General features: G+C 49.8%; 2 protein-coding genes across 8 annotated transcripts; one reads left to right on the top strand and one right to left on the bottom strand.

The window, feature by feature from the left end:
* Positions 1-14,162: 14,162 nt before the first annotated feature.
* SGCE (sarcoglycan epsilon) lies at positions 14,163-70,347 on the top strand. 7 transcript variants are annotated; one of them, XM_038742418.1, is made up of 13 exons: positions 14,163-14,283; positions 22,348-22,455; positions 35,244-35,366; positions 38,252-38,409; positions 47,056-47,128; positions 51,973-52,171; positions 53,478-53,640; positions 55,043-55,254; positions 55,956-55,982; positions 56,685-56,873; positions 68,698-68,741; positions 69,471-69,505; positions 70,032-70,347. In XM_038742418.1, the coding sequence occupies exons 1-13, from the start codon at positions 14,238-14,240 to the stop codon at positions 70,080-70,082; spliced, it is 1,428 nt and encodes a 475-aa protein (XP_038598346.1). In that variant the 5' UTR covers positions 14,163-14,237; the 3' UTR covers positions 70,083-70,347. The 7 variants fall into 7 exon arrangements, with proteins under 7 accessions (XP_038598346.1, XP_038598358.1, XP_038598362.1 ...); XM_038742430.1 differs by lacking the exon at positions 22,348-22,455; XM_038742434.1 differs by lacking the exon at positions 35,244-35,366.
* A 336-nt stretch (positions 70,348-70,683) lies between these two features.
* On the bottom strand, positions 70,684-107,829 carry CASD1 (CAS1 domain containing 1). Its single transcript, XM_038742410.1, has 18 exons — positions 107,665-107,829; positions 91,967-92,063; positions 90,707-90,827; positions 90,070-90,114; positions 89,561-89,623; positions 88,306-88,350; positions 87,636-87,759; positions 86,628-86,842; positions 85,046-85,504; positions 84,025-84,114; positions 82,456-82,575; positions 79,167-79,323; positions 77,818-77,897; positions 76,173-76,274; positions 74,293-74,433; positions 73,437-73,514; positions 72,992-73,084; positions 70,684-72,386 (listed from the first exon to the last, which is right to left on the bottom strand). Exons 1-18 carry the CDS (start codon positions 107,795-107,797, stop codon positions 72,120-72,122), a joined length of 2,430 nt encoding a protein of 809 aa, XP_038598338.1. The 5' UTR covers positions 107,798-107,829; the 3' UTR covers positions 70,684-72,119.
* Between the last annotated feature and the right edge of the window lie 14,067 nt (positions 107,830-121,896).

Raw genomic sequence — 121,896 nt, 5'->3', positions numbered from 1 at the left:
CCCACCTCACCTTCTAGTTATCGCTCCATCTCCCTCTTACCATTCCTTTCCAAACTCCTTGAACGAGTTGTCTACACGCGCTTCCTCGAATTCCTCAACACCAACTCTTTCCTCGACCCCCTCCAGTCTGGCTTCTGTCCCTACATTCCACAGAAACTGCCCTCTCAAAGGTCACCAATGACCTCCTGCTTGCCAAATCCAACGGTTCATACTCTATCCTAATCCTCCTCGGCCTCTCAGTTGCTTTCGACACTGTGGACCACCCCCTTCTCCTCAACATGCTATCCAACCTTGGCTTCACAGACTCTGTCCTCTCCTGGTTCTCCTCTTATCTTTCCGGTCGTTCATTCTCAGTCTCTTTTGCAGGCTCCTTCTCCCCCTTCCATCCCCTTACTGTGGGGGTTCCTCAAGGTTCAGTTCTCGGTCCCCTTCTGTTCTCGATCTACACTCACTCCTTTGGTGACCTCATTCACTCCCACAGCTTCAACTATCATCTCTACACTGATGACACCCAAATCTACATCTCTGCCCCTGCTCTCTCCCCCTCCCTCCAGGCTCGCATCTCCTCCTGCCTTCAGGACATCTCCATCTGGATGTCTGCCCGCCACCTCAAACTCAACATGTCCAAGACTGAACTCCTTGTCTTCCCTCCCAAACCCCGCCCTCTCCTTGACTTTCCCATCACTGTTGACGGCACTACCATCCTTCCCGTCTCACAGGCCCGCAAACTTGGTGTCATCCACGACTCCGCTCTCTCGTTCACCCCTCACATCCAAGCCGTCACCAAAACCTGCCGGTCTCAGCTCCGCAACATTGCCAAGATCCGCCCTTTCCTCTCCATCCAAACCACTACCCTGCTCGTTCAAGCTCTCATCCTATCGCGTTTGGACTACTGTATCAGCCTTCTCTCTGATCTCCCATCCTCTTGTCTCTCCGCACTTCAATCCATACTTCACGCCGCTGCCTGGATTGTCTTTGTCCAGAAATGCTCTGGGCATGTTACTCCCCTCCTCAAAAATTTCCAGTGGCTACCAATCAACCTACGAATCAGGCAGAAACTCCTCACCCTCGGCTTCAAGGCTGTCCATCGCCTCGCCCCCTCCTACCTCACCTCCCTACTCTCCTTCTACAGCCCAGCTCACACCCTCCGCTCGTCTGCCGCTAATCTCCTCACGTTGCCTCGTTCTTGCCTGTCCCACCATCAACACCTGGCCCACGTCATCCCCCGGGCCTGGAATGCCCTCCCTCCCCACATCTGCCAAGCTAGCTCTCTTCCTCATTTTAAGGCCCTACTGAGAGCTCACCTCCCCCAGGAGGCCTTCCCAGACTGAGCCCCCTCCTTCCTCTCCCCCTCCTCCCCATCTCCATCCCCCCTGCCTTACCTCCTTCCCTTCCCCACAGCACCTGTATATATGTATATATGTTTGTACATATTTATTACTCTATTTATTTATTTATTTTACTTGTACATATCTATTCTATTTATTTTATTTTGTTAATATATTTGGTTTTGTTCTCTGTCTCCCCCTTCTAGACTGTGAGCCCACTGTTGGGTAGGAACCGTCTCTAGATGCTGCCAACTTGTACTTCCCAAGCACTTAATACAGTGCTCTGCACACAGTAAGCGCTCAATAAATACGATTGATTGATTATTGTTATTATTATTATTATTATTATTCCCCACTGCTTTCAAAGATGCCCATCTCTCCCCTATCCTAAAAGGACTTTAATAATAATAATAATAATGACGGCATTTATTAAGTGTTTACTATGTGCAAAGCACTGTTCTAAGCACTGGGGAGGTTACAAGGTGATCAGGTTGTCCCGCGGGGGGCTCACAGTCTTAATCCCCATTTTACAGATGAGGTATCTGACGGCCAGAGAAGTTGTGACTTGCCCAAAGTTACACAGCTGACAATTGATGGAGCCAGGATTTGAACCCATGACCTGTGACTCCAGAGCCCGTGCTCTTTCCACTGAGCCATGCTGCTTCTCTGACCCCACAGCTCTCTTTCCTTTCCTTGACTTTCCTTGACCCCACGGCTCTCTCCAGTTATCGCCCCATCTCCCTCCTATCTTAACTCTCCAAATTCCTTGAGAAAGTCATCCACACCTGCTGCCTCAAGTTCCTCTCCTTGACTTCCTCCGATCTGGCTTTACTCCACAGAAACCACCCTCTCAAAGGTCACAAATGATCTCTTTCTTGCTAAATCCAAAAGCCTCTCTTCCATCCTAATCCTCCTCGACCACCCAGCTACCTTTGACACTGTCAACCATCCCTTCCTCCTGGAAACGTCATCTAACCTCAGTTTCACTGACGCTGTCATCTCCTGGCTCTCATCCTACCTCTCTGGCTGTTTGTCCTCAGTGTCTTTCATGGGCACCTCAGCTGCCTTCCTCCTCCTAACTGTGGGGAGCCTCAAGGCATAATTCTGGGTTGCCTTCTATTCTCTAGCTACACTCGCGCCCTTGGAGAACTCATTCACTCCCATGGCTTCAACCACCACCTCTTTGTGGACGATACCCAAATCTCCATCTCCACCTCCAGCCCTGATCTCTCTCCCTCTCCGCAGTCTTGCATTTTCTCCTGCCTTTGAGACATCTCTACCTGGATGACCCACTGCTATCTCAAACCTAACATGTCCAAAACATCTTATCTTCCCATGTGAACCTTGTCCTCCCCATGATTTGGAGTCAGAGGTCATGGGTTCAAATCCCACTCCACCAATTGTCAGCTGTGTGACTTTGGGCAAGTCACTTAACTTCCCTGTGCCTCGTTTCCCTCATCTGTAAAATGGGGATTAAGACTGTGAGCCCCCCTTGGGACAACCTGATCACCTTGTAACCTCCCCGGCGCTTAGAACAGTGCTTTGCACTTAGTAAGTGCTTAATAAATGCCATTATTATTATTATTTTCCCATCAGTATAGACAACACCAGCATCCTTCTCATCTCACAAGTCAGTCAGTCAATTAATCCTATTTACTGAGCTCCTACTCTATTTACAGCACTTACTAAGCACTTGCGAGAGTACAATATAACAATATAGCAGACCTGCTCACAACAAGCTTACAGTCTAGAAGGGGAGGAAGACATCAATATAAATAAATAGATTACAGATATGTACATAATTGTTGTGTGGCTGGGAGAGGGAAAGAGCAAAGGGAGCAAGTCAGGGTGATGCAGAAGGGAGTAGGAGAAGAGGATAGGTAGGGGGGCTTAGTCAGGGAAGGCCTCCTGGAGGAGATGGGCCTTCAGTAAAGCTTTGAAGGGGGAGAAAGTAATTGTCTGTCGGATTTGAGGAGGGAGGGTGTTCCCCGCCAGAGGCAGGATAATAATAATAATAATAATAGCATTTATTAAGCACTTACTATGTGCACAGCACTGTTCTAAGCGCTGGGGGGATACAAGGTGATGCGGTTGTCCCACGTGGGGCTCACAGTCTTCATTCCCATTTTACAGATGAGGGAACTGAGGCACAGAGAAGTTAAGTGACTTGCCCAAAGTCACACAGCTGACAAGTGGCGGAGCCGGGATTTGAACCCATGACCTCTGACTCCAAAGCCCGGGCTCTTTTCCACTGAGCCACGAGCGAGGGGTCAGTGGTGAGATAGAGGAGATTGAATCACAGTGAGAGGGTCAGCATTAAAAGAGCAAAGTTTACAGACTGGGTAATAGTAGGAGAGTAGCGAAGTGAGGTAGAGAGAGGCAAGGTGATGGAGTGCCTTAAAGCTAATGGTGAGGAGTTTTTGTTTGATTTGGAGGTGTATGGACAACCACTGGAATTTAATGAGGAGTGGGTGGACATGTCCTGAAAGTTTTTGTAGAAAAATGACCCGGGCAGCAGTGTGAAGTATGGACTGGGGTGGGGAGAGGCAAGAGGCTGGGAGATCAGCAAGGAGGCTGATGCAGTAATACAGGTGGGATAGGATGAGTGATTGTATTAATGTGGTAGCAGTTTTGTTGGAGTAGAAAGGATGGATTTTAGCAATGTCATGAAGGTGGGACCAGCAGAACTGATGGATTGAATATGTGGGTTGAATGAGAGAGAGGAGTCACAGAGAAGTAGCGTGGCTCAGTGGAAAGAGCATGGGCTTGGGAGACAGAGGTCATAGGTTCTAATTCTGGCTCTGCCACATGTCTGCTTTGTGACCTTGGGCAAGTCACTTAACTTCTCTGAGCCTCAGTTACCTCATCTGTAAAATGGGGTTTAAGACTGTGAGCCCCACGTGGGACAACCTGCTCACCTTGTATCCCCCTCCAGCACTTAGGACAGTGCTTTGCACATAGCAAGCACTTAACAAATGCCATTATTATTATTATTATTATGCCAAGGTTATGGGCTTGTGAGACAAGAAGGATGCCGGGGCCATCTACAACAATGGGAAAGTCAGGGGGAGGACAGGGTTTGGGTGGGAAGATAAGGAGCTCAGTTTTGAACATGTTGAGCTTGAGGTGACAGGAGGACATCCAAGCAGAGATGTCTTGAAGGCAAGAGGAAAATGTAAAACTGCAGAGAGGGAGAGCAATCAAGGCTGGTGATGTAGATTTGGATATCATCCACATAGAGGTGGTAGTTGGAACCATGGGAACGAATGAGTTCTCCAAGGGAGTGGGTGTAGATGGGAAGAAATAGAAAGGGACCCAAACCTGAACCTTGAGGGACTCCCACAGTTAGGGGGTGGGAGGCAGAGACTGAGGAGACTGAGAATGTACTGCCAGAGACATAAGACAAGAACCAGGAGAGGAGGGAGATGGGGTGTGGAGTCAAGAGAGGGTTCTTTTAGGGTAGGGGAGACACGGTCATGTTTGAAATCAGTGGAGAAGAAGCCATTGGAGAGCAAACAGTTGAAGGTGACGGTTAGGGAGGGAAGAAAAGAGGGGGCAAGAGTTGAGGAGGGAGGGTGTTTCCAGCCAGAGGCAGGACGTGGGCGAGAAGTCTGCGGCGATATAGATGTGATCAAGGTACAGTAAGAAGATTAGCATTGGAGGAGCCTGGAACCTTGGCATTAACCTTGACTCATCTCTCTCATTCAACCCACATATTCAAACGTCTGTCTGTTCAACCTTCACAACATCGCTAAAATCCACCTTTTCTGCTCCATCCAAACCACTACCTCTTAACCTAGTCTGTGGTTTTTTTTTTTTATGGCATTTGTTAAGCACTTACTATGTGCAAGGCACTGTCCTAAGTGCTGGGGCAGATACAAAGTATCTTCCTTGGTTACTATATCAGCTTCTTTGATGACTTCCCTGACTCTGGTCTCTCCTCATTCCAGTCCATTCTTCACTCAACTACCCGGATCATTTTTCTACAGAAGCATTCAGACCATGTTTCCCCGCCCCTCAAAAACCTCCAGTGGTTGACCACCCACCTCTACACCAAAGAGAAACTCCTTACCATCGTCTTTAAAGTACTCAATCACCTTAGAGCACGGGCTCTGGAGTCAGAGGTCATGAGTTCAAATCCCAGCTCTACCAGTTGTCAGCTATGTGACTTTTGGCAAGTCATTTAACTTCTCTGTGCCTCAGTTACCTCATCTGTAAAATGGGGATTAAGACTGTGACCCCCGTGGGACAACCTGGCCACCTTGTAACCTCCCCAGTGCTTAGAACAGTGCTTTGCACATAGTAAGTGCTTAATAAATGCCATAAAAAAATCCAACCCACAAATTTCTCTCCTCTATTGCCAACCTACTCACTGTATCTCGATCTCATCTATCTCACCCCTGACGTCTCGCCCATGTCCTGCCTCTGGCCTGAACACCCTTCCTCTTCAGAGCCGACAGACATTCACTCTCCACATCTTCAAAGGCTTTTTGAGGGCACATCTTCCCCAACAGGCCTTCCCTGATTAAGCCCTCATTTTATTTTCTCTTTTCTGCATCTCCCACTCTTTTCTGCATCTCCCTTGCACTTGGATTTGCTCGCTTTAATCACCTCTCCCTCAGCACTCAGCACCTATGTCCATATCCATAATTCATTTATATTAATGTATATTAATTTATATTAATGGGAATCAGCGTGGCTCAGTGGAAAGAGCACGGGCTTTGGAGTCAGAGTTCATGGGTTCAAATCCCGGCTCTGCCAATTGTCAGCTGGGTGACTTTGGGTAAGTCACTTCACTTCTCTGTGCCTCAGTTCCCTCATCTGTAAAATGGGGATAAGACTGTGAGCCCCCTGTGGGACAACTTGATCACCTTGTAACCTCCCCAGCACTTAGAACAGTGCTTTGCACATAGTAAGCACTTAATAAATGCCATTATTATTATTATTATTATAATGTCTGTTTCCCCCTCTAGACTGTCAGCTCGTTGTGGTCAGGGAATGTGTCTATTAAATCTATTATATCAACATCATCATCATCATCAATCGTATTTATTGAGCGCATACTGTGTGCAGAGCACTGTACTAAGCGCTTGGGAAGTACAAGTTGGTAACATATAGAGACAGTCCCTACCCAACAATGGGCTCACAGTCTAAAAGGGGACTATGCCAAGGGCTTAGTACACTGTTCTGCAAATAGTAACTGCTCAGTAAATGTGATTGATTCATTTTTGGCCCACTTCCAAGTGTTTTATAAGAAAAGAAGGCTGTTCAACGTTTATTGGACAAATTTTTCACTAAAGTGAAACACCCTCTATCACAGTCAGCCAAGCAAGCTTCTACTTCTGCAGCATCTTGCAAAAATCAGTCATCAATCAATCAATCATATTTATTGGACACTTAATGTGTGCAGAGCACTGTACTAAGTGTACACATGCTCACAAGGAACTTACAATTTAGTCTAGTTGTAATTGTCACATTACAACTCCTTATTTAGCAAAGTCCGTGACATCAGTCATTCATTTCATTCAATTGAATTTATTGAGCGCTTACTGTGTGCAGAGCACTGTACTAAGCACTTGGGAAGTACAAGTTGGCAACATATAGAGACGGTCCCTACCCAACAGCGGGCTCACAGTCTAGAAGGGGGAGACAGACAACAAAACAAAACATATTAACAAAATAAAATAGAATAAATGTATACAAGTAAAATAAATAAATAGAGTAATAAATATGTACAAACATATATACATATATACAGGTGCTGTGGGGAGGGGAAGGAGGTTATGCTTTGAATTACTTGAATAGAGAATAAATAATAGTTTTGCGATGTTTATTACAACAGAATCCCTCTGGTAAAAGAATTTATTATTTTTCCAGAAGTTCGGGAGTAGATTCCATTTTACAATATATGTCTGTTTAGCTCAAATGGTAGAGCGCTCGCTTAGCATGTGAGAGGTAGCGGGATCGATGCCCTCATTCTTCATATTTTCCAGCGCTTAGAACAGTGCTTTGCACATAGTAAGCGCTTAATAAATGCCATCATTATTATTAATTTGTACCCCACGGTACAGCTTTTCATGATACATCCCCATTTTTGAGAATCATATTATGGCTGTGTCTTGGGACATGCCTCTGTTGACTTTCAGTTCCTGAGACAAAACCAGCTGCCCCAAGAGAAATCCCTCATCAGAGACAAATCTCTCATCTAGACAAATGACTCACACTTGTGTGTCTAAATTATGGGAAAAAGTGAACTATGTGGGCAGGGATTGTCGCTGTTGCTGAATTGTACTTCCCAAGCACTTAGTACGGTGCTCTGCACACAGTAAGCACTCAATAAATATGATTGAATGAATGAATAAGTCAAATCATACTAGAACACAAAGTTCTCTGCCTCCCAAATTAAACTTTAAGAGCTGATTTCATCTCTTAATAATTAGAAATTCATTCATCAGTGGACTCTCAATCAATCGTATTTATTGCACGTTTACTATGTGCAGAACACTGCACATAGACTGTGAGCTTGTTCATTCATTCATTCATTCATTCATTCAATGGTATTTATTGAGTGCTTACTGTGTGCAGAGCACTGTACTAAGCGCTTGGGAAGTACAAGTCAGCAACATGTAGAGACGGTCCCTACCCAACAACGGGCTCACAGTCTAGAAAGGGGAGACAGACAACAAAACAAAACACGTAGACAGGTGTCAAAATCATCAGTTGTGGGCACGGAGTGTGTCTTTATTATTATAGTGTACTTTCATTCATTCAGTCGTATTTATTGAGTGCTTACTGTGTGCAGAGCACTGTACTAAGCGCTTGGGAAGTACAAGTTGGCAACATATAGAGACGGTCCCTACCCAACAACGGGCTCAAGTGTGCTGCAGATGGTAAGCGCTCAATAAATATGATTGAATGAATGAGTAGTGTACTAAGCACCTGGGAAAGTACAATATAAGAGAGTTGGTAGACACGTTCCCTGCCCACAAGGATTTTACAGTCTAGAGGGAATAGGTGTTATCGTTCAAAGAATTCTTTGGTGCAAGTTGCCCAGTACACAGAAGCAGCACAGCCCGCTGGAAAGAACACGGGCCTAGGACGCAGAGTACCTGGTTCTGATCTCAGTTCTGTCACTTGTCTGCTGTGTGACCTTGGGGAAGTCACTTCACTTCTCTGTGCCTCAGGTCCCTCATCTGTAAAATGAGGATTAAGACTGTGAGCCCCATGCGGGACAGGGCCTATGTCTGACCTAATTAACTTGTATCTATCCAGTGCTTAGGACAGTGCCTGGCACATAGTAATCAATCAATCAATCAATTGTATTTATTGAGCGCTTACTGTGTGCAGAGCACTTTACTAAGCGCTTGGGAAGTACAAGTTGGCAACAACGAAGGCACTTAACAAATACCATTAAAAAATTATGATTCTATGTTGTGCTGAAAACTCTGATTCGCTCTCTCAAATGGAAAAACGGTTCTGGTTCAACACAATCCTGATGACGAAGTGAAAATTCAGTCATAAAAAGAGAGAGTGGATAGGAGAAGTATGGGTCTGAGAGTTAGAAGGACCTGGGTTCTAATCCAGTAGCAGCATGGCCTAGTTGAAAGAGCCCAGGCTTGGGAGTCATTGGTCGTGAGTTCTAATCCTCGTTCTGCCACTTTGCTGTGTGACCTTGGGCAAGTCACTTCACTTCTCTATGCCTCAATTACCTCATCTGTAAAATGGGGATTGAGACTGTGAGCCCCACGTGGGACAGTCTGATTACCTTGTGTTTACCCCTGTGCTTAGAACAGTGTTTGGTTATTAAGTGCTTAACAAATACCAAATCCGTCACCAAAACCTGCCAGTCTCAACTCCACAACATCGCCACGATCCGCCCTTTCCTCTCCATCCAAACTGCTACCCTGCTGGTTCAATCTCTCATCCTATCCCGACTGGATTACTGCATCAGCCTCCTCTCTGATCTCCCATCCTCCTGTCCCTCCCCACTTCAATCTATACTTCACACTGCTGCCCGGATCATCTTTGTGCAGAAATGCTCCAGGCATGTTACTCCCCTCCACAAAAATTTCCAGTGGCTACCAATCAACCTACGCATCAGGCAAAAACTCCTCACTCTCGGCTTCAAGGCCCTCCATCCCCTCACCCCCTCCTACCTCACCTCCCTTCTCTCCTTCTCCAGCCCAGCCCACACCCTCCGCTCTTCTGCTGCTAACCTCCTCATTGTGCCTCATTCTCGCCTGTCCCGCCGTCGACCCCTGACTCATGTCCTCCCCCTGGCCTGGAACGCCCTCCCTCTGCACATCCACCAAGCTAGCTCTCTTCCTCCCTTCAAAGCCCTACTGAGAGCTCACCTCCTCCAAGAGGCCTTCCCAGACTGAGCCCCTTCCTTCCTCTCCCCCTCCTCCCCCTGCCCCCAGCCTTACCTCCTTCCCCTCCCCACAGCACCTGTATATGTGTTTTTACAGATTTATTACTCTATTTATTTTACTTGTACATATTTACTATTCTATTTATTTTAATTTGTTAATATGTTTTGTTTTGTTGCCTGTTTCCTCCTTCTAGACCGTGAGCCTGCTGTTGGGTAGGGACCATCTCTATATGTTGCCAACTTGTACTTCCCAAGTGCTTAGTACAGTGCTCTGCACACAGTAAGTGCTTAATAAATACAATTGAATGAATGAATGAATGAATGAATGACCTTGAGTCAGTCACTTCACTTCTCTAGGCCTCAGTTACCTCATCTGTAAAATCATCATCATCATCAATCGTATTTACTGAGTGCTTACTATGTGCAGAGCACTGTACTAAGCGCTTGGGAAGTACAAATTGGCAACATATAGAGACAGTCCCTACCCAACAGTGGGCTCACAGTCTAAAAGGGGGAGACAGAGAACAAAACCAAACATACTAACAAAATAAAATAAATAGAATAGATATGTACAAATAGAATAAAATAAAATGGGGAATAAGACTGAGAGCACCATAAGGGACAAGGACTGTGTCCAACCTGATTAGCTTGTATCAACCCCAGAGCTTAGAAGAGTGTATGGCACATAGTAAGTGCTTAACAAATACCATCTTTAAAAACGTGTACTAGAGCCTCTGCTGCTGTTTTCAGGCTTGATCCATCCAAACGAAATGCTGAGAATTTTGAAGGTAGCTAGTCGGCCACAGAAAGCAACAGATAAGTTGGTTCTGGGAAGACCAGGAAGGAAAGTTTTAATTGCAAAGCATCCAGGTCTCTACCTTAGGTAACAGGATTTTGTCATTGCCAAAAATTAGGCTGCTGAATTTTTAGATTTCCAACATTGCAAAGACTCTGATCATTATCATCAACAGCAGGACTGATTGAGCCTCTACTGTGTGCAGAGCACTGTACTGGGCATTTCTAGTGTGCTGAGGGTTGAACCGGGTACCAACTGAATGCATGACACTGTACTGGGTGTCCTCGCTACTCAGAGTGCTGTACTGGACATCGACTGGATACGGAACGCTTAACCAGCACTTACTTTGTGCAGAGTATTGAACCGGGTAAATAATAATAATAATAATAATGATGGCATTTATTAAGCGCTTACTATGTGCAAAGCACTGTTCTAAGGGCTGGGGTGGATACAAGGTGATCAGGTTGTCCCACGGGGGGCTCACAGTCTTAATCCCCATTTTACAGATGAGGGAACTGAGGCTCAGAGAAGTGAAGTGACTTGCCCAAGGTCACGCAGCAGACAAGTGGTGGAGCTGGGATTTGAACCCCTGACCTCTGGCTCCAAAGCCCGGGCTCTTTCCACTGAGCCATGCTGCTTCCCCATAAATACTATGTGGAGAGCAATGTACTGGGTGTCTCTAGTTTGCCAAGGGCTGACCTAAGTACTAATTGAATGAAAGGCACTGTACTGGCTGCTCACACTATATGAAGTGGTGTACTGGAAACCTACAGGTATAGAGAGCTCTACCCAGCATCTACTTCATGCTGAGCACTAAACTGTATAAATACTGCGTGGAGAGCACTGTCCTGGATGCCTTCAAGGGAGTACAGCTTAAAAGTAGAAAATGCCATCTCTGCTCTCGGTGAGCTAACGTGACACAAACTGCATACCTACATTTGGAAAGAAAAGGAAAATGTAGCTATAATAATAATTGTGCTATTTGTTAAGCACTTACTCTGTGTCAAGCCCTGCCTCCTGTCTCTTTCCTGCCTCCTGTCTCTCCCCACTCCAGTCGTTTCTGCATTCTGCTGCACGGATCATTTTCCTTCACAAACATTCAGACCATGTTTCCCCGCTCCTCAAGAAACTCCAGTGGTTGCCCATCCACCTCCTCATCAAACAAAAACTCCTCACCATTGGCTTCAAAGCTCTTAATGAACTTACCCCCGCCTACCTCACCTCGCTACTCTCCTACTACAACCCAGCCGGTACACTTCATTCCGCTAATGCTAACCTTCTCATTGTACCTCGATTTCATCAGTTTCACCGTTGATCTCTGGCCCACGTCCTAGCACTGGCCTAGAATACACTCCTGCCGCATAATAATAATAATGATGGCATTTATTAAGCACTTACTATGTGCAAAGCACTGTTCTAAGCTCTGGGGAGGTTACAAGGTGATCAGGTTGTCCCAAGGGGGGCTCACAGTCTTAATCCCCATTTTACAGATGAGTTAACTGAGACACAGAGAAGTTAAATGACTTGCCCAAAGTCACACAGCTGACAATTGGCAGAGCCTGGATTTGAACCCATGACCTCTGACTCCAAAGCCCGTGCTCCTTCCACTGAGCCACGCTGCTTCTCATATCAGGCAGAAAATTGCTCTCCCCAACTTGAAAGCCTCATTGAAGGCCCATTTCCTCCAAAAAGCCTTCCCTAACTAAACCATCCTCTCCTCTTCTCCCATTCCCTTCTGTGTCACCCTGACTTGCTCTCTTCTTTCATCCTCCCTCTCATCCCTACATCACATTATGTATATATGTATATATATATATAACTATACATATATATAATTTATTTATTTATATTCATGTCTGTCTCCCTCGCTAGACTGACTTCACTGTGGGCAGGGAACGTGTCTGTTATTATATTGTACTCTTCCAAGTGCTTAGTATAGTGCTTTGCATACAGTAAGTGCTTAGTAAATATGACTGAATGAATGAGTGCTCGAAGTGTTGGGGTAGATGTACAAGTTAATTAGATTGGACAAAGTCCGTGTCCTTCATGGGGCTCACAGTCTATAGATGAGGGTTAGCATTGAATTTCCATTTTGCAGATGAGGAAACTGAGACACAGAGAACTTAAGTGACTTGCCCAAAGTCAGACAGCAAGCCATCATGGGTAACAACACAGGTAAGCTAAAAATGAATAAATGGGATAAATGCATCAATAGGTTTTTATCTTAATCCACATCACAGTCACTTTTCTTGAGAAGTAGTGAGGCTTTATGGAGAGTGAACTGTCTTGGAATCCAGAGGACCTGGATCCTAATTCCAACTCCGCCACTTAATAATCATGATATTTAGTAGTTATGATATTTGTTAAGGATTTACTATGTGCCAAGCACTGTTCTAAGTGCTAGGGTAATAATAATAATAATGTTGGCATTTGTTAAGCGCTTACTATGTGCAAAGCACTGTTGTAAGCGCTGGGGGGGATACAAAGTGATCAGGTTGTCCCAAGTGGGGTTCACAGTCTTAATCCCCATTTTACAGATGAGGGAACTGAGGCACAGAGAAGTTAAGTGGCTTGCCCAAGGTCACACAGCAGACAAGGGGCAGAGCTGGGATTAGAACCCATGTCTTCTGATTTCCAACCCTGTGCTCTTTCCACTAAGCTACGCTGCTTCTGCTTCACTTGTTTCCTGTGTGACCTTGGGCAAGTCATTTTACTTCTCATGTTTCAGTTACCTCCTCCGTAAAATCGGGATTAAGACTGAGCCCCACGTGGGAAAGGACTGTGTCCAACCTGCTTATTTGTTTATTTAATGGTATTTGTTAAATGCTTACTATGTGTCAAGCTCTGTTCTAAGTGCTGGGGTATATCAGGCTGGACACAGTTCACATGGGGCTCACAGTCTTAGTAAGAGGGAGTAGAATTTGATTGAGCTATTTGTTGAGTGTTTACTATATGTCAGGCACTGTACTAAGCACTGGGTGGATACAAGCAAATTGGATTGGACACAGTCCCTGTCCCACCTGGGGCTCACAGACTTTATCCCCATTTTACAATTGAGGAAACTTATTATCTTGTATCTACCCCAGCACTTAATACAGTGTCTGGCACAAAGTAAGCACTTAACAAATACCATGAAAGAAAAATAAACTAAAGACACACAGCACATTTATCTCAGGAAGTCTCTGGGGCAGTTAGAAAACAAAAGCTTCGCAGATCCCTCATGGCACATAGTAAGAGCTTAACAAATACCATCATCTTCATTATTATTATTATTAATCATATTATTACTAAAATGGGGATTAAGATTGTGAGCCCCACGTGGGATAACCTGATTACCTTATATCGACCCCAGCGCTCAGAACAGTGCTCAGCGCATAGTTGGCGCTTAACAAATACCATCATCATCAACGAAGGGATGAGGAGAGGGGCGCGCTTGGGGCGGGCGGGTCCCAGCATGCCCCGCGGGAGGCGGGCGCCGCCGTTGCTTAGCGACCGTTGTCAAGGGGGAGGAGGCGAAGGATGCTGAGGCGGAGACGGAGGCGGAGACTGAGGCGGGCGGGGCCGGAGAGCGGCCCGGCCGAGGATGCAGCGGGGCCAGGGCCGGGGCCGGGACCGGGGCCGGGACCGGGACCAGGATCGGGCCCAGGATCGGGCCCAGGACCGGGGCCAGGACCGGGACCAGGACCGGGCCCAGGACCGGGCCCAGGACCGGGCCCAGGACCAGAGCCAGGGGCCGGGCAGGATGGGCTCCGCCGCCGCCGCCGCCGCCACCACCCTCCTGCTGACAGGTTTGTGGCCTGGGTCCGCCCCCTCCCCTCCCGGCCCCCCCAGCTTGCCTTATCGCCTCCCCTTCTTTCATTCAGTTCATCCAATCGTATTTATTGAGCGCTTACTGTGTGCAAAGCTCTGTACTAAGCGCTTCTTCCACCTTTCCCACCCTCTCCCCGGCCCCCGAGCGCTCTTCATCCCGCCTTTCCACCTCATTCCCTTTCTCCTGTTTTTCTCCCGTTTCCTCCTTCCCTCCCTCTCTCCGTCCCCTTTCTCCCTAGCTCTCCCCTTATCTTCTTTCCCTTCGTCTCTCCACTGTCCCGGCCTCTCTTCTTCCCTCCCATTCTCTCCCTCTCCTAACCCCAACCTCATTCCTGCCCCTCACCGGGTGAGGCCTTGGCTGCTGCTTCTACCTCCCCGCTCCTTGTCCCCCGCTTCTTCCAGGGGGGCCTCCCAGCCCCAGCCCCCCATCTTGCCTCATCCTCACCCCTTCATTTATTCAGTTCACCCAGTCGTATTTATTGAGCATTTACTGTGTTCAAGGCCCTGTACTAAGCACCAGGTGCCCTTCATCCCGCCTTTCCACTTCATTCCCTTTCTCCCGTTTTCCTCCCGCTTCCTCCTTCCCTCCCTCTCTCCCTCTGACTGTCCCCTCATCCTCTTTCCCTTCCTCTCTCCATTGGCCCGGCCTCTCTTTTTCCCTCCCATTCTCTCTTCTTCCCTCCCATTCTCTCCCTCTCCCAGCCCCAGCCTCATTCCATCCCCTCACCGGGTGAGGTCTTGGCCGCTGCCTCTACTCTCCGCTCCTTGTCCCCCGCTTCTTCCTGGGGGGCGTCCCAACTCCTCTCTGGATGGCGGGAGGGGCAGCCGCCGTGGCCCTGCTGTTCCCTCTTCCCTGAAATATTTTCAGAGCAGCAGCCAGGCACGTGATGGAAAACATGAGTCGTTTGGATTCTTTTCCCCTCCTTTTTGCTGCCCCTGCTCCCACCCACCAAGAATGAAAACCAGCGTGTCCGTGTTATAAAATAATCCCCACTGCCCACATCCCAGTGGGCAGCACGGATCCTATTTTCCTCTCGCGGTTCACAAGCAGTTGGCTAAGAGCAGGGTCAAATGTGGCTCGATTATGGAGGTGCCCCTTGAAGCAGGATGGGTAAGAGAAGATCCCCCAAATGTAACCGAGCACCGCTGCTTTGAGAAGCACCAAAGTACCCGAATTGGATGTTGACTATGAGAGCATTTTGTTGTAACCCTAACAGTTCTGGGTCAGATTGGCGCAACCTCCAGGGAATGTGTCTGTTTATTGTTGTATCGTACTCTCCCAAGCCTTCTGCACGAAAGTGAACACTCAATAATGCGATTGGATGACTCCACCAGACTTTCTAATGATCTCGTCAGCTCTGCCTCCTCTTTCATTTTGATGACTGGTGTCGGGTTTTTTATGGTATTTGTTGTTAAATGTTTACTACGTGCCAGCCACTGTACTAAGCGCTGGGGTAGATACAAGCTAATCCAGTTGGACCCAGGCCATGCCCCTTATGGGGCTCACAGTCGTAATCTCCATTTTACAGATGAGGTAACTGAGGCACAAGAGAAGTGAATTGACTTACTTGCCCAAGTTCACACAGCAGACAAGCGGCAGAGCTGGAATTCCCAGGCCTTACAAGACCATTTTGGGAGAAGAGGCGAATAGATCTGAAAATGAGAGACGGCAATATCTTCATTAGGTTTCATTTGCTTTTGGTGACTCTCAGAAATGGGGGCAAAAGCTGGGGCTTTCCATCTGGACAAGTTTTCTGGTTCATTAGTCCCCAGCCCTGATGATGGGGCAGTATGTTCGTGGCTCATTGAAGTGCCGGGGCTACTGCCCTGGCTGAGAGAGGTTTGGGTGAGAGAGTTGAGACAATTCCAGGGGTTAGTCTTCAGCACAGAGACCTGTGTGTTTGTGAGGGGCTTCCCAACCTGGGGAGCGGAAGATGAGAGATGGAGAGAGAGAGAGAGAGAGAGAGAGAGAGAGAGAGAGAGAGATGCTCCTTGGGACCGGCCTACCTCCCCTCTGTGGTCCAGCTGCCGGCTGTGTGGCTACTATTATTATTATCATTATTATAATGGTATTTGTTAAGCGCTTGCTATGTGCAAAGCACTGTTCTAAGCGCTGGGGAGGATACAAGGTGCTCAGGTTGTCCCACATGGGGCTCACAGTCTTCATCCCCATTTTACAGATGAAGGAACTGAGGCACAGAAAAGTTAAGTGACTTGCCCAAAGTCACACAGCTGACAAGTGGCGGCGCTGGGATTTGAACCCATGACCTCTGACTCCCAAGCCCATCTTCTTTCCACTGAGCCATGCGGCTTCTCTGTTAGCAGCTCTCCCCAAGAGCCACGATCCAGCTGACTGCTTCGTGGCATCGCCTCTCCCCCTGGGCGTGCAGGAATTAATAATAATAATTGTGGTATTCGTTAAGCACTTACTGTGTGCCAGGCACTGTGCTAAGCACAGGGGTAGGTCCAAGATAATCAGGTTGGACACAGTCCATGCCCCACCTGGGGCCCACAGTCTCAATCTCCATTTTACAGATGAGGTCACTGAGGCACAGAGAAGTGAAGTCACTTGCCCAAGATCACACAGCAGACAAGTGGGGGAGCCGGGATTAGAATTTATGACTTCCGACTCCCAGTCCTGAGCTCTATTCATTACACCATCCTGCTTCTGCTGTCGATGCCAGGCCTGGAAGGAGAAGCAGTCTGGTGGGGTTGGAAAACTAAACCTGAAAATCTCTTCCTTCAGTTTAATGACATGTAAGAATGAGAGAAGTGTGCAAATCCTGTTTTTCGCCTTTCGCACTCTTGTTGGGAGATTATTGTGTAGGAACAAAGTTTTGCTTTATTAGTCACGGTATGATATTTATGAAAAGCATAAAAGGTGAAATGAAAACAGTTAGTTTTTGGATAATAATAATAATGATGGCATTTATTAAGTACTTACTATGTGCAAAGCACTGTTCTAAGAGCTGGGGAGGTTACAAAGTGATCAGGTTGTCCCACGGGGGCTCACAGTCTTAATCCCCATTTTACAGATGAGGTAACTGAGGCACAGAGAAGTGAAGTGACTTGCCCAAAGTCACACAGCTGACAGTTGGCGGAGCTGGGATTTGAACCCATGACCTCTGACTCCAAAGCCCATGCTCTTTCCACTGAGCCACGCTCTGACCACCCCAAAATTATTTCTGTATCTATTGTCATGTGCAAGTAGTACCATGCTCCTGGAAGCATTCTGTTTTGGGGGTTCAGAGTACAGCGCTATCCTCCATCCCTTAGTACAGTGCTCTGCATATAGTAAGCACTCAATAAATACGATTGATGATGATCCCTTCAGAATGGGTTGGGAATTTCCAGCTTGAAGTACGTCTACTTAATAAGAGGTCTTAATTTGTATGCTATCCAAATGGGGAGGTAGCATGACATTAGTGGATAAAGTAAGGGCCTGGGAGACAGAAGGTCACAGGTTCTAATCCCTGCTTTGCCACTTGTCTGCTGTGTGACCTTGGGCAAGTCACTTCACATCTCTGTGCCTCAGTTAACTAGTCTGTAAAATGGGGAATGAGACTGTGAGCCCCTCATGGGACAGCAGGTACTGGGTCCAAACCAATTTGCCTGTATCCACCCCAGCACTTAATACAGTGCCTGGCACATATTAAGCACTTAACAAATATCATTATTATTATTATTATTATTATTATTATTATTATTAATCACACGCAACTGCACTGTCATTAAGGTCACATCTCCTCCAAGAAGCCTTCCCCAATTAAACCTTCTTTTCCCCAGCTCTGTCTCCCTTCTGTGTCATCTCTGCACTTGGATCTGTGACCTTTGGGTATTTGATGTTTGCCCCACCCTCAACCCCACAGCACTTCTGTCCATATTTTTAAATGATATCTTATAAATTACTTATTTGTATTAATATCAGTCTTCCCCTCTTGACTGTAAATTCATTGTGGACAGGGAACATGTCCGCTAATTCTGTTGTATTGTACTCTCCCAAGCACTTAGTACACGTAATAAGTGCTCAATACATACCACTGATTGAGAGCTTGTAGAAACAAGATAATCAAAATAGATCCAGTCCCTGTCCCATATAAGACTCACAGTCTTAATCCACGAGGCAACACTGCTTCTGCCCAACCTAACTTGTGTCTACCTCAGTGCTTATAGTACAGTGCCTGGTATATAGTAAGCACTTAACAAATATTATTTTAAAAAAACAACCACCTTGGTGACTTTCTCCAGACCGGGAGCCCAGGAGTGCTCTATAAGGTCTAAAGATTTGATAGTAAATTTAAAAAAAATGGTATTCATTAAGCACTTTCAAAGTAGCAAGCTGTGTTGTACGGGCTGGAAGAGATACAAAATAATCATTATCATCATCATCAGTGGTATTTATTGAGCACTGTACTAAGCCCTTGGGAGAGTACAACAAGCTTACAGCCTAGAGGAGGAGACAGATTTTAATATGAATACATAATTTATCATTTATAGGTATGTAATAAGTGCTGTGGGCTTGAGGATGGAGTGAATATCAAATGAACAAAGTTCACCGATTTAGATCTGCTTCTGTCCAACTTTAGGCGATGCAGAAGGGAGCCAGGGAAAGAGGGCTTTATCCAAGGCTTCTTGGAGGAGATGTGACCTTAATAATGCTTTGAAGTTGAGGAGAATGGTGGTCCAGCTTTTGTGGGGAGGGAGTGGGTAGGGGAGGGATTTGGGCAAGGTGTGGGCAGTGAGATAGACGAGATTGGGGTACAGTGAACAAGCTGACGCTAGAGGAGTGAATTATGCGGGCTGGATTATAGTAGGAAATCAGGGAGGTGAGGTAGGAGAAGGCGAGGTGATGGAGAAACAGGAGGCAGGAGCTCAGCAAAGAGGCACATGCAGTAGTAATCAGATGAGACACCGACCCTGTCCCACACAGGGCTCACCATCTTAGGGGGAGGGAGAGCTGATGGGGAAAAACTGAGGTCCGAAGAGCCTAAATGACTCTTCCAAGGTCACACAACCCCATGGCAGATGGGGCCTAGAAACCGGGTCTTCCGACTCCGAGTCCCCTGCTCTTTCCTTTAGGCCAGAGAGGAGAAATGTCATTAAATCACTTTTGCATTTCTGGCATGCCATGATACAACCTAAAGTCACACAGGGCTTTCAGGAGCATGTGATGGCTAGCGCCGGTCTAAAGCCGGTTGGCTAAAAGGCTTGCCAGCCACAGACGAAATAGCCTACGCGTTTCTGCAGTCAGCTTTCTAACCCTTTCTTATCGACGACGATGGTGTCTCTGAAATCCACGACATTGCCACAGGATTCCACGTGTTCAGAAAAGCTTGTGTGTTGTCTGAATAATACGTCGCTCTCCTCTATATTGTGAAAGGTCTCAAAATGACCTAAAAGGGGTTCAATTATGGTTCTCAGGGAAAGAGAATCATTAAGCTCAACGGCTGTTTTCTCACCTTCTTCTCTTTACCACGTTGTTGATTATGGAGACTGGAGGGTAGAGGGATTGCTGGTAATGTGGAGCCAGCGCTATGATGCAGCTGGGAGCGTGGCTATACCAAGTCTTTTTACTGAAAAATTCTGTTAGAAAATACGTGACTGTTGGTGGTAGATGTGATAATCAACAGCCGATCAATATGTAGAAACAAACAACTTGAAGGTGGAAACCAAAGCGGCCAGACTTTTCTACCCTGCCATCGTGGTTCCTTTCCCCCGCCTCACTGTTTGTGATCAGGTGGTTAAGCAGTTGCTGGTATTTACTGAACGCTTACTATGTGCAGAGCACTGTAGTAAGAGTTTGGGAGAGTACAATGCAATACAGTTGGTAAACATGATCCCTGCCTACAGTGATCTTACTATCTAAAGGGGGAGGCAGACATTAAAATAAATTACAAATAAGGGAAGTGGTAGAGTATGATGCTGTGGACTAAAATGCTCTGGGTTTGGAGGTGGGGTAGCAAAGTGCTTAAGGGGTATAAGAACAAGCAGGGTATTATAATATTAATAATAATAATAATAATGGCATTTATTAAGCACTTACTATGTGCAAAGCACTGTTCTAAGCGCTGGGGAGGTTACAAGGTGATCAGGTTGTCCCACAGGGGGCTCACAGTCAATCCCCATTTTACAGATGAGGCAACTGAGGCACAGAGAAATGAAGTGACTTGCCCAAAGTCACACAGCTGACAATTGGCGGAGCTGGGATTTGAACCCATGACCTCTGACTCCAAAGTCCAGGCTCTTTCCTCTGAGCCATGCTGCTATACAATTGGGCATGGCCTAAATCATCCCAGCACTGCAGGCAGAAGAATCTGAGTTGAGATCAAAGGACATGTTTTGAGTCAGAATTAATGGCTGTGCAAGCCAATCAGAAAGCCGGTTCTGGCCTCTAACACTAGCTGGTGGACGGGGGTGGGGAGAAGGAGGGGGTCCTTGCTGCTTCTGTTCAAGGGATGGCTCCCCAGTGAGACCTGGAAACAAACTGATAATAATAATCATTTTAATAATAATGGCATTTGTTAAGGGCTAACTATATGCGGGGCACTGTTCTGAGTGCTGGGATGGATACAAGCAAATCGGGGTGGACATAGTCACTGTCTCACCTTGAGCTCACAGTTTCAATCCCCATTTTACAGATGAGGTAACTGAGGCCCAGAGAATTGAAGTGACGTGCCTAGGGTCACACAGCAAAGTGACAGAGCTGAGATGAGAACCCACAATAATAATAATAATTATGGTACTTGTTAAACATCTACTGTGTGCCTGGCACTGTACTAAGCACTGGGGTGGATACAAGTAAGTTGGGTTGGACACAGTCCCTGTCCCATGTGGGGCTTCCGGTCTCAATCCCCATTTTCCAGATGAGGTAACTGAGGCACAAAGAGATTAAGTGACTTGCCCAAGGTCACCCAGCAGATGAGTGGTGGAGCCAGGATTAGAACTCATGACTTTCTGATTCTCCCCCAAGCCTGTGCTCTATCGACGATGCCATGCTACTTCCTATGACCTTGACCATGACAGCATCACCTTCGAGCTACAAACCTCCAAGAGGAGGCCCACAACATCTGCTGGGTTTTTGGCTGTGGGTGTAAATTGCATTAATGATGGCATTGTGGTGAAATGTTTTCTCTGTGCTAAGCACTGGGGTCGAAACAAAAGGGGCAGATCAGACACAGTTCCTGACCCGGGGCAGTCTAGAGGAGAGAACAGGTATCATCTCCATTTTACAGATGAGGAAACTGAGACCCAAAGTAGTTGGATTATGTTGTACACTCCCAAGTGCTTGGATCTATGACCTTTGGGCATTTGCTGTTCTCCCCACCCTCAACCCTGCAGTGCTTATGTGCATAAATTTAAATTATATACTATAAACTATTTATATTAATATTTCTGTTCCCCCCTAGACTGTAGGCTCACTGTGGGTGAGGAAACTGTTTGCCAACTCTGTTGCATTGAGTCTCTCAAGCACTTAGTACTGTGTTCTGCATATAGTAAGGGCTCAGTAAATACCATTGATGATGATTATATGGTACTCTCCATAAATATGATTGATTGATTGCTTTGCTCAAGGTCACACGGCAAGCTGGGGCAGAGTTCATATTCGAACCCAGATCTCCTGGGCTCTCGCCACAAAGTCTGCTCCTTTGTGTTGTTTGCGGCTCAGGCAGGCGCTAATCATTTTTGAACAACTGAATTTTGTCCTTGCGTACAAATAGAGTTCCTTGCCCATCTGGTCTACAAGGCAGTCTGTATCATCCCAAGTGCCAGAGCTGAAAACATAACTTGTTGTCTCATGGTTCAGTCTTGGAGACAAAAATGCCAAGAAGCAAGCGCCTAGATTTGAAAGAAATAAGACCGAGTTGATTCTCTCCCGTTCCATGCATTTGAAATTCAAAATCCTACGCTAAGGGTGAATGTAAAAGGGCAAACCACACCAGCTGGACTCTGAAGAATGGACTTCAGATAAGAGTTGATCTGTGGGAGTCTTTGCTCATCTCATATTAATTCATTTTTGTGTGCATTTGTTTTATTCTGAAAAGCTTTTTTGTTAAGCTGTGCTGATGGCATAAATGGAGCAATTAACTGGAAGACTAAACAAGCCAACAGTTATGTTATTAGCAGAATAAAAGCCGCTGAGAAGAAAGATGGTGAGTTTAGGTTGTAAATGTAAAGCCCGTCCGTTGGGGCGGGGTTGGGGGGTGGGGAAGGGTCATTGAAATGTCTGCTTCCAATATTTTTACTTTTTCAAGGCTTGTTTTCCTGATAACGTCCCATGGTGAGTTCATCTGGGAATCCAAAATGGTGTGGTTTCCTAATCTTCTAAACCTTCTGATCCTCCATGTCCTAAAATCAACTGTTTTTTCCCAAGTTTATTTTTCTCTGCTGCAGCTTTTGACCTTACTGCTTAAAATAATGGCTGTGACTATAACCTAATATTGCATATTCTCTTGTCAGTGCTGTTGGCTTGAAAATACCCTGGCAGTGTGTTTATTATAACAGTTCTCTTGTGACATGGGCAAATATCGTGAATCACGTTTGTAATATCACATGAGTAACAAGTAGTTGTTATTAACTGTTTGCAGGTTCACACAGAATCCATTCTATTGGATTTCAAAAGCAAAGGAGAAAAGTTTCATGGCTATAGATAATGCCAGGGACCTCCCCTGCTCTCTAAAAATCAGTCTTTTCTTTCTCGCTCTCTCTCTCTCTCTCTTTTCTCTTTCTCTCTCTACCTTCCTTTCCCCCTGACCTAAAAGCTCATAGATTAGCCTGAAATGCTTGGCCATTTAAAGCATGTGAGGGTAACTACAGCAGAATTATTGTTTCTGTACCTCTTGGAATTTTAAAAGGATTTTTTAAAATTGAGACAAAGGAGGACATAACACGTTATTTTTGTTTTTCTCTGGACGTCAAGGCCAGAGGTGGATTAATCTGAAGGCCAACCACAGTTGGGGCCCAAGGTGGCCAATTTGGTGACTGCTAAATGCTGCTCGAAAAAAATACTCTTTCCCACCAGATCCAGCCCAAATTTCCCCTCCAACCCTCCACAACCCTACGGGTGCTCCCTCATTTTCCCAAGAGCAGAAGGAAGCCGTTGTCAGAGCTGCAGGCAGTAGAATCTGGAGTAGAGGATGCTGTTTCAAATGGCCACTGTGGGGTTTGACATGCTGCCATTTCTCCACTGTGATTCAGTCACCTGCATTTGAAAATATTAGTTTTGACCCACAGTGCACTTAGGCTAACTAGAATTTAACTTTTTTCAAGGAAAATGACACTGACCATTTTACACTAGATGAAAATCTCATAAGTGGCTTGATTACCTTTTTTTTTTAATGGTATTTGTTAAGGGCTTCCTATGGGCCAGGCACTGTACTAAGTGCTGGGGTTGATACAAGATAATCGGGTTGAACCCAGTCCATGCCCCATCCGGGGCTCACAGTTCCCATTTTATAGATGAGGTAACTGAGGCACAGAGCAATGAAATGAATTGCTCAAGGTCACACAGCAGAGGGGTACAGAGTCAGGATCTGAACCCAGGTCCTCTGACACCCAGGCCCGTTCTTTACCAACCAGGTCACCCTGCTTCAGCCGACACACCCATACAAGTTCATAAGGACATCAAAGGCATAACGCACATGGTCCTTGGAAAAATTAAACATCACCTTTAGAATCATTTCACTAAAAAGTTGAATAAAAACATTATGGTTCGTGATCTTACGGGGAGTTTTCCATTTATTCCAACTAGTTTCAATCAGTTGATCAATGGCATTTAGTGTGTAGAGCACTGTACTAAGCGCTTGAGAGAGGTTTCAGTCAATTCTGGCCTCATGAAGGACCCCCTCCACCCTCACCCCCACCAGACTCTGATGTGGGATTTCCAAGGCTAGAATCAGAGCTGTTCTTTTTCAGTTGGCCAAGAGATTGCCTCCCTGGGAAAGAGACCCTCCTGTCACCAGAAGCCAGGCAGGGCCGATTCCCCTCGGATCGGTGTCTGTCCAGAGTAGGGGGGAATGACGAGAACAGAGGCAAACTGAGCATGACGAGCTGAACTCTTCCCCACCTGTGCGGCCTCTGCCGTGGCTGGTGTTGTGTGAGGAAGATAGAAATACCTTCCTGACTGACAGCATGGTCCCCATCAGCCAGAGAGAAGAAGCCAGCAAACACTCCTTGAACTGAAGACTCGCTTGTCCTTTCCATCCGAATATCTGGTTGCTCGGGGAAGAGACAGACTTTTCCGGACAGCACAGGATGGTCTGAGAGGTCACGGGGCTCACCAAGGCCACCTGGCTCCTGAGATCAGGGCTTCCTCTTCTCCGCCTCAGGTTGGTTTCTTTGGTTTGTTTGAAATCCTGTTAGTCTGCCCCTGGCTCCAGATGGGGTCGTTTGGGCCCTCCTCTTGGCCCCTGGCAAAGGGAGAGTTGTCCCGGGCTGAATGGTCTGGAGGCAGGATGACAGGAAGAGCAACTCGGTGTCAAGGTGCGGTAGAGGCAAAGAGGGAGTTTCCCCAACTTGAGCAGAGCCCCGAGCACCTCCAAAGGCACAGCCTGCTCAAAAATCCACTCTGCACATCTGCCCCACCAACCAAATGTTGTTGCCCAGATGAGTTTCAAACAGGAGCTGTAGGGATTTTCAGCAGGGGCAGTGATTGGAGAAAAATGCTTCAGTGCAGAGCCAGGGTCGGGTAATTCTCCAGCCCCATAGCCTCCCACTCCCTAAAAGATTTTCTCACTGGCAACAGACTTGGATAGAACTTCTCTCGGCCTCTCCTGCCAATTGCTTTGGGGAGTTAATTCCATCCTTGCCCTTCACCCTTCTTGAAAGAACACTTTGACCTTCCCCCACGCTGGGGCATCCAAACAGCATGAAGGCAGAGCGAGAGATGCCCCTTTTTTGGACGCGACGACCGACCGGCGTCCAGGAGCCCAAGCCAAAATTGTCACGACTGTTTTCCATTCTAGGCCCCTGGCTTTAATCACTTCACGGCTGCCTTTAATGAGACAATTACATAAGTATTTCTCATCTTCTGTGTTTATTTTCTCTCAATCGGAAAAACAAATATAAACACCTGTAACCAGATGGTGGCTCTTTAACACCCTCTTTTCCATTAGAGTAATTCACCGGCAAAATCAATTTAAAAATATTCCATTCAGTAAAAATTACCAGTTGGGACATTTTGGATTTCTGCTCCCAATTCCTCCACCAGCCCTGAGCTGGTAATAGGACCATGTCTAAAAATTTCAGCAGAGCCCTGTAAAGGTAACGAGCCCAGCTAGACTCTGTGGGGCCCAAGTCACTGCCTGCTTGCCAAAAGACTACTCAGAGAGGTTTATCAACTTTTTCAAGCCATATCATATTGCTTCGTGCATTACTGCTGCTGCTTTCTAGTCAGAAAGATTTTGGCAGCCTCACTGAAGGTCTCCAGGCCTCAGAGAGAAAGTAAAGTCGGGTGAGATCTGACCGGCAGAAATTTAGGATGACCATGAGGCCATACGTGACTCTGATGCTTCACATTCCTCAAAACCCTTTTTTTTCTGGCCAGAATTTCAGGAGGAAAGGCGAAGACCTCTGGGCTGTAAGCTCATTGTGGGCAGGGAACAGGTATTCCTAATCCGTTATACTGTAGAGATGCAGCATGGCTCAGTGGAAAGAGCCCGGGCTTTGGAGTCAGAGGTCATGGGTTCAAATCCCGGCTCTGCCAATTGTCAGCTGTGTGACTTTGGGCAAGTCATTTAACTTCTCTGTGCCTCAGTTACCTCATCTGTAAAATGGGGATTAAGACTGTGAGCCCCCTGCGGGACAACCTGATTGCCTTGTAACTTCCCCAGTGCTTAGAACAGTGCTTTGCACATAGTAAGTGCTTAATAAATGCCATTATTATTATTATTATTATTGTACTCTCCCAAGCGCTTAGTAAACACCTAATAAATACAGTCAGTTGATTGAGGGGGTAGAAACAGAGTTCTGTGGGCACAGTTGGTGTCCACAACCAATTGGGTTCCAGTTGGCCCTGTGGCACAAATACCCTCCATCAGTGGCAAGCCAGGGGCCAGCTTTGGTTTCAAAAAACATCCAGTGGGAATTGAGAAAGGAAGAAATAGGGGAAAGTGGAACAAACAGGCATGTGATTGGAACCTGACGAGTCATGGGTCTTGGAAACTGATTCACATGGGAAGTCATTTTTCTTCCCTTCCCTGATCTCAATCAATCAATCAGTGGTATTGGGTTCTTACAGAGAAGCTGAGAAGGATGGTGGCCTAGTGGCCAGAGCATGGGCCTGGGAATCAGAAGGACCTGAGTTCTAATGCTGGCTCTGCCACCTGTCTGCTGTATGACCTTGGGCAAGTCACTTACCTCATCTGTAAAATGGGGATTAAGACTGCGATCCCCACATGAGACAGGGACTGTGTCCAACCTGATTTGTTTGTATCCACCCCAGCGCTTATACAGTGCCTGGCACATAGTAAGCGCTTAACAAATACCACACATCATTATTATTATTACTCTGTGCAGATCACAGTACTGAGCACTTGAGAAAACACAGTACAGTGGAGTTGGTGGACATGAGCCTTGCCCACAAGGAGCTTACAGACTAGTAATAATCATAATAGCATTTATTAAGGACTTACTGTGCACAAAGCACTATACAAAGTGTTGGGAGAGCACACACAAGTGTGTGTTTGTAGCTGAATTGTACTTCCCAAGTGCTTAGTACAGTGCTCTGTACACAGTAAGCATTCAATAAATACGATTGAATGAGTGAATTAGACATGGTCCCTGTCCCTCAGGGGGCTCACAATTTAAGAGCATAAGTGGGGAGAAGGAATTGGAGACAGATGCATCAGGAGTGATGAAGTATTAAGACACAATGCAAACAAATAGACAAAATAGGCTTAGAAAGAGAAGCAGTGTGGGTCAGTGGAAACAGCATGGGCTTTGGAGTCAGGGATCATGGGTTCGATTCCCAGCCCTGCCAATTGTCAGCTGTGCGATTTTGGGCAAGTCATGTCACTTCTCTGGGCCTCAGTTCCCTCATCTGTAAAATGGGAATTAAGACTGTGAGCCCCCTGTGGGACAACCTGATATCCTTGTAACCTCCCCAGTGCTTAGAACAGTGCTTTACACATAGTAAACATTTAATAAATGTCATCATTATCATTATTAGAAAGCTTAGAAATGGAGGCTAAGTCTCCTGTAATTGTGGATTCCATTAAACCTGGGTTCTAATCCCGGCTTCTCTACTTGTCTGCTGTGTGAATTTGAGCAAGTCACTTAACTTCTCTGAGCCTCAGTTCCCTCATCTGTAAAATGGGGATTGAGACTGGGAGCCCTATGTGGGACAGGGACTGTGTTCGACCTGAGTATCTTCCATCTACCTCAATGCTTAGTACAATGCCTGGCACATAGTAAACACTTAACAAATATTATTAAAAAATGACTCAAAGTCTCGGCGGGGATGGAGGAGTCCAAGAGCAAACTGAAGCAGCTCTAATCCCCATCCTGGTGTGCACAGAGTTAAAATGAATCTCCCAGCACTGGCCATTGCTCACTATGCAGGCTCTTTCTCCTGTTCTATCCATGTGAATTAATCCTTAATCTCCCTCTCATTCATTCATTCATTCATTCAATCGTATTTTTTGAGCGCTTACTGTGTGCAGAGCACTGTACTAAGCGCTTGGGAAGTACAAGTTGGCAACATATAGAGACAGTCCCTACCCAACAGTGGGCTCACAGTCTAGAAGGGGGAGACAGAAAACAAAACAAAACATATTAACAAAATAAAATAAATAGAATAAACATGTACAAATAAATAGAGTAATAAATAAATACAAACATATATTCATATATACAGGTGCTGTGTGGAGGGGAAGGAGGTAAGGCGGGGAGGATGGGGAGGGGGAAGAGGGGATGAGGAAGGAGGGGGCTCAGTCTGGGAAGGCCTCCTGGAGGAGGTGAGCTCTCAGTAGGGCCTTGAAGGGAGGAAGAGAGCTAGCTTGGCTGATGTGCGGAGGGAGGGCAGGGGGAGGACGTGGGCCAGGGGTCGACGGCGGGACAGGCGAGAACGAGGGACGGTGAGGAGATTAGCGGCAGAGGAGCGGAGGGTGCGGGCTGGGCTGGAGAAGGAGAGAAGGGAGGTGAGGTAGGAGGGGGCGAGGGGATGGACAGCCTTGAAGCCCAGGGTGAGGAGTTTTTGCCTGATGCATAGGTTGATTGGTAGCCACTGGAAATTTTTGAGGAGGGAAGTAACATGCCCAGAGTGTTTCTGGACAAAGACAATCTGGGCAGCGGCATGAAGTATGGATTGAAGTGGGGAGAGACAGGAGGATGGGAGATCGGAGACGAGGCTGATACAGTAGTCCAGACGGGATAGGATGAGAGCTTGAACGAGCAGGGCAGCGGTTTGGATGGAGAGGAAAGGGCGGATCTTGGCAATGTTGCGGAGGTGAGACCGGCAGGTTTTGGTGACAGCTTGGATGTGAGGGGTGAACGAGAGAGCGGAGTCGAGGATGACACAAGGTTGCGGGCTTGTGAGACGGGAAGGATGGTAGTGCCATCAATAGTGATGGGAAAGTCAGGGAGAGGGCAGGGTTTGGGAGGGAAAACAAGGAGTTCATCACTCTGTCCCCTCTTCTCCCTCCTCCGTCCCTTCTTATTGAAACAGGAGTTGGTATGTTCAGGCCAGAGGAGGCATTTTTTTTTACCCAGAGGGCAGTGAGAGTGCAGAGTTCATTACTGCAGGAAGTCACAAAGGCAGAAAATATAGATACTTCCCTTGATATTTGCCACAAATTGAAAGTAGATGAAGATATGTTTCCATCAGTGAAGGGGAGAGCTGGCAACTCCCTGATGATAGAAATGATCTTGTAGATAGATGCTGGGAGTATTCAGGCCCTCAGAAGGATTTGGGGGGCTTAAATTTGCTCTCTATACAGCCTATCTTAACTAGATAATGTGCCAATTCTCTCACTTAGAGTACTTTATATCATGGGCACCACTCTCATTGGAGTCAATCCTTTGGGGAACAGCATGGCATAGTGAATAAAGGCCGGGCTTGGGAGTCAGAAGGTCATGGGTTCTAATCCCAGCTCCGCCACTTTGCTGTGTGACCTTCAGCAAGTCACTTCACTTCTCTGGGACTCAGTTACCACATCTGGAAAATGGGGATTGAGACTATGAACCCCATGTGGGACAGAGATTGTGTCCAACTTGATTTGCTTGTTTCCACCCCAGTGCCTCATAGATTGCCTGGCACATAGTAAGTGCTTAATAAATACCACAATTTATTGTTATTTTTGTTTGTTGACAGCTGTGTGACTTTGGGCAAGTCACTTAACTTCTCTGTGCCTCAGTTACCTCATCTGGAAAATGGGGATTAAGACTGTGAGCCCCCCGTGGGACAACCTGATCTCCTTGTAACCTCCCCAGCACTTAGAACAGTGCTTTGCACATAGTAAGCGCTTAATAAATGCCATTATTATTATCATTATTCTCCTTTGAGAGTCCAGATTTTGGCTCTACTCATTAATAATTATGGCATTGTTTAAGTGCTTACTATGTACCAGACAATGTACTAAGCGTGAGGGTGGATACAAGCAAATCAGGTTGGAAAGAGTCCATGTCCCACATGGGGCTCACAATCTTAATCCCCATTCTACAGATGAGGTAACTGAAGCACAGGGAAGTTAAGGAGCCGGGATTTGAACCCCTGACTTCTGACTCCAAAGCCCGTGCTCTTTCCACTGAGCCATGCTGCTTCTCCAAGAAGCAAGTGAAGGTATTCTTGACTTTGCCCCATGCATTGACAGCTAGAGCAGTGTAGCCTAGTAAATAAAGCATGGGCCTGGGCGTCAGAAGGTCATGGGTTCTAGTCCCGATTCCATCACTTATCTGCTGGGGGACCTTGGGCAAGTCATTTAACGCCTCTGGACCTCAATTGCCTCATCTCTAAAATGGGGATTAAGACTGTGAGTCCTTTGTAGGACATGGACTGTGTCCAAACTGATTAGCTCGTAACTCCCCCAGCGCTTTGAACAGTGCCTGGTAATTAGGAAGCACTTAACAAATACCACCGTTATTATTATTATTATCATTATCATCATCATCATCAATGAAGAGGTCCATTTTTATCCAGTTAGTGGTGTTATGACAGCAATCGCAAACGTGACCCTCCGGGGACAGAGATGTCACTGTGGAGTGTGAAATGCCGTCTAGTCAAGAGCTTCGTTCTTTTAAAAGATGAAATCTAATTCTCACCGCTCAGATAAACAGTCTGACATTTCATTCAGCTCACTAAATGCTTTGGTTTTATTGATGTTTTGTATTTACCCAATACATAGTAGAATTAACATAAAATTATACACTTGTCAATTGGGGTATTTATTTATTCAGTGTAGTTTATGCTTCCTTTGAGGCTGTCGCAACTTAATTATTTCTCAACTCTTGATAATTAGAAAAACCTCATTATAGGCTCATTTTTCTCATCATCAATTCTGTCAAATGAATTAGGGGAGCGGAAGGCAAAGAGTCCCCCAAACTGGGTGGGATGTAGCTTTAGGGTTTTAATAATGGAACTTGTGAAGCACTTGCTAGGTGCCAAGCACTATTCTAAGTGCTGGGGTCACTGAGGCCCAGAGAAGTGAAGTGTCTTGCCCAAGGTCACACAGCAGACATGTGGTGGAGCTGGAATTAGAACCCAGCTCCTTCTGACTCCCTTGCCCAAGCTCCATCCACTAAGCCACACTGCTTCTCATAAGAGGCAGTTTGGACCCTTGCTTCTTGGGGGTGGAGGGCAGGGGATGGGAGGGGGGAATTGTTGGCTCTTAACTCCCTGTTGGTATAGGAGTATTGACGTTTGCTCCCCAATCTTTTGGCTTGGGAACACAGAAAAAACAGTTTTATTAGAGGGAATTATGGGAAAAGGAAAAAACGCCAAGTTCTTCAGCTGGGCTGAGCGCTCTCCTCTCCTCCCTTCTGTCTTTAAGCTTCCCTTGCCAGTTTCCCTCTTCCATTTTGGCTCCTCATTTTCCTCTTTCAGTTGCTCTGCTTCTTCTCTTTTTCTTTCCTGGGGCCTGGCTTCTCCCAGCCGACTGGCCAGCCGGAGTCTCTCCCTGCTCAGCTTCCAACCTTCTGCTCCTCCACCTGACTTCCATCTCCTCCCCTTCTAGAGTGGACGCTCCTTATGGACAGGGAATGTGTCTACCAACACGGTCACAGTGTACTCTCCCAAGCGTTAAGTACAGTCCTCTGCACACAGTAAGCGATCAGTATATAATATCGGTTGATTATGATGATACTTTAGGCTCTAGACTGTAAGCTCGCTGGAGGCAGGGACAGGCACAACCAACTGTTGTTTTGTATTCTCCCAAGCGCTTAGTTCAGTGCTCCACTCACAGTAAGCACTCAATAAATGCTACCAATTGATTGCTTGTTAATAATATAGTCTCTAGACTACACTTATTATGGGCTCATATTCTCCCAAGCGCTCAGTTCAGCTCTCTGCACTCGGTAAGCATTCAATAAATACGATTGATAGATTTCTACCTTTGTGTCATTACTTCCCTTGGAAAAGGGCATCAAGAGGGTGCTCTTGGTGCCCACAGAAAGTCATCTTGTTCTCCACTCATGTAGATCTTAAATGGGAAAGGATCAGCCATCAGGAAGCCGGGAGGTGGAAAGATTTCATCTCCATATATACAACTGTACGTACGTACATTTCTACCTACAAGGAGAATTCGTCACCCTATGTCTGTGTCAGGTTCATCTCAAATCGGGTGCTGTATTTCTCACTGCATTAAAGAATTCACATAGTGCACTGTTTCTGAACACATGGGAGAACAAATTCATTCATTCATTCATTCAGTCGTATTTATTGAGCGCTTAAAGAGGTGATGGGCCCAGTAGACCAGGGAAGGTGTTTATCTAGAAAAAGAAAGATTGAAGACCCCTCCTCAAATCCACCTGGGCGGTTCTGAGGCGAGGAATAAGAGGTGGAACACACCCATATATGAACTGAACGGAAAAGATTCCAAAAGCCACATAGCTGTGGACGTGAAATAATCTGAAGGAGAAATTTGTTTCCTCCTGATTCCCTTTACCCCTTCTCCGCTCTGCCCTCCCTCTTCTCCCCTTCGGCTCATTGAGATTGGTGGAATATTGGACTTGTATCAGCTACATTGTAAAGAACTTGTCCTTTTTATATAAATTCATCTTCCGTTCATTACTTAGTCCTGATTTGTTTGATGTCCTTGCTGGAATGTACCAATCTTTGTTCTCTTGTTTTCTTCCAGTGAAACTGTACTTCTGGGGTCTGTACTCACTGTCCATGATCCATGGCAATTCTGCCAGGACCTGTGACCGGCTGCTGACACGGGCTGGGGGGATAGGAACAATTCCTCTCCTCCCCTAGACCCCCAGGGAAGGGGATTCTGTCCGACCTGATTAACTTGAACCTCCCCCAGCGGTTTAAACAGCATTTGACACACAGTAAGCGTGTCACAAATACCATTAAAAATATAGTATCTGCGGCTCTGGTTAAAAGTTTCTGAAAGAGGAAAAAGTCTCTCCAGGGGTCAGCACACCTGCCCGGAGGCAGGAGGCTGAACTAGATGACCAAGACGATTTCTCCTTGTGCTTTCCAGTGCCACAGTTCTAGAAAATGATCAAGCATCTGCCTCAGCCCGCAGAAAGGACAGAAAGGAATGTTTTCCACTTGCAGCACAAGATGGGTGAACCCCAGAGAAAGTGGAGGTCATGGGGCGGGGTTGCCGCGGCAGGGGAAGCGATGACAGGGGTGCCACAGCTGTCAGGGGAAAGGTGTGTAGGGAGAGGGGGCTGCAGGAAAAAGGACCTGAATGGGAGGCCAAGGGGCTGTTAAAAGGGTCAGACACACAGCGAGGTCAACCTTCCCCTTAGCCTTCCCTGCCAAGCAGGGAGAACTCCGTCTTGGCACAGGGGATGGGTGGATCTCTGCTTCTCTTGTGCTTAGTACAGTGCCCTGCACCCAATAAAGCTTAGGAATATATACCAGTGCTTGGCACATAATTATTATTATTATCTTCTTTTATTCTGTTTTTCCACCTCTGGTCCACTTCTCCACCCAACCTTAGAGGAGTTACATTAAGGGGGGAATGTAGGTGGGAGTTGCGACTTTGTCTTTTCTACAATTCCAGTGCTTTAGAATTAGTAATAGCTGCCTACCTTAGTTCCCTCTCAAAATGATCCATTTAATAGCCTGTCTACTTGTTTTGTTTTGTCTGTCTCCCCTCTTCTAGACTGTGAGCCCGTTATTGGGAAGGGATTGTCTCTATTTGTTATCGAATTGTACTTTCCAATTGCTTAGTACAGTGCTCTGCACAGAGTTAAGTGCTCAATAAATACGACTGAATGAGTGAATGAATCTCTGGGGAGCCCCCCGGGCCCTCATCCAAAGCTCCCCAAGATGAGTGTCATTTGGTCAGAAACTCCGGACTCTCGAACTGGAGGGTTGGAAACCCAGGCCACATCCCCACCACACGGATGGAGAGGTAGTCGGCCGGCATTTCAGGAGGTGAGGAATCTCTTGGAACTAAATGTATGGATTGGGGAGAGAGCCCACCAGAGAAACTGGTTTTTCTAGTTCATCTCGTCCACACAGAGGCCAGTGAGGACCTCATATGGCTAGCCAGAACGGAGCCCCGACAGAACCGCTATTTATTAACAATAATAATAATAATGATAATAATAATAATTACGGAATTTATAAAGCACTCGCCATGTGCCAGTCATTGTAGCGGACACAAGCAAATCAGGTTGGACACAATCCCTGTCCCATGTGGGGCTCACAGTCTAAATCCCCATTTTACAAACGAGGTAACTGAGGCACAGAGAAGTGAAGTGACTTGCCCAAGGTCACACAGCAGATAAGTGGCAGAACCAGGATTAGAACCTGTGATCTTCTGACTCCCAAGCCTATGCACTGTTTCCCGGACAAGGTCACGCAAGCTCCAAAAGTGATTCTGCTGAGGATTTCAGTTCCAGGCATCCCCTCAGCGCAGAAGGTGACCCATTGGGCCCTAGGGCTGACAAATCCAAAATAATCCCTTACCTTTGCATATTGGGATGCAGTGTCTTAATTGTGGGTGTCTGTGTCGACCGATTTTAAGGGCGAAGGTTCCAGAAAAATTCCGAATATCACCCTGTGTGGACAGAATTTAGAGGGTGGAAACACTGATGAGCAAAGGCAGTACTTGGGCACAGGGAGGTAGACAGCTTCTTTAGGAACTTTAGTTCTGAATATGCACGTTATATCTTTTCACTTTGTTCACTGGCAAATACCAGAGCCTTCCAATCATTGGGTGTATTTTTACCATTCGAAATTGAAAACAGACCAGTGACTCAGTGTGATTACTTGGTGTGGGTGATGTACTTTTCAAATGCCCCAGCTCAATAAACAAGTTTCCCAAAGTAGCTGCGGACCTCTTCATTCCTTAAAAATGTCCGGCCGCTGAGAAGTCTCTGAATGATTAAACTGGGCCTCATTTGGCCGAAGAAAAGGGAAGGCAGAAACCCGTCCGACGTCTGACGGGTCCGGTTGTCACTGTTGGTGTAGTTGCTGTAGTTGATGTTGTCGGTGTCACCACAGTACGTTGCCGATGAATCCTCACAAAACGTAACGTGGGCCTACTGAAAACCCAACCAAGGAGATAGGAAAGGTTTCCTTTTTAGGTCAATGTATTTAAGCGTAACGTGTCTCTGGGCATTTGTTGTTTCACGTCTCGTTCTAAACCCGGAACATTTTAAAAACTGTGATTAACAGGTATCTAATGCACATGCGTGGCTCTGCTTTCCCCCAGGCGCAAACCCAGACTGGAGCTAGCCCACAACATGCATGCGGAATGAGCCCTGAGCCTGACTCTCACTCTCTGCTTTTTCTGTCTCTCCTCTTCCCTCCTGTCCTCAGTGGTCACTATTCTTTCTAAGGTGCACTCTGACCGGAACGTGTATCCATCCGCCGGAGTCCTTTTTGTTCATGTTTTGGAGAGAGAGTACTTTAAGGGGGAGTTTCCTCCGTACCCCAAGCCCGGTATGGGAACATTTCATCTTCCTTTATGACCTTGAAAAGCCGTTTAGCAGCCGTTTTCAATGTGAGCTCAAATCTCGTTCCATCTTCTCAGACCGGGAAAGAACGATAAGATCTTTCCAGCGTTTGGGTTGAGGCTTAGCTCGAAGAGAGAAAATGAAGGGAAATTGGGGGGGCTTTAGAACCCAGGAATTGAATGCTATGGGAAGCCGTTCATCTGGGGCCTCCTGAAAAATAAACAAATTTCAGCAATAGACCCTTTGAAGCTCAGGACTGTTGAACGACTTGTGTCTCCACACCATTTTGTTCAGGGCTGCAGAAGTTGAATTCTAAATCAGCCCTATCGGTGTTGCATACCAGTACGTTGATTCTTGTAAAATGCTACTTAGAGGTGTTTATATGAAAATCAAATGATCGATGATGTTGACAAAAGAGATTAGTGAAGAGGAGCCCTGATCATTATGGATATGGTACTTTTATATAAGGTAGACTTACAAGGATATCAAGAAGTCCTTGAGCAATGATACTAAGAGTTGTGTTATGCTCGCCACAGACACTTGCTCTAGAATTCAATGTGTTTTGATTTTGACTTTGATAAAAGTCACAGTTTGAAAAGGTGAAATCGTTTTTCCTCATACAAGTTGCTTACGTGTCCCAAATATTGAATTTCTAAGCTCCATATATGACTTAAGGCCGTAAGGCAGTGGAGAGGAACAGATCAAATGGGGTTTTAAATTTACCTACTACAAAAAAAATCATGATGATTTATAAAAGTATATTTACATTTTAAAGATGAGCACGTCCCATTCATTTTAGTTGGTGTCACCACCATACATTACTGAAGAATACTCATAAAATGTAATGAGGGCCTACTGAAAACCCAACCAAGAGGATTGGAGAGCCTGCCTTTTTAGGTCAATCTTTTCAAGTGTAACATGTCTCGGGCTTTTCTGGTAAGGATTTATGGCCAAACTGCTGGATACGAAACTTCTCCAGATAAAATTCTCCATAGGTAAGGGAAACCCTGTGCGTCTTAGTCACCTGATTTCCTGGAGAAAAGTTCCTGCAGGTCAGGCAAAAAAGGAATTCCTTAGTGGCCTTTAGGATTCCTGTTGACCCATAGGAGGCACATTCTGTCCCTCGCTCCAATCAATCAATCAAATCATCATCAATCAATCACATTTATTGAGTGCTTACTGTATGCAGAGCACCTAGTAAGTATTTGGGAGAGCATAGCACAACAGAATTGCTAGGTGCATTCCCTGCCCGCTAGGAGCTTACTGTATAGTTGCAGAAACCGACATGAAAATAAATTACAGACGTATGCAGAAGTGCTGCGGGGATGAGTGGGGTGACTGTTAAGTGCTTAAAGGGTACAAATCCAAGTTAGTTGTTACCTAAGGAGGCAACGCCAAAGGCCACTAAGTTCTCTTCTTGGTTATGGGTTCAAACCAAATGTTTGTCCCAAGCTCAGATTTCCTCCCAAATTCCTCCAGGATTCTTCTAGACAAGGAAAAGAAAAAGGACATGGAGACTTCATTTTTCCTTAATCTTCACTTGACCAGTTGCAGAAATAGTTGGTGGTCCCACGCCTAGGGGGAATTTTACTCTCCTGCTGTCCTCCAGCCTCCCTGCCTGGGTCTCTTCCCTCCATCACCCCCACAGACCTTAGGATGATGAAATAAGGCAAGTCGCCTCTATCTAGGTTCTTAAGCTACGCAGCCTTTCAGAGCCGTGCTCTGCTCCTGTGGCACAAGAGTTGTCTAGATTTTGTTGCAAGATGAAGCATGTAATTTTTTTTATGATATTCATTAAGCACTTACTATTTGCCAGGCACTGTACTAAGTGCTGGGGGAGATACAAGATAATCAAGTTGGACACTGTCCCTGTCCCACAAGGGGCTCACGCTCTTAATCCCCATTTTTACGGCTGAGGTAACTGAGGCCCAGGGAAGCAAAGTGACTTGCCAAAGATCACACAGCAGACAAGTGGCAAAGCCAGAATTAAAACCTAGGCCACTCTGACACCCAGGCCCATGCTTTATCCATTAGGCCACACTGCCTGTCCTTTAAGGCAGTACTTTTTAACCTGTTGAATGTGGCAACATCGCCTGGAGATTTTTAATATAAAAATTATTCACCATTGCCAGAGCAGCTCTTCTTTTCCTGCCTGAGGTTCTGACTTTATCAGTTGGATTCTTGTCTAAATGCTCATCCATTTCTCAGTTTCTAAACCCTCCTATTGGCCAACAGACAGTTGTACTGCTCAACAAACAGCCTTTTCGGTTTGATTTTTGCGGATGCGCCTGCAGGCAGAAACCAGGTGATCGGGTGACCAGGCTTCCCACAGGGACAATAATGACAGTCTCTATAAAGCACCTGCTATGTGCTAAGCACTAAAGTAGGTTCGGAATGATCCAATTGGATATCGTCCCTGTCTCCCACAGGGTTCACACTCTAGCTTTTCCCCATTTTACAGATGAGGAAAAGGAGGCCCTGAAAAGTGAAGTGACTTGCCCGTGGTCCCGCAGCAGGCCAGTGGCAGAGGTGGGACAGGGACCCAAGTCTCCCGACACCCAGCCCCATGCCCCTTCCATTAGCACCACAGCCTTCAAAGAACCCGGGGCCTCACCTGCAGAGAGATTCCCAGCAGGCCGATTTCCTCCCCGGAGAACCCTCTCCCTACTCTTCTGGGCATCACCAGGGCAGAGAGTCAGGGCGGAAAGAGTAGGCCAGGTTGCGGGGAGGGAAGGGAACAAACGGGGGCTGCTTGACCCGTCCGGGTTCACCTCGGCCGGGGCAGGTGCCATAGAGGTGGTGTCGGACGGCAGAGCCGAGGTGGATGGGGAGGACCGTCTAACGTGTCTCCGAACTGTGTTTCCTGTCTAGGTGAGATAAGTAACGATCCGATAACCTTTAATACGAATTTAATGGGCTACCCTGACAGACCCGGCTGGCTACGTTACATCCAGCGGACGCCCTATAGCGACGGAGTATTGTACGGCTCGCCAACAGCTGAGAACGTGGGCAAACCCACCGTCATTGAGGTATCTGGCCACATGGGAAGGATTTCTCTCAGAATTTTAATAGTAATGGTGGGAATTTTTTGTGATTTTTTTTAAGCGCTTACTATGTGCAAGGCACTGTACTAGCCAATCAGGTTGGGCACAGTCCACATCCCACATGGGGCTCACAGACTTAATCCTCTTACAGATGAGGGAAATGAGCCACAGATAAGTCAAGTGACTTGCCCAAGATCGCACAGCAAACAAATGGCAGAGCTAGGATTGGAACTCAGGACCTTCTGACTCAGGCCTGTGCTCTAGCCACTAGGTCACACTGCTTCTCTTCTTCGTCCAGCGCTTACTCTGTGCCAAGCTCTGAACTGAACTCTGGGGTGGAGAGGAGGCTTCCAGATCTAAGATTTCATCAGAGTGGCCGGACTCCTCAGCCTCTTCCACAGGATGCGATTTCGAGTTGATTTTTGCAAAAGCGAATATAACAGCCTCATTCTCTGAGGAAAAGCTGCACTGCCAGAACTTTGAAACTTCAACACTAGGGAAATAAATGAGCTCCTTTCAAATGAACTTTAAACACTCATTTCAATTGTTTCTCCTTTGAGAGAATCCAAAGCGGATTGTGGACCCCATTGTGAATCCAGGGGGTTCAGTGGTGGCACTAGAACTTCCAAAAGGAGCCAGTCTTTGGGGACTCAGCTTCCATTTAGCAAGTAATTGCTTAAATTGATCAATCCTCTTTATTGAGCGCTTACTGTGTGTAGAGCACTGTACTAAGTGTTTGGGAGACAGAATTGGTAGACACGTTCCCCGCCCACAACGAGCTGACAGTCTAGAAGGGTGGGAACCACCTCAGTGTCCTGGAGGAATAGTGTCCTGCCCTGCACACAGTAGATGCTCAATACTATGGACTACTATAATTAATTTGCCAAGGAGTATTATTGTTACTGTTATTATTATATCATTTATTATTCTTGTTGCTATTATTAATAAATAAAAATTAATGTTCTAGACACAAAAATAACCTATAGGTAGGGGGAAGATATCCCGTCTATGTAAAGATATGTGCATAGATGGGATGGGGACAGTACATACCTAGGTATATAATAATGATGGCATTTATTAAGAGCTTACTATGTGCAAAGCACTGTTCTAAGCACTGGTGAGGTTATAAGGTGATCGATCAGATTGTCCCACAGGGGACTCACAGTCTTAATCCCCATTTTACAGATGAAATAACTGAGGCATAGAGAAGTTAAGTGACTTGCCCACATAGCTGACAATTGGTGGAGCTGGGATTTGAACCCAGGACCTCTGACTCTAGAGTCCATGCTCTTTCCACTGAGCCACAGATGTAGAAGTGCTGAAATGACCTTGTGGGGGATACAGGATGGAGAAATGAGCTGCAAACTTATTGTGGGTGGGAAATTTGTCCATAAACTCTAATAATAATAATAAAATTTAAAGAAATTTGTTAAGCACTTACTATGTGCCAAGCGCTGGGGTAATAATAATAATAATGGTATTTGTTAAGTGCTTTCCTTGAGCCAAGCACCGTTCTAAACACTGGGCCAAGGTTATGAGGTTGTCCCATATGAGGCTTACAGTCTTAATCCCCATTTTACAGATGAGGTAACTGAGGCACAGAGAAGTGAAGTGACTCCAGAATCACACAGCTGACAAGTGGTGGAACTGTAATTAGAACCCACAACCTCTGACTCCCAAGCCTTGGTTCTTACCACTAAGCCACGCTGCTTAAAAAATAATAATTATGGTATTTGTTAAGTGCTTACTATGTGCTTGGCACTGTTCTAAGCACTGGGGTAGATACAAGGTAATGAGGTTGTCCAGCATGGGGCTTACAGTCTTCCTCCGCATTTTACAGATGAGGTAACTGATGCACAGAGAAGTTAAGTGGCTTGCCCAAGGTCACACAGCAGACAAGTGTTGGAGCTGAGATTAGAACCCACATCCTCTGACTCCCAATCCCAGGCTCTTTCCACTAAGCCATGCTGCTTCTCTAAGGTAATCAGGTTGGAGAGTCCCTGGCCCACATGGACCTCACAGGATCAATCCCTATTTCGTGAGGTAACTGAGGCAAAGAGAAGTGAAGTGACTTGTCTAAGGTCACACAGCAGACAAGTGGCGGAGCTAGGATTAGAACTCAAGTCCTTCTGAGTCCCAGGCCTGTGCTGTAGCCCCTCTAGGCCATGTTGCTTCTCCGGTCAATTGTACTCTCCCACATGCTTAGTACAGTGCTCTGCACACACTAAGTGCTCAATAAATACTATTGATTGATTAATTGATTGATTAGCAGCATGGCTCAGAGAAGTAGCGTGGCTCTGGAAAGAGCCCGGGCTTTAGAGTCAGAGGTCATGGGTTTGAATCCCGACTCCGCCACATGTCTGCTGTGTGACCTTCGGCAAGTCACTTCACTTCTCTGAGCCTCAGTACCCTCATCTGGAAAATGGGGATGAAAACTGTGAGCCCCCCGTGGGACAACCTGATCACTTTGTAGCGCCCGCCCCCCCAGCGCTTAGAACAGTGCTTTGCACATAGTAAGCGCTTAACAAATGCCAACATTATTATTATTATTATTTAGAGGAGATGTGATGTCTTAGCCAAGATACTAGAAAATAGCAAAACACTGGAAACAAGCACTTAGTACAGTGCTCCGCGCACAGTAAGTGCTCAATAAATACAATTGAATGAATGAAACTGAGCAGAGGGAGAAGAGCTCAGACGTAGGGGAGCAGGTGCCCCTTCCCATTCCAGCATCAACTAGGACAATGCCCAAAGCCCAAAAGAGCGCTGAGGGAACATGTGAATGAAAAGGGCCTGTTGTAGGCCTGGAGTAGCAGCTTGGGGAGGGCAGGTGGCCCGAAGTATTTCGGCTCTGCATCCAAAGCTATTGTTCCCAGAATCATCTTCTCCTCACCCCTCGTTAGCTTTTTGGTCTGCTCTCCCTTCCTCACTCACCTCAGTTCACCCACAAACTTGAGGGTTTCCAGGAAGGGAGAACAAGACCCAACCTTCCCAATACTGATGTGTGGGCTTCTCCCCAGCCCCAAATTCCTCCTTCAGCCCCAAATTCTAGCTGCCATTTGGCACCTCGGTCCATGACTGGCCCCGGTGTACTGATGTCTGGCCTAGGGGCCAGGGTCATTCATTCCCTCCAATCTTTGGGCGTTCCAAAATCACTAACAATAATAATAATTATGATACATGTTAAGCACTTACTATGTGCCAAGCACTATTCTAAGCACCAGGGAGTTAATCAAGTTGGACACCATCTCTGTCCCACAAGAGGCTCACAGTCTTAATCCCCATTTTACAGATTACATAACTGAGGCCCAGAGAAGTTAAGTGACTTGCCCAAAGTCACACAGCTGACAAGTGGCAGAGCAGGGATTAGAACCCACGACCTCTTTCCACTCAGCCATTATGGGGCCGAGAGAGGGGGGAATAAAGAGTGCAAATCTTGGTGCAAGGATGATGCAGATAGGAGTGGGAGAAGTAGAAGTATTAGAAGTAGAAATATTAGACTAAGTAGAAGTGATCTCACTGATAAAATTCTAGACAGTTGTAAAAAAAATTTCATTTACATTGGAAATGTTAGCTACTTCTCCGTCACTGCTCTGCTGCCATCAGTTTTGGCTGTTTCTCTGGCGGAGGGGGTTATGGTATTTGTTAAGTGTTTACTATGTGCCAGGCACTGTACTAAGAACTAGGGTAGATGCAAGATAATTGGGTTGGACACAGTTCCCTGTCCCACATAGGGCTCATAGTCTTAATCCCTATTTTACAGATGAGGTAACTGAGGCACAGAGAAGTGAAGTGACTTGCCCAAGGTCACCCAGCAGACAAGGGGCAGAGCCTGGATGAGAACCCAGATACTCTGATTCCCAGGCCTGGGCTCTTTTTACTAGGCCACACTGCTGCTGATCTCACCCGTGGAGCAATTTTGTCCCATCCATATATTTTTCAAGTGGTTTTTTTCGAAGTGTAATGTTTTGGATTATAGATTTATATAGATTCCTTTCCCTAACACACACACACACACACACACACACACACACACACACACACACACGGAAAGTTATTCTTTACTGACTTAGATGAACTTGAAGGACCAGTGAAAATATCTCTTCCTCAAGGTCCAGAGGTCTTGGAATTTACCATTTGCTTCACTCCAAGCTCAGGGGCAGGAGGAATGGATTGTGAAATTTGACCAAAATTGACAAGTTTACAGGGATGATAGTCTACTAACTTTCTCAATAAAACCTCTCCTTTGTGGGGAGATACTTTTTTATTTCGTCTAATCAATTTAGCATTCTGTCTCCCAAAACCGTGTTTTTACCTCCCTCTAAGCCATTGAAACAAATCACATTTCCAGTTTGTATAAATGTGAAATTGGACCCAAATTGACAAGGTTTCAGTAATGATAGCGTACCGAATTTCTCAGTAATTGCCCTCCTTTGGGGGAAAAGTGGGTTTTTAAAAAATCTCTGATCAATTTGGTATTCTAGCTTCCAAAAACCTGTTTTTACCTCCCTCTGAGTCGTTGAAGCAAACCTAATTTCCAGGTTGCATAATTATTTCACCTGATACAGAACTCCAAGCTCATTTTACAAAAGCTGAACCCTTTCCTTTAGCCCTTTGAATCTGAGGCATTAACAGTAATAATTGTGGTATTGGTTAAGTACTTAATATGTGCCAAGCCCTAAGGTGGATTCAAGATCGATCGAATCAGACAGAGACCCTGTCGTTCATGGGGCTCATGGTTCTGAGGGAGAGGGAGAACTGGGATTGACTCTTCATTTTACAGACGAGGAAATTAAGGCACAGAGAAGTTAAGTTACTTGTCCAAAGTCACACAACTGGCAAATGATGGAGCCAGGATGAAAACCCAAGACTCCTGATTCCCTGAGTCCTCTGCTTCCTGTGCTCTTCTCCCTAGATCACTGACACTGACACTTCTTTAAGACGTAGAGGCCCCTGCAAGATTTTAAACCTCAGTTTAAAGACCAAGAAGACTGCCTTCAAAATCATCTGTTCGGTTCTCCCAGCTCCAAAACAGCCCAGGGAAAATACCTAGTGTGAGGGTTATTCCTTGATTTTTGATGTCCACCTTGTAGAATTTGCCCATTAGTTTTCTAGTTGTAGGAGACTGTTTTTATAATCGATTGAAGCCCCAATCATCCCATTTATTGGGTGAGCATTAGCTTTTAACTTCTGACCCCCCTAGCAGGTGGTGTCCGCTTTGGGGAGTGTTCCATCCAATCTGGCCACACCAACACTCTGCCCTAGTTAGCACCATCTCTTTAGAAACATGGAAGGAACAGGAAGCAACCAGCCTAGAAGATTTCCCCCTCCTACTTCTCCCTCTCTGTCACATTTTCTGTGGTGATTGCAGTGAAAATGTCCACACAGGAGCAGGATTTCATTTCAAGGCAATAGTAACAGCCCAACAGGAAGATCATTGCCGTTAAAACGACATTAAACCAGGGCATGCTGAGAATGGAAATCTTTCTTTTTATAGGATTGCTAATGGCTGAGTTAATGTGACAATCATGTTCTTTTCTGACATCTTGTCGGTTGTTTAAGAGAGTGTTAAAATGAACTTCTTGCATTTCGACTACTCAAGGCAATATCATCTCCATATTGTCTCCCAAATAATGGAATGACATTTGTACCTAATCAGACAAACGTACTGACATATGGCCATTAACGTAATTATATTCTCATTACTGCAAAAAAAAACCCATTTTGGATTGTCAAAGCACCCAGAAAACACATGAACAGAGCTTTCATTCTGATTTTTGAACCAATCAGGGTGCCTGTTGCAATTCAGTACTACCAATCAATCAATGGTATTCCTTCTAGACTGTGAGCCTGTCTTCTAGGCTGTGAGCCCATTGTTGGGTAGGGACCATCTCTACATGTTGCTAACTTGTACTTCCCAAGCGCTTAGTACAGTGCTCTACACACAGTAAGTGCTCAGTAAATACGATTGAATGAATGAGTGAATGAATGAGTGCTTACTGTGTGCAAAGTACTGTACTGAGGGCTTAACACTGTACGGAGCACTGAGCACTGAACTAAAAAATAGAGGAAGATGATAACTCTGAAATGATAATTCTGAAAAATGAAAATATTGCTGTTGTCTGTAAGGAAATGAGACTGTGGCAATGAAGAGAATCCCATATTAAAAGTATTCAAGGAGTGATCCTATTTGAATTTATTGCTCCCGAATGTGCGTCCTAAGGGGAAACCTGAAGGGTAATTTTGCTTGTTACAGTAGCCAACTTGAGAGATGAGGAATATCATTTTGTGTGGAGAAAGAAGCAACATGTTGATCAGACCTTAACAGGGTCCCTTCACAAGTCTTTTTCTAGTAGATACCCCCCAACAATTGATCAATCAATCAAGAATATCTATGGAGCATCTATTGTGAGCAGAGCACTGTCCTAAATGCTTGGAAGAGTATTTCAGAGGTAGTATTTTAGGGCAGGTAGACATAATCCCTGCCCGCCAGGAGTTTACCATTTAATAATTTACAAATAAGAGGAGGAAACCCTCAAATGGTAGAGTATGTTTGTTAGTCATCTGTCTAAAACTGACTGACTCTCTGGCACAGAATTGGGAGTCAAAGGATCTCAGTTCTCATTCCAGCTCCACCCCTTCTCTGTTGTGTGACCTTGGGCAAGTGACTTCACTTCCTCTTTGCCTCAGTTACCTCCTCTGTAAAATGGGGATTCACACAGTGAGCCTTCTGTGGAAAATCGACTGTGCCCAACCTGAATAGCTTGTATCTATCCCAGTGCTTAGTACAGTGCCTGGCACATGGTAAGAGCTTAATAGATACCGTAAAAAAAAAGTGTGATGAGAAGTTGTGAGTGCAAAAGAGTGAGTTGACAGGAGGGAAGATGTGACCGGCGGAGCCGAAAAATTAATTGGGGGAAGGCTTCCTGGACGAAGTTGGATTTCCAAAGGGTTTTGGAGAGAGGGAGAGCTGAGGTCTGGCGGATTCGAAACGGGAAGGAGTTCCAGGGAGGAAAAAAGGCCTAAGCCAGAGTTTGAAGGCAGGAGAGTCAAGAACAAGTTATGGGGAGAAGGTGAGCTTGCGTGGAGCAGAGAGGATGTAGTAGGAGAAGAGAGAGGATAGATAGGAGGGGGAGAGCTGATGGACAGCACTGAAGCCAATGGTCAGGAGTTTCTGCTTGATTCAGAGAAGCCCAGGTAACCATTCAAGAATGGGGAGGCATGGGCAGAACAGCGTTTTTGAAAGATGATTCATTCATTCAATTGTATTTATTAAGCACTTACTGTGTGCAGAGCACTGTACTAAGCATTTGGGAAGTACAAGTCAGGAACATATAGAGATTGTCCCTACCCAACAACTGGCTCACAGTCTAGAAGGGCGAGAAGTCAGTCAGCCAGTAAACAGTATTTTTTGAGCATATTACTGCCACTTACAAGCAGCAGAATGAACTGGAGAAGCGAGAGGCCACAGACAGACACCTAGTGAGCGGCTTTATCTGTGGGCCTTCTGGAAGCAGCTGTTCCAATGAGAGAAGCATCTCTCCCTATCAATCATATTTATTGAGCGCTTACTGTGTGCAGAGCACTGTACTAAGCGCTTGGGAAGTACAAGTTGGCAACACATAGAGACACATAGAGTCTAGAAGACCCTAGACCCATTCTCTGTCTGTTTCCCTGCCACTGTTTATTGAGCACTTACTGTGTGCAGAGCACTGTACTAAGCACATGGGAGAGTACAATATAACAGTAAGCAGACACATTCCCTGCCCACTCTCCCGGGAGAGGGATTTGAAGGTGGGGAGAGCCGGAGTCTGTCTAATGGTGGGAGGGAGCATTTGCTCCTCTAATGCCAACCTTCTCACTGGACCTCCATCTCATCAATCTCACCACTGACCTCTCGCCCATGTCCTGCCTGGCCTGCGTGGAACGCCCTCCCTCCTCATATCCCACAGACAACGGCTCTCCCCACCCCCTTCAAAGCCTTATTGAATAATAATGTTGGCATTTATTAGCGCTTACTATGTGCAAAGTACTGCTCTAAGCTCTGGCACTGTTCTCCTCCCAAGACACCTCCTCTGACTAAGCCTGGGAGTCAAAGGACTTGGGTTCTAATCTCAGTCCTTCCAATTGCTTGCTGTGTGACCTTGGGCAAGCCACTTAACTTTTCTGTGCCTCAGTTCGCTTGACTGTAAAATGGGGATTCAATACCTGTTCTCCCTCCTACTTAGACTGTGAGTCCCATGCGGGATAGTGACCGTGTCTGAACTAATTAATTTGTACTTACCACAATGCTTAGAGCAGTGTTTGACACATAGTAAGCGCTTAACAAAGACCATTAAAAAAGAGGGCAGAGAGGTCAAGTGGGGCCAGGTGGTTGAGAGCATTAAAGTGAGGAATTGAGAGGCAGGAAGCCAGTGGAGGGTTTGGAGGAGGGGAGAGATGGTGGGCTGAACGACCCCCTATCCAAAAGTTCAAATCCCTTTTATGCCAGAAGTCTTCTTTATTTTCCAAGTGTATAGAAAAATTCAAATTCCGCTGAAAGAGCTGTTATTTTTCAACATTACTTAGTTTTATTCAAGTTTCCACATTAGTCATACCTTTCTTTCTTCAAATTTTCTTGTTTCATACTAGATAACTGCCTACAATCGGCGCACCTTTGAGACCGCCAGGCATAACTTGATCATTAACATAATGTCAGCAGAAGGTATGTATGGGGAATTGACTTCATCCTTTGGAATGGTTAAGGGGTGAAGACTCTAAGCTTTGTATTTCTTTTGATGGTTATAGGTTTCAAACGGCCACCAGCGTACAAAATAGAGTGGCCAATCAGTCCATCAGTGGTAGTTATTCATTCAGTCGTATTTATTGAGTGCTCACTATGTGCAGAGTGCTGTACTAAGCGTTTTTATTGAGCATTACTATGTGCAGAGCACTGTATTAAGCACTTGGGAGAGGACAATACAGCAGAATTAGCACACGCATTTCCCGCCCACATGAGCTTACAGTCTAGAGGCTGTAATGGCAGAAAAAAGGAAAAAATATGAAATGACACAATTGGAATCAAAGCCCATAGTTCACTGAGTATTTGGATAGTAAGTAGTGGTAAAGAGAACACGGATGTCAGACAACCTCTTGTATCGGCTTAAAATTGTTGGGGAAGAGAGGTAACAGGAAAGATTTACTGTTTTCCCAAGTAGAGAAGTAGTGTGCCCTAATGGATAGAGAACAGGCCTAGGCATCAGAAGAACACGGGTTCTAATCCCGGCTCTGCCACTTGTCTGCTGTGGGATCTTGGGCAAGTTACTTCTCTGGGCCTCAGTTCCCTCATCTGTAAAATGGGGATTAAGACTGTGAGCCCCATGTGGGACAGGGACTGTATCCAACCTGATTAGCTTGTATCTACTCCAGCGCTTAGTACAGTACCTGGCACATAGTAAGCACTTAAAAAATACCATTTTAAAAAATAGCTAAACAGGAATCCAGAGCCCAAGAAAATAATCACTTTAATCTCTCCCATTCAGCTCAAATCAGTCAATCGCTAGTATTTATTGAGCACCCACTCTGGGCAGAGCCCTGCAGTAAACACTTTGGGAGAGTCAACAGACACGGATAGGGACATTCTTTTTTTCTGAGATGCCATTCTTATAGTTCAAGAACAAGAACGTACAGTATTCTGAGAATGTGTGAATTTTTTGGTTCTATGTAAATTCGTGCTAGAGTTGCTTAAAAGCTGGGAGAAGTTATTTAAAAACTTTAAAAAACGCTCAGATCTTTGGCAGGCAGAATTTCCTGTCATTTTCAGGTTAACCAGTCCCACACAATATGTAATAATCGTGAGAAATACAGTGCCCAAAGGTTAAGCAGGGATGTTTTTGATATTCAGTTGAAGTGAACAACTTCAGACTTTTAGACTGTGAGCCCACTGTTGGGTAGGGACAGTCTCTATATGTTGCCAATTTGTACTTCCCAAGCGCTTAGTACAGTGCTCTGCACATAGTAAGCGCTCAATAAATATGATTGATGATGATGATGATGATGAACAAAAACTCTACAGAATGGAAAAATCTGGCTGTAGTGTGCACAACCACCTAAAATGATGTGCATTCAAATAATTGACAGCCAGCATGGCTTAGTGGAAAGAGCATAGGTTTGGGAGTCAGAGGTCATGGGTTCTAATCCCGGCTCCACTGCTTGTCAGCTGTGTGACTTTGGGTAAGTCACTTAACTTCTCTGTGCCTCAGTTACCTCATCTGTAATATGGGAATTAAGACTGTGAGCCCCTCGTGGGACAACCTGATGACCTTGTATCTGCCCCAGGGCTTTGTAGAGTGCCTGGCATTTAGTAAGTGCTTAACAAATACCATAAAAAGGAGAATTTAATCCCCTTTTTACAGATGAGGTAACTGAGGCACAGAGAAGTGAAGTCACACGACAGGCACATAATAATTATAATAATAGTGATGGTATTTGTTAAGCGCTTACTATGTGCCGAGCACTGTTCTAAGCACTGGAGTAGATACGAGGTCATCGGGTTGTCCCACGTGGGGCTCACAGTCTTAATTCCCATATTACAGATGAGGTGGCTGAGGCACAGAGAAGTTAAATGACTCACACAGCTGACAAGTGGCGGAGCCGGGATTAGAACCCACGACCTCTGACTCCCAAACCTGTGCTCTTTCCACTAAGCCACGCTGCTTCCCATGGAAGAGCCGGGATTAGAACCTAGTTCCTCTGACTCCCAAGCCTGGGCTCTCTCCACCAGGCCACCCTGCTTCTCCTGAGTTCATTCATTCAATCACATTTATTGAGCACTTACTGTGTGCAGAGCACTGTACTAAGCGCTTGGGAAGTACAAGTTGGCAACATATAGAGATGGTCCCTACCCAACAGCGGGCTCACAGTATAGAAGGGGGAGACAGAGAACAAAACAAAACATATTAACAAAATAAAATAAATAGAATAAATATGTACAAATAAAATAGAGTAATAAATGCGTTCAAACATATATACATATATACAGGTGCTGTGGGGGGGGAGGAGGTAAGGTGGGGGGGGATGGAGAGGGGGAGGAGGGGGAGAGGAAGGAGGGGGCTTTTAATCTGAGTCTTTTAATCGTGGGTATCTGATGGCTCATTATTATCCAAGGATCGCTAGCAAGTTGGGAGCAAAACCCATCTCAATCGAAATGCCTCAAGGCAAATTGGTGACAGCTACCAATGGTAATAATAAAGATGGCATTCATTAAGTACTTACTATGGGGAAAGCACTGGGGTTGATAGAGAGCAGGTCTCCATTCATTCAACCATACTTATTGAGCACTTACTGTGTGCGGAGCACTGTACTAAGCACTTGGGAGAGTACAAGAGGACAATAAACAGACACATTCCCTGCCCACAATGAGCTTACAGTCTAGAGACGAGTTTAGCACAACCAGAAACCACAAGATTGGAAAAGAAACGAGGACCATTATTCGCACTTGTGTCAGGTGTTAGTTTCAATTCCCCCCTTAGTAATCAATAGCAATAACTGGGATGCACACTTGTTTTGTGCCAAACACTGTATTAAGCGCTGGGGCAGATTCAGATAATCAAGTTGGATCCAGTGCCTGTCCCACATGGGACTTACAGTCTAAGCAGAGGAAGAACAGATATTCCAGAGAAGCAACGTGGCTTAGTGGCAAGAGCCTGGACTTGGGAGTCAGAGGCCATGGGTTCTAATCCCGGCTCTGCCGCTTGTCAGCTGTGTGACCTTGGGCAAGTGACTTAACTTCTCTGTGCCTCAGTTACCTCATCTGTAAAATGGGGATGGAGACTGTGAGCCCTATGCGGGACAACCTGAATAGCTTATATCTACCCCAGCGCTTAGAACAGTGTTTGGCACGTAGTAAGCGCTTAACAAATACCAACGTTATTATCATTATTATTATTATATTAAATCCCCAGTTGAAGAGATTGAGGCACAGAGCAGCTAAGTGAGTTGCCCAACATCACGTAGCAGGGAAGTGGCAGATCGGGGATTAGAACTCAAGTACTTTGACTTACAGAACCCATGTTCTCTCTCCAAGGCCACGCTGCTTCCCCTCCCTTAGACTTCGCCATTCTTCTTGGCTTCCCTTGGTAGAGAAACAAAATGATCCTTTCCCCCTCCCTCGTAAGGAGCTATTTTAGAGCCTCCGTTGGAAAATACAAAGGGCCTAGTGCAAAGGCTGATCAAAGAAACAAAGAACAGTGTTTTTTTAAAAAAAAATTCAAAGGTTGGCAGGGAAAGAGAGATGCTGGGGTTTAAAAGACTGGAACAGGCGATCTGTGTTGTGCGGAAGGTGTGCACCTGTCCATATGCCCAGTGGGGTCATGACTGGGAGTTGGCCAGTGTTGGCTTTTTTCTCTCTCTCTCTCTCTCTCTCTCTCTCTCTCTCTCTCTCTCTCTCTCTCTCTCTCTCTCTCTCTCTCTCTCTCTCACACACACACACACACACACACACACACACACACACACACACACACACACCCATAGGTGACTTTCACCATCAGTGGCTCCTTTTTCATATACATATAAATGTACATATATACATATACATACATATATACATACATATATACACACACACACATACATATATACTTACATATATACACACACACACACACATATATATACATATATAAATCTGATGCGTAGGTTGACTGGTAGCCACTGGAGATTTTTGAGGAAGGGAGTAACTTGCCCAGACCGTTTCTGCACAAAGACGATCCAGACAGCAGCGTGAAGTATGGATTGAAGTGGGGAGAGACAGGAGGATGGGAGATAGGAGAGGAAGCTGATGCAGTAATCCAGTCAGGGTAGGATGAGAGACTGAACCAGCAGAAGTGTCGTGGTCCAGTGGTTAGAGCACAGGCCTGGGTCAGAAGTACCTGGGTTCTAATTCTGGCTCTGCCACTTGTCTGCTATGTGACCTTGGGCAAATCACTTCACTTCTCTGTGCTTCAGTTCCTTCATCTGTAAAATGGGGATTAAGACTATGAGCCCCACATGGGACAGGGACTGTGTCAAGCCTGATTAGCTTGTATCTAATCCGGTGCTTAGTACAGTGTCTGGCACATAAAAAGCACTTTACAAATACCATAATAATAATTATTATTATTAACATGATATCTGCCCTCCAGGAGGGAGTTTAATAAATACTGCTATGACTACTACTGCTAGCTGAATTAGGCTATTAACTTTCAAGACTGTGCTTAAAATTTCCGGATGGAAGCACAGCAAAAATGAATTTGCTTTTTAGAATAATCTAAGTGAAAACTTTTAGTGAACATTAAAATCGCCATTTGCAATCCAAGCCGGCACTGAAACTATAGAGGCTTAAGGGAAGGAGGCTGTGATTAACTTGTATCTACCCCAGCAGTTACTGCAGTGCCTGTCACATAGTAAAAGCTTAACAAATACCATTTAAGGCATTTTGAAATAGTTCTGCGTACGCCTCAGGAAGGCTCTGAGAGACTGGATCTGGATTGTATTATACTGAGGCAGCGCTCTTTGATTCTCATCTAGATTTTCCACTGCCATATCAAGCGGAATTCTTCATCAAAAACATGAATGTAGAAGAAATGCTGGCCAGCGAGGTGCTCGGAGACTTCCTTGGCGCTGTGAAAAACGTTTGGCAGCCGGAGCGCCTGAATGCCATAAACATCACGTCGGCTCTAGACCGGGGGGGGAGGGTTCCCCTCCCCATCAATGACATGAAGGAGGGGTAAGCACATGGTTCTCCCCAAATCTTTCCTGGAGGAGTTTTGGATTCAGAGATCATCAGATTCAGTTATTGGGGCCCATCTGGGGTGGAGTTTTCAGACCAGTCAAGACGTGTTGCTCTCACCAATTTCCTAGGCTGAAACTGCTCCGGCCCAGCCCGAGTGGCTGATCCTTGTCCCTCAAGGCCCACCTTCCGGATGGGAATGTAGAATCGGCATGCCGGAGTCAGGGCCTTGGGGGTGGGGGCCCCATGGGCCCAGGTTCCCATACCCTAGAGGGGCTGGTGGTTCTTACTGGTGAAGGGTTAGGGTCAGGAGTGACGTATAGTTGTAGAGACTGCGGGCAGTTCCTTTCCTTAGTGCCTACTCCCTTGCTTTCCTGAACCAACCAATCAATCAGAATGCTGAGCTCTGTACTGAACACTTGGGAGAGTACACTACAATAGAGTCAGTACACAAGATCCCTGTCCCTGAGGAGGTTTCAGTCTAGAGGGAGAGATAGACATTCAAATAAATTAGAGATAAATTAGAAGTGGTAGAATGATAGGATATGGATATAAGTGCTGGGGGGCTGAGGGTGGGGTGACTAAAGTGCTTAAGGGGTACTCCCAAAAGACTGGGAAAGGACTGGACTTCCTCTTGTCAAATGTCATGCAGGCAGGCGGATGGGCGGAGTGGTTAGCTTACCCCCGTGCCACTTGGACAACAATTTCAGCACCATTCTGGTCAACTGGGTTCATATCAACTTTAAACAAGGTGGCGGACATTTGGGATGAGAACTGATGACTACTGTGTTGCCCTTCAGACTCACTTCTCAGCTGACACCAGGAAAAAAATTCTGTCAGCCCAGGCTATTCTCCCTGTCTGTGTTTCTCATTTTGGAGGGCTAAGAAACTGGACCCAACTAATCCACAGGGACTGCCATATTCCTTTTATTCAGAATATTACTGTCTTCAGTGAGATTCCTGAGTCTGTTGGCCATGAGTTCCAGACTCCCGTCCAATACATTGGATTGCTGCCCTTTGAATCTCCCTGTCATTTGAAGAACGAGGAGGGGGTCTGCCAAGTGTGCTGGAGGGGGTCACGACCTCCAGAAGGGGTCAGGTGCCCCATGAGGCTAGAAAAGCCAGTCGCATCCGATACCTTGGACTGGAAAGAGGCTGGGGTCACTGGGGGCAGATCTCCCAAGCGATACCCAAAATCAGTGACCTCAGGGATGTAGCAAGGTGGCCGTGGATAGTTTGGGCCAACCGAACAAGGGCTGTCTGAGTGGGCATCCACCCCTGGGGCACTCCCTGTCCCCCACAGGGTGTACGTGATGGTTGGTGCCGACGTCCCCTTCTCCTCCTGCCTGCGAGAAGTGGGGAACCCACAGAATCAGCTGCGGTGCAGCCAGGAAATGGAGCCGGTCATCACCTGCGACAAAAAATTCCGAGCTCAGTTTCACATCGATTGGTGCAAAATCTCTCTGGTGAGCCCCTCCGTCCCCGTCCCCCACACCCACCCTGCGGTGGATCGCAACTTGCCCTCGGGCAGGGCCCCGCGGTCCAAGGTGAAGCCACGTCCTCTTGCTTCGTCGGGGCTGGGCCAGCACCTTTGCTTGGGCTTCCAGGCAGGAGGGACAGGAGGGGAGCTTAGCAACATCCAGAACAGAATTATCGAGAAAGATCTCGGAATGACCGGCTCCCCCGCGCCCCGACTAGTGCTCGTGGTCACATTGGCCCGCCTCTAGTCAGGGAGGCTGTCCGTCAGCCGGGTCTTGACTGTCCCCTGGTCCTCACTCCCCCACCAGGAGCCCCGCAGTCAAATGAAATGGGTATTTCATCTCAGCGATGAAATGGAGAAAGCAGCATGGCAAAGTAAATAGAGAATGGGCCCAGGAGTCAGAAGACCATAGGTTCTAATCCCGGCTCAGCCACTTGTCTGCTGTGTGACCTTGGGGAAGTCACTTCATTTTTCTGTGCCTCAGTTCCCTCATCTGTAAAATGGCTCCATGGGAGACAGGGACTATGTCCAATCCGATTTGCTTGTATCCACCCCAGCACTTAGTACAGTGCCTGGCACACAGAAAACACTTAACAAATACCACAGGTATTATTATTATTATTATTTCCAGGAGCTGGGGCTGCCTCCCTCCTTCCCTCTCTCACTTCTGCCCTTCCTTCTTCTCTTCTGCCCTCCCTGTCACTCATCCTGGCACCCATTACTGCGCTGAGCACCTAGGGTGCTTATAACAGTGCTTTGCACATAGTAAGGGCTTAATAAATGCCATTATTATTATTATTATTAGCCAAGAGCCAGGCCATTCCGCTCACTTCAACGTTGGCACTCCCAAACCAAAGGCCTCTAAATTCAATAGTATTTATCGAGCACTTAACAGTGCACTGAGCACTGTACTATGCTCTTGGGAGAATACAATAGAGTTGGCAGACCAATCCCTGCCAACGAGGAGCTTATAGTCTTCAGGAGGATACAGATATTAAAATAATTTACCAAGAGGGGGAATAGTAGAGACCTGTGCCCTCCAGACCCCAAAGCAAGGGGGAAGCGGAGAGGCAAGGCCAGCCGGAGGGGAGGAGGGGGTGCCAACTGACACTGAGTGTGCCAAAAAGGGGATCTCACAGAACCCTGAGAGTTGGGATCCCAAGAAGTCACTTTAAAGAACATCTGTCAGGCCAAGGATTATCACCTGAGCTTTGGGGCCAGAGAACGGAAGGGAGGCCACTGAGCCACAATGACCACACCTGGCTTCAGCGGGAAATTTTTGGTCCTGCTGACGCCATCACCGTTCCCCTCTTGGGGAAAAGAGGGAGATGGGACCGACTGCCGTCCCTCCCACGCGCCAGCTCGGCTGACGGTCCTTTCCCCCTTAGGTGGATCAGTCCAAGCAAGTGTCCACCTATCAGGAAGTGATCCGAGGAGAGGGCATCTTAGCCGACGGCGGCGAGTACAAGCCCCCTCCCGACTGGCTGAAGAGCAGAGATTATTACTCGGACTTCCTCGTCACGCTGGCCGTGCCCTCGGCGGTGGCCCTGGTACTCTTCCTCATCCTCGCCTACATCATGTGCTGCCGGCGGGAAGGAGTGTGAGTACCTCTCCCACCCCTCCTCTGAGCCCCCTCCCCCCAGGGCCTCTGGGACAGAACCAGGGTGCACGTGGGGTCGGGAGGACACAGCCGTGAGACCACGGCCTCGACCGATGCCCAAGTGGGAAACCGCGCCACCGCTCCCCCAAAAACGTCTCCGGTCACCTCGAATATTCTAGCGGGTGGATTGAGGAAGCAAAGCGTCTGCACTCAAAATCACAGGAGGACCAACGAAGGGAAAATAAACTCGAGGAATATAATAGAAGTTCTAGTGATCAGTTTTCACTGAGTGGAGGCAATCAGTTGAAGGTCACCAACACTTTAACAAAAAACAACCCCAATCCCCAGAATCCTCACAAAATCTCCACAGTGGAGCTAAGGAAGATGAACCAAGCAGCGAGTAACACAGCTTCCTCCATCTTTTCACATGTAGCCTGATGTCATTGAACCATAGAATCGATTGCAACCAGAAGTTTAATTCTTAACCCGCATTCTCATTTTCGTGTTTGTCTTTGTCATCCAAATCCCATCTCTCCACAAGACACCCCCCACCCCCAACTCCAGCCCACCAGGATCCCAGCCGCTTCCGGTCCCAACCGGGTCCGCATTCCTGCTTCCCACCAGATCTCCATCGGCATCGAGCGCTAATGTTCCAAATATCAGTACTATGATTTAATTCATAAATTTTGTTTTGTTTCTAGGGAAAAGAGAAACATGCAAACCCCAGAGTAAGTGTCCTCTTTCCTGTTATTTTCTTTATCATTTTAATTTCCATTCCTCAACAGCTTGTCACGCCTCATACATGTGTTCCCCGCTCTTTGTTCATTCTCCCTGCTCCCTAGCTCAACTCATAAACCTGGAAGCTGCTTTTAAAATAGGGACCTTGCAGGGGTTAGGAAATTCAAATAAAATAGGGATCGAAAATCAAGAGGAAGAGTAGAGACCTTAAAAGAGGAAGAGTAGAGACCTTAAACGTAAACTGACTCAGACTCAAATCACCGGTGGCCCGGGATCCCCCAGCAACACAATCTGCCCTGGGGTGGGGAATGCTTCTCGGGGGGTCTGTCTCAGGACCCCGTGAGAAGCAATGATCCCACAGTCACGGGAGCCACGGCACCTGACGTGGGCCTGGAGGGGATACGAGAGGTTGGCCCACCTAGGCGGCTAGCTCTCTAGCAGAATGCTTTGTTGACCAGTTCCCCGAAACGACCCCTGACTTCACTTTTAAATCAAGCTAAATGTCAACGGATTTTACGATCTTAAATCTTAGGCTAAACTTCCCTATCCCAGTGTCAGTCTCCTAGCCGACCTACGAGACCTCAATGAATCCTTTCAGAGAACGCGTTGTACATCGGCCTTTCTGACCCATTGACCGGAGGAAGGAGAGGCCGGTTTGAAAGCCCCCGTTATTCTATTTCCTCTCGATGTAGCATCCAATTGGTCCACCACAGTGCCATTCAGAAGTCCACTAAAGAACTCCGGGACATGTCCAAGAACCGAGAGATAGCCTGGCCCCTGTCGACGCTGCCCGTCTTCCACCCGGTCACCGGGGAGATGGTCCCGGCTCTGCACCCCGACAGCTTTGATAACACGAGCATGCCACTGATGCAGACCCAGCAGTGAGTATCCGCGCGGGATGACCCCAAGGGCCGGTGGACTGGGGCGGCGGGGGACGGAGAGAGCCCTCGGCCTCCGTCCACGTCTAAACCGGAGATATCGGGTAAGCTGTCTACTCTGAAGTAAAATTTCCAGGACTGGTGCAGCAGATTTCTTTAAAGGAACTATTATTGAAGGGTTAAAATCCTCAACAGAGTTGTAGCTATTTTGATAAAGAAATGGTGCCTTAACAGTAGAGTACCTTCCAATTGGGAATGCAATGGACAGCGATCTTTCCTGTCTCCTTCCCTTCAAAGAGAATAAGCTCATCTGGTTAGCTTTTTCTGAAATGCATTTCATTTCAAAGCAAACCATCGCTACTATAGAGAAGCAGCGTGGCTCAGTGGAAAAGAGCACGGGCTTTGGAGTCAGAGGTCATGGGTTCAAATCCCGTCTACGCCAGTTGTCAGCTGTGTGACTTTGGGCAAGTCACTTCTCTGTGCCTCAGTTCCCTCATCTGTAAAATGGGGATGAAGACTGTGAGCCCCCCCGTGGGGCAACCTGATCACCTTGTAAACTCCCCAGCACTTAGAACAGTGCTTTGCACATAGTAAGTGCTTAATAAATGCCATTATTATTATTATTATTATTATTATTATTATTATTATTATTATTATTTAGAAAAAGATGTGTACTCCCTCTACTGGGTGCTTGGAAAACTCATTTCTGTGGTCAGAGAAACCTGGGGATTGGGAGAGGTGTAGGAGTGTGGGCATGGGTGCGAGAGGGAAAAATGGGAGTCATCTCAGCAAAGGTGAGAAAAATCACAAGAAATTATCTAAAAGGCAAATCATAGTGTTTGTTCCTCAATAAGACCAAAGAGAGGAATAATAATAATTATTATATTATATGGAATTACAATATAAGTAGTGTGGCCTAGTCATAAGAGTCAGAGCACCTGGATTTTAATCCCTGCTCTGCCACCTACCTTCCATGTGTCCTTGGGCAAGTCACTTAACTTGATGGGCCTCAGTTCTCTCACCTGCAAAATGGGGATTCAATGCCTGTTCTCCCTCCTACTTAGACTGCGAAACCCACATGGGACCTGATTAGTAGATGTCCCAGTGCTTAGCACAGCGCTTTCTCAGTCAATCTATTGTATTTATTATTATACAATAATATTCATATTAATCATATGTATCATTCATTCATTCTTTCAATCGTATTTATTGAGTGCTTACTGTGTGTAGAGCACTGTATTAAGCGCTTGGGAAGTACAAGTCAGCAACATAGACAGTCCCTACCCAAAGCAGCGTGGCTCAGTGGAAAGAGCATGGGCTTTAGAGACAGAGGTCATGGGTTCAAATCCCAGCTCCGCCAATTGTCAGCTGGGTGACTTTGGGCAAGTCACTTCACTTCTCTGTGCCTCAGTTACCTCATCTGTAAAATGGGGATTAAGACTGTGAGCCCCCCGTGGGACAACCTGATCACCTTGTAACCTCCCCAGCGCTTAGAACAGTGCTTTGCACATAGTAAGCACTTAATAAATGCCATCATTATTATTGGGTGCTTATACTGTGTTCAGAGCAGTGTACCAAGTGCTTGGAAGAATACACCAGAGTTAGTGGACAAGTTCTCCGCCCATAAGGAGCTAAAGTCTAGAGGGGGAAGCAGACATTAGTATAAACAAATAAATTATGGTTACATTTATAAGTATTGTGGGGCTGGGGGAGGGGTGAAAAGGGTACAAATCCAAGTGCAAGGGCAATGCAGAAGGGAATAGGAGAAAAGGAAATGAGGGTTTATTCGGGGAAGGCCTCTTGGAGGTGATGTGCTTTTAGTGCGCTTTTTTTGGCACATAGTAAGTAAGCACTTAACAAAGACCACTATTGTTATTATTACCAATAATAATAGCAGCTCATTGTGCACAAAGAACGTGTCTACCAACTCTGTTGTACTGTACTCTCCCAAGCGCTACTACAGTGCTTACTGATGACGATATTTGTTAAGCACTTACTAGTGGCTAAGCTCATTCAATCGTATTTATTGAGCGCTTACTATGTGCAGAGCACTGTACTATGCGCTTGGGAAGTCCAAGTTGGCAACATATAGAGACGGTCCCTACCCAACAACGGGCTCACGGTCTAGAAGGGGGAGACAGACAACAAAACAAAACATATCAACAAAATAAAATAAATAGAATAAATATGGACAAATAAAATAGAGTAATAAATACATACAAACAATGGATAGATAATAATATAAGCAGATGGGATACAGGGGGCTCACAGACTAAGGGAGAGAGAGAACAGGAGAATCAGAAGCCAGATCGAGGCCACAGGCTGAATTTGTCGTTGGCTTTCAACTACAGCCAGGTAGGGAAAAGGTTTGGCATCAGTTTAGAGCGGCTCTTAATTTGGCCTTCTACTAAAGCCGGTCCCTGTGTCCACATTCATTCAGTTGTATTTACTGAGTGCTTACTGTGTGCAGAGCACTATACTAAGCGCTTGGAAAGTACAATACAGCAATAGAGACAATCCCTGCCCACAACGGGCTTACAGTCTATAGGTGTGCGCTGAGTCGGATTTTGCTTAGCTTGTCCGCCAAGCAGCTGGGGTGAACTTGGCTAACCGCTGCCTTCTTGAGCACCCTGAGAGGTGCTGGCCTCTGTGTCCTTCATCCACCTTTGCCCCCAAAGAGGAAAGAGACCTTTTCTAGACCGGCAGTTCCCAAATCAGGGGGTCACGGGCTCAATTTGTAGCAATAATCACAGTCATCCCCCTCTCCATCCCCCCGTCTTACCTCCTTCCCTTCCCAACAGCACCTGTATATACGTATATATGTTTGTACATATTTATTACTCTATTTATTTATTTATTTTACTTGTACATATCTATTCTATTTATTTTATTTTGTTAATATGTTTGGTTGTGTTCTCTGTCTCCCCCTTCCAGACTGTGAGCCCACTTTTGGGTAGGGACTGTCTCTATATGTTGCCAACTTGTACTTCCCAAGTGCTTAGTACAGTGCTCTGCACACAGTAAGTGCTCAATAAATATGATTGATTGATTGATTGATTAAGCACTTACTGTGTGTCAGGCACCGTTCTAAGCTCTGGGATTGATACAAGCAAATAGGGTTGGACACAGTCCCACGTGGGGCTCACAGTCTTAATTCCCATTTGACAGATGAGGGAAACGAGGTCCAGAGAAGCAAAGTGACTTGCCCAAGGTCACACAGCAGTCAAGTGGCAGAGCCAGGATTAGAACCCAGGTCCTTCTGGCTCCCAGGCCCGGGCTCTAGCCACCTGACCATGTTGCTGACTCGAAATCGGGGCTGGCTGAAGACACGCCCCGGTGGGTCTTGGAGCCAGGGTTCCACGCAGAGGCCGGAGTGGGCCGGATTTGGGATTCAGCTCCTTTGGTAGGGAACTCCCCAGGGTTCCTTCCGTTCAGTGACTCGCCAAGTCGTGGCCCGTGAACTTGCCTGTATTGGGCAGTTTGGGTGGAGGGGTGTTCAGGAGTCTGGCAAATCTGCCTTGGACCCAGAGACCGGGCTCATTCATTCCTAGAGGAGAAATGTATGTTCCAGCCCAATCTATTAGATGGAGCAGGCAAAGAAGCAGAATAGAGTGTTGTGGGGAGAGAGAGAGAGAGAGAAAGAGGAGAGAGAGAGAGGGAGAGAGAGAGACACACACACACACACACACACACACACACACACACACAGAGGGGTCTGGTGGCAGCTTGGCCACACTGGCCACTCGAGGGTCCAGGCTGGCAGAGATAGGGAACAAGTGGCCTTCCCAGACTGAGCCCCTTCCTTCCTCTCCCCCTCGTCCCCCTCTCCATCCCCCCATCTTACCTCCTTCCCTTCCCCACAGCACCTGTATATATGTATATATGTTTGTACATATTTATTACTCTATTTATTTATTTATTTTACCTGTACATATCTATTCTATTTTATTTTGTTAGGACGTTTGGTTTTGTTCTCTGTCTCCCCCTTTTAGACTGTGAGCCCACTGTTGGGTAGGGACTGTCTCTATATGTTGCCAACTTGTACTTCCCAAGCGCTTAGTACAGTGCTCTGCACACAGTAAGCGCTCAATAAATACGATTGATTGATTGACAGTTGGGCTCTCTGCCCCCGGGCACTCACAGTGGGGCTGGGTGAGGGGCAGGGAGCAGGACTGCTGGGCTTCCCCAATCGGGTCCACCTCAGGCCCGGTCCGCTGGGGTACGGACTTCTCTCCCCAAACCCAGTTGGCCGAGGCCACTAAATCGGGCTTGGAGAACACCGACCCAGATAATAATAATAATGGTGATTTTTGTTAAGCGCTTACTATGTGCCAGGGACACCGCACTAAGTGCTGGGGTGGATAGAAGTAAATCAGGCTGGACACAGTCCCTGTCCCGCGTGGGGCTCATTCATTCATTCATTCATTCATTCATTCAATCGTATTTATTGAGCACTCACTATGTGCAGAGCACTGTACTAAGCGCTTGGGAAGTACAAGTTGGCAACATATAAAGACGGTCCCTACCCAACAACGGGCTCACGGTCTAGAAGGGGGAGACAGACAACAAAACAAAACATATTAACAAAATAAAATAAATAGAATAAATATGGACAAATAAAATAGAGTAATAAATACATACAAACATATATACATATATACAGGTGCTGTAGGGAGGGGAAGGAGGTAAGGCGGAGGGGATGGAGGGGGGAAGAGGGGGAGAGGAAGGAGGGGGCTCAGTCTGGGAAGGTCTGGGAAGGCTCACAGTCTTAATCCCCATTTTACAGATTAGGGAACTGAGGCGCACAGAGAAGTGAAGTGACTTGCCCAAGGCCACACAGCAGACAAGTGGCAGAGCTGGGATTAGAACTCATGACCTTCTGACTCCAAGGCCCAGGCTCTAGCTATTATGCCATGCTGCTTCCTGATGTGTCAGACTGTCAGTCAGTTGTATTTATTGAGCGCTTACTGTGTGCAGAGCACGGTACTAAGCCTTCCCAGACTGAGCCCCCTCCTTCCTCTCCCCCTCATCCCCCTCCCCATCCCCCAAGCCTTACCTCCTTCCGCTCCCCACAGCACCTGTGTATATGTTTGTACATATTGATTACTCTATTTATTTTATTTGTATATATTTATTCTATTGATTTTTTTTTTGTTAATATGTTTTGTTTTGTTGTCTGTCTCCCCCTTCTAGACTGTGAGCCCGCTGTTGGGTAGGGACCGTCTCTATATGTTGCCAACTTGTACTTCCCAAGCGCTTAGTACAGTGCTCTGCACACCGTAAGCACTCAATAAATACGATCGAACGAATGAATGAATGCTGGGGAGAGGACAATAGAGCAATATACCAGACACGTTTTCTGCCCATGGAGAGCTTACAGTCTAAAGGTTGAGTTTTCCCAAATGCCCCAGTAAGCACTCAATAAATACGATGGAATGAATGAATGAATGCTGGGAAGAGGACAATAGAGCAATATACAAGACACGTTTTCTGCCCATGGAGAGCTTACAGTCTAGGGGTTGAGTTTTCCCAAATGCCCCAGTAAACGCTCAATAAATACGACCGAATGAATGAATGAATGCTGGGGAGAGGACAATAGAACAATATACCAGACACGTTTTCTGCCCACGGAGAGCTTACAGTCTCGAGGTTGAGTTTTCCCAAATGCCCCTATGGCAGGGCAGTGGGGTGAGCGTCCACCAGTACCCACTCCGATGCCTTTCACTCTTCTGAGAGTGGGCGGGTGAGTGGACACTCTGGGAGGGAAGGGCACAGTCACAGGATGTGCCACTCCAACACTAAGCTGGACACTGGGCTCTCTTCACCTCCCCTCAAGCCCCCTCCCAGAAGTAGACACTGGGCCACTGGGCCCAGGGAAGAGCCATTTTCGCTGATGTGGCATAGAGGATACAGCACAGGCCTGCCTGGGAGTCAGAAGGTCATGGGTTCTAAACCCGGCTCTGCCATTTGTCTGCTGTATGACCTTGGGCAAGTCGCTTCTTTTCTCTGGACCCCACTTCCCTCATCTGGAAAATGGGGATTGAGACTGTGAGCCCCATGTGGGACGGGGACTGTGTCCAACTCGCGTGACTCAGTGGAAAGAGCCCGGGCTTGGGAGTCAGAAGTCATGGGTTCTAATCCTGACTCTGCCACTTGTCTGCTGTGTGACTTTGGGCAAGTCACAACTTCTCTGAGCCTGTTACCTCATCCGTAAAATGGGGATTAAGACTGTGAGCCCCATGCGGGACAACCTGATCACCATGTATTCCCCCCTCCCAGTGCTTAGAACAGCGCTTCGCACATAGTAAGCGCTTAACACATGCCATCATCATCATTATTATTATTATTATCCACCCCAGTGCCTAGTACAGTGCCTGGCATATAGTAAGCACCTAACAAGTCAACCTACGCATCAAGCAAAAACTCCTCACCCTCGGCTTCAAGGCTGTCCATCCCATCGCCCCCTCCTACCTCCCCTCCCTTCTCTCCTTCTACAGCCCAGCCCGCACCCTCCGCTCCTCTGCCGCTAACCTCCTCACTGTACCTTGTTCTCGCCTGTTCCGCCATCAATCAATCAATCGTATTTATTGAGCGCTTACTGTGTGCAGAGCACTGTACTAAGCACTTGGGAAGTACAAGTTGGCAACATATAGAGACAGTCCCGCATCCTCCTCCTGCCCTGGAATGCCCTCACATCGTCCAAGCTAGCTCTCTTCCTTCCTTCAAAGCCCTACTGAGAGCTCACCTCCTCCAGGAGGCCTGCCCAGACTGAGCCCCCTTCTTCCTCTCCTCCTCCCCATCCCCCCAGCCCTACCTCCTTCCCCTCCGCACAGCACCTGTATATATAATAAAAATAATGATGGCATTTGTTAAGCACTTACTATGTGCCAAGCACTGTTTGAAGCGCTTGGGGGGAAAAAAGGTGATCAAGTTGTCCCACGTGGTGCTCACAGTTTTAATCCCCATTTTACAGATGAGGTAACTGAGGCTCAGAGAAGTTAAGTGGCTTGCCCAAGGTCACACAGCAGACGTGGCGGAGCCGGGATTCGAACCCATGAGTTCTAACTCCAAAGCCCGTGCTGTTTCCATTGAGCCAAGCTGTACATGTTTGTACAGATTTATTACTCTATTTTACTTGTACATCTTTACTATTCTATTTATTTTCTTAATGATGTACATCTAGCTTTATTTCTATTCTGATGACTTGACACCTGTCCACATGTTTTGTTTTGTTGTCTGTCTCCCCCTTCTAGACTGTGAGCCTGTTGTTGGGTAGGGACCGTCTCTAGATGTTGCCAACTTGTACTTCCCAAGCACGTAGTACAGTGCTCTGCACACAGTAAGCGCTCAATAAGTACGATTGAATGAATGAATGAAAGTACCATAATTATCAACTATTATTACAGACAGGCCACCTGGCTGGGACCTGGATTAGCCTGGGGCCTGGAGTAGCCCTCAGGCCGGGGGCTGCAGACGCTGGGCTCTGGTCACCGAGCTGTCCCACCTCACGAAGCTCCAGGGGCCTCCAGGGTGGGGACCCCTAGGACTCCTCTAGACTGCAAGCTCCTTGTGGGCAGGGATGTGTCTGTTAATTGCTGTGTTGTACTCTCCCAAGCACTTAGTACAGTGCTCTGCACACAGTAAGCACTCAACAAATCTGATTGACTGACCCACACCCGGGTCTCCCCGGGACTCTTTTTGGGGGCAGCCAGCGTGTCCCCCATGATAGTAGCCATCATCATCATCAATCGTATTTATTGAGCGCTTACTATGTGCAGAGCACTGTACTAAGCGCTTGGGAAGTACAAATTGGCAACATATAGAGACAGTCCCTACCCAACAGTGGGCTCACAGTCTAAAAGGGGGAGCTCATGGGTCGGTGGTTCCCTCCATCCCACCCACGGAGCTCATCTGATGCCAAGCCAGGTTCTTCCCCACGCGGGACAGAGCATGCATGGAGGGGAGTGCCAGGGGCGAGGGAGACCCCTCGCACCTGCTCCTGGGGTCTAAGGGATCCCAGGCCCACCGGGAAGTCCAGGGCCAAACATGCCTGGAGTCATCTGGGCCGTCCCACCAAGTGACACCCGGTGTGCCCCTGCTTCCGAACGCACCCGGCCCACCCACGCAGCCAATCCTCCACCACCCAAGATGTGGATTCTGCTCTTGGCTGGCACGGGGCCAGCCTGTAACACTCTACACTGGCACAGTGCCGAGGACCACAAGGGATTGGGATGGATGGCGCTTAGAACAGTGCTTTGCACATAGTAAACACTTAACAAATACCATCGTTATTATTATTATTATCTGTAGGAAATCCACTGACCCTGGGTACAAAGTGCGGGGTGGTATTTTGGCATTTTTACCAATACCCAGCTCCCGGGCCAGGGTGAGCAGCCTGAGGGATGGGGCGTGTAGGTAGAACCCTACACTCCCAGCCACCTGCCCAGAGTTCCTGGAGACTCTGCCCTCGATTCCTCACCTGAAATTGTGCCGGCCCAAATCAACCACAGCTTCAGGCAGGTTGAGGTCCTGGGTGACGGTTCAGCCCCTCATGGTCATCATCATCATGGTGTTTGTTCAGCCTTATGTGACAAGCACTGCGCCACGCGCCGGGGGAGATACAGAATCATCGAGTCAGACACAGTCCCTGTCCCACATGGGGCTCACAGTGAAAGGGGGAGGGAAAGCAGGTCTTGAATCCCCCGTGGCTCAGTGGAAAGAGCACGGGCTTTGGAGTCAGAGGTCATGGGTTCAAATCCCGGCTCCGCCACTTGTCAGCTGTGTGACTTTGGGCAAGTCACTCAACTTCTCTGTGCCTCGGTTACCTCATCTGTAAAATGGGGATGAAGACTGTGAGTCCCATGTGGGACAACCTGATTACCTTGTATCTACCCCTACTGAAAGCTCACCTACTCCAGAAGGCCTTCCCAGACTGAGCCCCTTCCTTCCTCTCCCCCTCGTCCCCCTCTCCATCCCCATCTTACCTCTTTCCCTTCCCCACAGCACCTGTTTATATGTATATATGTTTGTACATATTTGTTACTCTATTTATTTTACTTGTACATATCTATTCTATTTATTTTATTTTGTTAGTATGTTTGGTTTTGTTCTCTGTCTCCCCCTTTTAGACTGTGAGCCCACTGTTGGGTAGGGACTGTCTCTATATGTTGCCAATTTGTACTTCCCAAGCGCTTAGTACAGTGCTCTGCACACAGTAAGCGCTCAATAAATACGATTGATGAGGATGATGATACCCCAGTGCTTAGAACAGTGCTTTGCACATAGTAAGCGCTTAACAAATACCAACATTATTATTATTATTATTTTGAAGGAGAAGAAACTGGGGGCCAGACAAGTGACATGCCCACAGGTCCCACGGAAGGCAAGCGGAGGCACAGCTGGGATTAGAACCCAGGTCCCCTACCTCTGAGGCCCGTGCTCTTTCCACTAGGCCACACTGCTTTTGATGGGTGTCTCCAGGGATCCCGCTCTGAGCCCTCTACACTGTAAGGTCCATGGCGGCAGGGATCGTTGTCTACCAACTCTGTTACATTGTCCTCTCCCACGCACTTAGCACAGTGCTCCGCAAACAGTAAATGCCATTGATGGTAAATACCACTGTCTCCCCCTTTTAGACTGTGAGCCCACTGTTGGGTAGGGACTGTCTCTATATGTTGCCAATTTGTACTTCCCAAGCGCTTAGTACAGTGCTCTGCACATAGTAAGCGCTCAATAAATACGATTGATGATGATGATGATGGATCGAGCCAAGCCGGGCTTCCGGGCAGTGTCACTTAATCCAACCTTGAAAGCCGTGGAAACGGCAGGGGCCAGGGACGCTCTGGGTGGGCTTCTGCTGTCCTCATCAACGTTGAGGACGGGGCAGGGCGCTCAGTTCATTCATTCATTCATTCAATCGTATTTATTGAGCGCTTACTGTGTGCAGAGCACTGTACTAAGCGCTTGGGAAGTTGGCAACATATAGAGACGGTCCCTACCCAACAGCGGGCTCACAGTCTAGAAGGGGCAACAGATGCCATCTTGACCTGTATAACCACCCCTCTTTTGTGGGGGCGGGGGCAAGTTTGAAATCACCTCCCCCCAGCTCCCACACCGTGATCTCAGCTGGTGTGTAATAATAATAAAATAATAACAGTACTTATTAAGCACTTAACTGCGTACCAATCACTCTTCTAAGTACTGGAGTAGATACAAGTTAATCAGGTTGGAGGCAGTCCCCGCCCCACACGGGGCTTACAGTCTTAATCCCCATTTTGTGGATGAGGGAACTGAGGCCCAGAAAAGTGAAGTGACTTGAACAAGGTCACACGGTGTGGCAGAGCCGGGATAAGATCCCAGATCCTTCTGATTCCCAGGCCCGTGCTCTATCCACTAAGCCATGCTGCTTTTCTGTAATAATAATAATAATAATGTTGGTATTTGTTAAGCGCTTACTATGTGCAAAGCACTGTTCTAAGCGCTGGGGTAGATACAAGGTAATCAGGTTGTCCCACGTGGGGCTCACAGTCTTCATCTCCATTTTTACAGATGAGGGAACTGAGGCCCAGAGCAGTGAAGTGACTTGCCCAAAGTCACACAGCTGACAGGTGGCGGAGCCGGGATTTGAACCCATGACCTCTGACTCTAAAGCCCGTGCTCTTTCCACTGAGCCACGCTGCTTGTTTGCTGTGGGACCTTGGTCAAGTCACTTCATTTCTCTGGGCCTCAACTGCATCATCTGTAAAATGGGGATTAATACTGTAAGCCCCATATGGGACAGGGACTGTGTCCAACCCTATTAGCTTGTCTTTCCCCCACCGCTTGGAGCAATGACTGGTACATAGTAAGTGCTTAACAAATACAAAAAAAAACCCACCAGTGTGGGGGAGGGAGACCAGGAATCTGGCTGGGATGCTCCTGGGAACTTGGCACGGGCCTCTTGAAAAGGCGGAAGGTCCCGGGTGAACACATTACAGAAGGGATTTCCAGACGCTTGTTGCCAGCTAACGCTACTTTGCTCAGAAAATATTTGCTTAAAGGAAGACGGCTGAGAGAAAGGTCGCAGTCCCAGAGGAATAGCGGAGATTTGAGTCCCCTCTGTCTGCTGTGGCTCCCTTTCCCGAGGGGCTGTAGACGCTGGAGGCCCGCAGTCGGCCTCCGAGGGTCAGAGAGTGAGCCTTTCCCAGAGATTTATGAGAGTTCGGTTCCACCCAAAATGTTACGACCCCCAATAGTGGCTGGGAAATGTAGGTCATCGGCCCCTCTGTCCATCGGGAAATGGAGTTTCACCTTCCTCCTCTGCTTGTCCCCGACCCACTGGAGGTGGATTTGATGGCGGATTTCAGCCCCGCTCCGACCGGGGGCAACTGGCGTCGTAGGGCAAGTCAAACCGCTTTGCGGGTCACTTCACCCCGTCTCTGTTCACTGTTGCCCCTTCTTTCCTCTCCCCCTCGTCCCCCTCTCCATCCCCCCGTCTTACCTCCTTCCCTTCCCCACAGCACCTGTATACATGTATATATGGTTGTACATATTTATTACTCTATTTATTTATTTACTTATTTTACCTGTACATTTCTATCCTACTTATTTTATTTTGTTGGTATGTTTGGTTCTGTTCTCTGTCTCCCCCTTTTAGACTGTGAGCCCACTGTTGGGTAGGGACTGTCTCTATGTGATGCCAGTTTGTACTTCCCAAGCGCTTAGTACAGTGCTCTGCACAAAGTAAGCGCTGAATAAATACGATTGATTGATTGATTGATTGATTGCGGAGATCACACGGGTGCTCCTCTGTGCCCAGTTTCACTTAAAGGTTCTCACTTGCTTGTAGAAACCTGCCACACCAGACGCAGATTCCCCAGCATCAGGCCGCAGGTGAGTGTCCCCCCGCCTGCTGCCCGGCCCTACCCGCCGCCCCCCGCCCCCACAACTCCGGCGGCCCACCGCTGACCCGCCCGCTCTCCATCCTGGCAGAGGCCCGATACCTTCCCTCGGGCCTCGGGGCCGGACCCGGCGGGTGGTGGGGAGAGGCGGCTCCTTCAGGGCTTTACACCGGCCTGCCCCGACCGCCGGTCTGCTATGGGCGCCGGCCAAGGAGGGGAGACGCTGGAGAGGAGGATATGGCTGACTCTGTAAGCTTGTTGTGGACAGGGCGTGCGTCTGTTCTACTGCACTCTCCCAAGCGCTCAGTACAGGGCTCTGCATACAGTAAGAGCTCAATAAATATGCCTGACAGAACCCCAGCCAGTTCGGCCCACATCGCTACTGCCAGAAAGGCCACAGACATGAGCAGAGGCAACCTGAACAGTGGCCACAGGCTCCCCGGCGACCTTGGCTTTTCCTCAGTAGACGTGGGTTCCCCTGACTTTCCCCTGGTGCCCAGGCAGCCTTCCTGGCTTTTCCCCGGTGGCTGCGGGCTCCCTTGACAACCTTGACTTCTCCCCAGTGGCCGCGGGTTCCCCCTCCCCGTGACCCCAGGATTATTCCCGGTGGCCACGGGCTCCCCAGGCCAGGGGGAAGGGGCTGAGGTCTGTGTCCCAACTGCCAGTTGGGTGTGTTCATTCAAACTCCACCTTCTCTATTACTGCTTCCGGGGAACTGAAGGAGAGTTTCGCATGACAACTTTCCAAAGATTCGAGGCAAGTATGAGGGGCTCGAACCAGGGCAGAACCGACTCAAGGGGGTGGGACCTCCCCGCCCCAGACCGGTTGAGGCCCTTAGGCCTCTCTGCTCGATAAGGCCTCGCCCCTCCAGGTTCCCGGCAGGACAACGGGGCATCGCCTCAGCGGGGGCTTCTCCCCGGAGAAGGACGGGGCCCCCTCGCCGACCTTTCCTCCATCCTCGCTCCATTCCCTCGCACCACCACCCCAAGAGTAGTAGCCAGGGAAACAATTAGCACCCGTTTCTGGGAAACCGGGAGAAAAAAAATGGAACTTCACACTCTCCAGGTCAGCAGGGGTGTATCCAGAGCTGGGGAATCGACACCCACCGGTTGGGAGGAGCGAGAGCGGACCTGGGCTTCGTAGACTGATGGATGACGCCGTCCCTTGGCTCTGCCGAGTTCTACAAGGGACCAGTGCCATTCTGTATACCCACCCTTGCCCTTCTCTTCACTCCTCCTCCTCCTCCTCCTCTTCTTCCAACCAGGATTCTCTGTCTTTGCAGGTAAACGGTATCCCTGAGGAAAGAAAGCTGACAGAAGCTATGAATCTGTAACGGCCGACGCAGCGGGGACGCAAATGCGGCACGTCGTTCCCCGCCAGGGAGGGATGGGCGCGCGAGCTTTCCCAGCGATCTGTGTGCATGCCCCGCCCCAACCCCTAACCCCTGCTCCCGCCACGATCCTATCCACCCTGTGCTTTTCTACTCCGGGCAGCCACGGCGATTTGTACGCACACTGACAACTTTCTACATTTGTTACGTCCAAGAGGGAGACGAACCTCTAAGACGAACACTATTAATAAAGGACCAGACGAAAGCAGCCGCGGAGTGGCAGGCCGGTTTCTTGTGGTCGGGGGCGGTAGCCATCCATCCGGGATCCGGCCAGGGCCTATTTAGGGAAGGGGGTGGTGGATGGAGATGAGACACCCCTGGAGGCGGACCCCTCTCCGCCGGAGCGGTCATTCCAGGGACCCTCTACTCCTGGCAGACCCTGCCCGCCCCCCTCACCATCAAGAAATCACTCCTCCAGCCGCCCCGCTGCTCACTTCCCCTCGAGGTCACGCCAAGGTAACCTCCGCCCTCGAGCAGAGAAGCCCCTGAGCCCAGACCGCTCACCCCTACCCCACCCCGGGGCAGGAGACACACACACGGGAAGTCGAGGCCTCGCCCGATACAAAAATAAGCATCCACAGAACATTTATTGACCATTTAAATTACTCGGAATCCTCACAGAACCAACAGAAAATACATTTTACCCCACATACAGTAAGGACGAACAAGTGCAATCTTTCCACCAATAAAAATCAAAACCAAATCTGTACAACAGATAAATACGTTTCTATCTACAAAACGAACCTGGGAAAACCTTCCCCATGTCACCCGAGGGGTGAAAACGTTCATGGGGAAAGGCAATTGTGTGGGCCACCGAAGTCCTCTGAGTGGGCGGCCTGGGGAGAAGGGACGAGTACCGGGCAGGGAGGAGGAGGGGAAAGGCAGTGACCACCGGAGTGGAGGGATAGGTAGGGCGTACCGAGCGGAGTGGAGAGGCCGAAGTGTACCGTGAGGAGCTGAGGGGCCAACGGAGCTCCGCTCCAAGCAGAGGGGGCACAGTGCCGAGCGGAGGGGCAGACAGAGAGGACTGATCGGAGCCGGGTGGACACAGCCCCCGACGCAGGAGAAGCAGAGGGGGCACCGGGAAGGTTCGTTGGATGACGTGTCCGAGAGGAAGGAATCGCCACAGCTCAAGAGCAAACTCGTGGGTCCAGGCCGGAGCCCAAAGCCGGCCGGAGCCAGACCAGCAAAAACGTGTCTACGCTCACTCCCCGCCCGCATCCGGAACACCCCGCGGACGGACCCGGGAGCGGGAGCCGGGCCGACTCCGCCCCATCCCGGAACAGGGCTCGCCCGGCACAGAGCAGCAGGTTAGAGGCTCGGGCCGCCCACGTTTGCTCCGGTACCTCCCCTCGGCCAAGGGGATCGTAGCCCAGGAGCGGCCGAAACCAGGGCTGACCCTCACAAGACGATGCCAGGCGGGCGACGGTCTTCTGACCAAGCAGAGCTCATCCCTCTGCCCTCTGCCCAGCCACCGCGCCAGCTGGATGTCGAGAGGCTCAGTGGAGGGGGGGAGAGCAGGAGCAACTGCCCGAGGCCGGAAGGGAACGGGCCAGTGGAGTCACTGCTGGACGTGTCGGAATAAGTTCTGCTGACCCCACCCTGAGTCTCCCCACCCTTCTCCCACAGGGCCCGGTGGTGCCCGGCGAGTCCAACCGGCCACGAGGCCCCATCCGCACCCCTGGGCTGCTCTCCCAGGAACCTGGGCTGTCCTCGGCTCGAGGAGGCGCCCCCAAATCAGAATCCTGATTCCCGATCCACCGACTGCTCCATTCCGACGGCCACCCTGACAGAAGCCAAAGCGAGACGGCCCAGCCCACGTGCGTTTCCATCCCGCACGCCGTCCCGAGGGGAAGCCCCCGGCCACCGCGGGCTCACGCCCGCCCACGCGGCTCCACCCGGACCCTGGCGGGGTGCCGGTCACCTGGGTGCGGCCGGCCGCCGCGGCGACGACCCCGGGAGGGGGTGTGAGAGTGAGCGTCAGTGTCCCCGCCGGTCCTGGAGGGAGGAGACGAGGAGGAGGCTGGAAAAGAAGCCGGCCGTCCAGCCGAGCCGGCGGAGCAGGGCGGAGCCATCCTTGGGGATGAAGACCCGCGCCAGGTCGTTGGTGATCTGCGACACCTCATGGGCGGCACATACGAAGATGAAGGTGCTGACGGCCACGTTGAGCACCGGGTTGCCGGGGATGAGGACCAGCACGCCCCGTGTGTCCGCCGCCAGCCAGATGTGGTACTGGCAGATGAACAGCTGCAAGAGCCATGGCCTTGTCACTCGGGCCCCGGGGTGGCACGGGGCTCGATGCCAGCCTACGTACCCGCCCCCTCCCCAGAGAAAGCCCATCCCTTGACCCGCCTGGAGGTAGGGCCCGAATTCCCGCCTGCCCTGCCCGGCTTGGGGGGAGCCACCGGGCAGGGTCGGTCCAAGCAGGCCTAGGGCTGGCAGAAACCTGGCAACCCTCTAGACTGTAAGCTCATTGTGGGCAAGGGACATGTCTGTTATATTGTTATACTGTCCTCTCCCAAACGCTTAGTACAGTGCTCTGCACATAGTTAGTGCTTAATAAATACGACTGACAGCCAGGGTTAACCAGGCCCCACAGGGAGACCCTGGGGGATCAAAGCCACGCCGTGATCCCCGGCAGGCGCTCCAGCCCGGCAGAACTGACTTGGCCGTTCTCGATTCTGTCTCGGCTCAGCTGGCCCGATCCCAACCGGGAATGTGCTCTCCCAGAGGATCGCTGGGATCTGCCCAGCTGGCCGAAATGAGGTTTCTAGATGGCCCACGCCCGCCGGGAGCCGGGAGAGGGTGCGGCCCGAGGGGAAGCTGGTCAGCCCAGGCAGGCACACGCTCACCTCCAGAGAGATCCTCCCGAACCAGGCGAAAAAGGAGCTGTAGACGGACCGGGCATAGCCAGGGATGTTGCGGATCAGGACGAAGGCGAGGATCTGCACGGGAAGTGGGAGGCCCCGCGTCAGGTCCGGCACCGCAACCGGAGGGCCGTTCCCGTTCCCGTGAGGGCTCTTGGGGGGGTAAGGGAGGGGCGGGCGGGTGGGAAATGGGCCGCTCATGTCTTCTGACCTCCCCGAGGAGCTCGTGCGACCTCCCGGCGGATGTCCAGCAGACACTATTGCAGCTGCTTTGGGGGGAGGCGCCCCATCCCCACGAGCAGACCCGCTGGGGTCCATGATGCCGGCCGAGCCCTCCCCAACTGAAACGGGGGCCGGATCCACTTGGGAGGGTGCTCCCGCCCCGGTGCCAAGGAGGCAGGCCGGCTCAGCTGGGCAAGGATGGAGTTACCTGCACCACGGACACGGACGGGTGAAGCTCATTACACTCGGCCTTGTTCTTGCAGCTGCTTGCCCAGATGGAGTACGTCTGCAACACACACACACACACTCTCTGTCAGACTGTGGCTGGGGCCTGGAGGGGGGCCCCCCATGTCACAAGCCGCACAGCTTCCTCTTGCCAAACCCTCCCTCAGGCATCCAACTGTCCCCTCCAGATCATACGCAGGGCACGGCCGGCTTCCCCGGGCACGGGTGGCAGGAAGGAGAAAAGGTATCCGTAGCCTCAGGTCATCGCTGGCCGGCCCGAGGTGAGCGGGGCTCGCCTAGAGAAAGCTCTCAGTGCTACAGCCACTCAAAAATCAAAAGCGGAAGTACTCTCGGCCAGCAGCATTGACTGGATGTGTGCTGCGGGCAGGGCGGCTGCTGCTTAGACTGTACGCTCGCTGCGGGCAGGGAACACGTCTGTTTACGGTTGTATTGTATTCTCTCAAGCACTTGGTACAGTGAAGCGCTCGATAAATACGACTGATTGACTGACTGACCCTTGCTTATCCCCCACCGTGGGGCAGGGAGGGAGGGAACGATGGGAAAGGTTGCAACGAGGGGGTTCCGGCCCCCATCTGGTGGGGGGGCCAGGACACCGTTCATTCATTCAATCGTATTTACTGAGCGCTTACTGTGCGCAGAGCACTGTACTAAGCGCTTGGGAAGTCCAAGCTGGCAACATAGAGGGACGGTCCCTACCCAACAGTGGGCTCACAGTCTATGTTTCAGGTAAAGAAGATAAATGCTACGCCAGTAGCACCGCGGGGGTCCCGGGCGGCAGCCCGCCCACCCTCCGGCCCTCCCGGCTGCCAGGCACTCACCAGGAAGGACACCACGGAGACAAACAACAGGCAGTTGGAGACGCGGGTGGAGAAGAGGGGCTCGCCCTTCCCCTCGGACAGCGCCTGCTGCTTCTGCAGCGCCAGGTAGACGAAGGCGAACACCATGCCGTGGAACACCACCTGAAGCCAGGACAGGGAGCGGACCGTGAGCCCCGCCCCGGGACGTCAGCAGCGCCCGGCCCGCAGACCCAACGGGCGGGCACGGGCCGACTCACGATTAGGCCTGGTGTGGCTCAGTGGCAAGAGCCCGGGCTTTGGAGTCAGAGCTCAGGGGTTCAAATACCGGCTCCGCCACTTGTCAGCTGTGTGACTTTGGGCAAGTCACTTCTCTGGGCCTCAGTTCCCTCATCTGTAAAATGGGGATTAAGACTGTGAGCCCTCCCGGGACAACCTGATCACCTTGTGAACTCCCTAGTGCTTAGAACAGTGCTTTGCACATAGTAAGTACTTAATAAATGCCATCATTATTATTCCTTTTAGACTGTGAGCCCACTGTTGGGTAGGGACTGTCTCTATATGTTGCCAACTTGTACCTCCCAAGCGCTTAGTACAGTGCTCTGCACACAGTAACCGCTCAATAAATACGACATTGATGATGATGATGAGCCAAGACTCGGAGCCTACCGCAAGGAGCACAGCTTTGGGAGCCAAGAGACCTGGGTCCTGGTCCCACCTCTTCCCCCGGCCTATTGTGTGAACTTGGGCAATCACTTCACTTCTCTGGGCCTCTGTTTCTTTCTCTGTAAAATGGGGAAAAACTCCCTGTGGTCCCCTCTTAGACCACGAGCCCACATGGGGTGTCCGATTTGTCTCGATTGTCCTGAATCTACCCCAGCACAGTGCTGGGCACACAGCAGCAGCAGGTAGAGAAGCAGCGTGGCTCAGTGGAAAGAGCCCGGGCTTTGGAGTCAGAGGTCATGGGTTCGAATCCCGGCTCCGCCACATGTCTGCTGTGTGACCTTGGGCAAGTCACTTAACTTCTCTGAGCCTCAGTTATCTCATCTGTAAAATGAGGATTAAGACTGTGGGCCCCACGTGGGACAACTTGATCACCTTGTATCCCCCACCCCAGTGCTTAGAACAGTGCTCTGCACATAATAAGCGCTTAACAAATGCCATCATTATTATTATTACTATTATTATTATTACAGCACCTCCCGTGGACAATGGTTCAAGCACCAGGACTTGAACTAGTGAGAAGCGGCATGGCTCAGTGGAAAGAGCACGGGCTTTGAAGTCAGAGGTCATGGGTTCAAATCCCGGCTCCGCCGCTTGTCAGCTGTGTGACTTTGGGCAAGTCACTTCACTTCTCTCTGCCTCAGTTCCCTCATCTGGAAAATGGGGATGAAGACTGTGAGCCCCCCGTGACACAATCTGATCACCCTGTAACCTCCCCAGCGCTTAGAACACTTGGTAAGCGCTTAATAAATGCCATTATTATTATTATTATTATCATTAGGACGGTAGGAGTTTGGGTGGAACTGCCCAGCCCACCCCAGGGTCCACATTCATCTCAGGGCCAGGGCCGGCCTACCAGCACCATGTGAGTGAGAGCATCTGCACGTGAAAGCGTGTGGGAAGATGTGGGCAAGTGCGTGCAAGTGAGAGGATGTGAGAGTGTGCACGTGAAAGCGTATGGGAGGAGGCGCAGGGGCTTGTGAGTGTGAGGAGAAAGATGTGTGTGGGAGCATGTACACGGGAGAGCAGGTGCATGGGAGAGTATGTGCATGTAAGGGCAGGAGGAAAGATGTCATGGGGGACTTTGTGGGTGTGAGAATGGAAGCGTGTGCTTGAGTGCCCAATCTGACCCCAACTGCCACCCCCCGGGCATCCCCCCGGGGCCCCGAGGCGACACTCACGTAGCGGTCTAGCTTCCACCGGAACCACCACTCGTAGACGTTGCCGTTGAGCTCAAAGCACTTGGACAGCGGCCACAGCGAGAAGATCTTCTCGAACGCTCCCTGCGAAAGGCAAGCGCCACACAGCCCCATGGGGCCCAAGAGAGCAAGGTATTCACCGGGCGCAGAGCGACGGACTGAGACTGCTACAGAGGAAAGATAGCTTGTCTTCTCTCCTCCCGCCCATCATCACCCCGTCCTCCCCAACCTGGGCCGGATTCCCAGGGGGCGGAACCTGGACGGGACCGATGCCAATGCCACAACCGAGAAAACCCTTGGTGGGATGGGGCAGGAGGTGTCACCCTCCAAAAGGACCCTTCCCAGGCTGGGGTTGTGGATGTCTCCCCTCGGAAAGCCCCTAATGGGTCAGAGTAGGGTCTGCCCCCCTTTTTTGTGATATTTATTATGTGTTTTACTATGTGCCAGGCACTGTTTTAAGTGCTGGGTTAGATACGAGATAATCCATGCCCCACGTGGGGCTCTCGGTCTTAATCCCCATTTTACAGATGAGGGAACTGAGGCACAGAGAAGGGAAGTGACTTGCCCACGGTCAGACAGCAGGCAAGTTTCAGAATTGGGATTAGAACCCAGATCCTTCTGAATCCCAGGCCTGTGCTTTATCCACTAGGCCACGCTGCTTCCTTTTTTCTCTTTTCCCTTGGAAAGCCCCTCGCGGGTGGGGGAAAGAATTGCCCCCAACTTTCCCCCACAGAGGGGTCGTTCCTTTGGGGGCTCAAGACCACCAGAAGCCCCGGCCCCCATCCCATCTCTCAAGCTAGCGCCTGTGAAGAAAAACCCCACATGAATTAATTAATGATGGCATTTGTTAAGCGCTTACTATGTGCAAAGCACTGTTCTAAGCGCTTGGAGAGATACAAGGTGATCAGGTTGTCCCACATGGGGCTCACAGTCTTCATCCCCACTTTAAAGATGAGGTAACTGAGGCTCAGAGAAGCTAAGTGACTTGCCCACTAAGTGAAGAGCCGGAATTTGAACCCATGACCTCTGACTCCAAAGCCCGGGCTCTTTCCACTGAGTCACGCTGCTTCTCTAAGCACACTTCCCAAGTCATCATCATCATCATCAATCATATTTATTGAGCGCTTACTATGTGCAGAGCACTGTACTAAGCGCTTGGGAAGTACAAATTGGCAACATACAGAGACAGTCCCTACCCAACAGTGGGCTCACAGTCTAAAAGGGGGAGACAGAGAACAAAACCAAACATACTAACAAAATAAAATAAACAGAACAGATGTGTACAAGTAAAATAAATAGAGTAATAAATATGTACAAACATATATACATATACACAGGTGCTGTGGGGAAGGGAAGGAGGTAAGATGGGGGGGATGGAGAGGGGGACGAGGGGGAGAGGAAGGAAGGGGCTCAGTCTGGGAAGGCCTCCTGGAGGAGGTGAAGTCCCGTGGGCGGCACAGAACCCGCACAGCCCCCGAGGGAGCGTAGTCGACCGGATGCCCGGAGATGAGGAGGGCGGTCGTGGGGGCCCTGCCCATCCTTCGCGAGCCGGGTGGGTCTCCCTCCTCCGAGCCTGGGGGCCACACTCTCCCCCAGCGATGGGAAGCCCCGCTGCGGCCAGACCAACCTGAGAATACGCCAGGAAGCAGATGCACGAGAACAGGGACGCCAGTTTCAGCAGCAGACCCAAGTGCCAGAAGCAGTTTCCTGGGAGACGGAACACAGAAAAGGTGGACTTCTGTGACTCAACGTCCCCAGGGTTGGTGGGGGTGGAGAGGCTAGTGCCCTCTGAGTGAAACGAGCTCCCCGAGGCCGGCACCGGCGGCCCGAGAGCCCCGTTTAATCACACTTCGGCCCACCCCCACTCCAAAACGGGGGCGAGGTGACAGCGGGCCGGACAAGGGGTGTCCGGTGTCTGAGCTACTATATACCTTGTATCCCCCCCAGTGCTTAGAACAGTGCTTGGCACATAGTAAGAGCTTAACAAAATACCATCATTATTATTATTACTATAAAGCACCAGCATTCGGGGTGCTTCGGGGCACCCCCCCCACACCCCGCAGATGTTCCAGGAACATCTGCCTCCCCAACATCCAGCCCCCAGTTCTCCTGGTCAGCCCCGCTATCCCAATGGCAGGTGGATCCGAGGATCCACACTCTGCTTTCTCTCGGTCTTTATGTCTCCTGCCGGCTACAGTTCCAAGGGGCCCATTTTTTTTCCCACCACTTCCAGTCAGTGTCTAATCAGTGGGCCAAAGGCTCTCCCCCGGAAACTGATTTCAATAATAACAATAATAGTAATAATAATAATGATGATGGCATTAAGCGCTTACTATGTGCAAAGCACTGTTCTAAGCGCTGGGGAGGTTACAAGGTGATCAGGCTGTCCCACGGGGGGCTCACAGTTTTAATAATAATAATAATGATGGCATTTGTTAAGTGCTTACTATGTGCGGAGCACTGTTCTAAGCGCTGGGGAGGTTACAAGGCGATCAGGTTGTCCCACGTGGGGCTCACGGCTTTAATCCCCATTTTACAGATGAGGTAACTGAGGCACAGAGAAGTTAAGTAAGTTGCCCAAAGTCTGACAAGTGGCAAAGCCTGCATTTGAACCCATGACCTTTGACTCCAAAGCCCGGGCTCTTCCCTCTGAGCCACGCTGCTTACCTAATCTTCTCTTTTAATCCGCATTTTACAGATGAGGTAACTGAGGCCCAGAGAAGTGAAGTGACTTGCCTGAAGTCACACAGCTGACAAGATTTGAACCCCTGGCCTCTGACGCCAAAGCCCGTGCTCTTTCCAACGAGCCACGCCGCTTCTGACCACCAACTGACCACCACGCCTGCCCGCAGTCGCCAAAGGGTCCCAACGGCCCGGGCGTGGTGCCGCTCGACCCCGGGCGCGAGGCCGGTGAGCGGGTGCCGGGCCGGAACCCAGGAGGCCCAAAGCCACCCCCGAGCAGGGACGCGTCCTCACCGTTGGCCCTTTTCTGGACGATCTGTGGCCACAGGGCCAAGGTGACGTAGATGACCACGAACCAGACGGTGACCAGCGGGACGAAATAGTAGAACTGGTAGGGCCGGTCCATCACGATGCACAGCACCACCACTAAGAAATTCAGCCGGAACAGCACCTGCCGGCCGGCCAGACAGACAGACGGACGGGAGGAGGGGAGGAAGGCCTTCAGAGTTGTCCCCCCAACCCCACCGGTCACGCGCCACTCGCGGACGACCGACCAAACGGCCCTCGGTCCGCACGGTGGGCAACCGATCCCGAGGGGACTCGGACCCTGCCGTCGCCTAGGAAACACTGGGCATGGACCAGGCCGGGTGACCAGGCTGCAAATCACCAGTTGCCTCCAAGCCCCACCCCGGTGCACGGCTGAGGTCCACGGAGATAAAACGTGGTCCCCCACGCCCCCCACACCGCCTCTTCCACGGGTCCTGCGCCCCCAGCCCCAAGGGACTCTCGGGACTGCTCGTCTCTAGACCTTTAGTGGGTAGGGAAGGCGTCTGTTTAATAATAATAATATTGGTATTTGTTAAGCGCTTACTATGTGCCACCAAGCATACAGCACTACTTAGAACACCAAGCGCTGGGGGGGATACAAGGTGCGTGGTTCAGTGGAAAAGAGCTCATGGGTTCGAATCCCAGCTCCACCACATGTCTGCTGCGTGACCTTGGGCAAGGTCACTCCACTTCTCGGAGCCTCAGTTCCCTCATCTGTAGAATGGGGATTAAGACTGTGAGCCCCACGTGGGACAACCCGATCACCTTGTATCCCCCCCCCCAGCGCTTAGAACAGTGCTTTGCACAGAGTAAGCGCTTAACAAATGCCATCATTATTATTATTAATCAAGGTTGTCCCACGTGGGGCTCACAATCTTAATCTCCATTTTACAGATGAGGGAACTGAGGCACAGAGAAGTGAAGTGACTGGCCCAAAGTTACACAGCAGAGAAGTGGCAGAGTTGGTATTAGAGCCCATAACCTCTGACTCCCAAGCCCAGGCTCTTTCCACTGAGCCACGATGCTTCCCCTATATATATATATACCCGTATATATGTATATATGTCTGTACATATTTATTACTCTATTTTACTTGTACATATCTATTCTATTTTATTTTGTTAGTATGTTTGGTTTTGTTCTCTGTCTCCCCCTTTTAGACTGTGAGCCCACTGTTGGGTAGGGACTGTATATGTTGCCAACTTGTACTTCCCAAGTGCTTAGTCCAGTGCTCTGCACACAGTAAGCGCTCAATAAATACAATTGATCGATTGATTCCCCTAGCCACACTGCTTCCCCTTTGTTCTATTTATTTGTTCTGTTGTACCCTCCCAAGCGCTTAGTACAATGCTCTGCCACACTAAGCGCTCAATAAATACAACGGAATGAATGAATGACTGGGCTCACTGGGATACCAGGCAGACTCTCCCCGAGCCATGCTGCAGTTGCCCCAACGCCCAGCCCACCCCCTGGTTTTCTGCCTAACGACCAACGGTGAATTTCAATTTTCCCAGAGCTCCATCAATCAATCAATCGTATTTATTGAGCGCTTACTGTGTGCAGGGCAATGTACTAAGCGCTTGGGATCGTTGCTGTCATCCTTTCTTCCCCAAGTCCAGGAGGCAGGAACCGCACTCCCCAATTACAAATCAATCATATTTATTGAATGCTTGCTCTGTGCAGAGCACTGTAGTAAGCACTTGGGAGAGTCCAATATGACAGAGTTAGCAGATGTGTTCCCTGCCCACAAGGAGCTCACAGTCTTGAGAGCAGCGTGGCTCAATGGAAAAGAGCACGGGCTTTGGAGTCAGAGGTCATGGGTTCAAATCCCGGCTCTGCCAATTGCCAGCTGTGTGACTTTGGGCAAGTCGCTTAACTTCTCTGTGCCTCAGTTACCTCATCTGTAAAATGGGGATGGAGACTGTGAGCCCCACGTGGGACAACCTGATTACCTTGTAACCTCCCCAGCGCTTAGAACAGTGCTTTGCACATAGTAAGCGCTTAATAAATGCCATTATTATTATTATTATTGAGAGAAATCTAGTGAGAAGCAGCGTGGCTAAGTGGAAAGAGCCCGGACTTGGGAGGCAGAGCGCGTGGGTTCTGATCCTGGCTCCGCCACCCATCTGCATTGTGACCTTGGGCAAGCCACTTAACTTCTCTGTGCCTCAGTTACCTCATCTGTAAAATGGGGAGTAAGACTGTTGAGTCCCACATGGGACAACCTGATTACCTTGTATCTACCCCTGAGTTTAGAACAGTGCTTGGCACATAGTAAGCACTCAACAAATATGATTAGTAGTAGTAGTAGTAGTAGTAGTAGTAGTAGAAGAAGGAGAAAAAGACATTAAAATAAATTACAGATATGGACATTAGTCGATGTAAGGACAAAGGATGTAAATAATAATAATAATAATGGCATTTGTTAAGTGCTTACTATATGCAAAGCACTGTTCTAAGCACTGGGGAGGGTACAAGGTGATCAAGTTGTCCCTCGTGGAGCTCACAGTCTTAATCCCCATTTTACAGATGAGGTAACGGAGGCTCAGAGAAGTTGCGACTTGCCCAAGGTCACACAGTAGACATGTGGCAGAGCCAGGATTCGAACCCATGACCTCTGACTCCCAAGCCTGTGCTCTTTCCACTGAATCCACGCTGCTTCCCAAATCCAAGTGCATGGATGATACAGGCCCGGAGAGGGACACTGGCGGGGGCCGTGGCCATCCAGCAGCGTGGGCGGTGGTGGGGAAGGGGGCCCATTGTTGGGTAGGGACCGCCTCTATATGTTGCCAACTTGTAATTCCGAAGCGCCTAGTACAGTGCTCTGCACACAGTAAGCGCTCAATAAATACGATGGAATGAATGAATGACCATTCATTCATTCCATCGTATTTATTGAGCGCTTACTGTAGGAAGAGCCCTGTACTGAGCGCTTGGGAAAGTACAATACAACAATAAACAGTGCCCTGCCCACGGGGAGCTTCCAGTCCAGAGGTGGGAAGACAGACATCAACACGAATAAATAAAATGTCAAATACGTACGTAAGTGCTGTGGGACTTTAGACTTTTAGACTGTGAGCCCACTGTTGGGTAGGGACTGTCTCTATATGTTGCCAATTTGTACTTCCCAAGCGCTTAGTACGGTGCTCTGCACATAGTAAGAGCTCAATAAATACGATTGATGATGATGACGATGACTGGAAGGGGGGGAGACCAAAGGGAGCAAACCAGGGTGAGGCAGATCCCCGGGACCTACCTGGCACACCCGATAGATGCCAAAGTCTCCTTTGAGCCAGAAGAAGGAGAAGTGTCCGTAGCCGGTCTGAAAGAGGTAGGCTGCCACCAGCACACGGATGTGCATGTACACGGGCAAAAACTGCAGGCAAGGAGGGGACGGCGGTCAGAACTGCCCAGCGGACACGCCTGGGCCTCCTCTCTCTCTCCCCTGGCCTTCCACAACAAAAAGGGTCACACCCTGGGACTTCTGAACCCCCCTGTTGGGTAGGGACCGTCTCTATATGTTGCCAACTTGTACTTCCCAAGTGCTTAGTACAGTGCTCTGCACACAGTAAGCCCTCAATAAATACGACTGAATGAATGAATGAACCAAAGAGACCCGTAGGCGGGGGTCTTTTGGATCCCGAACCGATCCGTTTTGGTATAATCAGCTTTCCCAGGGACATGTCCCCCCGCCCCACCAGTGCGACAGTGGGGCCGGGGCGCCATCAGGGAGCCGAGGAACCCCCTCCCAGCAACGGCATCTGTCTGGGTGCCGCCCACCGCAGTGACGGGCGGGCACCCACCCATGGCAGAAGCAGCGTGGCTCAGTGGAAAGAGCCCGGGCTTTGGAGTCGGAGGTCATGGGTTCAAACCCCGGCTCCGCCAACTGTCAGGTGTGTGACTTTGGGCAAGTCATTTAACTTCTCTGTGCCTCAGTTACCTCATCTGTAAAATGAGGATTAAGACTGTGAGCCCCCCGTGGGACAACCTGATCACCTTGTAACCTCCCCAGCATTTAGAACAGTGCTTTGCACATAGTAAGTGCTTAACAAATATCATTATTATTATTATGACATCAATCCCGGTGCCTCTCCTTCAACGTGAGCTTTACCCCGCCAAGGGATCTGCCCCAGGGTCCTGGACCCTTTCTTTTCTTCAGTGGTATTTGCTAAGTGCTATGTGCTAGGCACTGTAATGGCATTTGATTAAGCGCTTAAGCACTTGTTCTAAGCACTGGGGAAGTTGCAAGGTGATCAGGTTGTCTCACGGGGGGCTCACAGTCTTCATCCCCATTTTACAGATGAGGTAACTGAGGCCCAGAGAAGTGACTTGCCCAAAGTCACACAGCTGACAATTGGCGGAGCCGGGATTTGAACCCATGACCTCTCACTCCAAAGCCCGTGCTCTTTCCACTGAGCCACACTGCTTCTCTAGGCAACAGACTAGATTACACAGTTGTCAGGTTGGAACACAGCCCTTGCCCCGCATGGTGCTCACAGTCTTAATCCTCGTTTTCCAGATGAGGTAACTGAGGCACAGAAGTGAAGTGACTTGCAAGGTCACACAGCACACAAGCGACGGAGTCAGGATTCAAACCCAAGTCCTCCTGACTCCCCAGGGCTGTGCTCTACCCACTAGGCCACCCTTTAGTCCCTAACTTTAAACCTCGAGCCGGCAATCGTTGTTCCCCCAAGTTCTGCCGGACGGTAAGCTCCGTGGGGCCCCCTGGAAACCGGGCGTGACCAGGGTCAAGGCGGGCCGAGGCCGTTTCCCCTCTCCCGGCCTGCCAGTGCCCCCGCTCCCCAGCCCACCGGCCGCCGCTGACCGTGCTCGCTCCGGAGATGTGATAGATGAGGATCACCAGCTGCATCCAGCCCTTCCACTCGTCCGTCTGCTCCCTGTTCAGCACCTTGGTCTGGGCGGCGGGAGCCAAGAGATCAACGTCACCGGGCAGAAGGACACCATTTCGAGCCGCGCGGTCACCCCGCCGTCACCCGGGGGCTTTGGGAAACGCCCCCCAAACTGCCACATCGCTACTGCGGCCACCCTGAACCAAATCACTTCCATAGCTCCAGTCAGCTCAAGGCATCCAGACTCTCTCCCTAGGGCCAGAGTGAGGTGTGGAACCACTGGATAAATACGATCGACTGACTGATTGATTGGAAACCCCAGGGAGGGCCCGATCTAGTCTGTGAGTCCGCTGTTGGGTAGGGACCGTCTCTATATGTTGCCGACTTGGACTTCAGAAGCGCTTAGTACAGTGCTCTGAACACACTAAGTGCTCTATATGTTGCCAACTTGTACTTCCCAAGCACTTAGTTCAGTGCTCTGCACACACTAAGCGCTCAATAAATATGATTGATTGATTGATTAAGCTCTCCTCCTCCCCATCCCCCCCGCCCTACGTCCTTCCCCTCCTCACAGCACTTGCATATTTGTACAGATTTATTACTCTACTTTACTTGTACACATTTACTATTCTATTTATTTTGTTAATGATGTGCATATAGCTATAATCCTATTTGTTCTGCCGATTCTGACACCTGTCTACATGTTTTGTTGTCTGTCTCCCCCCCCCAGACTGTGAGCCCGTTGTTGGGTAGGGACCGTCTCTATATGTTGCCGACTTGTACTTCATACAGTGCTCTGCACATAGTAAGCGCTCAATAAATATGATTAAATGAACGAATGAATGACTGACTGAATCAGAGCTCGACCCCATCCACAGCTGAGGGCCCGCCCCGGACCCAGCCGGCCCACTGTCCCTCGGACCCAGGGCTCCCAATCCTCCCCCGACGTGTCCCCACCCCAAGGGGAAACCCAGAGAAAAGCCCAACGCCTCTCGCCTCCTTGGTGTTCTCGTTGTAGAAGACGCCTAAGACCAGGATGTAGATGATGGGGATGAAGAAGGCCGAGTGGGTGTAGAACTTGTTCTCCTTCATGAAGAAGTCAGCCCGGTCACACAGGTAGAAGTAGGCCATGATCAGGCCCAGCTTGCACAGCGACTGCAGGAGCAGCTCCGGTGGCGGAGGCGACGCCGCGGCGATCGCGGCGGTCGAGGACGCGGATTTCCGGTCACCCTCGTCGTTGCCGCCGCTGCCGCCCTCCGGGTCGGGGCAGGGCTTGTTCCTGCGGCGGCCGTGGCGGCGGACGAGGTAGAAGAGCGCGTAGCCGGCCATGGACAGGGCGAAGAAGGCGGCGGCCAGCTTCTGCAGGAGGGTCGGGGGGGGACGGGGCCGGCAGCAGGACCCGTCCACCGGTCGCAGGACCTTGTTGCAGTACACGTTCATGAGGATCATGGCGCTCTGTCCGGGGAGGAAGCGGGTGCTCCGTCGCGGCCCGGCCGGAACGGGCGAGCGCCGCTGATCTCCGCCCTGCGGCCCCAGCCCGCCCCACGGGCCCGGCCAGGATGGCTAAGCAGTGGCCGCAGGACTCCCGGCAGCCTGGCCCCCTCGGCCAAAGGCAGCCCCGCGCTGGGCGGCAGCGATGGGGCAGAGAGCACGGCTCAGGATGCTGCCCCACCACTTCTGGCTATAGGCCATCGCCCCCAGAAACCGTCACCCCCGTTAACCATCGCCCTGTCCCCCAGGCACCATGTGCGCCGGGGACATTGGGTCGTTAGCATTTAAGCAGCTCCAGGACAGGAAATGTGTCTGCTTCTTCACCTGCACACCCCCAAACCCTCACTCTAGTGCTCTGCCCATATCAGGTGCCCAGCAGAGCACTCTGCCCGCAGTGGGCACCCACAGTGCTCTCTGCACATTCTCCCGTGGTGAGGAAGGAAGATAAGCTCCCTTCAAGGCCCTGCTAAGAGCTCACCTCCTCCAGGAGGCCTTCCCAGACTGAGCCCCTTCCTTCCTCTCCCCCTCGTCCCCCTCTCCATCCCCCCCATCTTACCTCCTTCCCTTCCCCACAGCACCTGTATATATGTATATATGCTTGTACATATTTTTTACTCTATTTATTTATTTATTTATTTTATTTGTACATATCTATTCTATTTATTTTATTTTGTTAGTATGTTTGGTTTTGTTCTCTGTCTCCCCCTTTTAGACTGTGAGCCCACTGCTGGGTAGGGACTGTCTCTATATGTTGCCAATTTGTACTTCCCAAGCGCTTAGTACAGTGCTCTGCACATAGTAAGCGCTCAATAAATACGATTGATGATGATGATGATGATGATGATAAGCTCCCCACTGGGAGCACAAGCTGCTGATTGCCAGAGAACGGGAATCCTGCATTTCCCTAGCACTCAGAGCAGTGCTGTGCTCTGCAAAGGCGCTCAGTCCGTACTACCGGTGGACAGGGAAGGCTGGACAGGGCTTCAGACTTGAAGACAGTCTGAACCTCCCCCAAGGACACGGATACGGTCCCGGCCTGCAGCTCGGGCAGTCGGCCCGGCCGTGCCCTCCCGCCCCCGCCGCTGACCGTCTCCCTGCTGGACTCTGGGAGGTGCAGGCCGTCCGGGGACTTGGCGATGGTCTCCCGAGCGATGAGCGTGGACACGCTGAACACCCGCACGTGGGACTTGGTGCCGCGGGCGCTGCCGTTCAGGATGACGACCGCCGCCTCGTTGTAGGCATCGATCTGCTGGTTGGTGATCATCTTCCGCCCCTCGCTCAGGAGGTCTTCCGACACGGGGTCTGCGCCGGGGAGACAAAGGTCAGGGCAGTGGCGGTGGGAGAGGCTGTGGCCCCTGAGCTGCTCAGGGAGAAGGCTGTGGCCCCTGGACTTGCTTAGGAAGAAGGCTGCGGTCCCCGGGCTCACTTAGGGAGAAGGTCATGGCCTCCGGGCTCATAGCTCTTGGGCTTACTTGGGGAGAAGACCGTGGTCCCCGGGCTTGCTTAGGGAAAAGGCCATGATCTCCAGGCTAGCTTAGGGAGGAGACCATGGACCCTGGGTTCACTTGGGGACTTCCCCGCGGTCACACAGTGGCCAGCATGAAGTGACTGGGGGGCCAAGGGGCCTGTGCAGGGGCCATGCCTTCCAGTCACTGTTTCTATCGCGGGTTGGCCCCTCCCAGCACATCCTGCCCTCCCAGCCCAAGCAGCTCTAGGCAGCCCGCAGCCCTGGCTTGGGAACCAGCTGGGAGGCAGCGGGGCTGGGGGGGAGCACAGCAAGCTCCAGCCCTGGCCCTGCCCCTGTGTGACCTTGGAAAAGTCGCCTAGCCTCCCCAGGCCTCGGATTCCCCACTGTAAGATGGAGATGGGATCCCCGCCCTGCTCCCCTCTTAGACTGGGAGTCCCGTGTAGGACAGTGACGGTACCCGATCCAACCGGAATGCCGTGCGTCTACACTGCTGCCAACGCAGAGCTGAGCGCACAGTCAGGGTTGAATCACCCATGCCTCCACCGTTCCAAAGCTTCAGTTGTCCCGGTGGGAAAAGGGCAGGTTTCCCAGCCCGGCACTCAGGGCGACGGACTTGACGTCTCTCACCTTGCAGCACCCAGTAAACATCACTGGTCTTGGCCAGCTTCTCCAGCAGTGGCGCCAGGGCCGACATGTTGCTTTTATACTGCGCCAGGGCTTCGCTGCTGCCGTTGCGCATCTTGATAGACCACTGCAAGAGGAAGTCAGACCAGAGGTCATCGTGGGCGGCCCAAACTGCAGGTCAAGAGGACTTGAGCACTTCCCCCCTGGCCGAGGAAGAAAGGGCTCACGTTGGGGACTGAGCTGGGTAGAGCTCCACGGAGAAACGCCTCGGAAGTTTTGTAGCCAGAGTGAGAGCCAGTCAGGAGCACAGATCCTGGAATGTCCCAGAACCCAGACTGCCCTAGAGACATCCCAGGACTACTTAATATTGGAAAGCAGAGTGGATGGGGAAGCGGACAGGGCACGGGCCCGGAGCCAGAAGGAGCAGGGTTCTAATCCCAGCCTCGCCACTTTGCTGCTGTGTTTCCTTGGGCACTTCTCTGAGCCCCAGTTCCCTCATCTGGAAAGTGGGGATTAATACTGTGAGCCCCACACGGGACAGGGAATGCGTCCAACCTGACAAGCTTGTCCCTGCCCCAGCACTTAGAACAGGACGAGCTTAAAAAATACCCTCATTATTATCAACACTGCTACCTCCACAGCCACACTGCACCAAGAGAGCCTAAAAGCTTACCGTGGCTGCGCCTGCCACAATGATGTGTGGCTTTGCCGCAGAATCCTGCAAGGGGAAGAGGAAAGTTTTACGTGTGTGGCCGGAGGAGAGGCCTCCCCCAAAGGATGCGAAAGCTCCCGCACCATTCCTCCTCAAGACGGACAGTGAGGCCCAGAAGAACGCTGATGTTTCTCCTTTTCCATCAGGGAATTTTTCGTTCTTACTCTATCGGCAGAGGACATCCCGCCCCTCAGACTGAAGGATACTAAGAGCACTAAGCTTGCACATTCAAACCTCAAAAAACGCCTGGGACCTAAATGAAAGGTACTTAGTCTGAATCTGATTCATGTGCAAGGTCCTTGAAGGAATGGATGAAGCAGCATGGCGTGGTGGATAGACCATAAGCCCGGGTTCTAATCCCAGCTCCGCCACTTGTCTACTGCTTGAACTTGTGCGAGTCACTTCACTGGGCCTCAATTACCTCATCTGTAAAATGGGGACTGAGACTGAGAGCCCCACTTGGGACAGGGACTGCGTCCAACCCGATTCTATTTATTTTATTTTGTTAATATGTTTTGTTTTGCTGTCTGTCTCCCCCTTCTAGACTGTGAGCCCACTGTTGGTTAGGGACCGTCTCTATATGTTGCCAACCTGTACTTCCCCAAGCGCTTAGTACAGTGCTCTGCACACAGTAAGCGCTCAATAAATACGATTGATTGATTGATTGATTTGCTTCTATCCACCCGAGCACTTAGTACAGTGCCTGGCACATAGCAAGCGCTTAATACCACAGTTATTATTATTATTATTATTATGGTTATCATTCACCTTTACTGAATTCTAGCAGGTACCCAGGACAGTGATCTGCGGCCATTAGGTTCCTGTTACAGTGCTCTCCACTCAGAAGGTATCCAGTACAGTGTTCTGCACACAACAGGTACCCAGAACACTGTTGTACACACAGCTGGTGCTCAGTACAGTGCACTGCATACAGATGGTACCTACTAAATTCTACTGACTGACGATTCTCCTTCTAAAACTCTCTGCAGTTTGCGGTCAGGCTACTACACAGGAAAGTTCTATTGATTCCAACTGAGTGTTTCACCAACTTGAGATGGAGTTGGTTACATCTTTGGTGTCCCATTAGGAACTGGCACACTCTGACTCTCAGAGACTCGACAGGGAATGGCCCTGCGGAGACGGTGCCCCACTTCTGCCCACCCACCCCACCTGTGTTCGCCCAAAACCCCCCCTCTGCCCGCCCACACCCACCTACCTCCGTCCATGCTTTGATACACTGCTTCATGGAGCCGTTGACCTCTGGGTGCCACAGGAAGTCCTAGGAGGGAAATCCACCTGACACCCGAGGCTTTCCCACCACGGGCATCACCGCCCTGCCACCCCCGCCCATTCCCTGGGGTCAGGCAGGACCAGCCCTGAGGGGAAGCGGTCATCTTGAGACAGGAGGAATCCCTGTCGCCCGTCGTGCCGTGGGGTGGGCTCCCCACAGCCCCACCAAGGGACCTATGCAGCAATCAGCTGCCCCCTGGCACCCGCCATTAATTGACCACAGCTTCTCCTCTCCGAGGTTGGCAGGACCCACCCCGGCCCTGCCCCTCGCCGTCCTGGTGAACTCCTGAGCGGGTGGGAAGTGGGCGGCCAGGGCAGCGATCCCCGCCCACCGCACCCGCCGTCCTGGTGAACTCCTGAGCGGGTGGGAAGTGGGCGGCCAGGGCAGCGATCCCCGCCCACCGCACCACCGACGATAGAGCTGGAAACGCTTACCACTTTCACGGCCGTCGCTTTGTCTTCAAAAGGAATGTTTTCATGCTGGAGGACGGAGATGGTTAACATTATTCCCTCTTGGTCCACAGTCCTGCGACTCATACCCACCTCGAGCCTGGGTACCATTTTCTCTCCTGGTCCACAGTCCTGCCACTCACGCCCACCTCGTTTCCTTGCTAGTCCAGTCCTGCCATTCATACCCACCAGAGAACTAGGTAGCAGTTTCCCTCATCATCATCATCATGAATCGTATTTATTGAGCGCTTACTATGTGCAGAGCACTGTACTAAGCGCTTGGGAAGTACAAATTGGCAACATATAGAGACAGTCCCTACCCAACAGTGGGCTCACAGTCTAAAAGGGGGAGACAGAGAACAAAACCAAACATACTAACAAAATAAAATAAATAGAATAGGTATGTACAAGTAAAATAAATAAATAAATAGAGTAATAAATATGTACAAACATATATACAGGTATATATGGCCCTCCTGGCCCACAGTCTTGCCACTCCCTAAAACTGCCTCCCAGCTAGCCAACGATTCCCCGCCCCTCCGGCCAAGCACCACCCCCTCCGACTCCAGAACTGCCAGCCTTGCCCGCCTAAGTGCTGGGGGCACCGAAGCGGAATCCTCACCTTGTTTCCTTCTTCTCTGAACTGAGGGTTGATGATCTTCACGAAGGAATAGAACAGCTGGCGAATTCTGGAATCTCCCACAAACACGATGTGCTTATCCACCAGGCAGCTTTTGGCTTCACTGAAATCCAGAAACACCAGTTGCAGCGATGATGACGGCAATGGTACCCGGCACTCTGGGGCAGAGTAGGTGAGCGGGCCTGCGGGAGGGGGCACCTCCGGGGGAAGACCTGCCCGGGAGATGGCCCAGGGTGCGGAGGGAAGGCTGCGGGCAAGACTCACAGCGCGTCCGTCAGCAAGAGACCGAGACTGAGGGATGGCCCGAGTCAGGGGCCGCTTGGAGTAAGAGGGTAGCGGGCATCCCCTTGGGACCGTCAGCCTCGAGAGAGGAGTGACAGCCCCGGGGAATTTCCTTGTCCCAGGTGGCATTGAGGCTGAAGGGCACGAGTGGCACAGGCAGTGGCCTCACTCCCGCTCCCACAGAGCGGCGTGGTTGGTGAGCAGCTGACACACTCTCATATCCTGTGGGCAGGTAGGTAATGTGTCTAGATTGTACTCTCCCAAGCACTTCATCCAGTGCTCTGCACACAGTAAGCGTTCAATAAATATATCTGATTGATTGCCCCGCGTGGGACAGGGACTAGGTCTAATCTGGTTATCTCCACCTATCCCGATGCTTAATACAGTGCTTGGCGCAGAGTAAGTGTTTAACAAATACCACAGTGATTATTACCATTACCAATCAATCAATCAATCGTATTTATTGAGCGCTTACTATGTGCAGAGCACTGTACTAAGCGCTTGGGAAGTACAAACTGGCAACACATAGAGACAGTCCCTACCCAACAGTGGGCTCACAGTCTAAAAGGGGGAGACAGAGAACAGAACCAAACATACCAACAAAATAAAATAAATAGGATAGAAATGTACAAGTAAAATAAATAAATAAATAAATAGAGTAATAAATATGTACAACCATATATACATATATACAGGTGCTGTGGGGAAGGGAAGGAGGTAAGATGGGGGGATGGAAAGGGGGATGAGGGGGAGAGGAAGGAAGGGGCTCAGTCTGGGAAGGCCTCCTAGGCCTCCTAATCATTACCACATTGATTATTTTTGTTGCCACAACTGTTGGGATGATGACGGATCGTGAGCCATGAGGAGCTGCAGGGAACCACGGACCCGCGGGCCTGGAAGCGGCCCACGGCCGGCCGGAGAGGAGACGGAGCGAGAGGAGGACGCGAGAAGGCCTCTCACCTGACTTTATATTTGTGCATCATACAGCTGTGCGGCTGCCACACTTTATCCCCGAGAAATCGGCCGCTGGAGAGAAGGGACTCGCATGAGTCATCGCCTGAAAGGAATTCAACGAGAACGAGATGTTAAAGGACCTCGGCCATCATCATCAATCATCAATCGAATTTATTGAGCGCTTACTATGTGCAGAGCACTGTACTAAGCGCTTAGCACTGTACAGCCAGGGTGTGGGCTGGACTGTAGAAGGAGAGAAGGGAGATGAAGTAGGAAGGGGCGAGGTGATGGAGAGCCTTGAAGCTGAGTGAGGAGTTTCTTTAATAATAATCATAATAATGGCATTTGTTAAGCGCTTACTATGTGCAAAGCACTGTTCTACGCATTGGGGAGGTTACAAGGTGATCAGGTTGTCCCACGGGGGGCTCACAGTCTTAATCCCCATTTTACAGATGAGGTCACTGAGGCCCAGAGAAGTTAAGTGACTTGCCCAAAGTCACACAGCTGACAATTGGTGGAGCCGGGATTTGAACCCATGACCTCTGACTCCAAAGCCGGTGCTTCTTCCACTGAGCCACGATCCCAGCCCCCGAACAATTTAACAGGGAAAAAAGTAAAGCAGTTTAAGACACTCTGGTCCAACAACTCCTTTGTGAGCTTGGCTCACTGGAAAGAGCACGGGCTTTGGAGTCAGAGTTCATGGGTTCAAATCCCGGCTCTGCCAATTGTCAGCTGTGTGACTTTGGGCAAGTCACTTCACTTCTCTGGGCCTCAGTTCCCTCATCTGTAAAATGGGGATTAAGACTGTGAGCCCCCCATAGGACAATCTGATCACCTTGTAAACTCCCCAGCGCTTAGAACAGTGCTTTGCACATAGTAAGCGCTTAATAAATGCCATCATTATTATTATTATTTGTGAGTATTTATCAAAGTGCCACGGAATCCGGTCCAAAGAATGAGGTGGTTTTCAGAACAGTGAAGAGAAACAGCAGGGAGAAAGAAGCCTCTAGCTAATGCTTCTACAGCCCAGCCCGCACCCTCGGCTCCTCTGCCGCCGCTCACCTCCTCACTCTACCTCGTTCTCGCCCGTCCCGCCGTCGACCCCCGGCCCACGTCCTCCCCCTGGCCTGGAATGCCCTCCCTCCGCACATCCGCCAAGCTAGCTCTCTTCCTCCCTACGAAACCCTACTGAGAGCTCACCTCCTCCAGGAGGCCTTCCCACACTGAACCCATTTTCCTCTCCCCCTCCCCATCCCCCCGGCCCTACCTCCTTCCCCTCCCCACAGCACCTTTATATATGTTTGTACAGATTTATCACTCTATTTATTTTACTTGCACATACTTACTATTTCTTTTGTCAATGATGTGCTTCTAGCTTTACTTCTATTTATTCTGATGACTTGACACTTGACCACATGTTTTGTTTTGTTGTCTGTCCCCCCTTCTAGACTGTGAGCCCATTGTTGGGTAGGGACTGCCTCTAAATGTTGCCAACTTGTACTTCTCAAGCGCTTAGTACAGTGCTCTGCACACAGTAAGCGCTCAATAAATACGATTGAATGAATGAATGAACGAATTATCTTGTATCTATCCCAGGGCTCAGAACAGGGCCTGGCACTTAGTAAACACTTAACAAATACCATAAAATTTAAAAAAAATAAAAAGAGAGGCAGATAAAACTTTTTTTCAATGGCATTTATTAAGCGCTTACTATGTGCAAAGCACTGTTCTAAGTGCTGGGGAGGTTACAAGATGATGAGGTTGTCCCACAGGGGGCTCACAGTCTTAATCCCCATTTTACAGATGAGGTAACTGAGGCACAGAGAAGTGACTTGCCCAAAGTCACACAGCTGACAAGTCGGAGGCGGTATCACTCATTCATTCATTCAATCGTATTTATTGAGCGCTTACTGTGTGCAGAGCACTGTAATAAGCACTTGGGAAGTACAAGTTGGCAAGGAAGTCGAGCCCAAGCCTAAGACGAATCTTCTATCAACCAATGGTACGTATTGAGAGCTTACTATGTGCAGAACACTGTATTAAGCGTGTGGGACATAATACCCAAGGATACCCAAGGACCTCATCCCCGCGTCCTTCATGATGAAACAGGCAAAAAATAGCTGCAATTTCCCAAAAACAAGCTGGAGGGAAAATTCCCGGAAGAACTGGGATACAGGCCAACGTTTCACCCAACACAGAGCCTGGGGCAGCGAAAACTGTCTGGGAGCCCCAGGCCCGGGTCCACCGGGCATAGACAGGGTCCGAGGACCTTGTCTCGGGCCGTGGGGACGTCGAGGCACGGCCACCGCCACTTCCCATGTGACCTGCTCCCCACGGTCAGAGACAACGGGCCCCAACTCCGACGCCCCCCCAACAGCCTCCCCGCATGGCCCGTGGGAGCCCATCCCGGCCCAGGCGAGTCACTTCAGTTCTCTGTGCCTCAGTGACCTCATCTGTTAAATGGGGATCACAACTCTGAGTCCCATGTGTGACAGGGACTGGGTCCGATCTAATTAGCTTGTATCTAATCCAGCACTTAGAACAGTGCTTGACACATAGTAAGTGCTTAACAAATATCACAATCATCATCAACAATTACAATAATACAATATAAAGCAATTTCGTGTTGAAAAAGCACCCAATGGTCCCTTGAAGGAGGATTTTTTTTTCTTTTAATTGGCTGATGTGCCAGTCTTAAAGCTAAGCTTCCAAAGGGCAGCGATTACAGGGTTTTCTTCTGCCCTGCTCAGACTTTTTAGCACAGCAGTAAACTGCATCCAATTTGCATACTGCATATAGGGTAATTACCCTTTGGATTACCTAATTTAAGGCTGTGAGTTCTACGGAGTTAGTTGCCTACTGGCTATTGGTTTGGCCAGCTCTAGAGGAAATCACCTGTTCTCTTCACCACCTTAATTATGAATGATAGTAGTTGCGGTATTTGTTAAGTGCTTCCTCTGAGCCAAGCATTGTGCAAAGCACTGGAGCAGAGCCAGCATACGCTTACTGGACACAGGCCCCATCCCACACAGAGCTAGCAGTCTAAAGGAGAGGGACGCCCCAATTTACAGACGAGAATTGGGACGCCCCAATTTACCCCAATTTACCCCAATTTACAGACAAGAAAACTGAAGAACGGAGAGCTTGAGTGACTTGCCCAGGATCACACAGCAGGTCAGTGGAGGAACCAGGATTAGAACCCCCTACTGTGCTTTCCACCAGATCATTCTGCCTGCAAGAGCAGAGAAGCAGCTTGGCTCAGTGGACAAGAGCCCGGGCTTTGGAGTCGGAGGTCATGGGTTCGAATCCTGGCTCCGCCACTTGTCAGGTGGGTGACTTTGGGCAAGTCACTTGACTTCTCTGGGCCTCAGTTACCTCGTCTGTAAAATGGGGATGAAGAATGTGAGCCCCCCGGGGGACAACCTGGTCACCTTGTAACCTTCCCAGCACTTAGAACAGTGCTTTGCACATAGTAAGCGCTTAATAAATGCCATTATTATTATTATTATTATTATTATTATGATGATGGTATCTGTTAAGCGCTTACTATATTCCAAGCACTGTTCTAAGCGCTGGGGGAGACACAAGGTGATCAGGTTGTCCCATGTGGGGCTCACAGTCTTAATCCCCATTTTACAGATGAGGTAACGGGCACAGAGAACCTAAGTGACTTGCCCAAAGTCACAGGGCTGACAAGTGGTGGAGGCAGCATTAGAACCCACGACTTCTGACTCCCAAGCCTGTGCTCTTTCCACTAAGCCACGCTGCTTCTCAAATCCATTTGCCCAAGAATCTCCTCCTGGGCAGGGAGCGTGTCCAATACAGCGCACCACATCCAGAGCCCGGCGCTCATTCAATACAATAACTACTTCTTCGATCAAAGATCCAGGAAATGTAATAATAATAATAATAATGGCATTTATTAAGCGCTTACTATGTGCAAAGCACTGTTCTAAGCACTGGGGAGGATACAAGGTGATCAGGTTGTCCCACATGGAGCTCACAGTCTTAATCCCGGGAACTGAGGCCCAGAGAAGTGAAGTGACTTGCCCAAAGTCACACAGCTGACAAGTGGCGGAGCTGGGATTTGAACCCATGTCCTCTGACTCCAAAGCCCGGGCTCTTTCCACTGAGCCACTCTGCTTCCCCAGGGGAGCCAGACAAATAGGGTACTAAACATTTTGTGGGGGGGGAGACAGAGTCCTGACCAACCCCAGTGGCTCCCCCCGAAAAAAGAGGGACGGGGGGAAAATGGATCTGTAAATTGGCAAGACTCCCCGGGCAAATGGATTTGTTTCCTTTGTTTTCAAGAAACCAACTGCCGGGATTTCTGGCCGACCTGCTGTCCCCGCTGGGGCAGGGAAGGGACAGGAGCGGAGGGAGGCAGGCGGGTGGCCAGGAGGAAGCGTCTTCCCAAGCAGGTAGTGCCACGCTGGCACGCAGAGGATGGAGGAACAGACACGGCTGCAAAGCGGCAGAGAGGGGACGGGGCAGGGGCAAACGTGACGGCCGAGCTGGTGGTGACCAGAGGAGACGGAGGCACCTCAACCCACGCGGCAAGGTCAGCAGGGAGTGGGAGCACATCAGTGGTGGGCACAGAATGCCAACTGTGTGCAGGGCACTGGACTAGACGGTTCTTTTCTGTTTGTTTTTTTAACAGTACTCGTTAAGCACTTCCTATTTATGCCAGGCACTGCACGAAGCACTAGGCTAGACGCAAGATCCACGTCCCTCTTGGGCTCACAGCTTTAATCCCCATTAACAGAGGCCCAGAGAAGTGAAGTGACTCGCTCAAGGGCACACGGCAGACATGTGGCAGAACCGGGATTAGAACCCAGGTCCTTCTGACTCCCGGGCTCTGTGCACTATCCACTCAGTCAAGCTGCTTTCCATAGCAAGCGCTTAACCAGCCCTGCCATTACTATTATCTCTTATTTGGACACGACGCCCACCCACCCTCGAGGAGCCGCAGGTCTAGACGCTGTTGGTGACCCACTCCAGACCCGGTTGACTGCCTCTATAAGGATGATTCTCAAATCTATCTCCCCAGCCCTGATCTCTCTGCGTTTTCGCATTTCCTCTTGCCTTCAGGACATCTATCCTTGGATAATAATAATAATAATAATAGTATTTGTTAAGCACTTACTATGTGCGAAGCACTGTTCTAGGCGCTGGGGGGATACAAGCTGATTAGGTTGTCCCACGTGGGGCTCACAGTCTTAATCCCCATTTTACAGATGAGGTCACTGAGGCACAGAGAAGTGAAGTGACTTCCCCAAAGTCACACAGCAGACAAGTGGTGGAGTGGGACTAGAACCCATGACCTCTGACTCCCAAACCCGTACTCTTTCCACTGAGCCACACTGCTCTCTTAAGGATGCCCTGCCAACACCTCCAATTTAACATGCCCCAAAACAGAAATCCGTATCTTCCCACCCACACCGTGTCCTACCTCTGACTTTCCCAACACTGTAGACAGTACCACCATCCTCCATCTCACAAGCTCATAACCTTGGCAGTATCCTCAACTCATCTTTTAGACTGTGAGCCCACTATTGGGTAGGGACTGTCTCTATACGTTGCCAACTTGTACTTCCCAAGCACTTAGTACAGTGCTCTGCACACAGTAAGCGCTCAATAAATACGATTGATGATGATGATGATGATGATCGTTCTCATGCACCCTACACATTCAATCCATCACCAAATCCTGTCGGTTCTACCTTCACAACATCTCTAAAATCCACCCTTTCCTCTCCATCCAGCAGCGTGGCTCAGTGGAAAGAGCACGGGCTTTGGAGTCAGAGGTCATGGGTTCAAATCCCAGCTCCGCCACTTAGCTGTGTGACTTTGGGCAAGTCACTTAACTTCTCTGGGCCTCAGTTCCCTCACCTGTAAAATGGGGATTAAGACTGTGAGCCCCACGTGGGACAACCTGCTCACCTTGTAACCTCCCCAGCGCTTTGAAAAGTGCTTTGCACATAGTAAGCGCTTAATAAATGCCATCATTATCCATTCATTCATTCAATCATATTTATTGAGCGCTTACTGTGTGCAGAGCACCGTACTAAGCGCTTGGGAAGTACAAATTTGCAACATATAGAGACGGTCCCTACCCAACAGCGGGCTCACAGTCTAGAAGGGGGAGACAGAGAACAAAACAAAACATGTGGACAGGTGTCAGGTCGTCAGAACAAATAGAATTACAGCTAGATGCACATCATTAAAATAAACAGAATAGTAAATAGGTACAAGCTCCGCGCTCCCACATTCGTGGGCAATTTGGCAGTTGCCCTCCCAGCTGACATAAAGGGGAGGGGCGGGAATGCGTACATGCCCGTGCTCTCCTGGAAAAGCGCTTAGTTCAGTGCTCTGCACACAGTAAGCGCTTAATAAATACGATTGAATGAATGAATGAGAAAGGAAGGGGATAATAATAATAATCATGTATTATATATAATATAATATTATTATATTATATATTATTGTTATATTGTATAATAATATTATATTGTATATTATAAAATAATATATAATTATTATGGTTATTATTATCCAAACAGCTACCAAACTGAGCCAAGCACTTAGCCTATCCTGTCTCGACTACTGCATCAGCCTCCTCTCTGACTCCGTGCCTCTCCCCGCTCCTGGCCACCCTTCACTCTGCTGCCTGGTTCATTTTTCTATACAACTGTTCAGTCCATGTCACCCGACTCCTCGAGAACCCTGGAGGTAGTCGCCCATCCACCTCCGCCTCAAACAGAAACTCCTTTTACTTTAAAGCACTCAATCACCTTGCCCACTCCTACCTTACCTAGATGACTTCCTTCCTACAGTCCAGCCCGCACACTTCGCTCCTCTAATGCCAATCTAAATAATAATAATGGCATTTATTAAGTGCTTACTATGTGCAGAGCACTGTTCTAAGCGCTGGGGAATTTACAAGGTGATCAGGTTGTCCCACGTGGGGCTCACAGTCTTCATCCCCATTTTACAGATGAGGGAACTGAGGCCCAGGGAAGTTAAGTGACTTGCCCAAAGTCACACAGTTGACAAGTGGTGGAGCCGGGATTTGAACCCATGACCTCTGACTCCAAAGCCCGGGCTTTTTCCACTGAGCCACGCTGCTTCTCTAATGTACCTCAACCTCATCTATCTCACTGCTGACCTCAGTCCACATCCAGTTTCTTTCATTCATTCATTCAACCGTATTTACTGAGTGCCTACTTTATGCAGAGCACTGTGCTAAGCACTTGGGAAGTACAAGTTGGCAACATTTAGAGACGGTCCCTACCCAACAACGGGCTCACAGTCTAGAAGTCTAGTTTCTTGCCTGAAACTCCCTCCCCTTTCTCATTCAACCCACATATTCCATCTGTCACCAAATCCCGTCTGTTCTACCTTCACGACATCTCTAAAATCCACCCTTTCCTCCCCATCCAAACAACTACCACATTGACCCATGCACTTATCCCATCGCACCTCAACTACTGCATCAGTCTCCTCTCTGACCTCCCCGCCGCTCCCCAGATGATCCCTCCTCCCAGGTCCTCTGAGCTCTAATAACAAAAGAACCTCAAATCATTACATCCTCCCAAAGGCAGAAACTTCGAGAGAGGAATCTCTACGCCATTCCAGAGATACATCATCATCATCATCATCATCAATCGTATTTATTGAGCGCTTACTGTGTGCACAGCACCGTACTAAGCGCTTGGGAAGTGCAAGTTGGCAACATAGAGAGACAGTCCCTACCCAACAGTGGGCTCACAGTCTAAAAGGGGGAGACAGAGAACAAAACCAAACATACCAACAAAATAAAATAAATAGAACAGATATGTACAAGTAAAATAAATAAAGAAATAAATAAATAGAGTACTATTAGTACTATTAGTACTAACAAAATAAAATAAATAGAACAGATATGTACAAGTAAAATAAATAAATAAATAAATAAATAAATAAATAGAGTAATAAATATGTACAAGCATATATACATATATACAGGTGCTGTGCTGTGTATCTGTATATACAGATACAGCAAGTCAGCAACAGGTAGATGGAACAGGGGAGAATTAGCTTGGTGAGGAAGGGTCAGGGGCTTGAGTCCAGCTATGGGGGCTCAGGCCAGGCCCAGAGCCGCTTGGTGTGTGGACGGGATCACCCCAAAACGTCTGCTGCCTGGCTTTCTGGTTCACCACACCCAAACAGACCGGTTCCCACTCGACACGCTGTCAACACTGACTCTGTCCCCCGGCCAGCTGAACCAGGGCCGAGCCCATGTCCCCACCTCTCCCCCCAGAAGCCCGTCGAGACCCAGGAGCGGGCACAGGCAGACCAACTGAGGCCTACAACTGAGGATTGTGCCCAGTCGCTTCTCCCCAAACATGGGGAGGGGGATGGTCCAGGTGGCCCCCGCATTGCGGAAGACCCGCGTGGCAACCCTCGCGTCTTAACCGGAGTCACGACCAAGACTACAACCGCCTCTGCTGACGCCCTGGGCCCGGCGGACGAACAGGTGAGGCTGGAAAAACGCTCCCTAACTCCCAGGGTATGGCTGAGACGGGAAGTCACACATCCACCCTACGCCACACCCCAGACGACTGCAGGAGCCCAATCCTGGAGAGCAACAGGCACCGCCCAGGGTGGCACTGGGTGCCCAGCCCCTACTTGACTTCAGGAGTCACCAAAACGCCCAACTGGACAGGAGAGACAGGACAGGAGGCGTTCAGCAAGAACGCTGAAAGGGACTCTCATTCATTCAGCCAGATTTTTTGAGCACTTCCTTTGTGCAGAGCACTGTATTAAGCACTTCCAATAAAGAGACACATCCCCTGCCCACAATGAGCTCACAGTCTAGAGGGGGAGACAGAAATTAATAAAAATAAATAAATTACAAACATGGACATAAGTGCTGTGGGGCTGGGAGGGGGAGATGAGTAAAGGGAGTTAGTTCACGGCACAGTGTGGGACCCCAAGCAGTTGAGCTAGAAATTTTCTACTTCTTTCCTCCCCAAGAGGCCAACACTGTGGTGAGCTGGCCTGCCCCCGAAACAAGGAGTGGATGGTGGGAGGCCTCAGGGAGAGGAGCAGTCAGTGGTATCTCCTGGGCAGGGAGCTGGCAAGCTTTCCAGGGGATGACTCACGTTTACCTTTGACCTTTGCCCTCCGCCCCCCCACGGGGAAAGCTCCCAGAGACACCTGCACCTTTGTAAAGCCACAGGCCAGGGGCATCACTACTGCAGCTTTCGGCCTCGTTCCCCTGCTCGGAGGGGTTTTTCCAAACTTCCCTTCCCCGATTTCCACCAATTCTCACCACTTCACGGCAAAAGGACATTTCTTTAAAAAGACTGACTGAGACCATCCAACCGGCCCAGTGCTGTGTTCTCAGGGGTGGGGAGGGAGGGAGGGGGGCTGATCCTAAAACTGAGGGGTCCCAGACACGGTTTTAAAATAAGGACAGAATGGCCCAGGGAACATCTGCAGGGCTTTGTTTCCAGTACAGTGCCTAACACATATTCATTCATTCATTCAATCATATTTATTGAGCGCTTACTGTGTGCAGAGCACTGTACTAAGCCCTTGGGAAGTACAAGTTGGCAACATATAGAGACGGTCCCTACCCAACAGCGGGCTCGCAGTCTAGACGGGGGAGACAGGCAACAAAACAAAACATATTAACAAAATAAAATAAATAGAATATGTACAAATAAAATAGAGTAATAAATACATACAAACGTATATACATATATGCAGGTGCTGTGGGGAAGGGAAGGAGGTAAGGCAGGGAGGATGGGGAGGGGGAGGAGGGGGAGAGGAAGGAGGGAGCTCAGTCTGGGAAGGCCTCCTGGAGGAGGTGAGCTCTCAGTAGGGCTTTGAAGGGAGGAAGAGAGCTAGCTTGGCAGAAGTGCGGAGGGAGGGCATTACAGGCCAGGGGGAGGACGTGGGCCGGGGGCTGACAGCAGGACAGGCAAGAACGAGGCACAGTGAGGAGATTAGCGGCAGAGGAGTGGAGGGTGCGGGCTGGGCTGGAGAAGGAGAGAAGGGAGGTGAGGTAGGAGGGGGCGAGGGGATGGACAGCCTTGAAGCCCAGGGTGAGGGGTTTTTGCCTCATGCGTAGGTTGACTAGTAGCCACTGGAGATTTTTGAGGAGGGGAGTAACACGCCCAGAGAGTTTCTGCACAAAGAACATCCGGGCAGCGGCATGAAGTATGGATTGAAGTGGGGAGAGACAGGAGGATGGGAGATTGGAGAGGAGGCTGATGCGGTAATCCAGTCGGGATAGGATGAGCGATTGAACGAGCAGGGTAGCGGTTTGGATGGAGAGGAGAGGGCGGATCTTGGCAATGTTGTGGAGGTGAGACCGGCAGGTTTTGGTGACGGATTGGATGTGAGGGGTGAGTTGAGGATGACACCAAGGTTGTGGGCTTGTGAGACGGGAAGGATGGAAGTGCCGTCAACAGTGATGGAAAGTCAGGGAGAGGGCAGGGTTCGGGAGGGAAGATAAGGAGTTCAGTCTTGGACATGTAGCGCTTAACAAATACCATTAAAAGAGGGAAGAATGAAGTCTAAAATGTCGGGGGGAAAATTTCAATGCAATAAGTGCTGAAAATTGCACTTACGTGACCCTAAACGGCAAAGAGATGATTTACAGAGTTTCCCCACTCCCCTCTCATCTTCTCCCCGCGCTGAAATCCCCTCTGCTGAAAACCCCCTTCAAAAGCTTGTGCTTTTTTCTCAGAATGACAATAAGCTGCATCCCCAACTCGGGACCACAGAAGAGAATAAAGATTGCCAACTCCTTGAGAGCAGGGACTGCGCACCCTCTCAGATGCTCCCAGGCCACAGCTGACACCCAGAGCACTGATCTGCCCAGCTGGCATCCAGTACCATGCTCGGCCTCAGCCAGCCTCCAGTGTGGCACCTCGCACAGAGCTCTGCGCACAGTAAGCACCCAATGCAGTGCGCTGAAAAAAAACGCAATGAATGACTGAGAATCAAGAGGCAGAGAAGGAAGTTACACCCAACTCCCATCCAAAAATCAAACACACTTAACCGTTTTCCCCCTCAAACTATAAAACTCTGTTCATTTCCTTTGCAAACTTTTTTTTTATGGTATTTGTTAAGCGCTTACTATATGCCAGGCACTGCACTACGTGCTGAGGCGGTACAAACTAATCAGGTTGGACACAGTCCTCGTCCCTCATGGGCTCAGTCTTAAACTGTGGGAAGCAGCATGGCTCAGTGGAAAGAGCACGGGCTTTGGAGTCAGAGGTCATGGGTTCGAATCCCGACTCCGCCAGTTGTCGGCTCTGTGACTTTGGGCAACTCACTTAACTTCTCTGTGCCTCAGTTACCTCATCTGTAAAATGGGGATTAAAACTGTGAGTCCCCCCAGGACAGCCTGATCACCTTGTAACCTCCCCAGCGCTTAGAACAGTGCTTTGCACATAGTAAGCGCTTAATAAATGCCATCATTATTATTATTATTAAACACCATTTTACAGATGAAATCACTGAGGCATGGAGAAGTGAAGCGATCTGCCCAAGCTCATACGGCAGACAAGTGGCGGAGCCAGCATTAGAACCCAGGCCCTTCTGACTCCCAAGCCTAGTTTATCCACCCTGCTTCTTTTTCTAGCACAACTGCATACGCTCAATCAATCGTATTTATTGAGTGTGAACCGTGTGCAGAGCACTGTACTGAACGCTTGGGAGAGTACAACATAAAAGAGTCTACAGACACGTTTCCTGCCCACAACAAGCACACAAAACTTCCGGGCTGGTGTGGTACAGTCCGCTGACGGGCTTGGGTTGCGCCAGGGTAAGCAGCTGTGGTAGTTAGGTGGCTGGAGGAAAGAAGGAATCGGGCAGGGAATCGACTCCCAGAGTGGGATAAATCCAAGTTCCAAAGCCCCGGTGGGACCCCCGCCACCATCCCAAAGTCGGGCTCTGGCCCTGGTCTGAAAGGGTTTCATGCGGTGACCAATCAATCAATCAATCGTATTTATTGAGCGCTTACTGTGTGCAGAGCACTGTACTAAGCGCTTGGGAAGTACAAGTTGGCAACATATAGAGACAGTCCCTACGCAACAGTGGGCTCACAGTCTAAAAGACCACCAGCCCTGACCACGCAGCCAGCAGTGGCCAAATGACCTTCGTCTAGTCACTTACCAGACTGCGACTAAATCCTAATGTCCAAGCTCTCCTAGGGTCACGGACTAATCTAGCCGGCCCCCTCCGGGGTTACGTTTGGACCCAACACAGTTGAGGGGGTAGATTTCGGTTTCCAAGCTAGCCGAACTTCTAACCCATCACTGGGAGCCCGGAAAAACCGACTTCATCTAAAGGTACTTTCTTAAGGCTCTTACATTTAATTTTAGAATCTGAAAACCCCTGAGCTAAGGCCCCCCGCCACCCCGGGGACAGCTGTCAGCTGTGTGTACAGCATTTCCTGTTCACAACAGGGGACGCGACCTTCTGCCAAGGTACCGGGAGCGAGGGTGACGCCTCAGATCGGCCTAGGGGGGTCCAAGACGCTGTCCAACGGGATGACCATATCAGCCCCTGGTCTCGGTGTCCCCAGTCATATCCCGAGGCCTCAGTATACCACTCCCAGGTCCTGCCTTCAAACCCCAATGTATCATCCACCCCAGCAGTGTGGCTTAATGAAAAAAACCCACGCCTAGGAGTCACAGGACCTGAGTTCTAATCCCGGCTCCACCACTTGTCTGCTGTGTGACCTTGGGCACGTGGCTTCACTCTTCCGTGCCTCAGTCTCCTCGTCTGTAAAACGGGGATTCTATATCCGGTCTCCCTCCTCTATAGACCGTGAGCCCCTTAGGGGATAGGATGGCGGGCAAGTTGCTTCACTCTTCTGTGCCTCAGTCTCCTCGTGTGTAAAATGGGGATTCGAAATCTGGTCTCCCTCCTCTTTTAGACTGTGAGCCCCTTTTGGGATAGGACTATGTCAAACCTGATTAGCTGGTATCTAGCCCAGTGCTTAGATTAGTGCTTGACAAACAGTAAGTGCTTAACAAATACTACCTCCATCATCACCATACTCACCCCGATTCTGGCTCCCTGGTAGCCTACCCCCTTACCCCATATGCTGTCCTTCAACCTCAGCCCGCTATTCTCACCCCTCATCCCCAATATCTATCAGCCCCCACACTGATTTCCCCACCCTGTCCCTCCACCCCCAGGGTACCACCCTCCCCACCCCAGTGCCCGGGCACACTGCCTCTCGGCCACCCCCCAGAGCCAGATTACCTCACGTTCCTCACCTCTGCTGCCCCTGTACCCCTCATCACTACCGCCCTGTCACCCCATCTCTCCATGCCCCTCATCACTGACACCCTGTGTCCTTCAGCACCGCTGCCCTGCCACCCCATCCCTCTCATCAATGCTGTCCTGTCACCCTGCACCCGAGCTGCCACCCTGCCACCCTGGTCATTAACGCACTGTGAGTGCCACCCGGCCACCTCATCCCCCTGCACCCCTTGTCGCTGCCACCCTGTGCCACTCATGACTGCCGCCGTCACCTCATCCTTCTTCTCCCCACATAACCCTACCCCATCTTCCTGCACCTCTTGTAACTGCCACCGTCACCCCATCCCCCGAGCCCCTTCCTCATCACCACTGCCATCACCACAGCCCCGTGGCCCTCATCACTGCCATCCAGCCACCTGTGCTCCTTGTGGCTGCTGCCATCACTTTGTCCCCTGTGCCCCTCATCACCACTGTCCTGTCACCCCGGCCATGTCCCTAGTCACCGCCACGCTGCCATCCTGTGCCCCTCATGAATCCCGCCCTGTTGCCTCTCATCACCACTGTCCTGTCATCCCGGCCTTGCACCCCTCGTGACTGCCGCCCCGTCAGCCCGTCCTTCTGTGCCCCTCATCACAACTGCCCTACCACCCCGCACCCCTCATCACCACTGCTCTGTCACTCTGGCCCTCTGCTCCTCATTACCACTGCCCTGTCACCCCAGCCTTTGGCCCTCATGGCTGCAGTCCTGTCAGCCCGTCCCCCTGTGCCCCTCCTCACCACTGCCCTGTCACCCTGGCCCTGCGCCCCTCATCACCTCTACCCTGTCACCCTGGCCCTGCGCTCCTCATCACCTCTACCCTGTCACCCTGGCCCTGCGCCCCTCATCACCTCTACCCTGTCACCCTGGCCCTGCGCTCCTCATCACCTCTACCCTGTCACCCTGGCCCTGCGCTCCTCATCACCTCTGCCGGGTCACCCTGGCCCTGCGCCCCTCATCACCTCCGCCCTGTCACCCTGGCCCTGCGCCCCTCATCACCTCCGCCCAGTCACCCTGGCCCTGCGCTCCTCATCACCTCTGCCGGGTCACCCTGGCCCTGCGCCCCTCATCACCTCCGCCCTGTCACCCACCCCGGCCCTGCGCCCCTCATCACCTCTGCCCTGTCACCCCGGCCCTGCGCCCCTCATCACCTCTGCCCTGTCACCCCGGCCCTGCGCCCCTCATCACCTCCGCCCTGTCACCCTGGCCCTGCGCCCCTCATCACCTCCGCCCAGTCACCCTGGCCCTGCGCTCCTCATCACCTCTGCCCTGTCACCCTGGCCCTGCGCCCCTCATCACCTCTGCCCTGTCACCCACCCCGGCCCTGCGCCCCTCATCACCTCTGCCCTGTCACCCTGGCCCTGCGCCCCTCATCACCTCTGCCCTGTCACCCACCCCGGCCCTGCGCCCCTCATCACCTCTGCCCTGTCACCCCGGCCCTGCGCCCCTCATCACCTCTGCCCTGTCACCCCGGCCCTGCGCCCCTCATCACCTCTGCCCTGTCACCCTGGCCCTGCGCCCCTCATCACCTCTGCCCTGTCACCCCGGCCCTGCGCCCCTCATCACCTCTGCCCTGTCACCCCGGCCCTGCGCCCCTCATCACCTCTGCCCTGTCACCCCGGCCCTGCGCCCCTCGTCACCTCTGCCCTGTCACCCCGGCCCTGTGCCCCTCGTCACCTCTGCCCTGTCACCCCGGCCCTGCGCCCCTCGTCATCCCTGCCCTGTCACCCCGGCCCTGCACCCCTCGTCATCCCTGCCGTCACCCCGGCCCTATGCCCATCACACCTGCCCTGTCACCCCTGCCCTGTGCCCCTCACGACTGCGGTCCTGTCAGCCTGTCCCCCTGGGCCCCTCATCACCCCTGCCCTGTTCCCCTCACGACTGCGGCCCTGTCAGTCCATCCCCCTATGCCTCTCCTCACCACTGCCCTGTCACTCTGGCCCTGTGCCCCTCATGACTGCGGTCCTGTCAGCCCGTCCCCCTATAGCCCCTCATTACCACTGCCCAGTCACCCCAGACCTGTAACCCCCCATGACTGCGGTCCTGTCAGCCAAGTCCCCCCATGCCCTTCGTCACCGCTGTCCTGTCACCCTGGCCCTGTGCCCCTCATGACTGCAGTCCTGTCAGCCCGTCCCCCTGTGCTCCTCTTCACCCCTGCCCATCACCCCGGCCCTGCATCCCTCATGACTGCAGTCCTGTCAGCACATCCTGCTGTGCCCCTCATCACTCCCTGTTGTACCCCTCATCACCCCTGCCCCTGTCACCCTGGCCCTGGCCCCCTCATGACTGCGGTCCTGTCACCCCTGCCCTGTCAGCCCGGCCCTTCTCCCCTCACGACTCTGGCGCTGTCGGCGGGGCCCCCGTGTGGCCCCGGACCCCCCCCCCCCCGTCTCACCCCGGTAGCGGCGGGAGGCGGCGTGGCCGGCGGCGAGCAGCAGGGCGGCGGCCAGGGCGAGCAGCTTGGCGGTCCTCACGTTGAAGTAGTGGTTGATCTCGCGCCGGCCCAGGTGGTAGGCGAGCGCCGCCATCTTGGCTCCGCCATGACACCACCCCCCCCCCGCCCCACCTAAGCCGCCAGGCCCAGCGGGGAGCGGCCGACAAAGGCGCCCCGACCCCGCCGCCGACACGGACGCCCCCGCCCGACGCCCCCGCCGGACCCACCACCCCGCTCGACGACCCCTCAGCCGCCGCCTCCTCCGCCTCCTCCCCCTCTTTGCTCAGCTCCTCCTCCTCCTCCCCCTTCTCCCTCCCCTTCGGGCTCCGCGCCGGCTGCGCCATCGGCCGGCGGACCCAGGCGGGCCCGGGCCTCCGCAGGCCGCCTCACGGGAGGACCCAGCCGGGCCTGCCTCCCTCCCTCCCTCCTTCCCTCCCTGCTCAGCCCTCCTCACGGGAGGACCCAGGCGGGCCTCTCTCCCCAGTGGGCCTCCTTCCCTCCCTGCTCGGCCCTCCCTCCCCAGTGGGCCTCCTTCCCTCCCTGCTCAGCCCTCCTCACGGGAGGACCCAGCCGGGCCTCCCTCCCCAGTGGGCCTCCTTCCCTCCCTGCTCAGCCCTCCTCACGGGAGGACCCAATTGGGCCTCCCTCCGTCCCTCCCCAGTGGGCCTCTGTCCCTCCGCAGCCTCCCTCCCTCCCTCCCTCCCCAGTGGGCCTCTGCCCCTCCGCAGCCTTCCTCACGGGAGGACCCAATTGGGCCTCCCTCCCTCCCTCTCTCCCCAGTGGGCCTCTGTCCCTCCGCAGCCTTCCTCACGGGAGGACCCAATTGGGCCTCCCTCCCTCTCTCCCCAGTGGGCCTCTGTCCCTCCGCAGCCTTCCTCACGGGAGGACCCAATTGGGCCTCCCTCCCTCCATCCCCAGTGGGCCTCTGTCCCCCCGCCTCCCTCCCTCCGCGGGCCGGCTGACAGGAGGACCCAGGCGGGCCTCCCTCCCTCCGCAGGCCGGCCGAGGGGAGGACCCAGGCGGGTCTCCCTCCCGAGAGGGCCTCCCTCCCCCCTCACGGGAGGACCCAGTTGGGCCTCCTTCCCCCGTGAGCCTCCCTCCCCAGTGGGCCTCCCTCCCTCTCTCCCTCCGCCGGCCGGCCGAGGGGAGGACCCAGGCGGGCCTCCCTCCCCAGTGGGCCTCTCTCCCTCCTCACGGGAGGACCCAGTTGGGCCTCCTTCCCCAGTGAGCCTCCCTCCCTCTCTCCCTCCGCCGGCCGGCCGAGGGGAGGACCCAGGCGGGCCTCCCTCCCTCCTCACGGGAGGACCCAGTTGGGCCTCCTTCCCCAGTGAGCCTCCCTCCTCCGGCCGGCCGAGGGGAGGACCCAGGCGGGCCTCCTTCCCCAGTGGGCCTCCCTCCCTCCCTCCCTCCCTCCGCAGGCCGGCTGACTGGAGGACCCAGGCGGGTCTCTCTCCCCAGTGGGCCTCCCTCCTTCCCTCCGCGGGCCTCCTTCCCCAGTGGGCCTCCCTCCCTCCGCGGGCCTCCTTCCCCAGTGGGCCTCCCTCCCTAAGCAGGCTGGCCGACAGGAGGACCCAGGCGGGTCTCCCTCCCCAGTGGGCCTCCTTTCCTCCCTCCCTAAGCAGGCCGGCTGAAAGGAGGACCCAGGCGAGCCTCCCTTCCCAGTGGGCCTCCTTTCCTCCCTCCGCAGCCCTCCTCACGGGAGGACCCAGTTGGGCCTCCCTCCTCAGTGGGCCTCCCTCCCCAGTGGGCCTCCCTCTCCCCGCAGTCCGGCTGAAGGGTGGACCCAGACGGGCCTCCCTCCCTCCTCAGCCCTCCTCAACCCACCTCACAGGAGGACCCAGGCGGGCCTCCCTCCCCAGTGGGCCTCCCTCCCTCCCACCCACCCCAGGCCATCCGACGGGAGGACCCAGGCGGGCCTCCCTCCTTCCCTCCGCAGGCCAACTGACGGGAGGCCCCGGGCAGGCGGGCCCTGCCCGGGGCCGGAGGCCGAACGGGGCGGGGCCGGGCCCGACCTTCATTCAGTCAGTCAATCGTATTTACTGAGCGCTTACTGTGCGCAGAGCACTGGACTAAGCGCTTGGGAAGTACAAATCGGCAACATATACAGCTGATCCCTACCCAACAACGGGCTCACGGTCTAGAAGGGGGAGACAGGCAACAAAACAAGTAGACAGGTGTCAATACCATCAGAATAAATAGAGCTCTATACACATCATTAATAAACTAGAGTAATAAATACGTACACACATATATATAAGTGCTATGGGGAGGGGAAGGGGGTAGGGCAGAGGGAGGAAGGGAGGACGATGCCTTCGACCCCGGATCCCGACTCTTCTGGACACGGGCCCGGGGCTCCCGGGTTCCAGCTGGGCGAGGAGGGGTCGGGGGGGCGGCCTGGATTCCCGGCTTCGGGGAGAGGTTTCCCCCGCATTCGCAGCTGGAGGGGGACGGGGATACCCTGGATTCCTAGCTTGGGGAAGAAGTGACCCCGGATTCCCTGCTGGAAGGGGTGGTGGGGGCATCCCCTGGACGCCTAGGTTGAGGGAGGGGTCGGGGCGCAGCCTGGATTCCCGGCTTCGGGGAGAGGTTTCCCCCGCATTCCCAGCTGGAGGGGGACGGGGATACCCTGGATTCCTAGCCTGGGGAAGAAGTGACCTCGGATTCCCTGCTGGAAGGGGTGGTGGGGGCATCCCCTGGATTTCTAGTTTGGAGGAGGGGTCGGGGCCCCTGGATTCCCAGCTTGGGGGAGAAGTTCCCCCAGATTCCCAGATGGAGGGGAGGGCTGGGGTCCCCTATATTCCCAGCTTGGAGGAGGAGTCGTGGGGGGACTGGATTCCTGCCTTGAGAGACATGTTCCCCCGGATTCCCAACTGGAAGGGGGTTGGGGGTCCCGTGGATTCCCAGCTTGGGGGAGAGGTTCCCCTTATTCCTAGCTGGAGGGGGGGTGGGGGTCCCTTGGATTTCTGGCTTGGGAGAGGGGTCGGGAGCCCCCGGATTCCTAGCCTGGGGGAGGAGTTTCCCTGGATTCCCAGCTGGTGGGAGGGTGGGGGGTCCCCTGGAACGCTAGTTTGGGGGAGAGGTTTCCCCAGATTCCCAGCTGGAGGGGTAGTGGGGGTACTCTGGATTCCTATCTTGGGGGAGGGGTCAGGAGGATCTGGATCCTTAGTGGTGGGGGGCGGGGCCTCCAGGATTCCTAGCTGTGAGAGGAGGCCAGAGTCCCCCAGATTCCCAGCTGTGGGGGCGGGGGCTGGGATTCCCCCCAGGTTCCCAACTGTGAGAGAAAGGGAGTCATGGGCCCCTAATTCCCAATCCTGGAAAGTGGGGGTCCAGGGTTCCCAGCTGTGGTGGTGGGGGTGAAGCTCTTGTCTTCCCCACAGCTGTCTGGGCTGGATTCCAGCCTCGCTAACCCCAGGGCCCTGACCATCATCATCATCATCAATCGTATTTATTGAGCACTTACTGTGTGCAGAGCACTGTACTAAGCAGATCCAAGAACTTCCCATGTACTAAGCAGATCCAAGAACTTCCCATGTACTAAGCAGATCCAAGAAATTCCCAGCAGGCTGGACAGAACCCCTACCAGGCCCTGTGACCCATTGACTCTACCACACCCACCCACCAGGCCTCAGCCCTAGGCCCAACCCATTTGTGCTCCTACTTCCACTGACTTTAATACAATATTTAATTCCCTTGGAGGAATTTGAGCACATGCCCAAATAGGAATGAAAGCTTGGCTGGTGTCACTGCTGCTCCATGGCTCTTTTGGGACTGTAAGGAGGGAATTGGGAGTCTCAAAGGCTCAGTTTGCCAGTAATCCGTTCATTCATTCATTCAATCGTATATATTGAGTGCTTATTATGTGCAGAGCACTATACTAAGCATTTGGGAAGTACAAATCAGCAGCATATAGAGACGGTCCAGCCATCTCTCCCTACACTCCCATTCCTTCCTCAAAGGAGCAAAAAGCATGTAAATGACAACCTTGGCAGGTGCCAGATCTACAATCATCTATAATAAAAGTAATTATAATGTCTGTGTTGCACTCACCATATGCTCAGCACTGTGCTAAGCACTGGGACTAAATAGATACAATATCATCAGATCAGCTCTCTTCCTCCCTTCAAGACCCTACTGAGAGCTCACCTCCTCCAGGAGGCCTTCCCAGACTGAGCCCCCTCCTTCCTCTCCCCCTCCTTCCCCTCTCCATCCCCCCCGCCTTACCTCCTCCCCTTCCCCACAGCACCTGTATGTATGTATATATGTTTGTACATATTTATTACCCTATTTATTTATTTATTTTACTTGTACATATTTATTCTACTTATTTTATTTTGTTAATATGTTTTGTTTTGTTCTCTGTCCCCCCCTTCTAGACTGTGAGCCCACTGTTGGGTAGGGACCGTCTCTATATGTTGCCAACTTGTACTTCCTAAGCACTTAGTACAGTGCTCTGCACACAGTAAGTGCTCAATAAATACGATTGAATGAATGAATGGATCAATGACTGTAAGCATATCATAAGTCAGGGACTGGGACTGCTAATTCTGTTGTATTGCACTCTCCCAAGCACTTAATACGGTGCTCTGCACATATTTATTTTATTTTGTTAATATGTTTGGTTTTGTTCTCTGTCTCCCCCTTCTAGACTGTGAGCCCACTGTTGGGTAGGGACTGTCTCTATATGTTGCCAACTTGTACTTCCCAAGCGCTTAGTACAGTGCTCTGCACACAGTAAGCGCTCAATAAATACGATTGATTGATTGGTTGATCTTAAGCGCTCAATAAATACCACTGATTGATTGATCAGACACAATCTCTATTCCACAAGGGGCTCACAGTCTAAAGGCAAGGAAGAACAGGTGTTTAATTCCCACTCTCCAGATGAGGAAACCGAGGCAGAGAAGCGACCTGTCCAAGGTCACCCAGCAGGCAAGTGGTGGAGCCAGACTTGAAACCCAAGTTTCCTGACTTCCCAGTTATGCTCTCTAGATTCCCAGCGTCTGTAAAGGCCACACATCCAGTGAAAAGTATCATGAACTGGACTTTGATCCATGATGAGCAGTGAGTGCCACAGAAAACATACTGTGGCAACACTGATGTTTTTCAAAGTTGTTTCTTTCCTGATGGGCTGTGGGATGGGCTGGACAGGGCACTTTTCCTCCTACAGCTGGGACCCCGTGATTTTAAGTTTCAGAGCTTTCCGCAAATGGCTTGCTGCTTTGTTCCAATCCCACGCTGGTAGTCACATGTAGGCAGAGGACAATGGGCTGTTGTTTCCCACAGCTCTGTCTCTCTCCCTCCCTCCCTCCTCTCTCGCCTGCACTTCCTGGGAGGATTTTTCATCACCAGTGGCAGCAGGGAATGTGTCAGTTTATTGATATATCGTAATAATAACTGTGGTATCTGTTAAGCACTTACAGTGTGCCAGGCACTGTACTAAGTTCTGGGGTGGAGACAAGCAAATCGAGTTGGACGCAGTCCCCGTCCCACGTGGGGCTCAGAGTCTCAACCCCCGTCCCACGTGGGGCTCAGAATCTCAATCCCCATTTTACAGATGAGGTAACTGAGGCTCAGAGAACTGAAGTGATTTGCCCGAGGTCACACAGTAGACAAGTGACGGAGCTGGGATTAGAACCGATGACCTTCTGACTCCCAGGACTGGGCCGTATCCTCTACGCCATGCTGCGTGTACAGTGTGGCGCACAGTACACACACAATAAGCGCTCAGTAAATACAACTGACTATTGAGTGCTTATTCAGCAGGGCACCATACTAAGCCCTTGGGAGAGTACGATACAACAAAGTCGGCAAACGCGTTCCCTGCCCACAGTGAGCTAATAGCGCTTGTACTTTTCCATGTATGCACGTCTTCGCCACTCTAGGAATTTCCTGGGCTAAAACTCAACTGGGACCCCATTCGTTATTAATAGTATTTCTGAAGCGCTCTCTGGGTACCAAACACCACGCTAGTTGCTGGGGTGGATATATCATATGCATCTGGCATACAATCCCTACCACCCCCCAAGGGCTCACAGTTGGAGAAGGCAAACACCTCACATGTCATCGTTTTTATGGATGAGGAAATGGACGCACAGAGAAGGTCACATCGCAGGCAAGGGACAGAGCCAGGGTCTTCTAACTTCCAGGCCCGGACTTACTCTTGTATTTAAGCTGATCTCTTGAATCCAGGTCTTAACGCCGGGTTTAGCACCTAGTAGGCCCTTAATAAATACTGTCTTTATGAAGAGAGCCTGCTCGTGGCTTAGTGGAAAGAGCCCGGGCTTGGGAGTCAGAGGTCATGGGTTTTAATCCTGGCCCTGACACTTGTCAGCTGTGTGACTTTGGGCAAGTCACTTCACTTCTCTGGGCCTCAGTTACCTCATCAGGAAAATGGGGATTAAGACTGTGAGCCTCACGTGGGACAACCTGATCACCTTGTGTCTCCCCCAGTGCTTAGAACAGTGCTTGGCACATAGTAAGTACTTAACAAATACCATTATTATTATTATTTCTGGGATGCTGTATGGAGTGAGGAAAAACTGTGGGAAAAACTGAAAATGCAGCATCGAGACTCTGAGCCTGTTCTCCATCCCCCCCCCCATCTTACCTCATTCCCTTCCCCACAGCACCTGTATATATGTATATATGTTTGTACATATTTTTTTACTCTATTTTTTTATTTATTTAATTTATTTGTACATATCTATTCTATTTTATTTTGTTAGTATGTTTGGTTTTGTTCTCTGTCTCCCCCTTTTAGACTGTGAGCCCACTGTTGGGTAGGGACTGTCTCTATATGTTGCCAATTTGTACTTCCCAAGCACTTAGTACAGTGCTCTGCACATAGTAAGCGCTCAATAAATACGATTGATGATGATGATGATGACTGTCTCTATATGTTGCCAACTTGTACTTCCCAAGTGCTTAGTACAGTGCTCTGCACACAGTAAGTGCTCAATAAATACGATTGATTGATTGAGTGAGTGAGAGCCCAAGAAAGGCAAGGGAGTGATGACACACCTCAATTCTTCCCCTAGGATTACTGGGAGGGGACAGAGAGCTACTGTCAGGCCTCCCCAGTCATTCAATGGTATTTATTGAGTACTCCCTGTGTGCAGAACCCTGTAGTAAGCATTTTGGAGAGTACAACTGGATAGAGTTGGTAGACTCATTCCCTCCCCATAAGGATCGCAAGCTCTAGAGTACTTACTGAGCACTTACTATGACAATTGTTACTAAATCATTATCATTATTTTATTCTCAGTGACAGTCTAGAGACAGTAAAATCCTTGTGAAGAAGTCCTTTCGAAGCAGTGTGGCTTAGTGACAAGAACGGGCTTGGGAGTCAGAAGACGTGGGTTCTAATCCCAGCTCCACCGCTTCTCTGCTGTGTGACCTTGGGCAAGCCTCTTCACTTCTCTGTGCCTCAGTTACCTCATATGGAAAATGGGGATTAAGACGGTGAGCCCCGTGTGGGGCAACCTGGTTACCTTGTAGCTACCCCAGCGCTTAGAGCAGTGCTTGGCACATAGTAAGCTCTTAACAAATACCATCATCATTATTATTATTATTCTTACCCCAGTGCTTAGAACAGTGCTTGGCACATAGTAAGCGCTTAACAAATACCATCATCATTATTATTATGAGCAGGAAAAGTGTCTACAAACTCTCCCAAGTGCCTAGTACAGTGCTCTGCACACAGGAAGTGCTCACTGAACACCACTGATAGCACATACTTTGTGAAGAGCCCTATACTAAGTGGTTTTTTTATGCTCTTTGTTAAGCACTCATTATGTGCCAGGCATAGTACTAAGCGCTGGGGAAGATACAAGAAGATCAGGTCAGACACAATCTCTGCCCAGCTGGGGCTCATAGTTTTAATCCCCATTTTACAGATGAGGTAACTGAGGTGCTGATAAGTGAAGTGATTTGCCCAAGATCACGCAGGAGACCAGTGGGAGACTGGGATTAGAACCCAAGTCCTCTGACTCCCAAGCCGGGGCTCTTTCCACTAGGCCACACTGCTTCGCTAACGTATTTGAGGGTGGACATTAGAGCTAGTAACAATCAACCAATCAACGGTACTTACTGAGCTCTTACTGTGTGCAGAGTACTGTACTAAGCGCTTGGGAGAGTACAATATCACAGAGTTGGTAGACACATTCCCTGCCCCCAAGCTCTAGACTGGGAGCTCATGGTCACGTTGAGATTGTCAGTGTTTATTGTTGTATTGTTCTTTCCCAAGTGCTTAGTATAGTGCTCTGCACACAGTAAGCACTGAATATTACAACTGAATGAGTGAATGAGTAGAGGGGAGTCTAGTAGCTGTGACCCCTACCCTCAAGTCCCGCAAAGGAACAGATTTTCTTGTATTTACCCCAGGGGCACATTGTAGGTGCCCAATAAATGTGAGTGATAAATGAAATAAATAAAACTGAATACTGTCTCTCCTACATGGTTGTATTGTTCTTTCCCAAGTGCTTAGTATAGTGCTGTGCACACAGTAAGCCCTGAATAAATACAACTGAATGAGTGAATGAGTAGAGGGGAGTCTAGTAGCTGTGACCCCTACCCTCAAATCCTGCAAAGGAACAGATTTTCTTGTATTTACCCCAGGGGCACATTGTAGGAGCCCAATAAATGTGAGTGATAAATGAAATAAATAAAACTGAATACTGTCCCTCCTACATGGTTGTATCGCTCTTTCCCAAGTGCTTAGTATAGTGCTCTGCACACAGTAAGCACTGAATATTACAACTGAATGAGTGAATGAGTAGAGGGGAGTCTAGTAGCTGTGACCCCTACCCTCAAGTCCCGCAAAGGAACAGATTTTCTTGTATTTACTCCAGGGGCACATTGTAGGAGCCCAATAAATGTGAGTGATAAATGAAATAAATAAAACTGCATACTGTCTCTCCTACATGGTAAGTCACTGAATGTAATAAATGTGCCTCTCCCAGCCAACGGTAGCATACACAGCTGCTTCCACCACTACAGAACGAGCTCGAAATCTCACTGAACTTGTTTGTCAGGACTGGGGGCCAAAGCCCTGCTCACCGAGGCCTCCCCAAGCGGGAAACAAATTGGAATAAGAAAGCAAACACCCAGGAAGCAGTGAGAGGCCTGCCAGAAGACCAGGATTCTAGTCCTCCCGCCTGCTGGGTGGCCTGGGACAGAGGAGCAGCGGGGCCCAGTGGGAAGAGCCCAGGCCTGAGGACCTGGGTTCTAATCCCGGCTCCACCGTTTGTCTGCTGGATGATCTGGGGCAAGTCACTTCACTTCTCTGGGAGTCAGTTTCCTCTACTGCAAAATGGGAATTCAATCCCGTTCTCTCTCCTGTTTAAACTATGAGCCCCACGTGGGACAGGGACTGTGTCCTACCTGATTGACTTGTGACTACCCCAACTCTTATAACAGGGCTTCTCACATGGTTAAAAAATACTATTTTTTTAAAAAAAAAGGAGCATACAGTCTAGAGGGGGAGGCAGACTTTAAAACAAATGACAGAGGGTGAAATGGTAGGATATAAGGATAAGTACATAAATGTTGTAGGGTTGAGGATGGGGTGAATATCAAGTGAAAAGAAGCGTGTTGTAGTGGAAAGAGCCCAGGACTGGGAGTCAGAGGACCTGGGTTCTAATTCAAGCTTTTCCACTTGTCTGCTGTGGGACAACTTCTCTGTGCCTCAGATACCTCATCTGTAAAATGGGGATTAAGACTGCGACCCCCATTTGGGGCATGGACAGTGTCCAACCCGATTATTTTGTATCTACCCCGGTGCTTAGTACAGGGTCTGGCACATAGTAAGTGCTTAACAAATACCATTAAAAAAAAGTGATAAAGGAGTACAATGCATAGATGGTGCAGAGGGGAGGAAAAGTAGGGAAAATGAAGGCTTACTCAAGGAAGGCCTCTTGGAGGAGGTATGATTTTAGGAGGGCTTAGAAGATGGGGAGAGTGGTGGTCTGTTGGCTAGAAAGGGGGAGGGACTTTCAGCCACAGGGAAGACATGGCCAAGGAGTCGGCCATGAGATAGAGAAGCAGCGTGCCTTAGTGGAAAGAACCTACGTTTGGGAGCCAGAGGTGGTGGATTCTAATCCTGGCTCCCCCACTTATCAGCTGTGTGACTTTGGGCAAGTCACTTAACTTCTCTATGCCTCAGTTACCTCATCTGTAAAATGGGGATTAAGACTGTGAGCCCCACATGGGACAACCTGATTACCTTGTATCTACCCTAGGGCTTAGAGCAGTACTATACACATAGTACTATACTATGTACTTAGTACTTGCTATGTAAGTACTATGTACTATGTACTTAGTACTATACATATAGTAAGTGCTTAACAAATACCATCATCATCATTATAGACGAGATCGAGGTTCAAAGACTAGGTTAGTGTTAGAGCAGCAAAGGGTGGGTTGGAGTATTCATTCATTCATTCGATTGCATTTATTGAGCGCTTACTGTGTGTAGAGCACTGTACTAAGCACTTGGGGACAATACAACAATAAACAGACACATTCCCTGCCCACAATGAGTTTACAGTGTAGAAGGGAGGAGACAGACATTAATATAAATAAATTAATTACAGATATGTACCTAAGTGCTGTGGGGATGGGAGAGGGGAAGAACAAAGGGAGCAAGTCAGGGGGACGCAGAAGGGAGTGGGAGAAGGGGAAAGGGGGACCTAGTGAAGGAAGGCCTCTTGGAGGAGGTGGGCCTGCAATAAAGCTTTGAAGGGGTGGAGAGTAATTGTCTGTCAGATTTGAGGAGGGAGGGCATATCAGGCCAGAGGCAGGATGTGGGTTAGGGGTCCATGGTGAAACAGGCGAGATCGAAGCATAGTGAGAAGGTTAGCATTAGAGGATTGAAGTGTACAGACTAGGCTATATTAGAGTAGTAGCGAGGTGAAGAAGGAGGGGGCAAGGTGATGGAATGGTCATTCAGTACATATGTAGTAGATGGAGATATGTAGTAGTCGATGTAGATATATAGTAGTTCAGTACATATCATTATATTCTGTCTATATATGTCTATCTGTTGCCGAATTGTACTTTCCAGGCTCTTTGTAGAGTGCTCTGCAAACAGTAAGCGCTCAATAAATATGATTGAATGAATAATAATAATAATAATGGCATTTATTAAACGCTTACTATGTGCAAAGCACTGTTCTAAGTGCTGGGGAGGATACAAGGTGATCAGGTTGTCCCACGTGGGGCTCACAGTCTGAATCCCCATTTCACAGGTGAGGGAACTGAGGCATTAGAGAAGTGAAGTGACTTGCCCAAAGTCACACAGCTGACAAGTGGCAGAGCCAGAATTTGAACCCATGACCTCTGACTCCCGAGCCTGTGCTCTTTCCACTGAGCCACGCTGCTTCTCCATTTGTAGTACTTGTCAAGCCCTTACTATGTACCAAGCACCGTACTAAACACCTGGGTAGATTCAAGATAATCAGACCCTACATGGGGCTCAGTCTAGGGAGGAAGGGGAACAGGTAATGAACCCCCATTTTGCAGATTCATTTGCTCAACCATATTTATCGAGCGCTTATTGTGTGACTGTGAGAGAACTGAGGCACCAAGAAGTTGGGACTTGCCGAGGGTGACACGACGGAGGAGCTGGGATTAGAACCCAGGTCCTCTGACTCCGCGGCCCGGGCTCTTCTCACTAGTACACGCTACTTTTCACACTACCCTCATCCAGCTTAGAAATCAGGGCTGAGGGGACACAGTCCATGTCTCACAAGGGGCTCAGAGTCTTAATCTCTATTTTACTGATGAGGTAACTGAGGCACAGAGTGAAGTGATTTGCCCAAGGTCACAAGGTGGTGGAGTTGGGATTAGAATCCAGGTTTTTGTTCTCTTAGGCCTTTGCTCTGCCTGCTGGGCCATGCTGCTTCTCACTGCTTCCGACCCAAACACTGCCAGAAATATGACTAATGCCCTCAGCGGCGTAAGTAGAGGTCATTTATTTATTAATCGTATTTGTTAAGCTCACTCTGCTGTTCTAAGCGCCGGGGTAGGTTCATGTTTATCAGGTTACTTGTACATATTTATTTTATTTTGTTAGTATGTTTGGTTTTGTTCTCTGTCTCTCCGTTTTGGACTGTGAGCCCACTGTTGGGTAGGGACTGTCTCTATATGTTGCTGATTTGTACTTCCCAAGCGCTTAGTACAGTGCTCTGCACATAGTAAGCGCTCAATAAATACGATTGATGATGATGATGATGATGCAAAGCTCACATGCACCGTATCGATCACTGGACTCCCCGCTGGATCTAGTGACAATCCGGTGGAAATCTAACCGTCACCAAGGAGCTAGCTTTTGAGCCTTGACTGTAAACATCTACCATTATTAAACAGAGAGCTGTAGCCCGGAGATGCTTTCTAGGAGATCAGAATGAACGTAGCTGAAATACGGGGTCATCACTGTACTATGTGGACACGCAGGACAATCCGATTACCTTGTATCTACCCCAGCGCTTAGAACAGTGCTTGGTAGATAGTAAGTGCTTAACAAACACCATAATTATTATTATTATACAAGCTGATCAGATTGGACACATCCCTGTCCTACATAGGGCTGACAGTCTTAATCCCCATTTTACAGATGAGGGAGCAGAGACACAGAGAAGTTAAGTGACTTGCCCAGGGTTGCACAGCAGATGAGTGGCAGAGCTGGGATTAGAACCCACGTCCTCTGATTCCCAAGTCTGTGCTCTTTCCACTACGCCATCCTGCTTCTCTAGAATGTTTGCTTTTCCATAGGATGTTTCAAATTACAGGAATTTTGGTACTTATTAAGTGCTTACTCTGTGCCACATAATCTGATCACAATCCCCATCCCACAAGGGGCTCACAGTCTAAGAGGGAGGGAGGCCGGGAATTTACCTCCCATTTTACAGTGGAGGAAACTGAGGCATAGAAAAGTTAATTGACTTGCCCTGGGTCATACAGCAGGCCAGGGATCTCAGAGAAGGAACTGGAATCCAGTGTAAAATGTCTTGGAAAGCAGAAATTTCCTTCTTTCACCATACTTTGAGCCTCTCGGTGGGAAATTGAGGGGCGCGGCTCCCTTCTGGCAAACATGGAGAATTTCTAGCTCTACCGACATTTCCTTCAGTTGACCTTGTGTCTGGACGACAAGATGGGTTCATGATATCACAGAGTCCAGATGGGATTGGAGGAATGAGCGCACTTCTAAGTGTGGGAGCCATCACCGCTTTGGTAAATGTAAGGCAAAACTTAGCCATTTATTCATTCAATCATATTTATTGAGCGCTTACTGTGTGCAGAACACTGCACTAAGCGCTTGGAAAGTACAAATCGGTAACATATAGAGATGGTCAATCAATCAATCAATCAATCGTATTTATTGAGGGCTTACTGTGTGCAGAGCACTGTACTAAGTGCTTGGGAAGTACAAGTTGGCAACATATAGAGACGGTCCCTACCCAACAATGGGCCAGTGAACAGAGGACAAAATGAAAATGTTTAATCTAAGTGTAAATGTTTGAGCGTAGTATATTCTATATTTTCCCCACCTCCAAACTTATAGCACTTATGCACATATCTTTAAATTATATATTACAAATTATTTTTTCATACTAATGTCTGTCTCCCCCTCTAGGCTGTAAACTCATTATGGGCAGGGAACACATTGGCTAATTCTGTTGTATTGTACTCTTCCAAGTGCTTAATACAGTGCTCTGCACATAGTAGGTGCTCAATAAATATGACATTGATAATGGCGGTCACTGCTTAGTTCCAAAAGCTTCTCACATAAAGTCATCATCGTTGTCCCCCTCATCATCAGTTTTGGATAACACCCATACATCTGTTTCCTGCTCCAGGCTCAATGATAATAATAACAATGATAATAAGTGGTATTTGTTAAGCATGTACTCTGTGCTAAGCACTAGGGTAGATACATGCAATCAGACCACACACAGTCCCAGTCCCACATGGGGCTTAAAGTCTAAGAGGGAGAACATATATCTTAACCCCATTTTTACAGATGAGGAAATGGAGGCATAGAGAAGTTAAGTAATAATAATAATAATGGCATTTATTAAGTGCTTACTATGTGCAAAGCACTGTTCTAAGCTCAGGGGAGGTTACAGGGTGATCAGGTTGTCCCACGGGGGGCTCACAGTCTTAATCCCCATTTTACAGATGAAGTAACTGAGG

The sequence above is a fragment of the Tachyglossus aculeatus genome, chromosome 2, assembly GCF_015852505.1.
Source record: "Tachyglossus aculeatus isolate mTacAcu1 chromosome 2, mTacAcu1.pri, whole genome shotgun sequence".
Lineage (NCBI taxonomy): Eukaryota > Metazoa > Chordata > Mammalia > Monotremata > Tachyglossidae > Tachyglossus > Tachyglossus aculeatus.
This window is presented reverse-complemented; position numbering and strand designations above follow the sequence as displayed.

Bases quoted from the DNA above. Each gene is read 5' to 3' on its own strand.
- SGCE (XM_038742418.1), top strand. From the start codon at position 14,238: ATGGGCTCCGCCGCCGCCGCCGCCGCCACCACCCTCCTGCTGACAG. The intron at 53,641-55,042 runs GTGAGCCCCTCC...TTTCCCCCTTAG, and splicing joins ATTGGTGCAAAATCTCTCTG to GTGGATCAGTCCAAGCAAGT. The intron at 55,255-55,955 runs GTGAGTACCTCT...TTTTGTTTCTAG, and splicing joins TGCTGCCGGCGGGAAGGAGT to GGAAAAGAGAAACATGCAAA.
- CASD1 (XM_038742410.1), bottom strand. From the start codon at position 107,797: ATGGCGGCGCTCGCCTACCACCTGGGCCGGCGCGAGATCAACCACTAC. The intron at 87,760-88,305 runs GTAAGCTTTTAG...TTCCTCTTGCAG, and splicing joins TTGTGGCAGGCGCAGCCACG to TGGTCTATCAAGATGCGCAA. The intron at 74,434-76,172 runs GTGAGTGTCGCC...TCCTGGCTTCAG, and splicing joins GGTGGAAGCTAGACCGCTAC to GTGGTGTTCCACGGCATGGT.